This window comes from Perca flavescens, chromosome 12 (genome assembly GCF_004354835.1).
Source record: "Perca flavescens isolate YP-PL-M2 chromosome 12, PFLA_1.0, whole genome shotgun sequence".
NCBI lineage: Eukaryota > Metazoa > Chordata > Actinopteri > Perciformes > Percidae > Perca > Perca flavescens.
In genome coordinates, this window is record NC_041342.1 from 24,916,016 (window position 1) to 25,037,911 (window position 121,896).

Consider the following 121,896-nt stretch of genomic DNA (forward strand, 5'->3'; position numbering starts at 1 on the left):
AATGGTAACATTAGTAAACTGGATTGCGTTACCCGCTTAAAAAAAAGAAAAGCATGCCCCAACTTTCTTGGCGAGGTAGATAAGGTTGATTACCTGTCGCAATGTAAACAAACTGGCTCATCCAAGACCTATGCAGCTCACGGGCCTGGGCTACATTTTAGAGCTAAACTATTGCTAAATTTGGCGGAAAACTGCGAAATCGGTCTATTAAAAACATTGCATTAACGTTAAATAGATATACAGAATAAGCTGGTAATAGTTGTCGAGATACTAAATAACTTGTGTGACGTTAATCTCCCGGCAAAACTCATGTACACCAACATTGCTCGGGACCGACACCGTTAGCAGTAACAGAAGCAAACCAGGCCACCGCTCAAGTCACAGCGTTAGCCAGGGGAGCTAGGGAGCTAACAGGACAACATAACCCGACACAGACTTTGAAATTAGCCCATAAGTTGATAGAACTCCGGGTCTTTCTACGGTTGGTATAATTCTACACGGCGAAAACACCGCTTAACCAAAACGTAGTGCAAACAGACACATTTCTCAGCTGATTGGTGGTCGTCAACCTCGATAACTCTAGCTACTACGCTGCTCGGCAGTAACGATAGTTGTCGGCCCTCGAGAGAACATCAGCCCGTTTTATCGTTAACGTTAGCTCGAAGCAACCGTGGTCCCGTATTTCGCAGCAGAACTCACCCCTTTGAGTCTTTTGATTAAAGCATTCTTCTGCCCGCTTTTCGAGAGTCCTCTTTCCTCAAGAGCAGCTTTTAAATCCGCTACTCGAAGGGACTGTAGCGGTCTCCCGTCCAGCGTAACGTCTTCGAGATCCGCCATTTTCCGTTCCTCTAGTCAGTTCCCAGCGAGAGCGACGAGCAACGCCTTCCTCCACCCAGCGTCATCGTTGACGACTTCCCCCTTATCATAAATCTTTTTTTATTATCTTAGCAGATTTCACTTTCACAAAAGAAAATTTTGTAACAAAAACCTTTATTTAAAGTGTTTATGAATTAAATGCAACCATACAAACTATTCAGCACTCCAATCCCAAAGCCTTAGCTAAAGACTCTTGATATACAATTTTGAATGGCCTGAACTGCTGAATCCTTTTTGTTGTTGTCATTTTGTTGTTTTTCTTGATATAATTGATTTACCACTTAAATACCCCAATACAGTGTTATACTGTAACCCCAATGTAGCCTATTTGTTGTTTGTCATTGCCCTTGTTTTGCAATAAGAATTTGAAAATAAAGATTTCTCAACATTTAAAGCCCAGGGAACACTTAATTAATTCCCAGTACTATTGAATGCATTCTATATAGTACACAAATAACCGTTTTAATCTTTTAATTTCGTCAACGACAAACTTTGCGCATATTCGGCGCAAGTTTGATGTCCTACACGACAAAGCTAATGAGCCAACTGCTGCAGTGCACAGTGCACACTCTTCCTGTTTGTCAGAAAGATTAGTAGTGCGGCTCTCGTTGGTCAACGCTGCACTTCAACTATGCCGACAATAAGGTGATTAACGTTTAAAAAAATGATGGGTACTCCCAACCATTTATGTTAGGAGCAGTTAATTGGGACGATAGGTCTAAATTAAGACTCATATAGTAGTGTTGCAAATAGGCTATATAAGCTAAGCTACATGATAACATTACCCAGACCAGAGCAGTCTCTCAGTGCTGAGCTGATTAACTTACAGCAGAGGAATAGCTGGCTTTCCTCAGGCTGAAACAAACCGTTTTTACCAAAGATGTCGTGGTTCAATCATGTCAGTCAAGGCTTAAATCATCATCAGCAGCAGCAGCAGCAGCAGCAGCCCACAGACAGCCACAGACTCACGGCCACTGACATGCTGTCTAGCACTCACAACTCCAGGCTCAGAGGTCCGACAGAGGGATCACCGACCATGGCCACACAACACTGGATCGGCTACTCCACTACCAGCTCGGAGGACTTTCCATCAGCTTCACATGGTGTAGTCAGCCCTCCCAGCCTTGGGAACCTGTCCTGCGCTTCTCCGAGTGCAGCTAAGATGAGAGAGCTGGAGCCCATCTCCTACGTAAGCCTCCAGGAGCAGCGGTGTGTCCTGAGCTGGTTCCAGGGCTGGAACGCCTCTCAGAGGGAGCGATTCTTGCAGGACCTTCTGGGGAAAGCTGTACCTGGAAAAGTGTGCACCCTCCTAGATTCACTCAGTACTCTTCAGGTACTGTCGCACTGTCACTTCTTAACAGATTGTCCAGAGTGATCATGTCTAACCTTTTTAACAGCTGCTTTCTTTCTTTTTTTTGTACACCTACAAGGTTAAAGACAGACTACCAAACATCTTTGAATGCCAGCTGCGCCTGTGGACCCAGTGGTTTGAGTCTTGGAGAGAAGAGGAGAGGAATCATTTCCTGCACATACTGGAAGAACGGGATCCAGTTTTCGTTGCCCATTTTTACAGGAGTGTAGCCGGTACAGCAGGAAGAGACTAAGCAATGTTTGCATTGTGATGAAAAAGCAAGTGATTAAAACATGGTGTTAAAGAGGTAATGTGTGGTGGGAAATGTGTATTAGATCTGAGATAGTTCTCTTCAGAGAAATGTTTGCGTCACTGTGATGGTATTTATTGTTGAAAGTAAACCATTTCATTGTAAGACCACAAGTGTTCATTCAGTATAAGATGTTTTTATTAAGTTTTCTACACCGGTTTCTCCAGGGCTACATCACACATTATACCACTTTTATTTTTATTTTTTAAAGAAATTTCAGAACTTTTTGTGTAATGCTTTCATCATGGGTGAAGCTCTGCCATCTAGTGACCCAATGGTGTGATTAAACTTACATGGTACATTTTTCAGAACTGGGCCTAGTGATTGAAACACCTGGGCAAGAGGACCAATTCTTTTTAAAACATAGACAAATAAACAAAATGCATCACTGTATATTTGTTGTTTAATTGTCTGAAACATTTAGCAGCAGTATGTGTGAGAACTACTCTGTTGTCACAGGGATTGTTTTATTTCCATACTAAGGTTACCATAAATGAGAGACATGGCTAAGATTTTACATTGGACAAAACATAATTTGCCCTGTTCTCTAGTTTAGCCAGTCAACTAAACCAGGAGAGAGTAACTCTATTGGTGTCAGGCCTTCAAGATCTTCAACACAGAAATTGACAAATGGATAGATCTTGTCTGTAAATCTTTGACCTACAAATGAGTACATATGAGATCTGACACCAGCGTCGTAAAATGAGATCTGTCCCTTTTTGTAGTCCAGAAGAATTCCCAGTGTAAGAGGTTGCGTCTGAATTGGAATATTAAAAGGTTTCCTATCGATAGCTCTCAACTGACCCTGTTTGTTCATGACTAGCGTCCAATAACCGTTTGCTGGACTGAACTTCATCGTTCCCTTTCTTGGAGCAGATTCACTGGCCATCCCAAGGTGGTAACAAAGCTTCCCAGCTACAGACACCTCCCAGTAGTGTCTGCCAGTTGAGTACCCAGTCGTGCCAAGGACAGCAAGAACCACATCAAACCGGCCTGGATTGTCCGGGACGTTTTGTGCTTCCGCAGTAGTAGAAATCCTGGTGTTATCTGCAGAAAGAGCTATTCTCGGGTGTGCTGTGTTTGGATCCAAAGTCACCTGCCCTGTAAATCATGAAAATGTGCATCTTTACATCACATTTAGAAAAGTAATTGACATTAGAACATTAAAGCACTACTCCAGTGATTTGACTTCCATAAAGTTCGGGGAGTAACAAGTGAAAGATTAAAACTAATATTTGCAAAACCAACGAGCTTGTGGTGGACTATTAAGAAGCCCCCTGTCCTGGTTGTCATCCAGGGAGAGGAAGTGAAGAGGGTGGTCTGATACAAGAACTATGGGATCCAAATAAAAAAAATAAAAAACTGAAGCCCTCTTCAGGAAGGTACGTAGCAGACTGTTCTTCCTGAGGAGACTCAGATCTTTCAGTGTGTGCAACAGGCTCCTGCAGATCTTCTATCAGTCTGCAGTAGCCAGTGCTCTGTTTCCTGTAGTGGTGGCATCCAGGTTCGGAAGTCAGCAGGCTCAACAAGCTGTTAAGTTGATCAGGTCGGAACTGGACAGTGTGTAGGCAGTGGCGGAGAAGAGGACGAGGGAAAAAAATCAAAGTCCTCTTGGATAACCCTTCTCACCCTCTACAACGAGCTGTGGCAGATTGGCAGCTTGTTGCAGAGCAAAAGGATGAAGGACAAGATCAAAGCCTGGAAGTTGTTTTTCATCGAGTCTAAGGATAAGGGATGTTATTTGCTGTACAGATTGGTGAAGACCCTCAAGGCAAATGTTTGTTTTGTGATGAAGGGATATATAAATAAAATTGTTTTTACTTGACTTTGTGAAAGTGCTTATATTATGCTCATTTTCAGGTTCATAATTGTATTAAGAGGTTGTACCAGAATAGGTTTATGTGGTTTCATTTTCAAAAAACACAATATTTTTGTTGTACTGCACATTGCTGCAGCTCCTCTTTTCAGCCTGTGTGTTGAGCTCTCTGTTTTAGCTACAGAGTGAGGCATCTCACTTCTGTTCCATCTTTGTTTTGGCGTGAGAAGCAGAGTATGAGGGAGTGCCACGCTAGCAGCTAGGTGAGCATTATAACGTGTGTTACAAAGTGACCCACGTTTGTCATGGAAGTAAAGGCTGGACTACAATAGAGCTGTTTGGTGCAGTTTGTGAACAGTGTTTTCTGTTGGAGACGGTAAGTCCCTTTGGGGTGGACTTTCGGCTTTTTCACTTTGTAAACCTATAACGTGCACAAAAAAGATATATAGCACAATAAAGGAAAGGGGGAAAAGGCAAAAAGTATAATATGAGCACTTTAAGTGCAGTTGTTCTTGTTCTGCTGTATGTCTATTAGTGTGTAAGTTAATTTAGAGAAACAAATAAAAAACCACAGTCAAATTCCTTGTATGCGTTCACATGCTTGGCCAATAAAGCTGATTATGATATAACACAAAGATGTAGCCATGACAGTAGACAATGCTTCAAATATGGATGTTGCTGCAATGAGGCTAAAAATTCTAAAACGTGGATGCTTCACACACATCTTCAACCCGGCAGCACATAAGATCTACACAGTCCCCACAGTTTTAAGGTGGGCAGTGGGCACCCAAGATTAGTTTCACCAATTCAGTAGCCGACCAAATGTGATACATGGTCACAATCTCCCCTTCTGTTCCTGAGACATGGCGTTGAATAATGGCCAGAAAAGCATTTTTGCAGAACATTATGATGTCACAGTAAAGTTGACTTTTGACCTGTTGGTTATAAGATGCATTCACGAGAATGGGACTGACAACCCAAATACGTAATGCCTCCAGCCACGGCTGTCGCCAGCGCAGACCGCCTCGAGAACACTGAATTGAACTACATTTCACCTGATGCAACTGGTCGGCATCTTTCATTTCCTGTCTGGTAAATGCCCATTTCTTACCAACAATTATTTTCCCAGACTTGACAAAACATCTCCAGAGCCACAGAAGTCTGTTTTCACAGGCTGAGAAGCAGGTATGAAGCGTGAACTGACCTTTATATGTAACATTTATGAAGTGCCTCTTTAAATTCATCTATACAGTTAGATTTATATAGTATCAGTGCAGTGTGTGTGTGTGTGTGTGTGTGTGTGTGTGTGTGCAGGCTGAAAAATTCAAAGATATTAAATAAACTTGTGTGTGACTCACTGGCATAGATCGTCTTATCTTCCACATTACTCAGTCTGTTTTGGAGATCTGAGAAGAAAGAAAAGCATAATTTGTTTTGGGTGGGGGTAATATCACAGTGTATTCTCTGCACTCTGCTCTGCTGAACAGAACTAATAGTTACCTTGTACATTATCCTCAAGTTGGTTCTTCTCACTTTGCAGTCCTAGCATTGAGACAGAAAAGACAGCGACATTTATACATTTCATCAAGAATCACTAGAGCAACTACTACTTTCCCTTCCCTATTTTACTGAATGAATCTACTTATTGCCAGAGGCCTGAAAAGAACTGAACTGTTATTCTCCCTGATCTGCTCTTCTAACTGTTGTTTGAGGTTGGCATCCTTCTCGCTCAGCTGCTGCTGCAGGCGATCCGCATCCTCCTGGCTCTGTTGCAGTTGTCTTTGTAAATCTGTTTGATGAAATATTCAGTTCAAAAACGGCATCAAATGACTCACTGGATCTCAAGAACAATTATATGTATAGAGTGATAATGAGGTCATATTGAGCATCTCACCGGCACAGTAGGCGACATCATCAGTGCAGCGCATTTTCAGTTCCTTGACCTCTTCCTTTAAGTCTGACAGAGGAAGGAGGTTAAAAGACGGATATGTATCAAACACCAAGTCAAGAACAAGTTGCAAAGGAATAGTTCAACATTATGGGAAATGCACTTGTTTGCTTTCTTGCCGAGAGATTTCAGGAAGTGTCTGCTCCCGACCAAGAAATAGTCTGACACATAACCCCATGTAAAAACACAACATTTTTACACAACAACTTTAATACCTTTGGACAGAGCTAAAAGCTAACCAGCTTCTGGCTGTAGCATTATTGCATAAAAACATGAGTGGTATCAATCTTATGATCTAACTCTATGATACAAAGCAAATAAGCGTATTTCCCAAAATGTCAAACAATGTACAGTGGGCTACATACCTTTATTTGCGCTTTCAAGTCTTTTGTTCACTCTTTGTTGTGTTTGTAGTTGTTGTTCCAATTCTGAGAGAGAAGACAAAAAATAACCAAAGTTGTATGAAAGAACAAAACGGATCCGTTTAACGCTTATTAGTTCAATTTTCTTAACACAAACGGACATTTGGAAAAACAGAAAAATGGGTTAAAATATCCAATTTTTCATTTTTTTTCCGCATTGACAAATTAAAAAATTGGATCTTTAAACTGTTTTTCCAATTTTCTGTTTTTATTCAGAGGATCAGAAATTTAGAAAATTACAAAATTGCGTTTGGGCTCCAATTATTCAATACTGAAATGGTATTCTCTCCCTCGTTCTGCCTAGTTACGTCCCGACTTGAGCACAGCAGCCAAACCTAAAGACAGAATGAGAATGGATAATGTGTTGGAAGTCGAATATACAAAAACATTCAGCGTTCACCGGGAGGTGAAACTCTTGTCAATATCCAGCACAGAATCAAGATTGCATAGTGTCTATATTTAAAGTAAGTACGTTTGGTGCTTTTAACTTCATAATTATCCAGCGTCGACATGACTGCCCTGAGTCTTCTTGAATGCCCGCCTAAATACATCCAGTAAGTAAAGTTTATTTCTATAGCACATTTAAAAAAAGCTTGCGCCGACCATAGTGCTGTACATAGCGCATTAGCCACAGGGTGATAAAATAAAAATAAAAATAAAACACACGTACAAATCAGTGATTTAGGCTGAAGCCGTGCCACCAGAGTCAGAGGGAGACCAAAGAGAGAGAGTTACAGTAGTCTAAGCAGGAGGTTATGAAGGCATGGATGACTTTTTCCAGATCATTGTATGATAGAACAGACTTGAATTTAGAAATTATTCTTAGTTGGTAAAAATTGGACTTTACAACAGAAGATATTTGTTTCTCCAGGTTAAGATGGGAGTCTAAAATAACACCCAAGTAACGTGCATGGGGTTTAACGTAGGGGGCAAGGGGACCAAGGTCGGCAGGGATGGTAGTTTTGGATTTTCAAGGACCAAAGACAATAACTTCAGTTTTGTTATCATTTAACTGAAGAAAATTGTTAGCCATCCAGATTTTAATTTCTTTCAAACAGTCTAAAAGAGGCTGCATGGAGTTGCTGGATTTAAGTGGGATGTACAGTTGGAAGTCATCTGCATAGAAATGGAATGAGATATTACATTTTTTGAGGATGTTACCTAAGGGGAGCATATAAAGGCTGAAGAGTACTGGACCCAGAATGGATCCCTGTCCCCTGTTAATTTGTCAAGGTGGAAAAAAATGAAAATTTTGATATTTTAACCCATTTTTCAGTTTTTCCAAATGTCCGTTTGTGCTTAGAAAATTGAACTGATAAGCGTTACACGGACCCAAAACAATTTGTTTTAACATCATTCCAGATAAAGGAGGAAGGTTGTAGATGAAGACAGATCATTTAATCTTTACTCTGTATTTAAAAGATCTATTCTAGTAAGACATCATGTGTTGGATGACAGCAGAGACACAATAGTAGTGAAGTAACAGAATTACAAACCATTGCTATTTTCAGCAGGTTTGGATGCCTTTTTCTGAGCCTTTTTCAGTTGTGTCCTCAAATCAGCAATCTCCATTACTAGCAGAGACACAGACACAGCTGCAGTTATTTTGTGCTTAAAGGAAACAAACATGACACGAAACTCTAGCAAATAAGAAATGTTCTCACTCAAGTCAAAATTCTTTGCATCTGCTTCCTGGAGTCGAAGTTCACTGTCTTGCAGTTGCCGCGTTATCAATTCCAGTCTCTTTTGCAGCTCTGAAGATGATTTAGAGGTCAATGAAATACAAAATCATGAAATCAAAATCTGGGTATCATTGTATGTATTGCTTGGTGGCACATTACAATGTAACAATCACATTTTATTTTCTTTACCTCTGACGTTCTCAGCGCTTGTATCTCTAATGTCTAATATCTCTTCTTCTAGTGGTTTGATTTTCTTGTGAAGTTCCATAATCTGAGCCGCTAAAAAAACAAGCTACTTTTAGTTCTCTGATGCCATTTGACAATTCTGTTGTTTGTTTTTTTCTGACCAAACCACTTACTTAGAGTGCTGATCCTTGAATCACTTGAGTTCAGCAACAGTGTCTTTTCTTCTATCTGATTTCTGATGTCCTCCAGTTCATTCTCCAGATCTCCGAGAAAGACAGAATGGATGTTTTATTTTCTCAGAATGTATGAAAAAGCATTCATAATAAGTGGCCTGTATTTATTGCTCCCCACCTTTAATTCTGTCCAATGCAGCTTGTGTCTGACGCTTTTCTTGCTTCTCCAATCTTGCTATTTCATCTTGATGAGCCAAAATTTTAAACACTAACAGAAGAAAGCTTGGATGAGATCCATTCAGTGGAAACAACACCATGATCAACAACCACGGAACAATTCATTTTTACTGTCATTTAGATCATGACTCACTCAGTTTAGTATTTTCATTGTTTTCATCTTGAATTTCGTCCACCAAATTATTCAAATGGTCTTGGAGTGCTGCAGAGCAACAGACATACAACAACAGCATTTCATGTGAGCGCTTGTTTTGTTTAGACAGTTTATTAAAAACATTTGGAGGCTATTACGTTATTGCTCTGCTCCTTAGTCAAGATATGTGTCTGTCACTCACCTCTAATCTTTTCGTAATCTGTGTCATTTGCTGCCACATATGACAGTTTCTCAATCTGTGTTTGTATTGCAATGATCTGTAGAACTGGAAAAAGAGTTCAACTTTGATAATCATATTAACCTCCCATCTTGAGTATACATATAATTCAGTGATTGTGACTCCTTCAGTCGGTTGTTAATCATGTTCCACTCACGTCTTTGTGGTTGAGCACTGCTTGCTTTTAGCTCTTCTGTTTTTCTGGCCAGCTCATTATTTTTCTCATCTATAAGTTTTTGAAGCTCTGCAGAACAAAAACAAAACAATTTCACACCATTGTCTAAATGTGTCTCTGTCTCTAAGCTGCACAGGTCCCATATTTTGTGTACCAATTGAAGTGCGTAATTGAATGGAAACCAAATATCTCAGAAATGGTAAATACTTCATATCAAGCAAAGATGGAATATGTCAACAAATGGGCACTATTAAACTGTATAATGACACACACACACACACACACACACACACACACACACACACACACACACACACACACACACACACACACACACACACACACACACACACACACACACACACACACACACACACACACACTTTGATCTTGGTTTCAGATTTCGTGTTCTGTAGTTGTCTCTTCAGCTCCTCCAGTTGCAGGGTTAATGTAGAAATCTGGAGAGCTGAAAGAACCACATTTAAAAGCAACTGTAGAACCATATTTAAATTGTCTAAAGTTTCTCCTTATCCTTCAAACTTTATATGCAGACCACAACACAATTATTGTGTTCTTTTGTACTGTTTGGTAACACAGCTCCACCACTCACCAAGTGAAGAAACAGACTCAGATTTGGACTGCAGTTCCTTCATTTTGGCATCCAGGTTGGTCTGCAGATCTACGTGCACATTTAGACACATTTGTAACAAGTGCTGATCCCACAGACAGAACAAGTTCAAACATTTGAATACCTTAAACAGGGCTATCTGAGGACTGTGAACAATATATTTCTAAGATACAACTTTTTTTCTTTATGCTAATCCCAATAGTTGTGGTTTTGACAGCAACATCTGCCAGGGTTGCCCACTCTCCCCCTCATTGTTCGCTTCACCTTTCCAATAGTTCTTACCTGAAAAAGTATCCAAAGGTTGTTTGAAATGAAAGTCAATATGATTTGAGAGGAATTTGCATGTTTAAAAAACAAATTGTGAGGACCAATGTAATACATCATTCAAAACTTGTAGCACACTTAGAATGTTTAAAAAAATATATATAAAAATAATTTATTGAATATATAAATACATGATCAGAAAGCCACATTGCTATTAGTATGATTAGTATGTACAGATTTTTCTGCCTGTATTGGATTGTAAAAGGATAAGCATAATGAGCTGTAGCAGACTACACCAGTTTCAGACTTATTATTATTATGTGTATTGTTGTATTATCCTATTTCTAACAGCAATTCATTTTATTTTATTTTTGACATTAAACCCATTCATTTTCCTGAATGGAGTCAAAAGGGTGTAAGTAACAAGTCACACACTACACTCACCTTTAAGTTTGTGCTCGAACCCGGTACACTGTGCCTCCGTCTGGTTCAGTTTATTATGCAGAGCTATTAAAAAAAAAAAACACATTCATCTTTTTTGTTTATTGCTTTTTTGTATCTTGTTAGAGAAACCTACACATGCTAGTGCTGAACTCACCCTTGATCTCAGCTTGATCACGGATGCGCTCCTCCATTTTTGCCTTCAGTTGTTCTGTCAGCTCTAGGAAAAGTCAGGTATGCTTCAGCTATTGCTAAAGTGTGATTTATGGTTCTGCGGAGGCTCCACGCAGATATAGCCTACTACGCCATAGCCTACTATGAAATGCACTTGTTTGCTTTCTTGCCGAGCGATAGAGAATCAAATCCACGCTCATGTCTGTATGGTAAATATGTAGCCACAGCCAGAAGCCAGGTTAGCTTAGCTTAGCATAAAGACTAGAAACGAGGAACCAGCAAGCCTGCAGAGATTTCCGGAAATGTCTGCTCCCGACCAAGAAATAGTCTGACACATAACCCCATGTAAAAAAACAACAAAAAACAACTTTAATACCTTTGGACAGAGCCAGGATAGCAGTTTCACCCTTTCCAGTCTTTGTGCTAAGCTAACCAGCTTCTGGCTGTAGCATTATTGCATACAAACATGAGTGGTATCAATCTTATGATCTAACTCTATGATACAAAGCAAATAAGCGTATTTCCCAAAATATCAAACAATGTACAGTGGGCTACATACCTTTATTTGCGCTTTCAAGTCTTTTGTTCACTCTTTGTTGTGTTTGTAGTTGTTGTTCCAATTCTGAGAGAGAAGACAAAAAATAACCACAGTTGTATGAAAGACCAAAAAGATTTGTTTTAACATCATTCCAGATAAAGGAGGAAGGTTGTAGATGAAGACAGATCATTTAATCTTTACTCTGTATTTAAAAGATCTATTCTAGTAAGACATCATGTGTTGGATGACAGCAGAGACACAATAGTAGTGAAGTAACAGAATTACAAACCATTGCTATTTTCAGCAGGTTTGGATGCCTTTTTCTGAGCCTTTTTCAGTTGTGTCCTCAAATCAGCAATCTCCATTACTAGCAGAGACACAGACACAGCTGCAGTTATTTTGTGCTTAAAGGAAACAAACATGACATGAAACTCTAGCAAATAAGAAATGTTCTCACTCAAGTCAAAATTCTTTGCATCTGCTTCCTGGAGTCGAAGTTCACTGTCTTGCAGTTGCCGCGTTATCAATTCCAGTCTCTTTTGCAGCTCTGAATATGATTTAGAGGTCAATGAAATACAAAATCATGAAATCAAAATCTGGGTATCATTGTATGCATTGCTTGGTGGCACATTACAATGTAACAATCACATTTTCTTTTCTTTACCTCTGACGTTCTCAGCGCTTATATTTCTAATGTCTAATATCTTGTCTTCTAGTGGTTTGATTTTCTTGTGAAGTTCCATAATCTGAGCCGCTAAAAAAAACAAGCTACTTTTAGTTCTCTGATGCCATTTGACAATTCTGTTGTTTGTTTTTTTCTGACCAAACCACTTACTTAGAGTGCTGATCCTTGAATCACTTGAGTTCAGCAACAGTGTCTTTTCTTCTATCTGATTTCTGATGTCCTCCAGTTCATTCTCCAGATCTCCGAGAAAGACAGAATGGATGTTTTATTTTCTCAGAATGTATGAAAAAGCATTCATAATAAGTGGCCTGTATTTATTGCTCCCCACCTTTAATTCTGTCCAATGCAGCTTGTGTCTGACGCTTTTCTTGCCTCTCCAATCTTGCTATTTCATCTTGATGAGCCAAAATTTTAAACACTAACAGAAGAAAGCTTGGATGAGATCCATTCAGTGGAAACAACACCATGATCAACAACCACGGAACAATTCATTTTACTGTCATTTAGATCATGACTCACTCAGTTTAGTATTTTCATTGTTTTCATCTTGAATTTCGTCCACCAAATTATTCAAATGGTCTTGGAGTGCTGCAGAGCAACAGACATACAACAACATCATGTGAGCGCTTGTTTTGTTTAGACAGTTTATTAAAAACATTTGGAGGCTATTACGTTATTGCTCTGCTCCTTAGTCAAGATATGTGTCTGTCACTCACCTCTAATCTTTTCGTAATCTGTGTCATTTGCTGCCACATATGACAGTTTCTCAATCTGTGTTTGTATTGCAATGATCTGTAGAACTGGAAAAAGAGTTCAACTTTGATAATCATATTAACCTCCCATCTTGAGTATACATATAATTCAGTGATTGTGACTCCTTCAGTCGGTTGTTAATCATGTTCCACTCACGTCTTTGTGGTTGAGCACTGCTTGCTTTTAGCTCTTCTGTTTTTCTGGCCAGCTCATTATTTTTCTCATCTATAAGTTTTTGAAGCTCTGCAGAACAAAAACAAAACAATTTCACACCATTGTCTAAATGTGTCTCTGTCTCTAAGCTGCACAGGTCCCATATTTTGTGTACCAATTGAAGTGCGTAATTGAATGGAAACCAAATATCTCAGAAATGGTAAATACTTCATATCAAGCAAAGATGGAATATGTCAACAAATGGGCACTATTAAACAGTATAGTGACACACAAACACACACACACACACACACACACACACACACACACACACACACACACACACACACACACACACACCTTTGATCTTGGTTTCAGATTTCGTGTTCTGTAGTTGTCTCTTCAGCTCCTCCAGTTGCAGGGTTAATGTAGAAATCTGGAGAGCTGAAAGAACCACATTTAAAAGCAACTGTAGAACCATATTTAAATTGTCTAAAGTTTCTCCTTATCCTTCAAACTTTATATGCAGACCACAACACAATTATTGTGTTCTTTTGTACTGTTTGGTAACACAGCTCCACCACTCACCAAGTGAAGAAACAGACTCAGATTTGGACTGCAGTTCCTTCATTTTGGCATCCAGGTTGGTCTGCAGATCTACGTGCACATTTAGACACATTTGTAAAAAGTGTTGATCCCACAGACAGAACAAGTTCAAACATTTGAATACCTTAAACAGGGCTATCTGAGGACTGTGAACAATATACACTCACCTAAAGGATTATTAGGAACACCATACTAATACGGTGTTTGACCCTATCCTATAAATATGGGCTAACATCTCTAAAGAATGCTTCCAGCACCTTGTTGAATCAATGACACAAAGAATTAAGGCAGTTCTGAAGGCGAAAGGGATCCCCCACACCATTATACCACCACCAGCCTGCGCAGTGGTAACAAGGCATGACAGACCCATGTTCTCATTCTGTTTACGCCAAATTCTGACTCTACCATCTGAATGTCTCAACAGAAATCGAGACTCATCAGACCTGGCAACATTTTTCCAGTCTTCAACTGTCCAATTTTGGTGTGCTCGTGCAAATTGTAGCCTCATTTTCCTATTTTTAGTTAAGATGAGTGGTAGACGGTGGGGTCTTCTGCTGGTGTAGCCCATCCGCCTCAAGGTTGTGCGTGTTGTGGCTTCACAAATGCTTTGCTGCATACCTCAGTTGTAACCAGTGGTTATTTGAGTCAAAGTTGATCTTCTATCAGCTTGAATCAGTCGGCCCATTCTCCTCTGACCTCTAGCATCAACAAGGCATTTTTGCCCCCCAGGACTGCAGCATACTGGATGTTTTTCCTTTTTCAGACCATTCTTTGTAAACCCCAGAAATGGTTGCGTGTGAAAATCCCAGTAACTGAGCAGATTGTGAAATACTCAGACCAGTCCGTCTGTCACCAACAACCATGCAAAGCTCAAAGTTGCTTAGATCACCTTTCTGTCCCATTCTGACGTTCAGTTTAGAGATCAGGAGATTGTCTAGACCTGGACCACAACCCTTAATGCATTGAAGCGGTTGCCATATGATTGGTTGATTAGATAATTTCATTAATGTGAAATGTAACAGGTGTTCCTAATAATCCTTTAGGAGAGTGTATTTTAAGATACAACTTTCTTTCTTTATGCTAATCCCAATAGTTGTGGTTTTGACAGGCAACATCTGCCAGGGTTGCCCCCTCTCCCCCTCATTGTTCGCTTCACCTTTCCAATAGTTATTACCTGAAAAAGTATCCAAAGGTTGTTTGAAATGAAAGTCAATATGATTTGAGAGGAATTTGCATGTTTAAAAAACAAATCGTGAGGACCAATGTAATACATCATTCAAAACTTGTAGCACACTTAGAATGTTTAAAAAAAGATTTAAAAATAATTTATTGAATATATAAATACATGATCAGAAAGCCACATTGCCATTAGTATGTACAGATTTGTCTGCCTGTATTGGATTGTAAAAAGGTAGCATAATGAGCTGTAGCAGGCTACACCAGTTTCAGACTTATTATTATTATTATGTGTATTGTTGTATTATCCTATTTCTAACAACAATTCATTTTATTTTATTTTTGACATTAAACCCATTCATTTTCCTGAATGGAGTCAAAAGGGTGTAAGTAACAAGTCACACACTACACTCACCTTTAAGTTTGTGCTCGAACCCGGTACACTGTGCCTCCGTCTGGTTCAGTTTATTCTGCAGAGCTATTAAAAAAAAACACATTCATCTTTTTTGTTTATTGCTTTTTTGTATCTTGTTAGAGAAACCTACACATGCTAGTGCTGAACTCACCCTTGATCTCAGCTTGATCACGGATGCGCTCCTCCACTTTTGCCTTCAGTTGTTCTCTCAGCTCTAGGAAAAGTCAGGTATTGTTAGAATATATTTGTGAGAGTAAGAGTAACAGGTTTGTAGAGTTCATGATGCTGACCTTGTTGCCTTGTTTCCCAGGGTTATGAGAGGCCATCTGGTTTTACAGTGATTATTGTCTGAGAAAAAGGTCTTCTCTGATCAAGGGGGGAACGAGGCAACAATGGTCAGTATTTTGCAAGCGCGTGATTTGTGACACAGAGTATGAAAATGACCTGGCTCTCAGGAAAACTCCTTAGTTTGTAGGAGATTAAAAACATACAGGTGTTCGGACCCAACAATAGCGACTTGTCTCTGTTGAGCTGAGAATGAGAGAACTCAGGGTCATGTTTTCATACAGTGTGTTACATATCGTTAGCCGGCTGCAGCCAGAAGAACGGGACTACGTCCAACTGATAACAGCGCCACGGATGAAGCAGAGAGAATGGATAAAAAGTGAGGGTTCTGGGTTAGCCGGCATCAGATGCTGGGGGAAACGCTGTCTGTTTGCTAGGTTGTAGTGATAGGCTATTTTGTCTTGAAGTAATCTGATCCTTGTGCACAAGTTTATTGTATTTTGCAATATCATTCACTAAAGCTTGTTATTAACTTTAACTGGACGAATCTGGAGTCTTATTTTGAATCTTGAGTCTATTTCTCTGATCTACCAGTAAACGAACACTATTCAGTGACCATAGAATTGGAGTCAGATTAAGTCTGGCCTTTTTAGGGCCAGACCAGTCATTGGTCACATTTTAGAGCCAAATCCTACAGTATGCTTCAGCTATTACTAAAGTGTGATTTATGGTTCTGCGGAGGCTCCACGCAGATATAGCCTACTACGCCATAGCCTACAACATTTTTAGATATCAGATCCCCTTCTAATGGGAGGCTTGACAACCTTTTTATTGTAGCCTACTCTTCTGTGGTCTCATATGTTATAATTGTAAAAGTGTATTCATTTTAGTATTATGTGGCTTCATTGTTGAGCTATATTTTTTCACTTGGCATACGTTTTTATGTTACGCTTGGCCTTTTTTTTTTTTTTTTTTACTGTTAAATATTTGCAAATAAAGCATTAATAAAAAAAAGTGAAATCATCGCAGGATTCATCAAATAAACAACAAACGTTAACATCAGGAAGACAACATTAACATCCACAAATCTGCCAACTATAGGCTATGTGTGGCTATTGTTAATTTCCTCCAGAACACTGAATTGAACTATATTTCACCTGATGCAACTGGTCGGCATCTTTCATTTCCTGTCTGGTAAATGCCCATTTCTTACCAACAATTATTTTCACAGACTTGACAAAACATCTCCAGAGCCACAGAAGTCTGTTTTCACAGGCTGAGAAGCAGGTATGATGCGTGAACTGACCTTTATATGTAACATTTATGAAGTGCCTCTTTAAATTCATCTATACAGTTAGATTTATATAGTATCAGTGGAGTGTGTGTGTGTGTGTGTGTGTGTGTGTGTGTGTGTGTGTGTGTGTGTGTGTGTGTGTGTAGGCTGAAAAATTCAAAGATATTAAATAAACTTGTGTGTGACTCACTGGCATAGATCGTCTTATCTTCCACATTACTCAGTCTGTTTTCGAGATCTGAGAAGAAAGAAAAGCATCATTTGTTTTGGGTGGGGGTAATATCACAGTGTATTCTCTGCACTCTGCTCTGCTGAACAGAACTAATAGTTACCTTGTACAATATCCTCAAGTTGGTTCTTCTCATTTTGCAGTCCTAGCATTGAGACAGAAAAGACAGCGACATTTATGCATTTCATCAAGAATCACTAGAGCAACTACTACTTTCCCTTCCCTATTTTACTGAATGAATCTACTTATTGCCAGAGTGCTGAACAGAACAGAACTGTTATTCTCCCTGATCTGCTCTTCTAACTGCTGCTGCAGCTGTTTGAGGTTGGCATCCTTCTCGCTCAGCTGCTGCTGCAGGCGATCCGCGTCCTCCTGGCTCTGTTGCAGTTGTCTTTGTAAATCTGTATAATGAAATATTCAGTTCAAAAACGGCATCAAATGACTCACTGGATCTCAAGAACAATTATATGTATAGAGTGATAATGAGGTCATATTGAGCATCTCACTGGCACAGTGGGTGACATCATCAGTGCACATGGCATCATGACTTTGCGTAAATATACACGCCACTTTCATAAAGCAAAATGGCGTGTTATTGTACACATTTTCAGCTATCCACGTGTATGCCTACGCTGTATACAGCTGATGTAAACACATCCACCACGTGGCCTCGCCACGTTGCGTGTTATCGCGAGAACGCGACGTACTATCGCGAGAACAACGTCACACGCCTGTTAAAAAAAAAAAAAAAAAAAAAAGAAAAATGGTTGGGTTTAGGAAAAGAACACAGGGAAAGGCTTTAGTAACAAAACAGTGACAAAAACAAGGAAAATAACGACAAAAACACGCTTAGGAACACAATAAATGGTTGGGTTTAGGAAAGAAACATTGGGTAAGGCTTATTGAAACAAAAAATTTAAAAAACAAAAACGGCTGTAATGGCTGAAAAATCGCCGCACACCTCCTTACTCAATCCCCCGTTCCTTTATACTACTCCCTACGGCGGAAATTGACTCGCAATGTAGGTCAATGGCGGCCGATTTGCGTTGATATACACGCAAAAATGCGATTATGCGTCGTGATAACACGCAAAAACGGAATACAAATTGGCGTGACATAGATAAACGCCAATTCATGAGATCAGTCTGAGTGAAGCGCATTTTCAGTTCCTTCAGTTCAGTACCTCTTCCTTTAAGTCTGACAGAGGAAGGAGGTTAAAAGACGGATATGTATCAAACACCAAGTCAAGAACAAGTTGCAAAGGAATAGTTCAACATTATGGGAAATGCACTTGTTTGCTTTCTTGCCGAGCGATAGAGAATAGATCAAATCCACTCTCATGTCTGTATGGTAAATATGTAGCCACAGCCAGAAGCCAGGTTAGCTTAGCTTAGCATAAAGACTAGAAACGAGGAAGCAGCCAGCCTGCAGAGATTTCAGGAAATGTCTGCTCCCGACCAAGAAATAGTCTGACACATAACCCCACCTAAAAACACAAAATTTTTACACAACAACTTTAAAACCTTTGGACAGAGCCAGGCTAGCAGTTTCCCCGTTTCCAGTCTTTGTGCTAAGCTAACCGGCTTCTGGCTGTAGCATTATTGCATAAAAACATGAGCGGTATCAATCTTATGATCTAACTCTATGATAAAAAGCAAATAAGCATATTTCCCAATATGTCAAACAATGTACAGTGGGCTACATACCTTTATTTGCGCTTTCAAGTTTTATGTTCATTCTTTGTTGTGTTTGTAGTTGTTGTTCCAATTCTGAGAGAGAAGACAAAAAATAACCACAGTTGTATGAAAGACCAAAAAGATTTGTTTTAACATCATTCCAGATAAAGGAGGAAGGTTGTAGATGAAGACAGATCCTTTAATCTTTACTCTGTATTTAAAAGATCTATTCTAGTAAGACATCATGTGTTGGATGACAGCAGAGACACAATAGTAGTGAAGTAACAGAATTACAAACCATTGCTATTTTCAGCAGGTTTGGATGCCTTTTTCTGAGCCTTTTTCAGTTGTGTCCTCAAATCAGCAATCTCCATTACTAGCAGAGACACAGACACAGCTGCAGTTATTTTGTGCTTAAAGGAAACAAACATGACACGAAACTCTAGCAAATAAGAAATGTTCTCACTCAAGTCAAAATTCTTTGCATCTGCTTCCTGGAGTCGAAGTTCACTGTCTTGCAGTTGCCGCGTTATCAATTCCAGTCTCTTTTGCAGCTCTGAAGATGATTTAGAGGTCAATGAAATACAAAATCATGAAATCAAAATCTGGGTATCATTGTATGTATTGCTTGGTGGCACATTACAATGTAACAATCACATTTTATTTTCTTTACCTCTGACGTTCTCAGCGCTTGTATCTCTAATGTCTAATATCTCTTCTTCTAGTGGTTTGATTTTCTTGTGAAGTTCCATAATCTGAGCCGCTAAAAAAACAAGCTACTTTTAGTTCTCTGATGCCATTTGACAATTCTGTTGTTTGTTTTTTTCTGACCAAACCACTTACTCAGATTGGCAATCCTTGTATCACTTGAGTTCAGCAACAGTCTCTTTTCTTCTATCTGATTTCTGATGTCCTCCAGTTCATTCTCCAGATCTCCGAGAAAGACAGAATGGATGTTTTATTTTCTCAGAATGTATGAAAAAGCATTCATAATAAGTGGCCTGTATTTATTGCTCCCCACCTTTAATTCTGTCCAATGCAGCTTGTGTCTGACGCTTTTCTTGCTTCTCCAATCTTGCTATTTCATCTTGATGAGCCAAAATTTTAAACACTAACAGAAGAAAGCTTGGATGAGATCCATTCAGTGGAAACAACACCATGATCAACAACCACGGAACAATTCATTTTTACTGTCATTTTGATCATGACTCACTCAGTTTAGTATTTTCATTGTTTTCATCTTGAATTCCGTCCACCAAATAATTCAAATGGTCTTGGAGTGCTGCAGAGCAACAGACATACAACAACATCATGTGAGCGCTTGTTTTGTTTAGACAGTTTATTAAAAACATTTGGAGGCTATTACGTTATTGCTCTGCTCCTTAGTCAAGATATGTGTCTGTCACTCACCTCTAATCTTTTCGTAATCTGTGTCATTTGCTGCCACATATGACAGTTTCTCAATCTGTGTTTGTATTGCAATGATCTGTAGAACTGGAAAAAGAGTTCAACTTTGATAATCATATTAACCTCCCATCTTGAGTATACATATAATTCAGTGATTGTGACTCCTTCAGTCGGTTGTTAATCATGTTCCACTCACGTCTTTGTGGTTGAGCACTGCTTGCTTTTAGCTCTTCTGTTTTTCTGGCCAGCTCATCATTTTTCTCATCTATAAGTTTTTGAAGCTCTGCAGAACAAAAACAAAACAATTTCACACCATTGTCTAAATGTGTCTCTGTCTCTAAGCTGCACAGGTCCCATATTTTGTGCACCAATTGAAGTGCGTAATTGAATGGAAACCAAATATCTCAGAAATGGTAAATACTTCATATCAAGCAAAGATGGAATATGTCAACAAATGGGCACTATTAAACTGTATAATGACACACACACACACACACACACACACACACACACACACACACACACACACACACACACACACACACACACACACACACTGACCTTTGATCTTGGTTTCAGATTTCGTGTTCTGTAGTTGTCTCTTCAGCTCCTCCAGTTGCAGGGTTAATGTAGAAATCTGGAGAGCTGAAAGAACCACATTTAAAAGCAACTGTAGAACCATATTTAAACTGTCTAAAGTTTCTCCTTATCCTTCAAACTTTATATGCAGACCACAACACAATTATTGTGTTCTTTTGTAGTTTGGTAACACAGCTCCACCACTCACCAAGTGAAGAAACAGACTCAGATTTGGACAGCAGTTCCTTCATTTTGGCATCCAGGTTGGTCTGCAGATCTACGTGCACATTTAGACACATTTGTAACAAGTGCTGATCCCACAGACAGAACAAGTTCAAACATTTGAATACCTTAAACAGGGCTATCTGAGGACTGTGAACAATATATTTCTAAGATACAACTTTTTTTCTTTATGCTAATCCCAATAGTTGTGGTTTTGACAGGCAACATCTGCCAGGGTTGTCCCCTCTCCCCCTCATTGTTCGCTTCACCTTTCCAATAGTTATTACCTGAAAAAGTATCCAAAGGTTGTTTGAAATGAAAGTCAATATGATTTGAGAGGAATTTGCATGTTTAAAAAAAAAATCGTGAGGACCTAAATATACATGATCAGAAAGCCACATTGCCATTAGTATGTACAGATTTGTCTGCCTGTATTGGATTGTAAAAGGGTAAGCATAATGAGCTATAGCAGACTACACCAGTTTTAGACTTATTATTATTATTATTATTATTATTATTATTATTATTATTATTATTATGTGTATTGTTGTATATTCATTTCTAACAACAATTCATTTTATTTTATTTTTGACATTAAACCCATTCATTTTCCTGAATGGAGTCAAAAGGGTGAGACGTTACTGTCCTGCACGGACAGTAAGTAACAAGTCACACACTACACTCACCTTTAAGTTTGTGCTCGAACCCGGTACACTGTGCCTCCGTCTGGTTCAGTTTATTCTGCAGAGCTATTAAAAAAAAACACATTCATCTTTTTTGTTTATTGCTTTTTTGTAGCTTGTTAGAGAAACCTACATATGCTAGTGCTGAACTCACCCTTGATCTCAACTTGATCACGGATGCGCTCCTCCACTTTTGCCTTCAGTTGTTCTCTCAGCTCTAGGAAAAGTCAGGTATGCTTCAGCTATTGCTAAATTGTGATTTATGGTCCTGCGGAGGCTCCACATAGATATACCCTACTACGCCATAGCCTACTACGTATTTAGATATCAGATCCCCTTCTAATGGGAGGCATTAAAACCTTTTTATTGTAGCCTACTCTTCTGTGGTCTCATATGTTATAATTGTAAAAGTGTATTAATTTTAGTATTATGTGGGTGAAAAAAAGTTAAGTCATCAAATAAAGAACAAACGTTGACATCAGGGAGACAACATTAACATCCACAAATCTGCCAACTATAGGCTATGTGTGGCTATCGTTAATTTAAGAGTTTAAACGGCGTTCAATTAATTGTATCATGCTCACTAACTTAACCGTGACTTTATTTATAAAATAATTCGCGATTTCGTATTCTGACCCTCTGAATTTACCGTTGGACACGCCCAGGCATGAGATGGGAGGCATGAAACGAGAGTGGCCTGAAGTTTATACTTGTGCGTCGATCTCTTTAAGAGAACAGCAGGGCTGGCATGTGTGTGTGCGTGGGGAGTGTGTGGTAGAGCGAGTGAGAGAGTGACGGCGATAAGCTTCAGAGCGAGTACCAACTCTAGAGTCATAGTGAGAGAAACAAAGTGTCTCCCCTGTGCTTTCTGACCACGGTGGGAAAGCTGGGGCAGGAAAAGTTAACCCTCTCCTTGATTTCATGTAGTTTATAGAGAAGGAAAACCAGGAAATGAGTCGGGGGGGAAATGCAACGCTACCAAGCCACGGCCGAGCGACGTTGCGTCGCCGCGACGTTTGGTTAGATTTTCCGAGAGGTGCACGTCAGGCTACGGCGTAGGGTCTGGCGTAGGGTCCGTGTGTCCACGTACCTACGTACGTAGCCACGGCGTAGATTTAACACAGAAGCATAAATCACGCTTAATACATGAACTCAATAATGGTCAAAGCAGAGAAATGAGACACTCACTAGTAATTGCAGCAGACGCTGTTTGGTCCTTATTGTGCTCTCCTTTTTCTAGGTTCCTGAGTTGGTTTTGCAGATCAGTGATTGTCAGAACTTAGGAACACAGAAAGAACATATGATACACACCATTTCCTCAGCTATGAATGTGGACACCATGTTCCCTCTTTACTTACTCAACCTGGCAGTTGTCGGGTTTTTCTCATTCAGCTCGTTGACGTATTTCTGCAGCTCATTCTTCAGATCATCAGTGAGCTCTGAGACAAATTTAAAGAAATTAAAACATATGTATTAGTTGCATGAAGAATGTCAGGATAAAATCATACAAATATAGACAATGCAATACAATTACAATACAATACAGACAACCTTAGCAGCAGGTGATCTTTTGTTTGCTTGGGGATTGCTGAAAAGGTTCGCTGGAGATACTTACGTGTTACCAGAGTGGTTGGTAACTGTCTCTGCAGCTGCTCCACCTGACTCTGCAGCGTTATGATCGTCAGCACTGAAGCGCACCACAATAGAGAGGGCAAACATGTAGTGTAATTGAAGAGATACTGTAATATGATCAGAGGGATGATGAAAGAAAACTTCCTGCTCACAGATATTTAAAAAACTCACTCAGTTTTGTGTTGTCGTCACCATTGTCGTCTAATTCACTGATAAGGCCCTTCACTCTGTCTTGCAAATCTAGGAGAAAGTGAATAGTCTTTAATGTCGATTACATTTGTCATTTGTGATTTCATTTCTCAAATGATGTCACTCTGAATTGGTACATTTGGCGTTCAAAATAGACTAACCTTTTACATCGTCACCAGTGCTTTCATTGGCAGCCTTTTTCTGAAGGTCCCAGATGTTGTTCTGCAGCTCGATGATTTTTAAAACTGAAACACACGAGGTTGCATCGTTTCAAAGATGTTCATGAATTAGAATTCATTTTGGACTTCAACAGTTGACCAAGGTGATCACAGTGTATAAAATCAATGTGCTTACTTATTTTGGGGTTGGGAATCAGTCTCTCCATGTCAGCAGTCTTGGAGTTAAGTTCTTCTTGTTTCTCCTCCAGTTGCCTCTGCAGCTCTGTGTGGAGACAAAGTGATAACAGTGATAACTGGGAGAGGCAGAGACAATAAATGTGACACAAAAAGATGTAAATAAGTGTTTAAAAACTAATTCACTTTGGTTACAAGAAATGACGAAAATATGATCATGTAATGAGTGCATTTAAAAAATGTTTTAACCAAAGCAGGTCATTTTGCTCTAACAAGCGGATCAATCAAAGCAACATCTGACTGAACTTTCTCAATGCGAAACTAAATGGTTATTAAAGATACATATTTGCAGTGAGAAACATTCAATGTGTGACTCACCTGAGATCCTGTCTGGATCACTTGCAGCGGAGATCAGATCCCTCAGAGTCTTCAGATCACCATGCAGGTTTATCACGTTCAGAACTGAATCAGATAAACAGAGCAAACATCACTACACATCTTATACTTCTGAAGAAGAAAAAACAAAGCAGGAGAGAGCTCTTATGGAGAGATTTCAGCTTTAGTTAAACACTAATGGAAATGCTGCATAGGAACGCTACTCACTGAGTGCTGCTTTGGAGTTTCTGGTTCTGTTCAGTTCTACAATCTTCTGTTCAATTTCAGTCTTTACCGCTGATAGAAACACACACATAACCCAAATCAGAACTGAAACTACAATATGACTCATCAGAGCCTTTAGCTGAAGTCGTGTTTACAACTTACCCTCATATCTTTCCTCAAGTCCAGAGCATTCTTTGCTCTTTAATTGCAATTTCCTCTGCAGCTCTGTTGCACAGGATAAAGTCAGGTCATCGAAACGATCAACTGAAATAGTGCTTTGAAGTTTTCGGAGCACTTTTTAATGGACTCACCATTTATTTCAGCCTGAGCTTTGGCAAATTCCTTTTCTTTGGCTTGAAGCAGAGTCTGAAGAGCTGATTTAAAAATAATGAAATGGATGAGATTTGAGTCCAAGTGTAAGATACCAACTATTTATGGGATCAGTTTGTGGCTGTTTCAGCTGATTTCCTGCCTGACTTTAACAGTAGAAGTAGTAGAAGAGGACTCACTGGTGGCTTGACTTGTTGATGTCGTATGGTGCTGCTCATCATCGTCCAGCTCTCTCACCTCTTTCATTACGCTGATGAATTTCATGACTGGTCGATGAAAAAAAAAGAAAAGTCTTTTGGAGGTGGTATAAGGTGGTATATCCTGTAACGCCCTGCAGCGCCATGATATGACATGAACTACTACGACTATCATTTTAAGTCACTATTCCATTATCTTTAAAGTGACTACTATTGTCACTGTTGATCAAATCCCCAACCGGCACCGTCAGATACCGCCTACCAACTATCACACTGCTTGCTCATGGGGGAATTATTAGAATTGTTTGGGCTCTGTAAATTATAGAGTGTGGTCTAGACCTACTCTATCTGTAAAGTGTCTCGAGATAACTCTTGTTATGATTTGATACTATAAATAAAATTGAACTGAATTGAAATTGAATAAGTATGCTGTTAACAGGTGCTTCGTTGGTGTTATCCCTGTGGAGATAACACACCATTTAAAATGGAAAGATTTTGGTAAAATACAAGGCAGAGATTGGACCGCCTCTTTTTAATACTCATACTTACTGACTTGTGACTGGGTATAGTCTGTTTCCTCCAGGTGTTTCTGTAAGTTAGCTTGCTGTTTCTTCTCTTCCTCCAAAATAACTCTTAGCTCTAGGATGAAAATAACAATGGAAATTGTATTTTTTAAAGAACCTTTCATCACAGGTAAACTCAAAGTGCTTTATATTAACATATTAAAATATAAGCATAAATAACAAAAATAAGAATACAGTATAACAAAAATCAAGAGTGACCACACAAATTCACGCATGCAGGCATGCACGCACACACACACACACACACACACACACACACACACACACACACACACACACACACACACACACACACATACACACACAAACGCACACTTAATCAAGGAACTGTAAGGTTTGTTTCTTTTAGTTTATCAATTCATAACCCCTGATTCGATAAGTAAAAGTGTGAATTTCATCTTAATAAATTTAAGTAAATCAAGTTTCATAGAGCTGCTCACCTTTAATTTGGGACTCCGTTGTCTTTTTGGCGTTTATCATTAACTGTCTAAAATGCTCCACCTCTGTCTGCAGAATCAAGATTTCCTTGGCTGGATAAAAAAAATATCAAGGATGTCAAATAAATGCTGTAGTAAACCCAACTATAACAACAACAAAAACTGCATTTTGTTAAGTTGCACACTTACTAAGTTCTGTGTTACTCTCATCACGGTTCAACAGTACGATCTTTCTTCTAAGGAGATCAGCTTTTTGCTTCCACTGCCTCTGGTAATCTAAATAAATTAACAAGAAATGAAGCTTTAGTAACATAACATTTGTCACATACAGGATAAGACAGGATCTAATAACACTATAAGATATCAGTATGGACACAAAGTATAGGGACTCACCAGCAGCACTAGCTCTGGATCTCTCAATGTGGACAGTGATGAGCCTCTGCATCACTGTGATCTTACTATGCACAGAAATCAGCTCCAGCACTGGACGACCAACAGAGAATGTGTCAGGAAAAGTTACATCCTGATCCGAACCTTTAACATTGTTATTTATAAAGAAAATATTGACAGATGTGGAGAGATGCACTGACTAGCTGAGTCTGCATCTTCTTTGGCTCGCAGCTCACTGATCTTCCTGTCCAGCTGCCCTTGTAGAGCTGATGAAGTGAAAGTGATTAAGCAGAGAACAAATCATAAACACAGACATTTAATGCAAACAGATGGATTCCTGCAAAAAAAAACTTCTACACAGGAAGAAGATATAAAGTGACATGACGTAAAAGTGAGATTATGTAACTTTTAGGATCAGCGGCGACAAACAATCATGTGATACTGCTAAATACTTTAAGGTCCCATATAGTAAAAAGTGAGATTTCCAGTACTTTTTTTAATAACAATGCAGGTATATATATATGTTTTTTTTTCTTTCACACAACTATATTATAGAAAGTGCCGCTAAATTGCTGTTACAGTCATTCCCCTCTGCAATGATGGTGCAAAGACTCAAGGGAGCGTGGATAAACCACAAACACTGACGAATCAGACCAGACTGGGCTTTTTAGAGGGGGGGGGCTTAAAGAGACAGACGCTTAAACGGAGTGTCTCAGACAGGTATATTCTGACAGACAGTAAGAGAAAAATAATGTGTTTTTACATTAAAGCATGTAAAAAATACAAGTATGAACCTGAAAATGAGCATAATATGGGACCTGTTTAGTGCTGCATTCATGTGGTGTCAGAATAATCGAAAAAATTGGTTCCCAACTGGGAAAATTCAGGTGAACACCCCCACAACACAGCTAAATTTTGGTACCTGACTTGCCGCTTTGACGTCATATTACGCAAAAACATGGCAGATGAAAATAAATGTTGGGCTACGAAACGTTTTATTAATTTCATGTATTGCATATCAATCTTTTGCTCACATGTAATTTGTAATATGAGGTTGTAACCTTCAGTTGCTGTCCACGCAGAGTGACATGGATTAGTTAGAAAAGTTATTTATTAACATTAACAATCCTGATAACACGAATAACATGTCAGGTAAAGCAATATTTTAATGGTTTTAAGGGAATGTACTGCGGCAGCAACAAGTCTGGGACAAAATCATTAATATAAAACTTCAAACTGAAAATGAATACTGGAAACAGCTATCAACATGTTGCTTAAAATCTCTGAACAATAAAATGCAGCGCATCTTCTTTGTAGCGTCCATGTTGTTTCCACTTTACAACCTTAATCTTATGAACACAATGAACTCGGGAAGTAAGACTTCCCAACTCAGGAAATGGGACCATCTGAGGAGCATGTGAATGCATCATAGCATAAACTTCTAAATGTAGCTAACTCATTTAGCTAATATGTTAAGCTATTGTTAGCAGCACAAATGCGGAAGAGTAATAAAGTTAGAAAACTGAGACAGTAGTGTGCATTATACAGCACAGTTTAAGTTTGCCAACTCTAGCCACATAAGCTACAAGACCAAGTAAGGCTAAGGCAGCAAAAAACGCTGACTGTATTAAATTTCACAATGGTGCACTTTCATTCTAATTTAGACATTTGATTTGTTAAAGGAAAAATGGGTTCTTGTCTCAAAAGCCTCACTTCAGATTTATCAACTGAATTACGGACGAACAATTTTTAAACCTTAAAAAACTAAACCTTAACATGCAAATAAACAAATATTTCAGTCAATTGGGCAGCAATTTACCTAAAATGTTGTTGTCCAGCTGACGATTAATTTCTCCTCTTCTTGATTGTGCCCGTTCCTTATCCCAGATCTGATTTTGCAGTGAGATGATCTGAAGAACTGAACACACACAAAAACAAGTCTGATCAGAACCATTTTCTACTGCTTACAGCTAATAAAAAGTTTGTGTATAGCTTTATAGTGTATATATAAAGTTTGTGTAAAGTTTATATATAAAGATTGTGTATAGCTTCTATATAAAGTTTATACAAATCAAAATAGATCAGCATCTTGGGACTTCACCACTGCTCACAGCTGTTCAACAAATGTCTTATAAATCTTACTGAGCGCCGAGTTTGGGTGGCTGATTTCCATCTGCTGCGTCTTCATGTTCAGTTCATTGATCTTCTCTTGCTGCTCTCTCTGCAGCACTGCGAGACACAAGTTCACATGTCAAACATTGGAATTCAAAGACATTAGCTAACAACGCCATCCTCACAGAATAAGCATTTGAAGATGCAGTTCAAGCCGAGTTCAAATAATTCAAGTTACCTGATTTACCTGAGTTTACCTGATGAAGGTCTAAGACCGAAACCTTGTATTTTTCTAAATAAATTATTGCTTGCGTAATGGTCAATGTGCGGGACTTTCTTTAAGCTTTTGATCTGCTACTTTTGATCATATCCTATGCACTTGCCTGACAAAAGAGGTGTGCAAAAAAAGCTTTTGTACGTTACAAATAATTCAAGTTAAAAATCATATTAGAGTTTATTGTATCAACAGTAATGGGAGAGTACGGTGCTGAATTGTAAAAGCTTTGCAGATGTAGAGCAAAGCAATAAAACAACACTCACCTTCGATTTCAGAGGTTTCAGTAGCATTAGCAGCATGTTTGATCTTCTTCTGTAATGTATTCACCTCCCTGGTCAGTGCAATGATTTTCAGGACTAGAAAAAAACATTAGTATTAGATTAAACAGAAACTCATTGCCATATAATAAGAAATGTAAAGTGACATGTGCAGCAACACATTAACAAAATATGATGGTTTAACCCCAAGTCAGGTAAACTTACTCAGAAATGTATCACTATCAAATGTCTCCAGAAGCTGCTTCATTTTGTTGAGGAGCTGGGTTTGATAAGCTGTCCAGGAATTAAATACACAGTTTAACATTGGTTTATGTCGTTCCATGTGTATCACCTGAACATGTGTCGTGTATGTCGAGTATGATTTACAATCAAACACTTACAGCCAGTAATAGCTGAGGCTGTCGCGCTGCATGTGGCAAGCTGCAGGTTCAGCTGTCTGACTTCCCTCCTCAACCCAAAGGCTTCATTATCTGTCAGAAATAGTGCAGGTAAAGTCAGAGCAACAGTCCTAACTAGTGATGTACCTCAGGTTGTAAAAAAAAGTTGAATTCTCACCTAGGTGGCTGTTGCGGAGATTTGTCTGTTGAAGCCGAATGTTAAGCTGTGCCAGCTGTTCCGTCATATCTGACACGGCATGTTAACATTTTAGGAAGATAAAAGAAAGAGTTTGTCACAATTTGTTTATAAAGTGTTATGCTATGTCCTCTACATCAGCCTAAGCAATTGTGTGCATTCGAAATGGGAGACTTGACTTTTCATATAAAGAACCACTCACCAGTACATGTTTTGATGGTTATTGACTACGAGAGAACAAAATATATTGGATTGGTTGACATAAATATAAAAAGTAGATGTAAAAAACATTCTTGAATATTTTTATGAGATAAAAGTTTTAAAAACATACCGTTACATTTATATTCTTGGGATCAATTCCTTCTGGTAGGGTTATCTGAAGAGAACACAGCAGAAGATAGAGAATTATAAGGATGGCCCAAATTGCGGCATTAAATGTGTTTTTATCTCACTTGATGTGTCACAGTTTTGGGGACTCACTGGGATCCGCGAGATGTGGTCTGTCTCTGGATTTTTTATATCATCAATTGAATCATGCATACCCCGACGGACTGAGAAAACAGAGACAATTCAGCATTAACATGTTAGTCAGTGCTTACTGAGTACTACGGGTGCATTACTGTTCCTTACCTTACTTTGTATACAATCTATCTATACTTTTGTCATCCTGATTGTCTATAATGTAATTTTATTCTTTTGGCTTATTCTGTACACATGATCTGTCCATCCTGAGAGAGGGACCCCTCCTCAGTTGCTCTTCCTGAGGTGTTTTTCCATTATTTTAGGGGGAGTTTTAGTTTCTTTCTAAAGGACAGAGGGTGTTGTATTATGTACAGATTGTAAAGCACTTTGACACAAATTTGTAATATTGGGCTAAATCAGGGGTTCTCAACCTTTGCAAGCTGGGTCCCCCAATGCTGGTCCATTGCAGTTGGGCCCCCCCCTCCAATTTCTTGGCAAAATGTCTGATAAACGTAGCCTCAAATCATCCTCGATTTGTGCACGATTGCGGTATTTCGTTTTGATTGCAGTCATTTCTGAGAATCCTGCCTCACACAAATATGCCGACGTGAAAGGGAGGAGAATCTTCAAGGTGAGAGTATTCCTGCATCTATGCTGCCCAGAATGACGAAAGAGGGCAGGAGGTCAGTGGCATAACTAGCCAACACCGGGCCCCTATGCAGGATTATCAAGGCGGGCCCCCCTACTACAGCACGTGATGACGGCGCAATGTCCACGAGTAGGCTACCATGAATAGGACAGGATAGGATCATAGAGACACAGCATAAGAGATGGGATGACTGACAAAATCAAGAGTAGCTTACGCGCACCACAACAACAAAAAAACACTGGTGAATGTTGACCATAACACATGAAAAAACACACAAGGGCAGTCCCTCCAGGATTTCACAGCCTTTTTTGAGATTGTTGCGGCCCAAAATGCCTGATTTCACGGGAGCTTTTGTTAAAAATTGCGATAAAAGTTGTGGTGTCTTTTGTATGTGTGTTGCAATGAAGTTGCAGAAGACAGTGAAAGGTGCAAAAAAAGTTGAATTTTTTTTTATAGTTCTTTAAAAATAAAAAGGAAACTTGTTTTGGGGAGAATAATAATTAGTACTATTAATTAATTACTCTGGGCTGAGATTTCCTAGGGAACCTTAAAAGGCTCAGGATGCTGCAAATGTTGGTATAATAGGAAAATGGCTGGATTTAAGACAAAAAAATAATAATTTATTGAATGAATCAAATATGAACATATCTGTCACTGTCAGTGGCTTGTTGATCACATTGTTAGTTAATGTCCTATCCTGGCCACACACACAAACACACACACACACACACACACACACACACACACACATTCATACGGTTTGATAAAGTACTTATTGGACTTTAACTTATCATTGCACTTACAATAACGAGCATAGCTGTCCTCATTTTAGGTCATCTGCGTTTTTTCCTGCATCCACCGTGTGTGATTGTGTGTGTGTGTGTGTGTGCGTGCGTGCGTGCGTGCGTGCGTGCGCGCGTCAGTCGCGGGGGAAATGTATGGAGCTAAATCAGGGCCAAATGTTTTGTTCATTTGAAAAAAATATATATAGTTGAAAAAATAAAGCTTGAAATTGAAAATTTAAGTTTTGGTCAAAACTTGGAAAAAATAAAACCATGTATTCAAACTTAAAATAAGTGTACCAATTTTTCTTTCAGTTTGAATAAAATATAGATTAAATTCTGGAATTATTTTGAATAAATTATAAATTTTCATTTTTCACTTTAATATTTGTTTTCAGTTCCACATTTCATGTTTTCAGATTCAAAACTTATTTTTTTTTTACTTCAAATCTTTTTTTTTTTTCAAATCTTTTTTTCGTTTTCAGATCTGTTTTCACTTTCAGATAATTTTTTTTTCGTTTCAGACTTTTGGCCCTGATTTTGCGTGGGGGGCGTGGCTTCAACTCAGAGGGGCGTGGTATTATGAATGACAGCCTAACAACGAAGGCAGAAGACTCCTCTGTCATGTTGACTTCAGGAAATGGTGTTACTGTTAGAACTATGACTGAATGCTTTCTATCCACTATATACATGTGATGTTTACTTAATAAACTGATGCAAGTGACAAAGTTCCATTTAAAAAATTGTATTGGACAACACATGGTACCAATTACACTATAAGAGCAATAAACTGATTGTGCAGTTCGGCGGGAACAATGACTTCTCCCACTTCCATGTATGACATTGAATGTAGCACCACAGTATTCACTCGGCAGTCAGCATAGCGTCCGCTCCGCCAAGGCAACCTGCTGGCGCAGCCCACAGGTAAGACATGTGAAAGATATTAGCCTTTTTGAATAGATACTTTGGGACATTATCCCGCAGTGGCATTTTTTTTTTGTCATTAACACATAAAGGGAAAATAGGTGGACAGCTGGAAATGAAGCATCGCTAGCACAAAAAGTTAGCATTAACTAACGTTAGCTTCACACTAGCTGGTGTTTTTACACCAATTTTAGTGTCCAGCTCAAGTTTTTTGACTTTAACGTGTAGTGGTCTTTGTTAACCTCTGTTTGTCAGAATGACCATAACTCGACAGTGGCTGCCTGCAGCCGTACAGCCTTATAAATGTAAAACATTATAGATAACTAACATTGCTAGTGTTACCTTTTCATGGTTAGTTTAAACAACATAACTTGTCCTGGTCCGCTTTGTTAATCAATCAATCAATCAAAGCTTTTATTACGGACACACACGGTCCAGAAAACAGACAGTAAGACATACAAATACAAAAAGACAAGTTAGTGTATTCTGATACTTAAGTTAGGCTGTGGTAGAAGCCTTCAAAGTTTGCCCACTTGGCATATTTTGTAAGGCATAACTGTCATGCTGTTACATGTAACGTTATAGTGTAAAACGTAATTTATCAGGCCAGAGCATTAATGTAAAGTCATATTTGTCTACTCTATAAAAGGAGACCTTCTTCACTGCAGCCAGTGTCAAGTTATGGTCATTCTGACAAACCGAGGTTAACAAAGACCAATACACGTTAAAGTAAAAAAAAACTTGAGCTGGACACTGAAATTAGTGTAAAAACACCAGCTAGTGTGAAGCTAACGTTAGTTAATGCTAACTTTAGTGCTAGCGATGCTTGATTGCCAGCTTTGTCCAGCTGTCCACCTATTTTCCTTTTATGTGTTAATCACAAAAAAAAAATGCCACTGAGGGGATAACGTCGCAAAGTATCTATTCAAAAATGCTAATATCTTTCACATGTCCTACCTGTGGGCTGGTGCCAGTGAATACTGTGGTGCTATAAGTCATACATGGAAGTGGGAGAAGTCATTGTTCCTGCTGAACTGCACAATCTGGCACAGTTTATTGCTCTTATAATGTAATTGGTACCATTTGTTGTCCAAAACATTTTAAATGGAACTTTGACACTGGCATCAGTTTAAGTAAAAATCACATGTATATAGTGGATAGAAAGCATTCAGTCATAGTTCTCACAGTAACACCATTTCCTGAAGTCAACATGACAGAGGAGTCTTCTGCCTTCTTTGATAGGCTGTCACTCATAATGCCACGCCCCTCTGAGTTGAAGCCACGCCCCCACGCCAAATCAGGGCCAAAAGTCTCAAACCGAAAAAAAAATATCTGAAAGTGAAAAACAGATCTGAAACCGAAAAAAAAGATTTGAAGCCGTAAAAAAAGATTTGAAGCCGTAAAAAATAACTTTTGAATCTGAAAACATGAAATGTGGAACTGAAAACAAATATAAAAGTGAAAAATGAAAATTTATAATTTATTCAAAATAATTCCAGAATTGAATCTATATTTTATTCAAACTGAAAGAAAAATTGGTACACTTATTTTTAGTTCAAATACATGGTTTTATTTTTTCCAAGTTTTGACCAAAACTTAAATTTTCAATTTCAAGCTTTATTTTTTCAACTATATATATTTTTTTCGAATGAACAAAACATTTGGCCCCGATTTAGCTCCATAGAAATGGAGCAGCAGCCCCGCCTGCTGCAGAGAGCAGACAGTACTGAACAACCAAACAGCAGCCGCTTCAGTGACTATATAATGAAAAATCGTTACAGCGTACATTGATGTTAAAGGTCCAATATGTAATATTTGTACTGTAATAAATCCGAAAAAGACACCAATGCCTCATCAGATATTAAGGAAACATGTTAAACTGAAATACTATCTTTTCTGACAACAATGCTAATGTCAGTATTTTTTCATTTTGAAATTTACATTCCGTGACGGAATTTGTTTATGTTTTGATCTGTGTGTTATCAACGGCCCAGTTTGACAGCCAGGCCGGGTTGCCAGATATACCTGTAAAAACATAAACCCAGCGCGCTACAGCTGTAACGGTAGTACAGCCATGAAAGCAGCAAACAAACGAACAGGATCAATGGAGATAGATTTCTACATGACATAAAAAAAGAAAACAGCATGTTTCTAACAGTTGCGTGACCAGAGACGTAACAACCCCCTGGTAAATATTGGAGATGTATTTGAAAGATGGAGACAGCTTAGATCCCAAAAGGACGCAGAGTTGGCTTATTTTCTCCTGAACAGGTAAGCATTAGCTTCAGGCTAATTTATCACAGCTACTAGGGATGGGCATTTTTTGTCATTTCAACATTTGTGTACTCACATTGAATTATATAGCTAGAGTAACCGAGTTGGTTACTCGCAAAAACAATTGAGACATAGCCAGTAAAGTGATCCCGACTGGTCCTGGCTAACGCCGCCATGCTAACCCTCCTAACTGTTAACGTTATCGGGAGGACCAGGCATGCAGCCCATGGCTGTTTACAATGTGTAGTTTAGCGGCTGGAGCCGACAACGGTGAGTTATTTTAAGCCACGAGAGGGGGGCTGTAAATCGGAAAGAGAGGACTGTGAGTTTGCAGTGTGTTTAGCGATTGTTGCCGTAATTCTAAGCCAATGAAGTGTGTTTTCCGTCGGCAAGGTAGTGGTATTTTTAGCGTTTTGTATTTTAATTCTAAGCCGAGGAAGTGTTCCTGACTGGCGTGTGGAGAGGACAGTGAGGTTGTTGTGTTTTTAGCGGTTCATACTGTCATTTTAAGCCGAAAAAGTGTGTCTGTCAGTTGGTTACAGAGCTCAGCGTGAGCACGGGCTTTTATGACTGTCAATATAGCCAGCATCTAACGTTAGCTACTCCGATGTGCTGTGGAGTAACGTCTGGCTATGTGAGACTAGCGTCTAGCAACATTGTTGTGAATGCTGCGGTCTCAGCCTGGCAAAGTCAGGGCCCCCCCCCTTGAAATAAATAAAATAAGGTCTGCAAGGCTGGGGAACATGTCGCAGTTCCCTCGACTGATGCGGCCATGCCATAGGTCAAGTTTTGGTGTGAAGTTTATATGAGGAGTGGTGTGTGTCTCCTCTCTGGTCCGACTGCAGGCTGGGACTGGTGCGCGAGGCTACTGAGAGACTGACCGCCTGGGAGTGCTTTTGGACGGGGGAGCCGCTCACGGCAACACCCGCTGCTCGTTGAGCACAGTAGCTGCAGAGTGATACGTGCTTTCGAGTCTCCAAACACCACAAAAGTCTCCAATAACACCAGTAAAAGTCGCTAGATTAGTTTTTGACAAAAAAGTCGCCAGGAGGATGATTTGTTTGTGTGTTACAGTCCAACCACTTGCATCTCAACATGGGGGAAATTCTTTTTCTGAATTCTTTTTTTTTTTTCTCCCATCCTGTAACCTACTTGCGCCCCCCCCCAGGGGGGTGGGCCTCACCGGTTGAGAACCACTGGGCTAAATAATTAAAAATCAACTTGACTTACCATGTCTGTTGTCAGAAACTTGAAAGACACATGAGAGAAGGAAGGGAATCCAAACGAAGAGAGAACCCCCAGCCATTGTACTGTTTGTCTTAAAACTCTCCTCATCTACCTAATGCTTTTTATACACCTCTGAATGATCAATATCAGGGGGTGGAGGGGGCATCCCAAAAAAGAAGGCACAGACCAATGACCACGTTGTACAAAAACTTAAAAGCTATGATGTACAAATAGTTGGCACACATTTACAACTATATATATATATTATACACAATAAAGCTAATTACAAAATGTATGAGAACATTACATTTAATTAGTTCAAAGATTGATTTTCATGAAAAGTCAATAAAGAAGAGGTTTCATTGAATACAGTATTGCAGAAGTGCAAACATTGTGGTAACGTTCAATAAAAGGTCAGAGTCCCAATTGCCCAACATTTAGAAATCAGATAGAAACCATGGCAGGCATTTTTTACAACATTTACAATGTCTAGGAAATAATGCTTTGTTTGTGTGCCATGATACCATTCAGTCAATCTATCTATGTCTCCATGTCAACCGAGTAAGTCCTGATACCTGTCTATAATATATAATAATATATAATATAATAATCTGTCTATATAAATAGCCTAAATAAATGTAAGAATATGATTTAAGAATTATCATTGTAAACTGTAATGTCTGTGTAATAGCTTCACCATAAGACACATAAGACACCATCAATATATAGACTGGAAACTGAATTAAATTGAAAAATCAAACAATGCTTAGTGAGGTAATCATTCCACTCAAAAATTTAAGTGACAAGTAAAATTTAAATTATGATGATACATTCTACAACTGACAGGTTGAAATTGACAAACAGCTCTGTGTCATCTTTGTGTGGGCATTGTATTTAGATGAATGATGTTTGGCTACCCTCCGTGGCGCCAGTGCACAGAGCATGGAGCAGCCAAGGTCTTCAGAGATTTTGCTTCATCCGCAGACCTCAGTATTTGCTTTATAATACCCATGACCTGAGCTTCGGCCCATGTTTACAGTATTTCCTGTGAATGTTTCCCGTAAAGTGAATGTTTTGGTAACAATTAACTAAATGTTTTTTTTATTCTAATCTTTTTTTGTAATAGGATGCCAGCAACCAGTTAATAATCCACTATCAGGTGATAAATTATATGTTTAACAAGTTGTCCCTGTTGCTGATTTTGTTTTCTGGGTAATGACCACAAACCCTAACATTAACACAATCCTAACATTTTCAACCTAAATTCTACTTGACATCCAAGTATCTGGACTGTGGGAGAAAAGTGGAACTATACACACATCACAATGCACAATGATTCCAAGTCACAAATCATTCCACTACTCGCTGACATGTTGGGTGAGGACATTTTGAATGCAGAAAATGGAAACTGAAAAAACATTTCTTGGATTAGATCTTGAGCAGTAGTCAATAAAGCCAATCTGTCTAAAATGTAAATTTACCATAACAAAAAGTACAATATGAATTAAAGTGCTCATATTATGCTAATTTTCAGGTTCATAATTGTATTTAGAGGCTGTACCAGAATAGGTTTATGTGGTTTCATTTCTAAAAAACACCATATTTTTGTTGTACTGCACATTGCTTTAGCTCCTCTTTTCACCCTGTGTGTTGAGCTCTCTGTTTTAGCTACAGAGTGAGGCATCGCACTTCTGTTCCATCTTTGTTGGGAGTCGCACATGCACAGTAGCTAGGAAAGGACTACTAGACAGTCAGAAGCAGAGTATGAGTGCCACGCTAGCAGCTAGGCGAGCATTATAACGTGTGTTACAAAGTGAAGCACATTCGTCACGGAAGTAAAGGCTGGACTACAATAGAGCTGTTTGGAGCAGTTTGTGAACAGTGTTTTCTGTTGGAGATGGTAAGTGCCTTTGGGGTGGACTTTGGGCTTTTTCACTTTGTAAACCTATAACATGCACAAAAAAGATATATAACACAATATAGGAAAGGGAAAAAGCCAAAAGGCATAATATGAGCACTCTAAAGGTCCCATATTATAAAATGTTTGATTTCAATGTCTTTTTTGATTATAAAGCAGTTTAAGTTGTTATATAAATACTGTGAAGTCAAATTATCAAAATGCTCAATCCACAGATAAATGAACAAGGCTACAGGTCAGATTCGAACCCAGGCCACCAAGAACGTAGCCTACGTTGGGAGCAGACTCTACTGGGTGAGCTAGAAGTCTCCACTGCTTCATCTGGCCTTGATAGGCTTGTATCTGTCACATTGCTCACCAGTTGTTTCAGCCAAGTTTGTTTTTTAGATTTGAACATACTATTATGTACAGTCACATAATTTGATTATTTTGTTCATCTGTTTATTTCCAGGACAGAGTGTAAGTGATTACACTACCCTAAAATTCCTCCTGATGCAGGTCCCATATCTCTACTGATAGCTGCTGTGCCTTCATTCCTATGCCTGCCACGCTTGGTGCTCATCCTGGCTAATAGCCGGTTCTAAACATTGCCTATATGCATACTGAAGTGGCCGAACTGTAAAAAAATTAAGAATTATGTAAATGCTTGTGAATTTTATTTTTTTTTTGCATTTGAGAGTTTCTCACAAAGATCACAACAAGTATTTAAACTGTGACTATATCTTTATACGAAAAAAAAGAATATCTCTAAAAACAACTTTTGAAAATATAATGCAGTGGAATAATACTCACTAGGACACGTTTCCAGTTATTGATCAGACCTCTGCTCAGATTGGCACTGGTTGATGCTGGGAAATAGGAGGTCACCAGAGTTAAAAGATAAGGGGCCACCACAGGAAAAGACTGACAAGAAAGTAATCTTTAACACAACAAATATACCTATTATATACAATATACTATAGTATTATGCAGAAATGTTGACCATGATGCAGAATATTGTATGCTATCATGATTTAATAGCATTATAATATATTTGCTTAGTTTGACTTGAAATTCCTTTGCTGAGAATGATTGACTAAATATGTTCTACTCAAGTCATTATTTGTGACGTGATGCCAGTTACTACAAGTTTAGCTGAGTAACTATTTATTTGTGTGGTGCTCCATTAGTTTTCAACTAGCAGGTAATAGAAGAATGTATATGTTCAAGAATGTTTCTATTTCTAACTTGTTTTATGTGGCTGTGGTATGTCAAAATGTACTAATCACTATACTGTATTATAGTCCAGATATGTGCAAATTTGAGGTGAAATGTTCACTTTTTTCATAACAGCAATGACTTTGGGGTGCCAAACATTTTCAGAAAAGGAGCCATTGCAAAAAAGCCTCGTGGTGGCCATGGCGGCCATTTTACTTTCCGCCATAAGCGAATTATGTGTTTTGTGTCATGGTTGTGGTTTTCTGTTAAAGTTTTTCCTGTTTTTTGTGTTAATTTATTCCCTGTTTCCTTGTTGTTTACTATCTCTTGTGTTCTCTGTTGCGTTTTACCCTGTTTTCATCCTTGTGTAGGTTTTATGCTTCAGTTTCCTGTTTTATTTTGTAGTCTGTTTCTCCCATGTCTTGTGTGTGTGTGTGTGTGTGTGTGTGTGTGTGTGTGTGTGTGTGTGTGTGTGTGTGTGTCGTCTCGGCGTTCCTGTTTATTTTTCTGCCTGGTCTTTTGGTTCCTCAACGGTTTTTGGTCCGATTTTTGCCTGCTTTCTTCAGGACTCTTTTTGTTGTATACCTTTTTATTTATTAAATCCTCAAGCTCACCACTGCCCTGTTGTCTCTGCATTTTTGGGTCCGCCATTTCCCTAAACCTAACATTTTGCATCATATCTCCTGAACCAAACATGATAACACAGAATAGGTGATATCTCCCCCCATGTTTTTATGGTCCAGGATTACAATGATACCAAATACAACATCATAAACTGTTAAGGTAAAACGTTAATTGTGCATGTAGTGACATTGAAGAAGGAAATCGCAGAATTTGAGAACCTAGGCAAGACTTTGGATTATAATGTCTGTTGCATGCATGCAACAGTTTTTAACCCGTAATCCTTTTGTTCATTAACCCTGATGATACAGTGACTATAAAGAATAAAACAGTATAGCGAAAGAGCACAATTAAGTCCCGGCGACAACGGCCAACTCTTCATTGACTTTGTAATGTGTAAAGGTTCCAATTCGGTCAATTCCGTCTGCCAGCAAATAACAGAAAAATGCCTAAAAGATGCTATGTGGTGGGAATCACTGCAAACAGGGTGAACACCCATAACTAGCAAGCTAGAGAGTGAATGAAAAGAGGGAGCCGCATTAGCGAGAACATAGTTTGGATCAACATTTCCAGGTTAATTGCCTCACCCTCTCCTTCCGCTCTCTCTGTGTGTTACCGTTCTCAAACTCCGTTCCCTCCTGGAAACAACAACAAACTTCGAGCTAGCAAGCTACATGCTGAAATTCAAGTTTTGAAGAAGATTTAGAATGTGCAACTAGGCAGCCCTGCTTGGTTCTTTCAGGGAATTGATTGTAAAGAGTTATAAAGAATATGTGTACTGCATTTCCTCTGTAACTGTGACATTTTGGGACCGATTGGTGGGATTGCTGTGGTCGAAGTACACACAGCAATACATTGGTAAGACCATGGTTTAACCATGTATCCTGCTAATTTAAATAGCTCACATTACTGTATTGTGTGAACAGTTGACCTTATGTAATATTGTGGCATTTTCTTTTGCAGGATGCAAATGTTGTTTATGATGTTGTATTTGGTATCATTGTAATCCTTGACCATCAAAACATAGGGGGAGACATCACCTATTCTGTGTTACCATGTTTGGTTCAGGAGATATGATGCAAAACACATCATTTGGTTATGGCAGAAAGTAAAATGGCTGCCACGAGGCGTTTTTGCGATGGCTTCCTTTCTGAAAATGTTTGGCACCCCAAACTGTAAAAGTGTACCAAAATTCCATGCTTTTATGAAAATGTGAACATACTTTTCACATATTTTCCGGTCTATTACAAAAAGCACAAGGAACAGGATACAAAGTATGCCTACAATACAGTTCTGTTACACTTGAAAGGCTTGATTCAAATTATTTAGGAGGACAAAACCTTTTCCAACCAGTGGCCCCACTTTTAATGTAAACTATTGATGCCAACCAAGACAATAATTCATACACTAACTTAACTCAGTGGGAAAAATAACACCTATAGGCCTACTATATAGGACAGAAAAAAAACTGTGATTACATTACAGATCACAGCAGCAAAGAGAGTGCATGTTCCTTAAGATCACACCACCTGATTATTTTTCAGATTCATATCAGCTATGATTTAGCTGCTCTACTACACGGATGTATTAAGAGAACGCTCTACTACCGTTTCTACTGATTCGGGCATTTTAGGAAGACTAAAGAGTCTATGGGAGGACAATAGCGCCATCTTGTGTGAAATGTTGTAAATTAAACCCTTTTATATATGTCAATGGTTAAACCAGAGACCACCTCCGACACCTAACAGTAACTAAGATAGCTCACTGTCTGATGTTTGACCTTTCATGATGTAAACTGTTGTAAAATACGCCAAAATGTCCTACAACTCAGTCACTGGTGTTCAAAACGTGCTCATGTTAAATTTAGCAGATTTCAAGCGAAGGAGGAAGTAAGCTTAAGAGAATTCTCAGTTCTGTCTATGGTTCGGGTCCACTCTCTGCTTGATCTTGCGTCTTCTCGCGATACTACGCTAGATATCGTGCCTTGATAGCCTTGATTACTGTCACATTGCTCACACATTGTTTGTAGCTTGAGGCATTAGGCTACTCAGTACGAGGACAATAGAATAAACAGCAGCACAAACCAGTCGTGACGTCTGTAGCGATACGTTTCCTTGTCGGTTTCATCGGAAGAATTATTCTTGAGACTTGACAAACCAAATCCAGCGCTTTCTGTGGAATAAGGTAGGTAATGTTATTTTATGAAAACGAGCGAACTCTATATAGTTTAAAGTTAATTTTACAATCCAATCTAATGTGTTAAATAACGGCAGAGTCACGCCACTGATAAGCATTAATTACAATTTAATCAAATCGTCTGGCTAGCTAAACGAGTCGTCAGTTTCTCCTAGAAGTTGTTAAGCTTTGACTGGATCTTTCACGCAATACAAGTTTTTTGTTAACTTATCTAAGCCAGAAGAAGTTCGTCACAACATCAAATTAGTTGTTCAAACGAGAGAAGAAAAAACGGAGTAAAAAGAGCTCGCTACATGTTTCTCTCTCTTTATATCAGAAACTGAACAGATGTTTCTGATAGTAACAATACGTCAGAAACCGAACAGATGTTTCTGATAGTACCAATACGTCAGAAACTGAACAGATGTTATATATCAAATAAATAAAAAACAAATACGTCGCCGTAGTCAATAATTATTAAACTTTTATTATGTTGTTACATTTTATAAGGTCTACGTTTTATTATTGATTTGGGCCAAGTTTGAAATTCATAATCCATTTTATCACTGATCATGGTCACTGATATCACTTTTATCAGGTGTCAAACTGCACATTCTTAATGCTGAATCACAGTGACTGGACAAAATGCAATTGGAAAAACATGGCTCCTCTAGATTATAAGTGAACTATGGACAGTGGGGGTTTCCCTGTTGACCTCTGATCACATTTAACTGACAGACCTCTACTAATTGTATGTACATTTGGTTAACGTGGTGTATTTACTACTTACTACTGATCAGTTTGTGGTGTCGTTTCCTCCCCCAGAAGGAAATGTCCCTGTCAGGCTGGGTGTGTGTAGTAACAGGTGCCTCCAGAGGCATTGGCAGGGGAATAGCTCTCCAGCTGTCTGAGGCAGGAGCCACGGTCTACATCACAGGGCGCCAGGAGAACACTCTGAAACAAACCGCTGCACAGGTGAAATTTTGAGCTTGACTTTTCTTGTAAGGGCTATATCAGACAGCTGTCCGGTAGAGAGGCAAAGGCAATATTACCATTATCTATGTTGACCTATCTTGCTCAGCTCACAAAAATGCACATTCCTCTCTCCAGTTCTTGTCCGGTGGATGACCTAGAAAAAATGTTGCAGCTGAAACGTTGGTGTTTTCTGCTCTGCAGTTTTGTAGTAGTAGTAGTGTTTCGGTGAAGTTTTGACTCTATGGTTCACAGCTGATGTGTTTGTACTTAACACAGGTTAAGGAGAGGGGTGGAAACTGTGTGCCCGTTATCTGTGATTCTACAAAAGACAAAGACATTGAAGACCTGTTTGAACAGATCAAACGTGAACAGAATGGCAGGCTGGATATCCTGGTCAACAATGCCTATGCTGGAGTACAGGTAGATATATACCACACTGTAGGGCTGGCCAATATATCGATATTATATCAACATCGATATATGAGGCTAGATATCATCTTCAATTTTGGATATTGTAATATCGTGATATGACACAATAGTTGCCTGTTTCTGGTTTTAAAGGCTGCATCACAGTAACGTGATGTACTTGTCTGAACTCACCAGACTTACTAGCTGTTTTATTATTTGCCTTTACCCACTTAGTGATTGTAACCACATTACGGATGATTATTTCTCAAAAATCTCATTGTGTTAAGGTTTTGTGAAAGCACCAATAGTCAACTCTACAATATCGACATCGTCATATTTGGTCAAAAATATCGGGATATTTGATTTTCTCCATTTCGCCCAGCTCTACCGCACTGACATGAAACACTACTTGATGTGTCGCTCACTTTACACTTTACAAATTACTTGTGAAACACATCAACACTGTGTGACCTTTTTACCTGAACTCTACACGTGATTGTTATTCCAGACTATCTTCGATAACATGGGGACCAAGTTCTGGGAAATGGATCCGTCCATTTGGGATTCCATTAACAACACAGGCCTCAGGTATGCTTTTGTGCTTAGTCATGTCTGATACGTCAACTGAGTCATCTACTCGTGTCCAGTCATCAGCTGTTACTCAATTTGTTTTTGCCTTTTTAGTTTAGAGTTCAGCTTGATTTTTTTATTTTATTTTTGTCATTAGTAGCGCTTTCAGAAATACATAACATAGTGTGGTTAAAAAAAAAATTATTTAACTGATTTCCATTTTTATCTTTGTGGCAGGGGCCACTATTTCTTCTCAGTTTATGCATCCCGGATGATGGTGGCTCAAGGACGGGGTTTGATAGTCACCATTTCATCTATGGGTGGGCTGCGCTATATTTTTAATGTACCATATGGTGTTGGTAAAGCCGCAGTAAGTTATCTTTCTCATTAACTCTTAGATTTATGTACATGTGCTGTGTAATTAGGTCAGTGTAATAAAAACCTGTTTTGTGGATTGTTTCCAGTGTGACAGGCTGGCAGCAGACATGGCTGTTGAGCTGAAAAGTAGAGGAGTGGCTTCTGTCAGTCTGTGGCCGGGAGCGGTACAAACAGAGTTGGTGTCTCAGTTAATATTGGAGAAAAAAACCCCACAGGGTGAAGATTCCAAGGTAGAATATTCTCTTAACAACAAATCCTTTTCCCTGGTAGTTACTTAATTTTTTGTTAAATGTCTGGATTTTCTTTTGCTCAGTTTAAAGATGTATTTGCCAATGGAGAAACCACAGAAGTGAGCGGGATGTGCATTGTCAATCTGGCAAAAGGTAGGATTATACCGTATGAGATCGTAATCACCTCACAGTCAGATTAGCCATGTTTGCATTCATGTATGTTTATGTGCATTTTGAAGTATCACATTAGAAAAGATTAATGAAAATAGCAACATTTCATTAAAACTTCCTCAATTGAGCAAAAACGTTTTACGCTCCATTAAGGTGGTCTTTGCCTTTTTGTAGAAAAAAAAAGTTGATGTGCTAAATGGGATACAGAAACGCCTTTGCCGAATAAGTTCTGATGTAGTGAAAACTCACAGGACTGGTCAGCTGTCTCCGCTGTTGACGTCCTCCATGATATTCCCATTACGAGTCTTCGTCTCGGGACAGCATGAAACATGGCCAATACTCGCCGATATGAAAAAAACAATCGCAGCTTGCCCAATTGAACTAAATCCCGGAAGACCACTCCATTTTTCTCTCGTAGATGGCCAAGGGACTCCCTAAAAACTTGGTATTTCACCAGGGGGGGGGCGTTGCCCGACATCCTGCGTAACAGTGTTGTGTGCCTGATGCACATTCTCGTCAGCACGCATTAGGTCGTCTCGTCAGTTTTTGGTTTTATTTTATTGTTGAGAATAATTTACTGTTTCAACCGTTTTTTTTTGAGAGTCTTATTTGCAAACTAAACCTAATTTGCTTTGTCGTTCTCCTTTTTTAAAGATAAAAATCTGATGTCTCTGACTGGGAAAGTACTCATGACTTGTGACCTGGCAAGGCGCTATGGGATACGAGATGTTGATGGTAAGTTTGTATCAGCAATTTCTTTTTTTTTTTTTTTTTTTTTTTTTTTTTTTTTATAGATTTGAAAAAAAACTATGTAAACTCACATAATTCTAATATTTTATCTGTTTATTTCCAGGACGGAGTGTAACTGATTACACTTCCCTAAAATTCCTGGTGACGCAGGTCCCATATCTCTCCTGGCTGTCAGCTGTTGTCCCTTCATTCCTACGCCTGCCACGCTTTGTGCTCACCCTGGCTAGTAGCCGGTTCTAAACATTCTCTATATCCATACTGAAGTGACAGTATCCTACTGTGTTTTCAACTATATGGTCACAATTCGAGCCAAACCTATAGTTACCATGTCAGTGATCAAATCCATTACTAATGGCTAACGGCTGACAAGAAGCCAAACAATTTAGACTGACGATATTTTTGTGAAGGATTGAAGTATTATTGAAAATACATATGCTACGTAATACATTTATATTATATGTACATCCATTCCTACTTTAGTGCTTAATGAAAGCAGTTGTATGAAGTTTGAGGTAAACAACATTAAACTTGAAGGATGCTTATTCCTATTTTAGGAATTTAACACTAATGTCAGTTGTGGGGGAAGCCACAACGTGTGAAATGGGATTTTGTTGTTATTTGCTACATGTAATGTTTTTTTCTTAAGCAGTATACAAAAGCATAACTATCCAAACATGACACATTTAGAAACATAGAAATGCTTGTGTATTTTTTCACTTATTTCAGGATTTGATTGTTATATTCCTTAAAAATGTATATATACACATAACAATACTATACGCACTACTATTACTATTACTAAAACTACTACAGTACCAACTGGTTCAATAAAGAAATGTCAACTCATTGCTGCTTTCACTTCATTCCTATTTGCATAATAACAAATTGATAGCATCTTCAAATTGATCAAAAAAGATTTCTTAAATAAAAACAGTTGAATTCCGTGTAGAAAGATTGATATGTACACCTTGTCTATATGATTCTATTATTTAGCATTAACACTTAATTATAAATGCTCCCTCTGACTCAGATATGTATGACTAAAATCCAGCTGCCCTGCTTTCAGTGACATGACATCATGTCTGAAGCTGACAGGAATTCAACATTTTGCTCAAGGACAGTATCACTGGAACAATTGATTGTATGCTTCCATCTTGTTTATAATGAAAAGCCTAACAGGTTGTAAACTAGTTATTAGAATGTGGGTACAACCGTACGTCTAAACCTGTCTGGGTCTTAATTTTGGTGAAATTGGGAAATGATTCAGGGGCCTAGCCATGGTTATAGAGATACTGGGGTCAAGTACAGGTTTTATTTATTTGGATTTTTCATATTTTATTTCTTATTTTATTTTCTTTAAGTTACATTCAATCAACTTGAAGGTTTAAATGCAGCTTCAAAGCCTCTGTACTTTTAGCAAAAAAAGAAAATAAATACTTTCTTCTTTAGTTATTTGTTGGTAAGTAGTTACTGAGTCTAAAACTAGTATAATCCGCCTATAAAATACCATGATGTTTTTATTTTTAACTGTATAATGTAACTTACAGAAATATAGTGTTCTCACTGGTGGCTATGGCCCTGGACTGATGAAGCTCTAAGTTTTTTCATGGGTCTTGGGGAGGCTACAGAACCCCTGTAAGTAAATTAGAAATGATTAAAGTCCTGTTATGTAGGCTACAGCTCTATAGGACAGTGGGAGTTTGATGAATGAAATGTTTAAATTTAACAAGACGATTCTCGATGGAAATCATATGAGATGTTGGGTGGGGGGGGCCTGATTTGGAGGGGACTGGTGTGAATGGTTGACGTGAAAATGTTTAGCCTACTGCCACGGATTTATTATACAGGCGCCTCCTCCCTCCAATCCATGGCCTGCTCTCCCAGACTGGCACACCCACTCCGCCGTCACTGTGCGAGAGTCAGTTGGGCCTTCTGGGCTTCCTGGTCCTCAGCTCCGCCTCGCCTCGATCTGGCCGGACGGCGAAAACACTTCTCAGTTAAAGAACAAAAGCAACAACGGATGGACCGAGGAGGACGAAGTAACGGCGACTCAAATTCATACCTGAATCTCGCGGATTGAGGTATCTGTGCCCCATACGGCAGGATTTAGCCGACGACTAAACTCTTTACGAAAGACGACAAACTTGGTCGCCTCGCATCTTTGTATCCCGACCGTAATCCGTCGAGGTGCTACATAAATAAGACAAGGGTCAAATCGACAGACGGACGGTATTGTTTCCCTGGTCCCCCTCGAAACTTCGGCCATAAAAAGCGGAGTGGCAGGGGGGAGAACTCTGGGTTTCTTTTGTTGTATTTACGCTCAAACGGACCTCGGGGATAACGGGTTATTTTGGCTTTTAAGGTAAGTTTATTTTTGTGTTTCACTGAAGCGTGTCTTACAGCGAAGTGCGCCTGTGCAGTGTGAAGCGTTTTAGTTAGTACGCCATAAAGGGGGAGACACGGGCTGATATTGTGATTGCCACCGAGAGCAACTTTTATTTGTTGTTTTTTGTTTCACTTAAACAAAGATACAACGTATCAAACTCTCACAGTGCCTTAAAGGATACGACATTGAATACAGGGGATCTAACCCCCGTGGGTTTCAATGTGTCACGAATGACTACGGTAATACAGTGCTTTCATAATTGTTTGCTAACGTGTTTTGGTACACTTCAACATTTCTTGCGTGACTCAAACGACCTTAATCGTCGGCCATGCGCAATGTTTTCTCTGCTGTCCCAACACCTCCTAAATGAAGAGTAGCCTACATTAACTTGTAAGACACTGTCCAATAAGTAATTACAAACGCCTTAATATCATTAGGTAATGACTACATTGGGACAAAAACGTAAAAAGAAAAAAAAAAGGGTTTCCGAATTCCTTGTATTTAGCCATTAACTGACATTTCCATCGTGATGTGTTTACGTGTTGGCTTAACACCTGTTGCTTAAGAACAAAAGTACATGTATATTCATTTAGTTTTTCAAACCAGTTTCATAAGGAAAATGAATACATGAATTTAGTGTGTAATATTGTTTAAGTGCGTAGACGTGCCTAGACTTGGACTTGAGTGTGACTACTGATTTTCTCCTTCCACAGGTTTCTGTTGTGGTATCTGCCTTTTGTGAAGAGGCTACACTCATCTTTCGGGACAGAGAACTTGGGAGTGGAACAAAGCCTGATTGGGAAGGGGTGAGAAAGTAGGCTGTGATGGATTTCTCATAGATCCCCATTCCTCACGCACCCACCCTTTGCGACCAATCCCCCCACTCACACAAAACAAAAGTCAGTCACCACACTTTGGGGGGAGGGGAACCCAGTCTGGACATAGTATACGACTAGTTTCACTGGGAGTTCAGAATAAGCAGTGCGAAGTAGGGGGAAGGGGGAAACAGCTGTCAGATAATACACTTTTAGAATGGACAAGAACTGAAAGTTCTTAAAACATCGTAGTCTCGTTTGGCTGTACTCTTCAGAAGTTTTCCTTCTCCGTGCAGTGATCTCATCTGAAGTGAAAACAGTTTGACAGTTGAGACAAGTAAAAAAAAAAAAAAAAAAAACACCAACTAAACGTGTTTTTTATTTCTTTTCTAGGTGAACAAGCCTATTTTGATAACCCAGATGGCAACCTACAGTGAACATAACGGCAGAAATGGACTATTTACAGGCATAAAGGGGCCTTTTGGAAAAGTAACAAAGGCAGAATGTGAAGGAAAACGTGAAGCTAAACGCTCCTCCAAGGATTTGCGCCACTCTGCCAGCTCAGCTGACAGCAATGCGAGTGGTGTGGCTAGTTTCACCACTAACCACAACTCTGTTGTGTGTCTGCCTCTAGTGTCAGAGGGACTGAAATTGGTGTGGACACAGTCGGATCAAACCCGTGAACTTGACACAATCCCAGAGCTGGTCCAAGCCTTTAACTTATTTCCATACCCATCATCCAGTGAGGTTAGCACCCTGGCCCGGGTATGTGCCTTGCCACTGGACAAAGTGAAGGTGTGGTTTATGGTGCAGAGGATTAAATATGGTATCAGCTGGTCATCAGAGGAGATAGAGGAGACACGGCAAAAGCTGGCAGTGCCGGAGCTTTGTGACGAATATACTGAAACGAACAAGGAAGCCAAAATAAAGAGCAAGAGCAGCAGTTGTGAGGAATTGGTAATTGAAGATACTGATAGCAATGAAGTAGACGGTGCTCTCTCTAGCGCCCAGAAGAAGAAACCAAAGTGTGAGTCACCAGATTCCTATAAACCAGCCAAACCCACTGCCCCGTGTTTCAGCTCAACCCTTCCACCTCCTCAGGATTCATACTTCTACCGCCCACCAGCGGATACGCCAGCAAGTACAGCAGCGGATGTCTCCCTTGATCTTTCCGAGTCATCGACACAACAGCATCGTCATGGGCGCTACAAAAAATCTAAAGTTCAGCTGGCTGCCCTGCGAAAGAGCTTTCTGAGAGAGAACTGGCCCGCAGAGGCAGAGCTTAGACGTTTGCAGGATGAAACGGGGCTGAGCCGTAACGACATCCGTAAATGGTTCAGTGACAGCCGGTACCAGCTTAGGGTTGGCCGAGGAAGCCTTGCTGCAGCCCAGAACTACTCTCAACCCACTGGAGGAAAACATGACCAACAAATTCAACCCCTCCCACTTATTACACAAAAGACTAGTCTAAACGGGGTGAAGGGCCAGGAGGCAGCCCGTAGCAATGGGATTAGAAATTCACATTTCTTTCAGACCTTTTTGTCAAACAGCCTGGAAGCATTTGGCGAAAGGGTCCTTGAGGCAGAAGGGTTTGATGTTATGGAGGAGCTTTCTGGTGATGGGGACAGTTTGAAAGATGAGGAACATGGTGAGGAGCAACCCCTGCAACTGACCAAGACCTGCAAGATTGAGGCGGATGATCCGCAGGAACCATCGGGTATATTAAAGTCCTCTCCATACTCTTCCCCCTCTGGCAGTCCACCACTGACTGCCTCACCTAATAAACCGCTTTTTAACAGCATCAGCACATCAAAGAAGTCCGCTCACCCAGCCAAAGCCAGTCCCTCAGAAACGCCCTGGCGCGTCTCAAAGACTCCCCCATCCACATCGACGTCCCCTGCCCTCACTCCGGCTGGGCGACCAAGAAAGACCAAGGAGCAGTTGGATGTGTTAAAGCAGAACTTCTTACGCTGCCAGTGGCCCAAGAGTGAAGATTACACTGAACTTGTAAAGCTTACAGGTTTACCCCGGGCAGATGTTATTCAGTGGTTTGGGGATACGCGGTATGCCGTTAAAAACGGCCAGCTGCGCTGGGTGAAGGGGGTCCGCGACCAATTCTTGGCAGAACTCGCAGCCCAGCAAAGTAGCAGCGGTTTATCTAACGGAAGTGGTTCTGGGACATCTTCTCGGGCTGGGGGTAGCCGCAAACGAAAATCTCAAGCAAATGCAACAAGTGCAGATTCCCCTGATATCCAGCCACTGGTGACATATTACCTTTCAGCAGGCCAGCTACACGAAAAAGACCTTGACTATCTATGCAAAAAATCAAGAATGAGCTACCAGCAAGTGCGAGATTGGTTTGCAGCTCAGGGTGTCGGGGAGACTGAAGAAAAACCTATTGTTGCTGATTAGGACACTGGAAACAGACTTAAGGACATTTCTAAAAGTTGGCACAGTGCTCCACATCCTTTGCACCAACGAGCATAGTTATTACATTGGTTTAAATTGCTTTACTTCGGCAGGTTTGTAACATCCGGTCTTTCCAGTACAAGCCCAAAGTGAGGTTTGTGTTTTTATAAATGATACATTATCTGCTTATCGTAATATATTTTGGACTTGAATAATAATTGTGTTGCTGCAAATAGGACAGTAACCTGTACACTGGTTTGCTATATTTTTTTGAGATTATTTTTGTTTAGATATCACTACATAATTTTTTTTTAGCATGCTGTTGTAGCAGTATAATTTAAACTGGTTGTGCTTCTGGTACCTGTCTAAAGCAGATAACTGCTCTGGAAAAATGTTTCTGTTGATGAATATGTTGACTAATCGTCACCGTGTGTAATCATTCCTATTCAGCCAATAATTCCTTTGTCGAGAAAAGCACACTGGACATGTACACTTTAAATTGACAACTTGCACTTTGGTTTTAGAGCCTGCTGCCATACTCATTAAATCCAATTATTTCACAAAATATTAGTTACTAACTAAACCGTGTCATTCTTGATCCCTTAACACTGAAACCTGTTATCCTGACCTTTTGAAAACCGCACGGTACATCCAATTCTACTTATGTCTACGACATATTTCTGAGACACATTCCCCAAATCTCCTGCAGACGCTCTGCAGTAACACTTGATTTTATATATATATATATATATATATATATATATATATATATATACACACACACACACACACACACACACACTTTGCCATTTGTCATGTTTCTACCAGAAAATGAGAACAATACTAAGAAAGCAATCACATCGACATCATACAGTCAGAATTGCCCAATTCAATTCTGATTTGCACTCATTAATTCAGTCAGTATTTTGTCTTAATAGCTGTAGGGTGCGTCTTAATGGTTTTATAATCTAGACAAACTAGATACAATAATGGACGCGGGTCCACTTACTGTATAAGTAGCAAAGGGTTTGAATCCAAAGAAAAAAATACCTTTCTGTTAACTTGGATTATTAATTATAGCACAAACTTTATACATTCAGGTTATCAGTTCAGAAAAACTCCAATCTAAAATACTTCTTACTAGACCTACAAGGGGTGAAGTGGGCTTTAAGTAGAGTTTAGTTCATTAGAAATGTCTGGATAAAGGTTAGGTGACCATAATGTTGATAAAGCATTGTCTATAACTGTTATTTTGGCATTCTATTAGTAATCAAAAGTTAATGCAAGTGTCATGCTGTGGGGAAATGTCCACAATGCTTCGTGTCTTCCTTTGCAGATGTTTTCCATGTATTTTCTCCTGTTTGAATACTTTCTCATTTGCACAATTGTGTCACTGGAAACCAGTAAAGGATTTGCCTTTCTAATCATGTGTGCAAGCAATGTTTTTTTGTGTGTGCTGTAATGACTCCAACAAATTTATTTTTCATCAATGTATATTCTCTGTTGTGAGAAAAAAACAATATGCAGAAATGACCATTAATTAACCAATGATCAATAAGACAATGTGGCTAGTTAATTCACCAACAGAGGAACCACATGGTAACACCAGTTTGACATCCATGTAAACTTAACAATTATAAAATATGTATACTCAACGATTCAGTCATTGGTGCCAACTGTTACTGGGCAAAAACAAATTTGTATCTCCAACAAAGTCGTGACGGTCCTGATAAACACACACGTGGTTGAGCACTCCTTAACCGGTAAACATGTCCCCACAATTGTTAGGGGCCATTTCATTAACGCCTGGGTGACTGTGTTGATAATCCACTCATAAACTGGAACTGGAAGACATTAGGAGTCTGACGCTGAGATCTGAGGAAGACAGAAATGGACTGACTAACAATTACATGTGAACACCTTCCCATGAAGAAAATGCAGAAATTTGATACGTTTCCTCACACGTTAACTGTAAATCATTTCTTACCTTGTAGGAGTGCTAAAGGACGTGGGTGTTCCTTTTTTAAGACAGAGGCAAAATGATTTTGATTAAAGACAGAATGCAATTAAATTTCTGAGTTGATTAAGAACAATGTATCCAGTTTAGTCCCAGCAGCTATGGTAGAGCTACAAAAGCGTGTTTGCAATGACACTTACTGAGTACGTGTTCACGAAGAGAACTATGGCTCGAAATAGAGGTAGCGGATCCAGGAGTCTGACAAAAACAGAAACAGTTCCAAATTGTACAAAGTTGATGGTTGAATATTGAATTAGTGCTAATGAGGACCTGGTCTATGAATTATTATTATTGAGCATGAACATTTTGGAACTTGTAGTCTGACAAAAGCAATCTTAACTTAAGGTCCACTTACTAGCCTCCTCTAGAGGTTTACATTACATGTCATTTAGCTGACGCTTTCATCCAAAGCGACTTCCAATTAAGTGCTTTCAACCCTGAAGGTGCAAACTCCAGACAACAAGTAGTACGTGCAAGTACATTAGCTTTAAATAAGCAAAACTACAAAGAGACGTGAAAGCGCAGCTTCAAGAAATATATAATTTTTTTTCTTTCCCTCCTCTCTTCTTTTCCTTCTTCATGTCTATCCGAAGTGTAGTCAGAAGAGATGTGTTTTTAGCCTTTGGCGGAAGATGCGTAGGCTTTCGGCCATCCCCTGATGACACGTGAACAATGTGTCATGAGGGGATGGAGTTTGCATGGAGATGGCATCTCTTAACAGCAGAACAAACTCCCATCAGCTGAGCTGAAACCTCCTGGAAAGCTTTAGTAAAAGTTATTTAGTTGACCTTGAATTAAGAGGTTTGTGTTGCCAAACTGTTACTACCTCTACGATGGTCTTTAAAAAGGTGCACAATAATCTAAGAATAGAAGTATCTGTTTTTTTTCAGTGTTTTTCAACATCACAACATACTTACTGTGTTGGAGGGTAGATGGGGACCTCTGTCTCTAGCCCAAGCCTGAGACTCTGCGGAGCCTAAGTAACTGAGACCCAGACATGTTTTGAGCATTAAATATATTTTGCAGTCATTTGTGTAGATATGTGATGGTGTTTGCACCAGAGCATGACAATGTTATATAGAGATGGTCCGATACCATTTTTTGCTTCCCGATACCAATTCCTATACCTGAACTTGCGTATCTGCCGATACCGAGTACCAATCCGATACCACTGGGTCATATATTTTATTATGTTTTAACAGCTGTATACTACTATCTCTGTATGGATGGGATATTATTTCTATCTTTGTTGTCTGTCTGGCTCAGGTTAAACTCTTTGTAAAACATGAACAAACACAAATGCCACAGAACTTTCTTTTATTTTCCAGTTTGACAGTCAGTTATAACGGAAAAAGAACATAAATAAACTACTTTAACGTAGATTTTCTTTAGGGCTTTATTACGTGGTATCGGATCGGTGCATAAACTCCAGTACTTCCCGATACCGATACCAGCGTTTTAGGCAGTATCGGAGCCGATACCGATACTGGTATCGGAATCGGACCATCTCTAATGTTATACATACCTCATAGTTCTTGAACGAGGGGTAACTGGTAAACGAGAACATGCACACACTCATTAACTATGCTCAAAATATTTGGAATGGACTACCGACGCCAAAAATGTTAACTGTGACAACTTAACACAGAGTTTACCTGGAGGGGTGACTGCCACAGGTAGTGACATCCTTTGAGTGCTATATATGAGACAAAAAGTTATTACTACATCGTTTTAAAAACTTTAATATTGGAAAGTTTGTTATTAAACCGAATAGTCCTGAAATATAAATTGGTTTTACCCATCTATATGAAACTGTCCTGGAGAAACCTGTGGCAAACATAAAGTGTGCAGGTTAAATTAGATACTTAACTTATTACCTGAACATTGGCATTTTTTGGCATGAACTTTTCCTTTATTAGACTTCTGGAAGACTTACCCTCCGCTGAGACAGTGGCTTTTTCAAATCAGCAGTCTCTCTTTTCAGATCTGAAAGCTGCTTTTTTAAGTCGGCATTTTCTCTTTTCAGCTCGGAGAGTTGCCTTCTGATGACATATGTGGAAGGAATAGCGTTGCAGTCGGGGGGGAGTGGGGTTATTTACACAGTCACAGAGGAACAATAACAAATACTAAAAGTACCTGTAACTCTGCTCATTGACTTCCTTGAGATGCCTTTCCAGTTCAACGGACTTATGCTTGAAGTGTGCCGTGACTCTCTCCATCTGTCTCCGCTGAAAAAGGGCAATCTGAGGAGCATGAAGACCTCCCAATCAAATATTCTTTCAGTGAAAACAATACATGATGTAAATCAACTTTGGCTTTTGGATTGTAGCTCAGTGATTCTTATATGACAATGACAATTTGTAATGCTTTTAATCTCATATCTAATATAATATCTGTCGCAATCTGTTGTTGAAGGAATCACTGGCAGATTAATTGACTGGCTGCTATGACATTTAACATCCCTGAATAGCAATTAAAAATGACAGCAGCGAGGAAGCTTGGGTGGCCGCTGCACAGAGGAGACAGACCTGTGAAGTGTGCTCCAGCCGTGACTGGATGAGCTTCACAGGGTCCTTGAAAAACACCTTTTCCTGTGGCTTCATCTGAGATTAAAAAAAAATTAAAAAATGTGTGCAAATATAATTAGTAAAATAAGTTAATTCTCTGTTGGTGGCAGTGGACAGTAACCTGCAGTGAAGAATGGAAACTCACCAACCTCATCTGTGATGGGCAGATAACTGCAGCTGGCCCCACATACACTGCACTTCTCTGTGGGAAAAGACATGATCACAAGAAGCATAACTAGCCTGAAACTGTCTCATTTGAGCCACGATATTAAATAATTATAGTTGTGGAAGCAAACTGACTTGACTTATAATTGTCTTACGAGATGTAATGCATGCTTCACAGCAAATGTGGCCACAGCTGGACACAGCAAACTTCGACCCTCTCCTTGTGAAGCACTGATTACAGTGGAACCAGTCCATTTTTAGTCCTGTGGGTTGTCTCCTCCTCTGCAAACACGATGTTACAATACACAAATGTGATTATGTGAAATGAAATATTACTCTACATCCCCATAAGTATGTGGACACCCCTGGTCACATACTTTTGAGTACTTTTAGTATTGGGTTGTTTTTCCTGGCGTGGACTTTCCCATTTCAACATGACAATATCCCCCTGCACAACATTAATGCTAAAAATGCCCACAGTTTTGAAAGGACATGTTCAAAAGGTGTCAGCTGTAGAGCTGCAAAGATTAATTGATCAATTAGTTTTCAACTATTAAATTAGTCGCCAACTTTTTTACTTTTTTTCTTTATCTGATTCCAGCTTCTTAAATGTCAATATTTTCTAGTTTCTTCACTCCTCTTTGACAGTATATATATATATATATATATATATATATATATATATATATATATATATATATATCAAAAAGATACTTAATATCTTTGAGTTGTGGACAAAACAAGAGGACGTCATCTTGGGCTTTGGAAAACAGACATTTTTTTTTACCATCTTCTGGCATTTTATAGACCAAACAACTAATCAATTAATGGACAGATTGCTCGACAATTAAAATAATTGTTAGTTGTAGTCCTAGTTATTTCCACACATACATGCATTGCATAGTCTACATGGCCATGTACGTACTAGTACAGTAAGTATGTAGAGAAGTGTTAATATTAAGCTTTTTTTAAGGCTTCACAAAACTGGATTATTTTTTTGCCTACAAATTACACAATGTAAATGTATCACGCTCAACCATTTTAGAATGAGATGATTCTGCAACACCACAACATACACACACACACACACACACACACACACACACACACACACACAGTCCTAAGCATACTATGGTTCTAAGTAAATACAAAGTTAGCTTCTATCATCTACAATGCTAACCATCCATGATGCTAACAGGTTAACGTTATACTATTGGCTGTTTGCTAGCTGACGTTAGCTAGCTTAATTGTAGAAAAGTAATAACGTTATCCTGTTTGGCTGGCTACAGACAGAGGGAAAGAAACTGACTCAAAACTTTCATTACACTTTGGTTAGAAGATATTTGCTCTCTTATTTGTTATTTTTCTAACATTACCTGTCGCCCTGCTCAAAAGTAGTTGAAGTTGTAGCCTAACAAAAGTTATTTTTCAGCCGGCTCAGCAGTGCAGTCCCGCCTCTGCCGAAGTCAGATAGCGGATATCGTTCTTTGTTGGGATTGGATGAGTGAGGAAGGAAGACCCCCGTTTCTAGTAAATTTATAGAGCCAACTTTTAACATCAATGACATAAGTATAATATGCCAGAGTTATTAGATAGTAAGGTACCTGGAAATGTATGCAATTGAGGGAGGGGATAATTCATCACCCACCATTTCGCACAGAAAGTTATTTTTCTGATTTAAAAAACACCATTGCTTATTTTACTAGTCATCTAAACCAGGGGTCTTAAACGTGTTTTAAGCCAATTACCCCTAAAAGAGAGACAGAGCAGGGACCCCCTTCTACATATATTGTATAAAATTAAGTTGCATATTAAACTGGGCCTTAAAATAGCCTAAAACCTTTATACATAACTTTTTTGCATAGAATATTAAGCTTTTAAAATAGCCTAAAACTTGTTGGCACGATTTTATAAATCAGATTTTAATGTTGCAACATGTGGCAGAGTGAATCCTTAGCATTACCTGTATCTGGATGGCTATCTTAGGGACTACCTTACATATAGGCCAGTAACCGTATCAGTGGGGATTTATATTTTATAATGTTAGATTTATGTTAAGACTTTCATTTTTGAAATAACTTCAAAAATTAAGACTAATTTGAAGGCCCCCTGCATCGACTGAGGACACCCGGAGGGGTCCCAGACCCCCTGTTGAAGATCCCTGATCCAAACAAAACACCAAGGACACCTGTTGTCCTTCTAGGTTTTCGCTCCAATTAAAAAGCTACATCACCTCATAGCTTAATTATGGTTCTTAGTCAGCCAGTAGACATATGGGGTGATGGACTAGATTGCTCAGGATCCGCTGGCAATTTAGAGTCCAACTTATGTTGGACTTGATGATCAACATTTAAGTCACCTTGAAATAAATCCCAAGTCCTTCTTGTATATGAAGGGAGATGTGAACATCTCAACCAAGGATTAGGTTCATTTGACATCAAGAAAACAGTCATGAAAATAAGCACATTGAGAATCACACAAACAAGCTTAATCATTTGAGCGGTCGAGTAAAATGTGGTTACATCTTTAATGGCCACATTACAATCTGAAATGCACACTGAAATAAAATCCAAATCAGATTGTAGGAACCACTCTGGAGCCATTCCTGTTGAGAGAACAAAAAGTTTAGTTGGAGGTTAAATGTATATATTGCAAATGCACAATAACTTGCCCACCTCTGATACTTCAGGAATTCACATCAGTAATGATAATTGGCCCAAGGACTGCTTTTTCTAATATTCCATGCTTCCCTGGAAAGAAAAAAAACAAACAAAAAAAAAACACAGAAGTTAGTACAGCACAATGAGACCAGTTTGATAAAGCAGAAGTTGTGTAGCTACCTGATGCTATACTCCTCATCCTCCTGGACTTGCAGCTGGATTCACAGCAGTCACAAATATGGCTTAATGCAACGTTGTCCAGCAGCTGCCAACTGAGTTAATGAATAAAAGGGTCATTCAAATTGTTCCATGGACGTCTAATTTAATCCAGAATCCGACATGCTGCAGTTTGTCTGCAGCATCAGAAAACTGCGCCAATGCTGAATAACTCAAGACCTTAAATCATTAAAAAACAAAAATTCCAATACATTTACCCATGCTCTTTGACATAGTAGCAGGCCTTCTTTGTGTCATCAAGACCATTGGGATCCCAAGCTACAAGATTGCAGTGGATGAATACCTGTGTCGAGTTGAAGAGTGCAGGTTGCAAGACATGGAAGTTTCCAGTATTTAAAGTCCTGCATCTAAAAAGATGAACATGCATAGTCTATAGAATTGAGACTAGTTTACCTTTTCTCCGGGAGCAAACCTAAAGGCTTGAAGGGATAGGCGGATCTCTGAGGATTTTTGCCTTGGTTTGAACTTGGACCGTGATACCATGCTGTCCGTGAGACATCTGTGTGGTTAAACAACATTTGTTTTACTTTCAGCGTCTGGACAAAAAGTCAGTGAGTCATGCGTTTTTATTGCCAGTGCAACAGGAGTACCCCTTATTGGCGATTATCGGATATATACTGCTTTCAGGCTGCAGAGCCGGTGTGTAAGCTGCTACGCATTCCTCAAGAAGCAGCAGCATGGGCTGATGGGTCCCCTGCGCCACACTAGCCATGATGGGGATCATTGAGCCCAGAGGAAAGGTAGTACATTCAGCAGAGCCTGAGAAGTCATCTACAGCAGTAAATAGAGGAGAGTCATTAAGTTAAAAAAGGAGTCACTGCGAGAGCTGCCATTTCCAGTGATGTCATGTTTTATACACACCGTTCATGAGTCCTACGTGGAACACAAGATCTCCTAGACCGAAGGTGTTAAACACTGGTTCATAAATCGGAGGATACCAGTCTATGGGCCTGCACAAAATAAAGTAGAGTGAGGTCCTGCTGACATTAAACAGGTGTCTCTGTAGACCATTTACTCACTTTGCACTCAATGTTGTAGTATGAATACCCACCTCTGAAAAGCACAGACAACTGGGTGAGCAAAGGCCAGAAAGCGAGAATCAGGAGAGGAAATGTAGATCAGGTCATTGGTGTACGTCAGCTGATCCCCAGTAACCTACGGAAGACAACGGTCACTAAAGCTGTAAAAATAGTGTACTGAGAGTTTGCAGGTATGACTGTGCTACTCACCATTCTCCTGAAGTTACAATCATTGATATCCACATTGAAAAGAGCCTCCCTGGCTGAAAAGCTGGTGGGATAACAGTTACCCAGACGAAAGAGAGATAGATCAGCCTGCGATCTGCTCTCTGTCCACACCAGCCTCACAAAATCTAGCATGCAGTCCAGTTTCATGTCTGTAAGGGATAAGAGCACATAATAACTCAAGTTTATAGCCAATTTCAGGTAAAGATGATACATTGTCCTGCATTCTGCCACAATATTATACCTGCATAGACAGACATGGCAGCTGACAAGCTCAAAAGCAGTGCAATTTGCCAAAAGAAAGCCATCACGACTGATCCCTCCTGCTGACACTTAGGGTGCTTTGACTCCTCGTGACTGGGAGACATTAATCAAGAAAACCTCTTTCACCTGATGTGTGTCAACAGGCTCAGGTGCAGCAGCCATCGAGCTGATTACAGCTTGGAAATCAGCTGTCATTGCATCACACATTAGACCCATTTCATTTTGATATGGTGCAGCTTGATCACCGGCATTGTAACAGATGTCATGTTTGGTGGAAATGTGTCACTTTTCATAATTTACATAAGACATGAAGTGACATTTCACACATACATTTAAACATGTATCATGCTTATATCATTTACATTATATTAGCAAAAAGAATCACAGATGTGCAAGGTGAGGAAACAAGGTAACCAAACAACCTCGAACTGTTTCTTTGCCACTATCGGTGCAGGCATTGCATACAGGTTGAGTTGTAAACAGTGTGATCGGTGTATTGTTGCATGTTTTCTTTTTACTATGTAACCACTTGCCATTACACTCAGGCCTATTGGATTTTAACTATGGCCAGAAAGTAATAAAACCCCATGCTACATTCAATTGCAGGGCATTGTGGTCCAAAAATTTGATTTGTCAGTCAGTGTTTATTACATAAGTTACAACCCTTTCATAAGTTTTAAATCTGATAGATGATCTGTGGCAAGGCCAGACTGATCTCATGAAGTGGCACTGGGCAATGCTGCATTAGTGCATTATCAGAATGTATGGCATGATTCACAGCTAGAGCTTGGAACAAATGGAAAGGTATTCAGAAGAAAATTGTCTCTCACTATTCATGATTTAGATCCTGTAAATACATAATCACATGACCTACACTGTATAAAAGATGGGTCTGAGGGCCACATTGTAGTTGAGACAAGTCTTGCCTCCAAAATAATCCAGGTGCTGTACAGCCAGAGAGTTGAGTCAGTCACATTGAAACTTCTAAATTAGTGATGGGAGAAGAGATTAGTTTACAGGCTGTGAGATTTACTAGACTTCAAGAAATTGTGTCACAGGTTACAGCTCAGATATGAAACCATGGCTTTAAAGTCTTGATACTGGCACCATGTACAAAGACAGCTTTATATAAAAATAAAAAGTAGAATCTCACTGAAGTTTACACCAGGTTTATTTGTACAGAGGGTTTAAGATTTATGAACAATTCAAATTAATCTGCAACAGTTTTAGATCATGTAAAGCTGATGTCTCAGGGTCTTGTAAGTCAGGAGGCTAAGGTCATCTGCTACTGGCCCCTCTGTTGGGATCATAATCTCCATCATCTTGGGCTGGGCCTTCTGTTGAGAACTTTGTTTTCCATATCCGTTTAGTCATGCGTTTAACAAAAACGCTCCGTTTCAGGACATCAAGACCTTAAACCCTAAACGCTCATCACTGCACCTCTGATATGTCACGGACGTTTGAGTCGGACGGCTCAGTTACGATCAGGGGTCCCAACACAGAATTGTGACTAAAGCCGTTGGATTCTGAAAAGGAGATAGATTAGGACTTCATGAGGAAACTGCACAAAATGGAAATAAACTACCCAAATTGTCAGAAAAGAGATACCCCATTTGACAGCTCTTTTTAAGCGAGGCGTGCAGGTTGAATCACAGCAGCTACAAATTGAGCTCTGAGAAGGGTCATCGAGTAGTTCCCATCTGACAGGAGCAATCACAGAGAGTCATATCAGCATAGTGTTTTACAACACACAAATAAGGCATACTGGCATGAGATTTCAGGTAAAAAAAAAAAAAAAGTTAAAGACCTTAACCTCAGCTCTTCCATAGTCTATCCACAACTTCACTTCCGGCATTTCTCAGTTGCTGCCGGATTTCATTCTTTTGGCTGGATGTCTGTTACCTTACGCTTTGTGCAAGAATTTTAAATTCTGGTCAATTTATGAGGACTATGGTTAACTGCTCCTCAGATCTCTGCAGGGTTAATCGAGACCGCTAGCTTGACTGTCCAATCTGAGTTCTGTTGCACGACTAAAAACAAGCTCCTTTACTGGGTTATTTTGCAGCAGCACTGTGGTTCTGTCGGTGCTTAGCGCCACCCATGACGATTGGGATTAGTTTAAAGAAATTCCAATAAACCAGAGTCTTTCTCCCATCCCAAAATTCTATGTGGACTAGCCAGACCCTCCTCTGCAGCACTGTGGACAAAGGTCTGGCAAAGCAAGACTAACTCTTCTATAGTCTGTCATGTTGAGTTTAGAGTTTCTTTTGAGGAAACCTTGGTGCAAGCAATTATCCAATTTTCATTTACAATATAGTGCAGTCAAATACATAGTTACACATTACATAAGCAGTACTGGATAAAAGTTAGGAATAGTTAAACATTTTAGAAGCTATGCTTATTCATTTAGTGTTTTAAATTAATTCAAAATAAATATACTTTCCTTCAGCTTCAGTGCCATTAATGAACTCTCCAAGTTAATATATTTTTCCAAAATGTCTAAATGGTTCCCTTAATCAATTACCTCAGCTTCTCCTTTACATAATGGCAAGCTTTCTTGGTTTCATCAAGAACGTCAGGATCCCACGCAACCAGCTTACAGTGAATGTATACCTGAGAGCACATCAAGTCAACATTTGTTATGAATAAGATATTCCTTATTAGCAGTTACCCTTTACCCCTCTCACCTCATTTCCAAGAGGAAACTTGAAGGACTGCAGGAAAAGGACGAGTGCAGACGAGTGGTAGCGAGGGAGGAACACAGAGTTTGCCTTCACGCTCTCCAAAAGACACCTGAAGAAATTTTAAACTCCGATATAGACTTTCAATTCCAGAAAACAATTGGGAAAAATGAATCTATGTCTGAATCATACCCCTTATTGCCAATGATGGGGTAAACCTGGCTGTCAAGCTGCAGCTCTGGTGTAGTGGCTGCCACACATTCCTCTATGAACAACAGCAAGGGTTGGTGGGACTTCTGCTCCACTGCCGCCCATATTGGCATGAACGAGCCCAGGGGGATGACGTTTGTCTTTGCTACACTTGTTAATTCCTCTGTAGGGGAAAGTTAAAAAAAGGATTAGAATGGGTCTTTGAGTATCCTGTTGTATTTAGTCCTGAGAACTCACCATTGAGGAGTTCCATGTGGAAAACTAGCCTGCCTCGGCCTTCAGAAAAACTGGATCCAGGGTTCAGGAAAGTGGGGACCCACCCCTCAGGACTGAAATATAATGAAAAAGTTCTCATCTCACATTTCAGCTTTAAACTGGCAATTCATTCAAAGAGATAGTCCTACCTTTTATAAGCACACTCAATGGGATACACAAAGGCAGCAGGTTTGGACCTTTTATTTGGTCTGAAAGTCAGCTCATTTTGATAGAGGAGATGCTTTCCTTTCACCTGTAAAAAAAAAAAAAAAAAAAAAAAAAACTGTTTTAAAAGACACTAAAGAGGCAGCAAGGCATTTTAGTTAAAAACATTTACATTACCAGTCTTTTAAACTTGCAGTTAACTAGTTTGTAATTGAACTCTGCTTCCCCGTCTCCGCTGGGCAGAACATTAAATTTAGATGGTAAGCAGCTTCCAAGGAAGAAACGAGCTGCATGTGGCACCAACTCCGCATTGATCCTCCATGTGATTCTTATGGAGTCTTGTTCACAGACTACTTTGATATCTGCAAACAAATTCTCATGACACCAGTTTCTGAAACACTTAACCATAACCAGAAGGTTGACACATTACTACATACAAGTGCAAATACTACCTGTATTGGCATCAGTTGTTGCAAAAACAGACACAATTACCACACTAAGGAAGAGTTGAGCCACCATGACTGAACGGTTCAGGTCCCATTGGAAGTGACACTATTTATAGACTTCCTGCCAAATTAGCAGAATGATTAACACCTGTGTGAGAGCAGGGCCTCGTTATGCTGGGGTGTTTTTGTGCATTTTCAAAATTTCATATTGCAGGGTGTTCCATTTTGACAACTTCTAAATGAAGAGGGACGTAACTGTAGCCTACTTTTATTCAAGTAGGCCTACTGTACGTAAGTACAATTCAGATTTATCTGTGTACCATACTTTGTGTACCTCTACTTTGCTACATTTCAGAGGCAAATGTTGTATTGATTCTACTGCATTCATTTAATATATATATATATATATATATATATATATATATATATATATATCCGTTTCAATTTAAAAAAACGTGCTGCTACGTTTAGTCGGGGCTGAACATGGCCCTAGTAACTTATTATTTTACAGAATAATATTTGACATGGCTACACAACATGGTCAGTTATGAAACAATACAATGATTCAGATGAAACTACTCAACAGTATAATTTTATAGTTCAAATTAGATCCACCTGGACAAGCTACAATATTAAAATGCTTACATATTACTGTGAGTAGTAATGATCCTTTAATGTAATAGCACCTTTTTTTTTTGCTATTTTCATACTTTTTCTTGGGTGAAATTGTACTTGTCTTGACTTGTAATGAAATATTAATAATAATAATAAGGGTTATTATTGTAAAAAAAAAAAAAAAAACTTAAGTAAATTATGTAAATATTGATGTCCATGTAAAAGCTGCTGTGAGTTTAGAAATAGCTGATAGATTTATTTTATTTTTTTGATCAGGTCGGAACCACTTTTCTGTGTGATTTAACGCCATCACGTCCGGAGGGTTTAGCGTTGTACACAGGAAGTAGCTTCAAGTCTGACAGAGAAGGAGGTTGTAATTTGCAAGTATATCAATTGTTTTGGTCAGTTAACAGTTCATCCAGTTTCGAGTTGTTGTACCTTGTTTATTCAAGATGCTGATCAAAGTTAAGGTAAGGCCATTGGTTTTATGTACGCTTACACTTTTTCGCTGCCTCGTCGCTGTTATTGGGTTAACGTTAGCCCGCTAACAAAACTGACCCGGTTCGCTGATTCATTTTTCGGCCGGGGGCAGTAATTTATTATAATCTAACGTACACGTATCTCATTCTATGATAAACCAAAAATGTCTGCCTGGTTTTTGGCTCAATATTAAGTGGGGCTACCAACTAGCTATCCACATTCTGCTCTTTGGGTAACTCTTGTCGCCATTCAGTAGCTATGTTGTTATCTGATAGCTTGCTAACTTGAACGCATCATCAAAGCAGGTTAGCCAATTCCTTGGCCGGTGTTACAACAAAATGTGGGACCCTCGGGATTCCGTTAAGAGGATAGTAGACCACTACTGGACACCGGTTTGTTCTATTACGATACTGTGGCTGGAACGATAAATCGTAATCTGCTGGTTGAACAACAGAAAAAATAATGAATCAGTAATTTGGGTTTTTTTATTAGGCGAAATGCCACACATTCTCTGGATCTAGATTCTCCATTGTAAAGATTTGCAGGTGTTGTCTGTTTTACATCCTTGGAAATACAATGTGTGGCCATGATTAAAAAAACATTTGCATTGACAATATAGCTGAAAATCTGACGGGTCACATAATTTGGTGTAAATCGGACAAACCTATGAAAAAGGACAGTTTTTTTTTTTTTTCCTGTGAATTCTCCCTTGTTGGTTGAACGGTAGTTTCAGGCTGTATGTGTAATTTCAGAAACCAAAGCTGGTGCTGTTGATGTGATCATGTTAATGTCATGTTTCAGACTCTCACTGGAAAAGAAATAGAGATCGACATTGAGCCCACAGACAAGGTGAAATATAAGCTAGAAAAACGACACACTAACCTGTATTCTGTTGACTCTCAAGGCACCGTCCCATTTCTAAATGTCTTGTTTATGTGTAAATGAAGGTGGAGCGAATAAAGGAGAGGGTGGAAGAGAAGGAAGGGATCCCCCCGCAGCAACAGAGACTCATCTACAGTGGAAAACAGATGTGAGTTCCTCCAACATGAACTCATCTTGCTCTGTAGTCACTGTGAGAGGCTCTTTCTCAAGTCTTCTCTAAACCATCTTGTGCTCTCTCCTGTTGTTTTGCTCCCAGGAATGATGAGAAGACGGCTGCCGACTACAAGATCCAGGGAGGCTCGGTGCTCCATCTTGTGTTGGCGCTAAGAGGTGGCTCAACGCTCCACAGGCCCTGCATACACCTCTCCTCCTTGTCATGAGTTGATTTTTGTCACGGGGCCAGCGAGTGCCAACGCTTTAGGTGTCCGTCACCGTCTAACCATGTTTCAGCACAGAGATCTGAAATCCCACGCTCCTGGGCAGACGCACAAAAAAATAAAAAATAAAATAAATAATCAACCAACAACGGCAATAACGAGAAAAGGACGTTCTAATTCCTTTGTAAATGTTTTTTGTAAGCCCACATTGGCTTTCTGATTTTGACCAGTTGATGCAGTACAAAAGACAGTTTGAAAACAGTGTTCTTTTTGCTTGTGAATAAATGCTGAAGTTGATTTAAGCATCTTCGTCTAATACACACACACACACACACACACACACACACACACACACACACACACACACACACACACACACACACACACACACACACACACACACACACACACACACACACACACACACACAAGTCCCTGCTGACGATTCTAAAAACTGATTTTTATTAGAAAATGACAGGAAACAGATTTAAAGACAATTTACGACAGAATACTCATCCTGGGCTTTTCTTTACATCTTAGTTAAGGTAGTTATCTGAAACAGTCTGGTAAGAGATTCCACTGAAATCCATTTAGAGCACCATTGCTGACATCCAGTAACCAGAGTGGTTTTAAATGGAGGCTCATGATTATGAGAGGAGTCATCAAATTACTGAGGCGATACACTGGCTTCATCTAAATGTCTTTACAGCCCACTATTTTTGTTCTACAAAGGGTTGTATCAGAGATTTTTCATAGACTTGGTCAATTGTGCTCATATACTTAAAATCTGAAATATAAACTCAGCAAAAAAGAAAAGGATACGCCCCTTTTTCCAAGACACTGTATTTTGAAGATACTTTTGTAAAAATCAAAATAACTTAAGAGATCTTCATTGTAAAGAGTTGTTTTCGATGCTTGTTCAATGAACCGTAAACAATGAACACGCACCCGTTGAACAGTCAAAAAGAAAATAACACCAAAAGAAAGACGCCCAGGGTCTCTGCTAATCGGCATGAATGTGCCTTAGGCACGAGGACAGCAGAATGTCCCTACTGTAAGACAGCGCTACAGGGAGACAGTAAGCACAGCTGACCACGTGTAACAACTGCATAGGATTGGTACAGGATGGAAACTTTTTTTTTTAAGATTCTTTTTGGGGCTTTTCTGCCTTTATTTGACAGGACAGTTAGGTGAGATAGAGGGGGAGAAAATGCAGGAAATCGTCACAGGTCGGATTCGAACCCTGGACCTCTGCGTCGATGCATAAACCTCCAAGTGTATGTGCGCCTGCTCTACCCACTGACCCAACCCGGCCACACAGGATGGCAACATTAACTGCAAGAACTGGCCAGTCTGGCGCAGTACATGAGGACAAGCGCTGCAGTACTTAATGCAGCTGGTTGCCACACCAGATACTGAGGGCTACTTTTGATTTTGACCCCCTCACCCCCCCCCTCCCTTTGTTTAGGGACACATTATTCCATTTCTGTTAGTCACATGTCTGTGATGAGCGTTGTTAAATCTTTTAATGTTTATACAAATATTTGCATATGTTAAGTTTGCTTAAAATATAAAAGCAGTAGAAAGTGACAGGGCGTTTCTTTTTTTTTTGCTGAGAATAGATCTTGTAGACCGTATCGTGCCCATTGTTCTTGTGTCACTATACACAGTCTTCTGAAAATAAAATAACTCTGGAGCCTCTGTAAACAATAGAATAGGAGGTACTGGTCAGGAAAAGCATGCTTGAATGGGAATGATAAAAACATGTTTAAATTACCACCGCTTACATTTAAAAGCATTTCTTTGCCTCCAAAACCAAATAGAATTGTTTTTGTACATGGGAAAACCTCAATTCTTGAGAGGATGAAAGGCACAGGATAATTAGGAGGATAGTCTGAGCTGTTTAGCTAAAAATAATGCAACACGTAAAGGGGCTTTAACACCACCCACGGTGACCTGTTTCCTCCAGTCGTTTCAATGACAAAGCGGTTTTGATCTCGGTGGTAGGGTTAGGAAGTGGTTTCCGCCCACGTGACCATGCACAGACTCCGCTCTGTTGCCCGGAGGTCACCGCGCTGAACTTTTGGCGGTAACCACCGGGCCAAGGAACCGCTTTTAAAAAACGCTTTGCTTTTTTGGGATACACTGATATCCCTGACACTGACACGCAGGTAGGTGGTCACAACGGTGTGAAACCAGAATAAGGTTGTGTTCAAAATCCTACACCCTTCAGTCTCACATTGATGTCCTTGTGTTTCCCAGTAAAAGCAAGTGTACTGGATAGGATCATTTTTATAATAATAGTAGTGGGTCATTAGTGTTTAGCTGCTTTTCAACAAAGACAAAGATGGTAAAGGCAAATAGTTCATAAAGGAAGTCACTTGAAAGGGAGTAAATGAGTGCCATGTGAGGACAACTGATCTAGTGGCACGTACTGACTGTCAGGAGCCACATGAAAGTACATATTTATGGAGTGAAACAAGTACAATCAGCTTCAGTAGCTTTAAAAAAAAAAAAAAAAAAAAAAAAAAACCCTGGATGGTACAAAGTTTCTACGGAGAGTTGTCATTGCAAAAATCCCATAACGACTGATATTTTAGTATTTCCATAATATAAGGGCATTTTCCAAAGCTTGTGCCATATTAAATAATGCCATCAGTCACATTTACACTTGGATTCCAGAGGGGGGAAACTATGCAAGTTCACGAGGTTCTTCAGCTGTAAAAACACCAGAAACATCAGGAATTTCAGAAACCGCAGCTTTGACGGTAGTATACAGGGTGTGACAGCACAGAAAAAAACCTTCCGTCAGTGAGGGGCGATGCCTGCTGACTCATCCACAGACTTTGTCATAGTCCCGTTAGACCGAATGGCTGAGGTCACTGGCCGGCAGCGTCGAGTCCAGGGAAGGAGTCGATCTGGACTGTATCCTGAAAGGCTGATCCTTGGCTGGTGTAAGATATGCGGACCCTCATCTTCAGGTTCACCTGGAGGAGGAAGGATTTGAGATAGTGTGATGCAGCTAGAACCGGCACTGCTTCAACTGGGATGGAAGTAAGAAAACAAGATTTGGTACTGGAACAGGACACTGCACACACACATTACACTAGGATTGGGCATCGAGAACCGATTCCTACTTGGAATGGTTTCAAAAATGATGATTCCAGTAGAATCGTTTCTTTATTGGAATCGTTTAGAGGATTTGGTTTCAAATCCGATCACTGTTTCCCAATTTAATATGCGCAAGTTTTGGTTTCCGAAGCGGCCAGGCGCTTGTTGTGTTGCCGCCTTGGAGCACAGTAAGCGGCGCTCTAGTGTGGCTTTATTTTACATTGAAAAAGCCCCGTCAAACTGCAAACCACCACTGAATCAAAATAAAACTTTCCTCTTATTTGTGAAAATAAGCATGTGACCCGTTTCAAATCCACCCCTCAAAGAATCGGAATCAAAAGGAATCAAAAGGAATCAGAAAAATCGAAATTGGAATCAGAATCACACACAAACACACACACACACACACACACACACACACACACACACACACACACACACACACACACACACACACACACACACACACACACACACACACACACACACACACACACACACACACACACACACACACACACACACAGCTTTGTGGGAGTTATGTGAAAATAAAGTGAAGATTCATTCATTCTAATGTTCTACTTTTTAAAACTGATCTTAACTTTTACTACAGAAACTCTGATTTGCAGGGGGCGTTTTCTCCTTTGCTGATAAAGCTTGATATAAAAAGAGGGATGGGTCACACTGTGGATTGACTTGACTGTGTGTGTGTGTGTGTGATTCAAACCCACCTTGTTTGGATTGTTAAGGACTACCATCTGGGTCACCTTAGCAGTGCCTCTTGCAGGAAGAGAGTCCCCACTGGGGGCTTTCATGTGTAACTGGACACTCTGCGGGGGGGAGATCAAATGAAACTCTGACGTTTAAAGTACCAAAACCCCATGCATGTTTTTCAGGTCCATTTACTGCACAGAATACTACCACACTGAGAACATGACAGGGTCTCAAACCTACACCCTGCAAGCAACAGTGACTGGTCAAATGAAGAGAGACAGATAGGCATAACAAAGTATACAGAAATTGTGTACAACATATGTACAGTATATTCTGCCACAAGCTGCTGGATATTCTGGTGAACCTTGGCAGCCAAAAATCAACGTCAACAGAGAAAGCTTAGCTTAGTGAGCTTGTGAGGGACAGGGTGTTTTGTCCACAGGTAGTGGGACTAACCTTGGGCACTGCGGCCTGCAGGGTGAAGCTGCTGATGTCCGAGTTGGTGGAGTTGGAGGCTGTTAGTGTGACTGTCAGGCCTGTGTCGGACTGTTTCTCACAACTTAGTGTCAAAGTCACACCGTCTTTCTCATACACTGGCACTGTAGGAGCTATGGAGAACAGATATAATAACAACAGTGCATTAGTGCATTTAAAACCAATATTGAGCAAAAAGAAAAAAAAAGGGATTGCCTGATTCATAACAGTGAACACAAGTTTCAGTCCCGTAAATTTTGCATTCTCTAGTTTCATGTCCAAAATCATTTCCTCTTTCTTTCAGTCTAAACTTTTGTGTGTGGGCTTGTTTTACTATATTTGTGGGGTCCAAAAACCGGGGAATACAGTATACTTGTGGGGTCTGCACAGCCTTGTGGGGCTAAAGGGCTGTTTGAGGGTTAAGACTTGGTTTTACGATTAGGGTTAAAATTAGGTTATGGTTAGGGTGAGGGTAAGGGTTAAGGTTAGGCATTCAGTTGTGATGGTTAAGGTAAGGGGCTAGGGAATGCATTATGTCAATGACGGGTCCCCACAAAAATAGTGAAACAAGTGTGTGTGTGTGTGTGTGTGTGTGTGTGTGTGTGTGTGTGTGTGTGTGTGTGTGTGTGTGTGTGTGTGTGTGTGTGTGTGTGTGTGTGTGTGTGTGTGTGTGTGTGTGTGTGTGTGTGTGTGTGCGTGCGTGTGTGTGTGTGTGTGTGTGTGAGGGTCACACCTGGTGCGAGGGGTGCAGGCTCTAACACTCCTAGCAGATCCAGGAGGTCTCCTCCAGCAGTGCTGGCTGTGTTGATGAGCAGGCCCGGTGCTGGAGCGCCTACTGCTGGGCTGGGCTGCAGAGTCTCCTCAGAGCCTCCCAGCAGGTCCAAGAGATCACACACCTGAGGAAAGCCACAGACAGGAGGAGGAAACAGACTCCGTTTTCAACTGGCATTAACATCCATCCTGAGTGGACAGCTCTACTTACAGGTGAAAACTCTCTTAGGACGCATTTAAATTGGATCGCAAAAAACACATTTAGGATGTGGTTTGAGCCACATGTGTCCACATTCTAAAAGCAGTGAGAACGGGATTGTGTCCTGTGTCCACATTAAAGACCGCCTACTCGACTCAGTACATCTCCTTACGTCGGCATGCCTTTTATATAGACTACAGTCTATGGTCGGTACACAGGCAGACTGTGGGCAGCGCTTTTTCATTTTTCATTTCTCACACAACCAGCCTATATGCAAACAGAAAGGATGTACGCGTTTATTTGCATATGGAGCGGGGATGTGAGATCCAATCATAAGTGGTCACTGAGGACGCATTTGGAGACACATTCTACAGACAGGTGAAATCACATGCACCTAGAGCTGTCCACTTGTGATCCGATCACTCAGGATAGATGTTAAAACTAGGTCAGAACAGAGTGGCACCTGTTGAACCTTAACCTAAACAGAACACATTGCTCTGCATATTCTAAGCAAATGCTTCTAAGGACAGTAAGGCTGTGTGACTGTTCTTTGAACAAACATTTATCATGAAACAAGATAAACAGAAGTCACCAATAATTAGCTATTAACATGAAACTTCTGTGCCTATTAAGTCAAAAGTTTACAACTGTATTTGATATTTGTGTATTTCAACAGAACATTGTTGCTTAACAGGTTAGCTGGGCTTCTTTCCAGTTTGATTTGCATAAAAGCAAATCAAATAAAACATGAGGCTAGCAAACTAAACCCTGGACTGTGGAAACAGGGCATACCTAGTGTCCCTCTGCAAATGAGAGACCACTATTTATTATGGACAGCCCACAACAGAGGGTATGAAAATGTAACACATGTAACATATTTAGAATATAGCTTATCACATACAAACAGATATTAACTTATTAGCCAGAGGCAGGTATTTGTGGTGTCAAGAGTGCAGTTACTTTTGTAAGGCTACACTTATGACCTGTGGTGACACTGGTTCATAATGTTCCACAGTCATTAGACAGCTTAGAGCTGATGCTTGAATAGTTATCAGTAATATCTTGAAATTGAGATTGAAAAGGACAGATACAGGGAAACTGGATTGGCAAATCTAGACAGAGGTCATACTGTAAGTCCAGTCTTGACTAACCAGCTGTCGTATACATCATGCATCTGTGTCAATGTAAAGTACCTGGTTAGCAGGTTGCGGGGGCAGCAGTGGCTCTCCCTGCTTGACTTTGGCTGGTTGGATGTCCTTAATGGCCTCTCCCGTTGACTCTCCGTTGGTATGACCCGGGGAGTTCTTTTCTATCACAGGCATCCTCTCCAGCACTGCTGCCCTACAGAGAGACGGAACATCTCAACTCTTTATGGCCAGAAAAGAAAACAATTTACTTCTACTATCAATTGTATAAATCCGCTGTAAGAGCAATATAGATGAAAAATTGTTCTAAAAACAGAAACATATTATATTACTTGAAAAGTGTAGACTTCTTCATCATGCTGTTGCATACCTCATGTGGTCATATTTTTTTGAACAGGGCATTGTATTCAACTGCCCTCTGCTGGAGCTCCACATCTATACAGCTGCCATAGATGCTGACGATGCTTCTGATGCGACTGGCAGTGGTGAAGTGATGAAGAGAAGGACAAGCAGTTAGGGGACCGCTGAGAAACTACTGTAACTGTTCAGAAATTGTCTGAATTTCTGTGTAATTGTATCTTAGAGCCTTTAAAATTCTTTGTCCAATAAACCTGTCTTAAACTTAAAAACTTACTACATTTATAACCTCTATCAAAGTCTATAAGCGACCGGAACAGCTGTGCCAACATCGATAACCCGCTTTTTATGTGATACAACTCAACGTATCAAAATGCTAATTCTTATGGTACTATTGTTTTTTTCATTGGCCTTTTTTCTCATTAGCATTACCCTTCACTGAAATGTGTTGCAATGTTATCATCACACTCAAAAGCAGTGTGACAGAGTCTGGGGGGGTCTGTTTCTCAATAAATGGCCAGACAGTTTGTTTTCTCAACACATGACAACGTAACCATTAACTGGTTGTGACCAACAGACCATTCTGACCATGACTGTGCTGCATTCTTTTGAGACAAATACATTTATACTAGCCGCAGTGTCCTGTTGCTGTGCTGTAACTATCTGCTGTTTGCTGTGATTGAGAAGACGTGTTTCTTACTCCACATTATCAGTGATGCGGGTGCTCAGTTTCATGGTGGCAGTCAGAGCAAAGCCTCTGGTTGCCGGGGACGACATGTGGGACTGCAGAACCGTTTCCAAGGCGTCCAGGACGTCGTCCTCGGTGACCTGATTGAGAGATGTGTCAATACAGGGTCTGAAAGCTGACATCTTATTTTATAATAATGAAACTAGGGATACACATGGCACATTTTAGCTTCTTCTCTTCATTTTCATGATCTAGCAATAGGTTGAATCACTACTACTAATATTTATTTGTATCATACTATAAAACTGTGTTTGTGCTGCGTGTACCTGAACAGCCTCTGTCTCCTGACACTCTCCTCTCAGCAGCAGGTCTCCATACTCTCCTATACACCAGCACGCCACCTGCACCAAGGATTGCTGCGCACACAAATGTTACACTCACATAAATAGAACGCACAATACACCCACAGTAAAATATAATAATAGAGTAATACTGCAGGAGTTTTTGGGACAGTTTTTGGGATTAATTTGATACATCAGAACTACTGAATTCACTGGAAGTTAATGTGGCGGAAGATGGGGAACTGCACCACACTGCAGATGAGTACATGACTGCTCATCTGACTTGGTTCCAAAAATAAACATAGTTGCATCAGCCAATTTCAAACTGAAAGCTTAGCCATTTTCACGGCCATGGAACCAAAGTTCTGTCTGGTTCAAGACTTACACAGACCTTTCTTTTAATGAAGTTCTCGGGAATTTTGCACATTATGTTGTGCTGCAAAAGTGATCCTCAATCCAAATTACATGATTTTTCTCTCCGATATACAGTATGGTATGCAAACATTATGAGCATCACTTGTGTCAGCGTGCTCGATGGTGTTTTAAGCCCCCAACGTCGACTTCAAGGCAGCGCTGCGACCGTTGACTTCAAGGCACCTAACCCTAACCTAATCCAAGTGCCTACCAAGGCAGCGCTGCCTGGAAGTTGACGTTGGGGGCTTAAAACACCTGTGAAATATTTGATTTAAGTTACAAATCTTGCTACTCTAATCTTATACTGGTTGTAGCATCTCACACACACACCTGAGAGATGTCTGTAAGCAGGGCTCGGTAGAGCTTGTGGACGGTGTAACAGTGCAGCTCTGAGGCATTGGTGATGAGCTGGATCAAGTTGGGCACTGTCTCATCTCTCACGTCACCCCCCGCCTGGCAGAGTGGAAATCAGAGTACACACACACACACACACACACACACACACACACACACACACACACACACACACACACACACACACACACACACACACACACACACACACACACACACACACACACACACACACACACACACACACACACACACACACACACACACACACACACACACACACACACCTCCATTAGCTAGACAGCTGGCCCAAGTATTTGGGTCAACACACATTTCCACCCAGACACAATGACCTCACTTGGGGGATGCTTCCATCACAGTTCATATACATTATAAAGGACATTTACAGATAAGTATTTAATCTTTAATTCATGCCACATCTCTACCATTACCCTTTTTTATACACTTGTTCCACACCTCCTTTTCTATACACCCCGTCCTTTTGAGAGAACAGTGCAAAGGATTAGGTAAGAATGAATTTTACACCAATCATGTGGATTTAATTTATTCCCTTTCCAAATTGGGGCACACATTTTGAAAGACAGGGGTGTAACAAATGGTAAACATTAGTCCAGGATAAATGGCCTATTCGAGAACTGGGGCTGAATGTATGAAAATTTGACAAACACACTTTGGGCCCTATTTTAACGATCTGAAACGCAAAACGCAAGTAGCTTTGTGGGCGGATCTCGGGCGCTGTTGCTATTATACCGGCGGGATAAATGGGTTGGTCTGAAGTAGCTAGGTGTGGTTTGGGCGTAACGTGAAAATAATCAATCAGAGCGTCATCTCACATTCCCTTTAAGAGCAGGCGCGCTTGTTCCATGGCGGATTGCTATTATGACGGCGGATTTGCCTGGCGCACGCCAGCGGGAGCTGTCAGAGATGCGGCAAAGTAATAAATGGCCGTCTTGGCCGGGTGGTGATGTTGCTGCTCCTCTCGGGCACATCTCCTCAAGGCTGGAGAGGATTGCTGCAGCCATGGAGCGTGGGCCTCCAAACGCACCACCTGCTCCTGTTGGGCCCCTTCATCCTCCTCCCCCCACTCCATCTCCGTCCACCCGCTCCATCAGGAGCACATCGCGCATTACTCCCGGACCAGATCCCGCCGTAGTTCAACATCACGTCTCCTTAAGTCCTCTAATATTTTTGTAATTTATATTTTTGTAAATTTATGTCATCAACACATCCATGATTCATGGATATGTTGTGTAAATCACAACAAGCCACAAAGAATGCTGCGACTTTTTGAGGACTGTACTGTAAAGTGCCTCCTGACCGATCCAAACACCTGAAGTGCATTTTCAGTAATATTTTCCTTTGTAATTATGTATGGTTTGCAAAAATGGGAACTGCTGCGTCCGTTTAGATGAGAGAAGTGTATGCGCGTTGTGCACACGCTACATTATGGTCAAGCATGCGCTCCTAAAATAGCATCTGAATAACGCGCTACTGACTTTAGGAATTGGTTTCTGAAACTGCAAAATAGCACAAATTAACGTTTGCGTCGGAACACGCCTCCTCTTTTCGCTGAACCGCCCCCGGGAGCGCAAATACATTCCCTATTTAACCGACGTGCGTCTGTGGAGTGAAAAGTCCGCTGTGCGTCGGGTGCAAAATAGGAATGATACATGCGTCGGTGTAAAAAGGCAATTGCGCTGAGTGCAAGATAGGGCCCTTTCTCTGTCAAATGTTTTGTTTATAAAAAGGCACATTTAGTGTCTTAATGCATACACAGCCTTCACACATGTGGCCCCTGGCATCTACACTAAGGCATAGTGCATTATTGATGGCAGTAGAAAACTTAAAAAGAGTTGTGAGTGAGAGAAACTCCTGTAAGAGGCAGCAGGGTGAGTGGCTCAGTCTGTATTTACCGTGGTGAGGACATGCAGGATGGTGTCAATGTGCCAGCGCTGGGAGGGTGCATACCTGACAGAGACAGAGACACACACACTCAGTGGTGCTTGCGGGTGAGTCAGACAGACACACACAGACACAAACACACAGACACACACAGACACACACACACACACACACACACACACACACACAGACAGACACACAGACACACAGACAGACACACACAGACACACACACACACTAATCCATCCACAAAAGCAAGTTCATTAAGAGGTAGAGTGTGTACATTAGAAACAGAGAAGGCTATTCATCGACACATTGAGAGTGGAGACAGACACAGACTGAGACATGCAGCCACATATATATAAGCACAGAGACGTTTTTGTTACAGCCTAAACAGCTGCATCACATTAACTGTATTCACATGCACACGAATGTACAGTATGTGTTCATACATGCATAGATACTATATGTGTAATACAATCATGTACTAATGTGCACATTTACGTGTCTGCAGTGTGTTACTCACCTCTCTGCGGCGTTGAATATGCCGCTGGCAGCATGAGCCTTCAGCTCAGCGGGGCAGGAGGAGAGGAAGAGGAGCAGCTCCTTCATCATGGAGCGGACGTTGGAGGCGGACACCAGCGCCAAGGAGAGCTCCAACGCGCGGCTGGAGAGTTGGCCAAAGTGGATTAATGTTAGTAATTCTGTATATACATTAAGGTGCTTTCAGACAGCAAGAGCTTGCCGAGACGCCTCCATTGTTTTCAATCAAAACACAACGGCAACTGTGCCACTGTGGTCAGCGGCAGGGAGGTCAAAAGTTTTACTTGTATGCGAGTGCCCTGGATTATACACAGAGTACACACTCCAGCAGAGAACAAGATCAATGAAGAGAAACAGACTTGGAGTACCATCAGTTTTAAAGTTTGATTATCTGGTCTGGATCAATAAACGATTATGACAACAAAACTTGCTACATTAATCGTGTCATGCTGCACAACTGTTTTCCTATTATAACATACAGTACACACGCTTTGTTTGCATTATTACTTTTGATGAGAGCATCAGAAAATGTCCCAAACACAAAATAATGAAATTACATACTTTGAGAGGTTTCCTACATTTAGGATAATTCATTTGTATTTGAAAATAAACTGATCCTTGAATATTTAGAATTCAAGTGCCTGACAAGCGGAGAGGAGATGGAAAGTTACCGCTTGACAGAAGCGTCCTGGTCCTTCAGGCAGTCCACTATGGTTCCCCTGTGGCGTTGCACTGCATTGTGGTCTGTCCCAACAATCTTTTGAAGAGATGTCATGGCAATGTACCTGGACACGCATACAGAACAGCCAAAAACAAAGATGTCCTTTTTTAAAGTACATACTGCATTACGATGAAGCGTTGTGAGTGAGCTGAATTCACGGACGTTTACACTGCAGTCAGTTAGGCTCTGAGTATGTAGTGTAGCAGATTATATTAAACAAATAAATAGGAAGAAAATTCTAACCATCGGCTAGCAATCAAGAATATTGACAGGGCTGTATAAACTTAACTTTCTCAACTTGAAAATATAAATAATTTGTCTTTCCATGTCTCGTGGACTGTTCAAGTATTTATGTATGCACAGGAGACATGTTATCTATCCAGGCAGGTCTCGCAGGAATAAACCAGTCCTATTACTGTCAAACAGCCACAGAGAGAATAAGGGGCCCTGCAGGTAAAAACCAGACAGGCCAGCCTGGCCACACAACCCCTATGGAGACAAACCCAAAATAAATAGTAGCATAACAAAACCCCAAGGAACCTGTAACAGGTCTCCACACTGCCTTATGAAAAATGACAAGGCCCAAAATTGAGAGATCAGCATTAACAGACAGACAGTGACCTTCCGGTGTGGCTCTAGAGAAACGGCACCAGGGAAAGTGATTAGTGAGCTCAGACTGACAACAGCTTGTGGGGAGCTTTCTCTCTCGGGCTGCAACGAGTTTGCCGTCGGCCTTGGGGAATGGAAAAGGTAAAATGACCCTGAGAGATATGAGAGGAAGGATGGGGGAAGAGATGTAAAGGGAAAGGGAAACAGGAAAGAGATGAGGAAAGAGCGTGCTGGGAAGGAAAGCAACACTAACCGAATGTTCCTGTCGTTGTTCAGGAGAAATCTTCCCAGGATGTTCACAGCCAGAACCTGTGGCACAAGTGGAATGAGGCATGTGTGCATTTATTAATTAATCAGGTAAGATTATTCCCTGTGTGTTAAGGTGGTTAAACACAGTGAAAAGTGCTGCTAGTCTCTCACCCTGAGGCCGCTCTCCGACTTGATGTCTAGCACGGTAAGAACAGTCTCATACAGCACGGCGTTGCCCACAGTCTTAGTGCTGTCAGTGTTGGTCGCCACCTGTATGGCAGGTCAAACACACATCAGTACATTACTCAACAACATTTTGAGTATAAATAAATCATTTTTGCTTCTCTACCATCCATTGACAGAAGTGACTCAGGCTTGTACATTTGCTGTTTTTAACACCCAGTTTGGGGCAAGTCTTTCCACCTCCTCTGAAACACCAGATGTGATGTTCCAGTAGGTTTGGAATAAAACTAACTGGGTGACTAACTAGGTAGTCAGCATTAGCAGTAAGACCCATAATGGCAGGAAGAAAGAAAAGGATTGACACAGAAAAAAAAAATACTTGGCACTGGATAACTTCTGTATTCTGACTTCAAAACAGAACAAAGCACATAAAAATAACAAAAAACTAAATTTTCATGTAATGGCTATTTATTTTTTTGTGAAAGTAAACATCGGACCTGAGCTAGTAGGTCATTCATAGCATCACTGGCGCCTTCGTTGTTGTGACCAAGGATTCTCAGCAGCCTCAAGATGCGTACCTGAGGATGGAGAACGGAGAGAGTGAACAGATGGACCACAAGTTATTTTGGTGCACAGAATCACCAAAAATAGGAGAAGAGGATTGATCTGGGCGTTAGTGAGAAAGAAAGAAAGAAAGAAAGAAACTGAAAGTAAGAAACACATTAACAATTTATTACCAGTCTGTAACCATACAAGAGCCACAAAGGAAGGATAGTGACATTTTTTGGTAGAACAAGTCACTTTTGTTTGGACTCAAGTGCTCAAAAGTTCCTGGTTCACATGGAGATGAAAAAAAAAGTTAAGAGCAAAGGTGTGTTGATTGTTCACAGATTCAGGAAAATTAAGAATACTACCGATTTATTACAAAAGATAAGATGTTAATTAAGAGTTATTGTTTAAACGTCAATGTAATGCAGAGTTCCAGCACCATGCCAGCAAAGCATCCATTTATAAAAGTGTATTTTTTGGCAAAACGTGGCTGCTTCACACACATCCTCAACCCAGCAGCACAGAAGATCTATACAATCACCACCGTTTGAAGATTAGTGTCACCAATTCAGTATCCGACCACATATCTCCCCTTCTGTTCCTAAGTTATGGTGTTGAATAATGGCCAGAAAAGCATTTTTGCAGAACATTATGATGTCATAGTAAAGTTGGCCTTTGACAGTTTGGGTATAAAATGTCATCACTTCATCATCGGAAGATATTCCCTTTAAGGCCAGGGCTCCAGACTAACTTTTTTTGCCTTGGTCGCACTGGTGCGCCTAACTTTTTTATTTAGGTGCACCAGCACAAAATTTAGGTGCACCCAAATTTTTCCTTGCGTCGCCGTTAACACTGAATGGCAATACACGATATATAGCTCTGATATAAATGTTCAGTTTTAAGTCAAAGCCACTTTTCACAAGCTCTTTTATTAAAACAGATTGTGATTAAAATAAAATGCAAAGACAGGGTTTCCTTTACCAGTTTGAAAATATACAGAATGGGACAGACGGACAACCCAAAAACATTATGCCTACCGGCCATGGCAATCGCCGGCCCGGAGGCATTACAAAACTAGAGAGAGATGTGATACTGTGACATGGTCCCACGAGTGACAGGAGTCCAGACTAACCTGTAGGAAGGGATCGCTGATTCCTGCCACATCATGTTCTGGAGAATAACCTGAAAGGACCAGACCTTTCATGATCTGAACCAGATCTGGCACTGTCTGGAATACACAACACAAACACATTACTGCAGAGTGCATTCATGAAGAGATACTGAACTCATCAGATCAAGATGTGTGTGTGTGTGTGTGTGTGTGTGTGAGCGTGCATGCGTGCGTGCGTGCGTGCGTGCGTGTGTGTGTGTCCAGCATACCTTTCTGAAGCGCTCTAGGGTTTCTGGATTCCGCTCACACAGCTCAATGATGAGCACCACAGCACCATGCAACACACCTGGGGATAAATGGGGATAACCATAGAGACCAGTTGGAAATGGTAATTGTGAGACAAGCTTACAAGGTGTGAGTCATTAAGATCCACTAACCGTGGTTCTTCTCAGCGAGGAGGGAACGAGCTGCGGGCGCAAAAAGCTCCCCCAGATCATGGACTTTTCTCACAATGTGAACAGCGCACAGAGCAGCCTGGAAGAACAGTGGAGCAAGTCATCATCAGCACTGTGACATTGTTACTACATTGAGCGGGTGGATGTTGGTCGACAGTTTTACTGCTGATGAAGCATTGATATTGGTGTAACTGTTTTAAACAGATCGCAAATAGGCTGATAAGTAATCCTACATCATACGGAGATGATAGATGACAGATTTAATTGGATGAATGCACAAATGGATAAGACATTATCGCCAACACTAGTCAGTACCTTTCAAATGAGCATCAGTCAAATACATAAATGAAATCTTAATTTATGTTTCTTATTACATCTTAAACAGTGGTTACAACATTTCATGAAGGTTGTCTTTTAAAGAGGGGGAAAACTTAATTTATCTTTCACACTGGGGTAATTGTATTAATGAAATTATCACAGCAATAAATAAGGCTAGCTAAAGCATAAACCACTAGCAAATATACACTACCGGTCAAAAGTTTGGGGTCACTTAGAAATTTCCATTCCACTCCATCATAGACATAATACCAGCTAATCTGAGTGGGTGGCTGATCTTTAATGTAATATCTACATTGCCCATTATCATCATTCATCCAATGTTCCAAAGGCCCATTCTGTTTACTAATCTGATATCATTTTAAAAGGCTAACTGAGAAAACATTGGAGAACCCTTTTTCAGTTATGTAAGCACATAATGTAATCGGAAACTGCTGCCCTGGTTAAAAAAAACAATGCAACTGATCTCAGCAGGTTTTCTGTCTGTAATGGAGTGGAATGGAAATGTAAGTGACCCCAAACCTTTGACCAGTAGTTTATGTAAATACTGTATATAAATAGAGTATTTACATACAGTATAAGCAGTACAGAACTAATTTTATATAATGATTACAGTGGTAGTAATATTAATAATGCTAAGTACTGCTGGGAAAATAAATCTGTGGAGGACCCTACCTTCTTCTTTATGTAGGAGTTGGAGGCTCGGAGCAGCCTGTCAATCTCTGGTGCCAGATCTCTGCACATCTCAGCTGAACCCATGCAGGCCAGCGTGCACAGAGCCAGAGACTGCACATACTGGTTACTGTGAGAAAGGTCACTGGGGGAAACACACACACAAATGAGATCTGAGTCCAAACATTTTAGGCTTTTTACTGACATCATATGAGAATATCCATCCTCTGTACAATATCTGACTTTGTCGGATTCTCTTCTGATGTTTTGCTGCCTATTTTGTCTACTGCAATAACTATATTTACATGAAAGTGTGCTATCGTCGTCGATTATGGCGATTAGATTCCGCCCATTATTCTCTATCTCAAAACCTATCGCCTACATTATCCACAATGCAACTCAACCACAGATAGTTTGTTTGCTAATATAGCCTCAAGCTTCTAGACTCTAGCAGAGATGAGGAGCGTGCTACAAAAGGTCTGGTAAACTCAATTCTTTATAAATCCACACCTCCAGATTTTTTTTCATTTTCAAATTTAGTAGTCTTTGGCCCCATCTGACGCTGCCTCAAGTGACATCACTTAAGGCAATTTATGAGACTCCTTCTGGAGCCACTTAAAGCTTTACACAACTTTTTTCACATATGCAGTAGTACTCCCCAATAGAGGATGGATACCCGCCCCAAGCCTGACGGTACCCAACGGGCCGGCCCGGGTTCGGACAGATATTTAGAAATGATGTTCGGGTTCGGGTCGGGCTTTGTCACATCAGCGCGATATGATTGGGCCTCTTGTACGCGCCTGTGTTAACATGTGCTTGTTGCCCCGTACGCGCTGATGCGCTCATCTGTTGACATTTCCGAATGCCTTCCTACAGTTGCTTAAAGGTCCCATGACATGGTGCTCTTTGGATGCTTTTATATAGACCTTAGTGTTGCCCTAATACTGTATCTGAAGTCTCTTTTATATAGACCTTAGTGGTCCCCTAATACTGTATCTGAAGTCTCTTTTATATAGACCTTAGTGGTCCCCTAATACTGTATCTGAAGTCTCTTTTATATAGACCTTAGTGGTCCCCTAATACTGTATCTGAAGTCTATTTCCCGAAATTCAGCCTCGGTGCAGTATTACAGCCACTAGAGCCAGTCCCACAATGAGCTTTCCTTAGGATGTGCCATTTCTGTGTCTGTAGCTATTGAGGAGGAGAGAGGGTGGAGGGCAAGCTGGAGGGTGGGGGTGTGGCCTTGACCAACTTCCACTTTGCTCGTTTGCAAGCCATGATGTCTCTCTCTCTCTCATGGGTGGGCCAAATTCTCTGGGCGGACAAAGCAGAGAAAGGGGAGGTAACCTTGCTCCTTATGACCTCATAAGGAGGTAGATTCCAGATCTGCCCATCTGAGCTTTCATTTTCTCAAAGGCAGAGCAGGATACCCAGGGCTCGATTTACACCTATCACCATTTCTAGACACTGGGAGACCATAGGCAGGCTGAGGGAACTCATATTAATGTTAAAAAACCTCAAAGTGAAATTGTCATGCCATGGGACCTTTAATAAAAGCGAGCTTACCACACAAACAAATGTACATGTGTCATCAGTATGAGAAAAAAAATGAGATTTTAACTGTGTCGGGCTCGGACATAAATATCTTAATGTCTGTCGGGCTCGGGTCGGGTTCGGTTACTGCTCTGTCAGACGTGGGCCGGGCTCGGACAGAAAAATGCGGCCCGATCCGCACTCTACTCCCCAAGACCTGTAAACAGACTTTGATGTGTAAAATTGGTGTAGTTCCCCTTTGATTGTATATGAAATGCTAAATACGAAAATGCTAATATACTGAAAATATAAATACTAATTATTTTTAAATCAGATTTCAGATTTCAAGTTCAAGTGGCTGCCCTTACTTCTTGATGGAGTTAGTGATGAGCAAGCTGGCATCCTGCTTCTCATCGAGCAGCATCATGGCTCCAAGATATCCCACACGCTTTTCGCTGTAGCGAGGGCTGGCTATCATCCGAACACACTCCATCTAGTAGAAAGAGCAACAACTCCTTTAAATGTGAAGTTACTTCAGATACTGACACTACTGCCCCGAGGTAACTGTTCTGCTCTTTGCCCACTCCAAGTGGAGGTCAGCTTCAGAGCAGCAGCCCTGGAGCTGAGAGGGATTCAGTGGCCCAGTTTTATTCACACGGGTTTGCGATGCTGCAGACTTTGCTTGAGGGAGCTAACCACGATTATAGTCTAAAGACACGGAAAGTCAGAAAGAGCAAGAAGTACATAGCAGCAACATTACAAATATTATCATGGCTTATTTTATTCAGAATGTGATTCAACAATGTGCTGTCTCATTGCTCTATGTATTTCAAGCTCCATCATGCACATTTTTATTAAGCATCCATTTATAAAATAATTTTTATAATATTAATTTATTATGTCTGTGTCAGTGCTTAGGACATAGTAGTTGGACATAGGGACAGGTCCACTATGTTGCACGAGGACAATTCAGCGATTAACTAAACCCAGATCATCCAGCTGCATGATGGTTTCTCACACTGCTAACCCCCTTAACCCAAGCAAACCCATGACAGGCATTAGGAAAATCCCCTCACCTGACCAAAGTGAGCTGGGTAGCCCAACATGTGCACATAGAGCAGCTTGGCCAGGTTGTGCGATCGCCCCCCATTGTCAGCTTGTCTGAACTGTGCCCGGATAGCTGCACACTCCCTCTGGATGACACCGCGCTCCTCACACTGCGTCCTCGCTGACCTGATGGCCCGGATCATCTCCTGCAGGGGCACTGATGGAGACATGGCTGTGTGTGTGTGTGTGTGTGTGTGTGTGTGTGTGTGTGTGTGTGTACATGTGTGTGTGTACATGTGTGTAGGTGTGTAGGTGGGTGGATGGATGGGAGGGATGTTTGTGTTGGGAGGGATGTTTGTGTTGGTATGTGTGCATGTGGTGTCAAGTTAAATAATAGCAGAATATTAACAGAGAACAAACTACTTCACTATGCAGAGTTTCACTGTGGTTGGTTTCACTTCCTGTATCCGAAAAGCCTCCAGGTGTGTGTAACGTTAATGTAATGACAAAGCGGTTACTACATTAACGTTATAATAACTACATATTTAGTAACTATATCTTTAGAAGAGCTGTGCGGTCACTAAAACACACAACTTAAGTGTCTATTTCATACATAGTTCAAACAACTTCAACTACGTTTCAAGTCTGGTAAACTGACTGCTGTTCCTCGTGACATACTGTTGTACATCGTCATTTACTCCTAGAGCTGGCTTAATAGAAAGTTGCTGTCAATTACCTACCTCTATATAACTCATTTACGTTGTAAAAATACATTGAAGTATTAAATATATTCAAGTTAGTATGACACTCCCCCAGTCGATGATGCAGGTCAGTGAAACGAGGCACAGGCTAGCCAAGTGACCGAACAGAGCTAACCTTGTAGATGCTGTCAAGCCTGCCTCAGTGAGACTGTCGAGCTAAAGAGCTAGCTAAGTTAGCATGGCAGCCTGTTTATGTGAATGGTTTAGCCTCCAAAATGACAACGTACCTCTACACTGTACAGAGAGTCGCCAGTATTTAAAAAGTGAACCGGTTCAACCGAACCCCCTCCAATACACGGCAGCAGTTAGTAGGCTGGAAACCCAAATATTGTGTATCCATGCAGATAGTGTCAAAAGAGCCAAACATAATCACACGACTTCCTGCCACACCTTTCAAAATAAAACCTACTTTATAAATGCAATTAGAATATAACATTTATTTCAATACATTTAAAATGTTTCATTAATTCAATTGTTCAACTGTATGTTCTGTCCTGTTAATCCCCATACACAAATGTCTAAACCCTGCTTTAAATTCTCTACACTTTTGGGAATAGGCCTTTTCACAGAAGACAATTTAACGTGTCATAGAAAAGAGCTGTGCTTTGCCTGCTGTGACAAGTCAAATCTACAGGGAAAAGGGTTTATTACTCCAGTAACTTAGGTATGATTTAAAAAAAATTGTCTAAAGTCAAGGTCCAATGACTAGCTTTTTTCAGGCCTTTCACCGCATCTCATGGTCTACATCAGCAGATGGACAGAAGGCTTACTTGTGTAAAAAACATTGAAGACTACCTTGGATACACTTATTTGGCAGTTGTCATGGCCAGGTCAAGTTGCATCTTGTAAATATCTCATATTATATCATAATAGGAAATAAACATATTTAGCTAAAGTAGTCTACATATACCCTAATTATTAAATCTCATACCTTTAAAGTGTTATTGGCCTAGTCTAATTGTACTGTTCACCCTAAATAGTGATAGCAGGGACTGCAGACTACAAATTGTTAAATAGTAAAGACTGGATTACCAAACTAGCAAATTGTGCTGCCCCAGATTTCCACAGAACCAAGCCCCCGAAAGCTCTAGGCTTTCTGCTTTTCATTATCTTTACACTGCATTTAAAAATTATATTTGTTGACGGTGGTTATGAACAAAATGTGTTTCCAGTATGAAAATATAAGCAATTAAATATGTGACGTAGGCTGCATGAATTGGGAGTTCTGATCCATCCAAAATCTCCAATTCATGTAACATTTGGGTACAAAAGCTTCAGGCTTTTATTTTGAAGGCCCAGTCATGTATTTTCCTGTCTTATTTAGGGCAAAGTGACATCTTGACCCAGCAAGGCTTGTCATAGCCGCCCGTGACTTACGCAATTTGATCGCTCATTGTGCGTGGACTCCGCCCCTTCTACGTCAGGTGTTCCAACAGGTGGATGAAACATTAATGAGGTGCTGCTGCAGGTAGGCAGCACAGTACCAATACCACCACCTCAGTATACAGCACAATGCAACACCGTAAAATACATAAAAAAAAAAAAAAAACTAGGCATCCCAGTATCATTTAACAGATACCAACGTGTCAAACATAATTCAGGTGATACAAATACCTGGGAAAATGGTAACATCTTCAGAAATTGGGTATATGGTCACTATATGCCAAATACGCATTGCAGATGCACTTCGGGAAATGTTTTTCTACCATGAGCTTTCGGTTGATTAATAAATCAAGAAAATACAGCGGCTTTTTGATGTCACCTCGTGGACTGTTCATTTTTTTACTACTTCTTAGGAAAAGAAGAAGCGCTTCATATTACGAGAACATGTTTTTAAAAAGGAAAAATAATAATTCTTCATTCTCTAAAGCCATATCTGCCTGTATGTAATACAAAAGGGAAACATTTTTAATGAATCATTCATACAATTGGGTACATAACAAAGTTATGAATCCAATAAGAATAAAATCCATTAAACCATCTGAAAATTGTCATTTTAGTGTTACTATAGTGAGGTGAAATTATAAACACAGAGCTTGAACAATATATATAACATGCTTATTAAAATATTTCTCCCCTAACTCCCAAAACCAAACCACAAAAGGCAAAACAAAAGGACGTTTTAAATTTTAATGTGATGTCAAAATTTCACTGTTTCATAAATTCACAGAGTAAGACATATTTCATCTCAAACATTTGTTCCCTGGCTATACACTGAAATGGTGGTCAGCCTTAAGGCCAGTCAAAAATAGAGCTAGAAAGTCCAGTGTTGTAAAACAAATGAATATGTAAAACAAGTGAATATGTATGCTAATTTTCTGAGAGTTTTCTCAAAGTGCCTTTTCCTCCCAAAAAAAGCGTGAGACATTGTCTGTTTTTTTTTTATGCACATCATCAATCAGCCGTTTGAGGGCTCGTCATCTTCTCCATCTTTGTTTTGAGGCCCATGGGGCTCCACGTTCTCCTTCATGACTGGATAGACCACCGAACAGAGCTTTTGGCACAGATGAGTCATTTTACCTGATATAGTTGGGAAAGAGACAAAGAAAAACATTTTGATATTAGAGTTAATGGTTCATATTAATATATTAATGGTTAATTTCTTAAATACTTGTTAGCATGTATCCTGATTTTATTTTTATGCTTTCCATCAAACTGGGTTCACTTTTTAAATGAATCCTCTACTTTATAGAGATACAATTACATCTATAGCATATTTCCTTTTATGCGAGTTATTTAAGTTGGATCGTTGTATTTAAAATTGCCCAATAACAAGTGAAGCCGGGTCCCCTTTAATGCTGACAAATGTAGTAAAACTGAACATCTGTGTAACTTTAACCTTTTAACCCATGCATTTAATACAGAATCAAACTTCACACAATTCACTTTTGAAGCGGACAGAGCTTATTTTTACAGCCTATGGGACGGACTCACATTTGCGAGCATCTCAAAGTTGAAATAACATTTTCGAATTCAAGACCTGACAGCTTTTATCTAAGACACCACGATGTTGCCTTACCAATAGTAATATCAAAACACTGCGGCTTGTTTTCCCAGTATACTCCTAGGCAATATACAGGGACACCAGACATCATAATGGCCAGACCAATACCGCAGACGACAGGCTCAGAGTAAAGGGAAAAGACCAGCAGGAAGGCCCAGAACAGCAGGTAGATTACTGGCCATATCAGGCTCACCTGGAGGATGAGGGAGAAAAGTTTAAAAAAAAATATATACAAAAAAGTGGTTTTATCTATTAAACAATTATTAATACATTGAAGACACCATTTTGATACCTTTCTTTAGGTAGTCAGTGCAGAGCCTTTGCTTCAAAAGATTTGTGAAATTGGATTGTTTGTTATGAACCAGAATTAGATACAAGCGTGGCCTAAAAGTGAGCTCTGTAGCCTTGCATAGGCCGAGCCATGTTATTATTATTATTATTATTATTATTATTATTATTATTATTATTATTATTATTATTAGGAATAAAATGGTTTTACACTCTTGAGTGTCGCTACTATGCCCTGGCACTTGATTGTTAGTATAAATGGTGGCAAACCAAATGCATGTGCGACTGTGCGTCTTTACCTTGATGGGTCGATGCAGGTCGGGCTCTTTGATGCGCAGCACAATCTGCCCGGCGACAGTGACCCCATAGAAGAGGTAGTTGATGAAACCCACGTAGTTTATGAGGGTGTAAATGTCACTGGTGCACAACATCAGCAGAGTGGAAATCAACTGAATGTGGTGAGAGGGGGAGGGGGGAATGTTATCATTTCTGCACAAGGACAAACAGTAGAGGTTGGGTATTTTGTTCCTTTGACTCACAGTAAACAGTAAAGCTGGGATAGGAGTGCAGCGTGTGACGTGAATCATGGCCAGCAGACGTGGGAGGTGGCCTTCCCTCGCTCCGGCAAAAAACAGCCTGAGAGACGGAACCAAAGACTGTTGAGTGCTGAGAGCAGAGCCTGCTGGTGCATGCTTACCGTGTGCACTCGCCAGCTGAGAGCTCAGGAAACACACAGTTCAGGTGATTATGGAAGCACCAGTGAAGAGACAGGGGAATAAATGGACCAAAACAGGAGTACAATGGCTGCAGTACTTTGGAATGCGTTATTGGACAAGTGGGGTCATCTTACCAAAGCCAAATATGTTCCTAGAGGAATGCAACTTTCTATTCAGTCTCTTTCCCCACAACCTGAAATCCAGCTTGTGGCCCTAGAGATGAGCATTTACACTGCTTGTGCATTTTATTCAGGTTTAGCTTCTCATTTTCACCCTGCTTACAGTGTCTCCATGTACATCTACCAGGTATTGGGCTAAAATATCCACATGGGAACTCAACCAAAAAATTAAATAAAAAATAAAACATGGCAACTGCAAAAGCTGTAATGAGAAGAGAGGGAGGACAGAAGAGGGGGTGGGGAGGGGGCAAACTGACCGCGACGAAGTGAAGAGGGAGCCATTGACCCCCCCGAAGGTGGAGAGCGCCACAGAGATGGGCATGATCCATGACATAACTCCTAGCAATTTCTCTCCAAATGTCTGGGAGAAATATTAGAAGAAGAGAAGAGGAGGAGGAGGAGACAACAAGTACACATACTTGAATAGCAGCCACTAATCAAGACATTTTAAAATGGAGAGCAAAAGGGTGACCAGACTCAGCATTACTAGCTCTAGGTTACAATGAGGAACATCGGTCAGATCAATGTGGTTACAAAGACTAATAAGCTTCTAGCTGCATGCATTGTCTACATTACAAGTTATTGTTGGTCTGTTTTCTCACCACTGCCACAGCATTGGAGGCCAGCAGCTCCTGCGGGCTCAGGGCTGTGATGTAGGCCACGTTGGCAAACACATAAACGAAGGTGACCACGGGGATGGAGATGAAGATTGCACGTGGTAGATTCCTGGAGGATGAGAGACCAGATTGCGGTTCATGGTACATTAACCATTTCGGTGACTGAAGGTTAAGGTTAAAATAGAAAAACATTACTAACCTTAGATTTCAACCAGTGAAACATATGGATGCATAATCCAAAACAATTTGTAAATTGTAAATGGATGGACTGGTGACAGGGATACGATTTCTAAGTGGTTTATGAACAAATCAGATTTGAATACAATTCTTGCCTTTTTTTTTTTTTTTTTTTTTTTTTAATTGGTTGGATTGGATATAACCCTTTTGGATTACATTAGATTGTACAGGTGTACCTTATACAGTGGCCACAGAGTGTATATTAAACATGCATTTTAATTGTGTGTGTGTGTGTGTGTGTGTGTGTGTGTGTGTGTGTGTGTGTGTGTGTGTGTGTGTGTGTGTCTGATGCCTTTGGTACATATATCAAGTAAAGGATTTTTTTCAGTGAGTAAATCACGCAAACATCTCAAGATTTAGAAACTCTTCAAAGCTTCATTGCTTAAATCTTAACTTATGGTTTCATTTCTTGTTTTAGTAAAGATGTCTTTATACAACCATTTTTTTTTTTTAAAGATTTTTTAGGGCATTTCAGCCTTTAATGGAAAGAACAGACAGATATGAAAGGGGAGAGAGAGGGGGATGACATGCAGGAAATCGTCTCAGGTCGGACTCGAACCCTGGACCTTTTGCGTCAAGGTATACACCTCCATATATGTGCACCTGCTCTACCAACTGAGCTTACCCGGCCACCAACCATTTGTTTTTTAATCTTAATAGCACAATCATTTAATGCATTATGTTATTTTTTTGTTTTTGTTTTTGCTCTTGCAAATGTGCATGTTACCTGTATGGATCAACCAACTCCTCTGTGATGTAGTTGAGGAAGTTCCAGCCTCCATAAGCAAAGGAACCTTGTAGGAAGGACAAAGCTATCTGACCGACACTGTAGTCTTGGAAGGTCTCAAAGGCGTGTGCTGGCTCCAGCCAGTAATAGTGACCTGTGAACAAAAAAAAAAATCACATGTCAGATTTCATTGAAATTAAGTCCAACTTGATGTGAGCTGCTTTTTTACTACCACAATCTGAGCAGCAGAGGTCACCAGACACAACGTACAATTCTTTTACAGGGTGTTTAAAAAAAAAAAAAGTATTTTTATTATAGATGCAGAGGTCTAATAATGTGTTAACTATACATTTCATCTACAAAGACATCTTTCTGGTAATACCAGATCACATAAAAGGTCTAGACAAAAGAGATATTAACTAGACTGCATCTCCAGCTTCTATGTTAAAGTGGAATATGAGTCGTGTGTGTGTGTGTGTGTGTGTGTGTGTGTGTGTATTACGTTGGAATCACAAATCCCATGGGACCCCGAACCCCTTAATATGCAACTACACTGTATATTGTACTACTATATTTACCTGATAGAGAACGTTGCAGATTCAGAATTGAATCACTAAATATCAAAATGAAAATGTGGAGTACCTAATCAGACAGTTGCCTAATGGCGGTTCGCTACCCACCTGGCCTGTTATGAGAGCTAATCAGAGAGAGAGAGAGAGAGAGAGAGAGAGAGAGAGAGAGAGAGAGAGAGAGAGAGAGAGAGAGAGAGAAACATTTTAGTGTAGTCTTTTTCGTCAACGATATTGCATTTGATATCACCACAAAGTCAGCGTTTATAATGACGCTGCTGTTGTCTCATCTAGTATTATCATTAACAAAGATATAGGATTAACACTTGTGGCTTGACAGTTAACGAAGTATGGATTTGAATTGCGGGGGTATTTTGGCGACGGTAAGGTTATTAGAGTTATCAGTACACTTTTTTTTTAACCGGACCCAGGGTGAGTCTGATGAAAACTGCTGTCTTTGCCCGGTCAGCTCTGAGATAGTCTGCACTGCACAGCGCTGTGGAGGAATAGGCTCTAAGATTAGGTCTGATCTGCCTCTGTTTAGAAGTAGTGAATGTAGGGCGCCCAGAGAGCTCAGTTGGGAGAACGGGCGCCCATATATAGAGGTTTACTCCTCGATGCAGCAGGCCCGGGTTCGACTACAACCTGCAGCCCTTTACTGCATGTCATTCCCCCCTCTCTCTCCCCTTCCATGTCTTCAGCTGTCCTGTCAAATAAAGGCCTAAAAATGCCCATAAAATAATCTTAAAAAAATAAAAATAAATAAAAGATGTGGTGAATGTACAGCTCCCAGCAACTTAATATGATATAGTGTCTAGCTTTTGTTTGATATTTAGTGTTGGCAAATGGCTTTTTATTGAGTTTCCTCTTAGCGAAATAATAGACACGGAAAAGCCACATAGCGCCTTTACCCCCCAACCTTTTTCAACACAACAGTTGCAATGTTCCTGTCAGCTATCTGCTCGCTCTCCAGGAACGTGAAGAAAAGTTTGCTTGATATATCCAGCAATTATGTAACGTTAGAAGCTGCAAAAAGTGAACCACAGCCCAAGCCGGTAAACCTCCCCCACCCCCGCTGCTGTCCAGAGTGTGTCAACAGCCTGCATGCGTGCTGCACCAGCAGTTTATTGTTCAGCCGTTTAGTTTTAATTTTAATATCCAATGCTGTCCAAATTGCTCCAAAATCCAAACCCCAAGTCCATTGTGTATCCAGGAAACCAAGTGTGAAGTAGATTGGATTAACGGTTCATGAGCACACACACACACACACACACACACACACACACACACACACACACACACACACACACACACACACACACACACACACACACACACACACACACACACACACACACACACACACACACACACACACACACACACACACACACACACACACACACACACACACACACACACACACACACACCTTCAGAAGAGGTAATTATCTTCGTTCGAGCTTCTGCGCGCCAAAGTCACCATATTCTAAACATAGCCATATTGAGAAATACAGAGAGCCGGCTTAATTAGCTTTGTAGCAACTCATTTGGCAATGGCATGTATGTAACGGATGTTAATTAATATAAAAAAAAGTTACGCTCTAAAGCTTTAAGACAGTGATTTCCAAACTAGGGGCCAATGGAAGTGGAGGATGAGGTGATTAACAAGAAATAAATACAAAGCTCCATATTTATTGTGAAATACTGGATAGTATTTCCTCTTCAGACCTCAGAACACTCCAAGAAGGGAACATCACTCTTTGAACTGCTCACAACTCCGACATCATGCAACACACAGTTGACACTGCTTCACTTTAAAAAGGCTAAAAGCCAAAAAGATTAGGAACACTGCTCTAAGAGAGAGAGAGAGACATGGACAGTAACAGACAGTACGAAATAAAACTTAAAGTGATGGTTCGAGTGCTTAGGGCCGTCTACAAATTACTACACCGAAAAGAGATACAACAAAAATATTTATTAATTTAATGATTAAATAAGGTAATGTCTCCAAACCTACCTCAGTTATTACTTGTCTCCTGCTAGTTATACTACAGCACTTACTTAAAAAAAAAAAAGTTAAATTAAAAAATATTTTTGTTGTATCTCTTTTCGTGTAGTAATTTGTAGACGGCCCTAAGCACTCGTCTAACTGCAGGTAGCAGCAGCAGCAGCAACAGTGAGCAGAAGAGAGCAGGCAAGTGTTCATAAACTTCTGGTGTACTTACAAACTTTCCAATCCATTGTTTTATGAGTACATAACCTATTTGTACTAGTGTAGAAGTTTGGTATCATTTCGGGCATTATTAGTGGGGTCATTTACGAGATAAAAATGTGGGTCCATTAGCCCGTGCGCTAATAAGCTATTCAGCTGATAATGCTACTCTACGCTAACTCTCCCAATGTTAGACCCAGGTGAAAAAAAGCTTCTGTGGGGGTGTTTGGCTCGAGGTCATGGTGCAAAGGACCCTAGGGTGAAATTACTCTGAACCATCACTTTAAGAAATAAAAGTATTAAGTAAGAAGACATCTGTGATGGACCGGCAATTTTTTTTTGTTATTTGAGAGCGAATAATACCTTTGCATATTTGGACGACACCCATGACTATGATGAGACCCAAGGCCAAAAGCTTGCCGGCGGTGAAGACATCTTGGACGCATGTAGCCCAGCGCACACTGTAGCAGTTCACCCACGTCAACAACACTACAGGACAACAAGAGAAAAGTTATAAATGATATCTGTTGTCATGTGAGGAATACAACTGTTCCATTCCACTGACCTACAGTATGCTCATACAAATAATATGGTGCAATCTAAAAATGTGAACAATTGACTTAAGCACGCAACTCGAGTAGTGAATTTCACCCACTGCCCTTCTACATTGGGTGTTGTGAAAAATTAGTCAATGATCAATTATGCTAAATGTTTGACACTTTCTATATTAAAGAAAAACTGTACTATTTGTTGGAACTGCAAGAATTGACTAGAAACAGGTAAATGCATAATGCTGTTTTACATCATAAATATTAATTTATTGGCCTCCAGCAGGATATTGGCAAAAATTGGACACCTTACTTCGACGTTATGTATGGAATGGTAAACGCCTGCAATTGAGGTGGTCAGCTCTCCAGGTCAATAAGATGAATGGGGGGCTGGCGTGCCCTAACTTTAAGCTTTATCATTGGGCGCTTATTTTAAAAGGTTTAAAAGCTGGATGGAGGAGGACAACATTTCTTCATGGAAAAGTATAGAACAAGACTTAGCACTAATACGGCTGAAAGACTACTCTGGTAGGTATCTCTACCAAGAAATGTGCGTTACATTATGGTCCGATCTTGACGTATATGATACAAATATTTAGAGCAGTAGAAAAATTCATAAAATTAAACAATATATGGTGCAAGGCATCCCCGTTATGGCATAATAGTCACCTTCTGTCTGGGGGAAAACCATTTGCTAACAAATATTGGAAAGAGAAAGGAATTAATACCCTTCAGGATATTAGTGGGGAAAGCGCTATTCTTGACTTTCAAGAGCTAGTGTCTCGATAGGATGTTGACAAGCACTGCCTTTTCTTCTACTTCAGAATGAGATCAGCCTGTAAAGCCTACGGGGTTCCTTGGTGGTCTAATTTAAAAAGGACCATCCCATTTTGAGCTGGATACATAACTCTCCTAAGCAGATGGTGTCGTATCTATATAATAAATATTAATTTATTGCAAAAGCATGGAGTTAATGTATCTTAATGACAAACGAATACACATTTAAAATGTGTTAAATATTTGTTTGGCCTTAAGCCATTTTGTCCCATTTTAATAGATTGATCTAATTTAATGAATTGGCACAACACCTATTAACCTTTATGACTCATCTTCAGGACCAGCAGTAGTGAGCTACAGTAAATGTGACACTGAACAGAAAAGCTCGTCTTGTGGTTGAAATAGTGTCCAGAAAAGTTACATCTTGAGTTCAGTAAGTTCTAACTGGGAATCACTGGAGGAGATTATGGGTTGTGGAAATAACATTTAAAAACCAAATTTTGTTTGCAATTTCTAACTTTGGGTTGGGTACCACCTTCTACTGTATGAACAAGGTGGTGACAAGACAGTTATTTGTATTCTGACAATGTGTTTGGAACACATGTGAAACTAGTCCAAACATTGCATAATGCATGGATTCACCCTTTACACCTAAATAAAAGCCTGCTCCAATACAAATATAACAAACACCTGCAAAAACCATTTGTATGACCAATCTTAGAAACACTAAACAGTGTTTCACTTTAACAGGCAGGGTAAAAAATAAATAAATAAAAAAACAGGGTTTGCTTGAACATTAAGGTGGACTCAAAAAATGTAGTATTGCTCTTCCATGACTTGTTTAAAGGTGCTCTAAGCAATGTTGGGTGACGTTACTTCTGGTTTACGTTCAAAGTATTTTTAAACAAAACGAAGACTAGCTCGCTCCTCCCTCCTCCTCATCCCATTCCCTCCATTCTGTGCTTCAGCGCACTAACCCCCCCCCCCACAAATCCTTCTTGTCCGTTATTGGCTGAACACTGGAACACGGTTTGTGTATGTTTGCATGTTTGTTTTTGTTGGAGTTAGTGGACCCTAGGCTGTCTACAGAGACCGTGGTTTTTTTACAGTGTGTTTAGGGGACCGGCAGCTCGCGGATAGTGAGGAGAGGTTTGCTGTATGTGACAAAAAATGTTGTAGCCTAAAAAACGCGTGCCATGGTATAGCAGCGTTGTAAGGCTGTACTTAGGCACAGTGGTGCTTGGAGCTAAATGCTAAAACACATTAGTTTAGCATATTAGCATGCTAACTCATTGTAAATCCTAATCCTTTACATTGTTTTTGAGATATTTCAGTTTGGACCACAATGGTGGGCCGACAGACAGGCAGGGATATCCTGAATGTTCGTAACCAGTATGGCTCAATCTCCTACAACAGCCCATAATGAAACTCATGCATTATTAATACAGCATATTTTGTTACCTGTTACATTCAATTTCAGTTTGCAACGCAGGCTTCCTGTTCACAATTTGTACCAAGCTTGTCATCAAGCTCAAAACAAGATTACTCAAATTATCTAATTTGAATTATTTGAAGACCTTATACAACTGTTTTACAGACTGGGTTGCACTCTTGTGAGTGCTGCATTTGGTGTGCATTCACTGACAAGCTAAATAGTTTTTGCACGGCCTCATTCACTGCCTCTAGTACACACTAATCAACAATTAAATCTGGCACCTATAAGGGTTTCTTTTGACAGAGTTCAGCATCTTTGAGAAGGGTTTTGACAAAATACAATAATTTTACCATGTCTGAAATTATTCTTCAAAGTGGGCTTTTAATGCTGTGTCATGATCTGTATCTGTTAATGCACTAGCCTCAACCAATAGCCATTTAATCGTCGCTTTAAATGTATGACTCACTCAGGCAGACACCAGCCAGCAAGCGTAAGCCACTCTCTGGGGGGAGGCAGGAGGGGAAGAGGGGCTGCAGGACGTAGTTTGAAAAAGTGAGAGATATCACAGCCTGGTTAGTGGGGTAGATAACCAACAATGCAATCCACAGACGCAGAAACCTGCAGACAACACGGGAAGGAGGTTAATGAGACATAGCAACATACCACACACCACAGTCAACAGCTCAACCGTGTGAGAGCATGCCAGCCCTCGTTAACGCAAAATGTATTGGAAAAAAGAAAGTTAAGCATATTAGCGAAGTGCATTATAGAAATGCACTGGGGCATTGTTGTTAAAGACAAGAGAAATGAGTGAAACTGGGTCAGTGGCAGTCTGGGATGCTGGGAATACAAAACACAATACATTAGAGAGGATTTAATTATATGGTGAGCATGGTTGTGGAGGAGGAGGGATGGGGACTGGGTTGACAGGAAATTCTCATTAATTAAAACAGGTTTGTTTCGCTTGTGAATACTACATGAACTACACGGAATTGGAACACAACTTTATAAAACATAAACCCACAAGTTACCACAAACATTTGTTAAAGCCCCTTTATGTACATTATGAGACAATCCCAGTTAACTTTGGTACAGTGTGCATTGCTTCAACACTTTACTCAGTGTCCTCACGTCAAATTTCTGTAGAGGCTCACCTATGGCTTTTGGGTTTTCCACTCAGTCACCTAAAATCAGATTTTTAAATTTACACATAAGGGCTTTAATCTGATAATCAGACAAATAGCATTTTGTTCTCACCCTGCCAATCCTCCAAAGATGTCCTTGACATAGTAGTAGTCTCCCCCTGACTTGGGGATGGTCACACCTAACTCTGCATAGCAGAGAGCACCAATGGCTGTGATAACTCCAGTGATAACCCACACAATGATGGCCACACCCACGGAGCTAGCATTCTCCAGGACCCCCTTTGGACTCACAAAAATCCCTGATCCAATGATGTTGCCTGAGTGAGAGAGAAAAAAAATTGACACAGAAGACAGATTAAGGACCAAAATCAGACACAGGGTTGAATGCTCAGGCATATCAATGTTAGATGTTAGAGACAGTTAACCAAGATCAGGTTATTTCTTTTCTCTGCAGACTAGAAAATATCATCCATGCTTTTATCTCCTCCAGACTCAATTTTTGCACCGCCGTTTATTCTGGCATCAGCAGGGGAAACATCCAAAGACTGCAGTTGATACAAAATGCTGATGCCAGGCTTATAACTTGGACTAAGAGAAGTGACCACATCACAGCAATCCTTGCTGCCCTGCACTGGTTACCTGTTGGTTTCAGAACTGAGTTAAGATTTTACTGCTCGTTTTTAAAGCCCTGAATGGTTTGGCTCCTGCCTATTTATGGGATCTGTGAATTCCCTATGAGCCTGAACACTGCTGAGCAATCCTCTGGCAGGGCCCTACTAATGGTTCCAAGATCTTGAATGGAAAACAAAAGGTGACTGGGCTTTTTTTGCTGTTCCAGGGCCCCTTAGCTGTGGAACTACCTACCTGAGGCTTTGAGGCTGGCAAACTCAGTATCTGACTCACTTGACTCACTTTTATGGCTTTTTCCTTAACCAATGGTATAGCATGGCAATGGAAAAAAAAAAAAAAGTCACTCATCTTCTGTATAAAGAAACATAACATTGCATATATTATGCTCATCAAGCTTAAAGCCACTTAAACATAATTCAGGCTATAAAGGGAAAGACAACTTCCTGTCACATGATGCCCCATTTCCTGTATTGCTCATGTTTTGCATCAGATACAAAATTACCTTGGGCTTTGTGTTAGTGTCTTGGGGCTCAGTTTCTTCATTCCTGGGCTGCGGCTCAGTCTAGCCCTGGTCCACAGTGCAAGGCACACACTACCGGCTCATATTATTGTTTCACATTGGCCTATAATATGAATTCTTTTAGCAGCCTGATCCTGCACTTGGGACTAGCCAAACAGATACCCCATGTTTCCCAAGAATATGGCAAAAATCAGTTTATACATTTTGTGCAACTCTTGGGACCAACAAACAAATGAAGGCAAGTACAGTGGCTGGGAAAAGATGAAGAATGTAGTGCACCTGTGACAGTGGCCAGGGCCTACCCTGATTTCATGGAAATAAGGTCCTTGCCACTTTGTGCAGTTTGAATGTGTAGTTACAATTTACAGCAAAACAGCATCAGTTGTCACTTACTGAATGTATGGGCTGTTAAGCTTGGGATTAAAAGCAATTATGCAACGGTGACAAAAAGACAGCACTTGAAGCCTGACTCAGCAAGTCCAGGAACAGAGACAGTCACAAGGATTATATACACTTTAAAAGGATTAAGTTGTAAAATTACTACTGCTCTCTTTTTTTGTTGCTCAAATTTGGTTAAGGTTACCTTTTACTTTTTGAAATATGTGTATCACATTAATTTGACTAACGATAAATACATTTCAACATTATTCTTCAGATGAAACTTATTTACTCATTAAAATCCATACATCATACTGAGGCCACCACAGAGATCAGGGTTTAGCATCTTCTTGTCAATAAAGCAACCACACCCCAACCATGCTTAAGATGGCAACGGGAAATGCGGTCTCTATAATGGTGGGCACTATCATTAGTGGGATTGCTTTTTATTGACATTTCTTTCTTATTTTCCCTCTGCATGTATGGGAAGTAGGCAGCCGACAAAGCAGGATTCATGGCAGCCAACAGCTCCCTGGAAACATGAAAGTGACCATGAAACAGCCTGTGAAAGATGTACGAGTACGCTGTTCAGCAATCACAGGGAGAGATTATAGTCAGTATAATGCTTAACCTTTTAGAGTGCAATGTGAATGGTTGTGTTTTAAGTCATTGCAGCTTGATTCAGCCACATTGTCTTTACACAAGTAAAGGAAGACTTTCAACATGCATTTAAAATGAGAAAAATATTACTTGGGTGGCTGGGATCTATAAAATTGGGCCTGATTAGTCCAAATTGGTGATTTATGACACAAACAAGCTGTAAAATATCTGTAATGAAATCCAAGTGAAACTAAATGTTGGATTATTTTGTTGCCCGAACAATGTCATCACAAGGCAGTATAACCTGTTGGACTTGTTTGTTGTCAACAGGGGCCTTTTACTTTTAAAAGTATGTAGCCTAGTGGAACGCAAACACATTTTGAATTCAGCTTTAGCCCGTTATTTACGCCCAATGACAACTTAAACAATAAAGCATGATGATACATAGTCAACTGTTATATGAAATTAATTATTTATGCAGAAAATTGTGTTTTCTTAAAAACTTGTGGGAGCTTCACTGCCTGAGGGTGATATTAACAATTAGCCTACATCCCATGTAGGCCTACTTACCGATTATAATGGCACAGGCGCTGACTAGGCCGATCTGTTTTTTCAAAGCCACCCCAGAGCTTCCTCCTGCATCTTTCCCCACACCCGAGTGGGAGTCTTGGGGCTCCGAGTGACTGCCCCCGTCCCCGCCGCCGCTCCGCTTCCTCGGACCCAAGGTCATCCTAACGTCCTGTTCAGCGTGCCCCCCTCTTTTGTGGCCAGCCTCCCTGCTAAACCTACCAATACAGAAGTTTTTTTTAAAAGGTCTATAACTCTGCAATTATATCTCCTGGACAATTTTGCTCAGTCATTTATCCACCACTTTCATATGGCCCATTAAATGTAAAAAAAAAAAAAAAATATATAAAGCATTAATAATTCGAAGGACGGCACGATGAACGGCAGGTTTAGATAGTGACCACCACAAACAGACTAAATAATTTGACTTTGTTAAGCAGAATGAGAAGTAACGATAGCTTAAAAACTCGAACATGTGGAGTTCAAATTCACCGGTTTAACATGTCTCGCGGAGTTTGTTTCCTGTTTAACCAGTAAGACTGTTAAGACTGCACTTAACCCATCAGCACCGACCGCATGGTCTTTGTTTTGCTGTACAACAACTCTGCAAATGAGAACCCACCTTTTCGGCAGCTGTAGTGACTCGAATCCGCCCCCCCCAAAAGCTCCCTGTTAAGTGACGGACTTCATGTTCGACATCACTCCTGTCGGTTAGCCTTGATAACAAAAGACCTCCACGCCCCGCCTTCTGTAGTGAGGAGGACCCCACGAGCTCCGTTGCTCCCATTGACAAAAGCTTAAGAATCACCAGAAACATCTACAGAAGAAAAAGAAAAAAAATGGATGGATGTAAAACTTCAAACATATTCCAAACTGCTTGTTTCAAATGAGGGTCCTGACTGTAGCTACGAATCAAGATCAACATGCTCTGGATTTCCTTCAGTTACCCGACTTCACCTATCAACCGCTGTCCCGCATAAACTGTGTCACGACGGTGGTTAACAACTAGTTCAATCAACCCAGGGTTTGCCAATCCAGCGACGCGCGTTCACATAGCCTACAAGAGGTGTTTGCTCCATCGTAAGCAGAAAAGCATATTTGACATAAGAAGAGCAAACTATAATTCTACATATGAAGAACACAGATACGGTTTTACAGGCAAAATGCAATACAGTCGCTGCTTCCTAAAACAGGAAGGAAAGGTGGCAAAAAAAAAAAAAAACAGTCGACACTGTAATTGCGTAATTTATACAATTACTTCCCCATCAGTCAGGACCAAGATCTGACCATAATTACACTTTCCATAAATTGTCGTTGCTTTAGCCTATTATTTCAGTTGCAACCCTGGCAGTGGTAAGCCATCATGGGAGCAAATAAAAAAACATAATTCAAATCGATGTGCGCATTGGCAACACACGGCTCAAGAAGCCGACAAATAGCCTATATATAATTCCCTACGCTGAAAATCTATATAAAAATACCCATCAGGTAATGTTGACGGGTTTGTCGGTCTCTAAATGTTTAACTTTATGAGCGCCTTTCTCTCTCTCCGCGCACCGAGCTCCACCGGCTCTTCTAAGAACGGTGACGCCGTTATCAACCGAGTATTGATTGGTCGTTAGGCGGTGCTTTTACACCGGTTGATCGTTAATCTTCAAAATTGTGTTCCATCATAAATTACCACGGCGATTTAACCCGGTAACAAGTGATCCGCCGTCGTGATACTCAAAACCCTGTGTTGAACCTGAAGTTACCTCGTTAACGCCAAATCTTCATCTAAAAAATTAGATTAAATGATAGTTTATGGTAACTTTTAAGTGTAAGTTTATCAATTTATTAGAATTGCCTGCATAAATATGCTTAACAGTGTAGGATCTGAGATCCGTCTGCATTTTTTCCACACAATTGCTCAAGCATGCATAAAAACACTAAAATCCTTTTTTGACCCCAGTTGCATGCCTATCTTAAGCAACTGTGACTTGTAAACTGTACAAACTAGTGCAAGAAACATGATAAGACCAGACAGGGCGTATTTGTGGGCCTACACTCACAGAAACGATAATTTCCAAGTAAGACATGGCAAAGGGGGGGGCATGGGTACAGAATAGTGTCAGGAAGTGGCGTCAGGCTCCAGAAATGCTCATGCTGGCAAACCATCATATTGAGCCGGATCGGTCAGCTGTGATTGAAGAGCATATTTAAGTGCTTTTGGTTAAATTGCTCTTGACAAGCACTGACACAGAAACATTTGTACACCGCATTATAGTTTCAAATTTAGATCTGATGACTAAGTTTTATTACATGTGACAGGTCTAGAAGTGCTGCGGTACAAGGATCCTGAGATAATTAATTTCTTCTCACAGCTAAGTAAATTTATACCCCCCACCTCCCAGTTGTCCCTCTATTGGTCTACTAAAACACATTAGGTTAGGGGAGTGGAGTATACCATCGATTTTAGAGTTCTTGTGGTCCAGCAGATTATCATCCGAGGGTGCCATCTACTGGACAACTCCTTACAACTTAGTTTGCCATCTCATTTAAACAAACTAACACTGCTCCTGTTCGCATTCTAAAATTATTCAATAATTTACAATAACTTACATTCCGACCTGAGCATGGTGGTACCAAATAAAGTGCATATGGAGAACATTACAGTGTTGTTTTTATTAACATAGTTCAAAACATACAGGAACAAAATAAAAAAGGTATGAAGGGACAGTTCTCCCCCAACAATATGGTATGTGACCTGATCCTAACCTTCCTCCGACCCTCTAGTGTTGAGAATTGTGTTTTTATCAGTATGCAAGTACTGGTAAGGAATGTGTTTGGTAAGGCAAATGTTCTGTTGGATTGAGCGTGTATGTAGGTCTGCTCAGAACAGAAAAAAACACATTAAAAATATAAACCAGTGACGAGGTGTTTGACCTAATCTGGATGAGCCACTGGCACAGCAATAATACACTTTGTGTACAGGTGATAGACTCCTCAAAAACTCGTTTATCCAATCAACTTCTTCATTGCCGGCTCAAAAAGTGCCTACCGAAAACCCAGATGCACACTAGCGGTGTTGCATCACAAGTTCAGGTTTTAAATGTGTTTATAAAAAGAGCCTTTAACTGCCACCAAATGTTACAGAAACGTGTGTGTATGTGTGTTGGCGGGTGTGCTGATGAGTCATCTTCACAGGCCGATTGTGTAGGAGCGCCCTGCTGGATTGTGGATGGCAGAGCAGGAGGGCTCGGTCACGGCCCATTCATACCACACCTTCTTCCCGTTGTTACAGCGCCAGAATCGCACTGTGACATCATCATCCCGGGATATAAGGATGGGTTGCTATTGGAAGGAAGTAGGAAGGATCCATTTGTGAATCTAATGATGTATACTGTTAAATTTAGAAGAGCAAAGTATTTTATTGACTGGCTGCAAAACTTACTTTGAGGGGGAAGAGGATGGGGAACCAGGAGAACATTCCCGGTGAATGTGTATCTGGTTTTATACCTGCCACAAACACACAATATGAACATTAACATTTAGATCTTATCTTAGCATAACATGACTTCCGCTTTATAAAAATGACTTACTGAGTGTGACGTCTTTGTACAGCGTGGTCTCAAAGTAGCCAGCAAAACCATGGAGCACCGAGTTACAACCCACAGAGAATCTGAGGCACTGGTACCGGTTATTGTTCATATCTGAAAGACGACAGATAGGGCGGTCAACATTTTGTCACATCATGTCAAAGTGTATATTTCATGGTGTATCAGAAACAATACTTTATTGATCCCCTTAGGGAAATTATTTTGTTGCAGTTGCTCACAGTCACATTCAAGGTAAAATAAGGGTAAGAAAAGAGCAAATCAATAAGTGCATACAGTAAATAAGTAACATATCTACAATAAGACAAATAAAAATGTTAAGTAGAAGTGAGATTAGGTTACAAGTCACATTAGGTTAAAACGATTGTTTCAATGGATTGTACAAATTCAATTTTAGTGCAGTGTACAGTATGAATACAAGTGTTCGGGTCTACCTGTTGTGGGGTGTCTGAAGGTGAAGCATGGTTTGGGGTCAGCCAACTGGTGGAAGTTATGGAGGCGCACTACGTAGGGCGTCTCAAAATGGCACTCTGGGTCCTTGTCACGTTCCCGGCACCCGCGCACTTCGTTGTAAAGCTTGGAGGAGGACAGGGGAGCTAGGAAGGACGTGTAGGAACAGGGGATGCTCACTCCATCATCTGAGAGTGACAAGACCAGATGAGGAAAAGGGGAAAGAGAAAGTGATTTGAGATGCAAGGAAGCATGGAGGGTAATGGAGGATGACAACTGCATTCAATGACTCTGCATTTACAGCGTGTACATATTTAGCTGATCAAAAAATTAAATAAATAAAAATAATAAATAAAAAAGGGAAACCAAGATAGTTCACTTTAACCACACCGCTGAGGTACCTTTTAGAAAGTGCTGGGCTCCATCTAAGCACTCAGGGGATAGTTCGTTGTCACCAAATGATCCCAGCAGCTCGCTGACGATGATGTCTGCTTTCTCGGGTGCTGCCCAATCCCGCATGTCACATGACACCACTGTCACCTGTTCACCCCACTCCTCAAAGCGCCAATTCTCCAGCCTAACAAGTATGGACCAGTTCAAATGTTTGTGCATGGAATCAATACCACGGGCATTTCAAATGTCTGGGCTCTACAAATTGATTACGATTTATTTAGCCAAGTATTTGCCTGTGAATATTTCCCCCCACTTGGGCACAGACATGAGCTTTGACATATATTCCACTCACGTGATTACAGCATTGGGGTTTTTCTCCACGGCATACACCTTCAGCTTCCTGTCTGCCTGTCTGGCAGCGCGCAGGGACGCATTGACCAGGGGACCCCTACCTGCTCCCAACACCATCAACACCCTGTGAGAAAGAGACATCTTTTTTGAGGCTGCTGGCCGACCCAATCAGGGAGTCAAACTGGGTGTCTGCGTTATCGTTTCCAAAAAGGTCTCGACTAAAACGCAACCCCAGAGTTCTCAAAATAAAATGGGGTCAGCAGAGTTTCCAAAATGGCTCCATTTTAGGGGCTCAAAAAAAATTGGAGTAGTGTGGACGCCAGGCGTAAACGTAGCAAAAGGTATGAATTTTAAAATTCAAAAACTGTTAGTGGATGTAGCCTGAGTATCTCCCTGTTCAACTACTAGAGATATTTATATGGAGCTTTATCAGGGGTAGAGTGTGCAAAATGTAACCTCAAGGTATGAATCATTTTCCAGACACTAACAGCAATTTAAGAAATCAAACTATATTGTTAATATGCAGATACTCACTGAACATTGGTGTCTTTCTGCTCCTCTGGAACTCTGTCAAGTAGACATTTATATACAGCCTGTAGACAAGGCAAAAACAGGAGTGTCAGTATGTCGTATGTCTCATCTAACCCAAACTTCACACTAAAAGAAACATGTCAGTGGTGTGAGAGCACTACACAAGTGACATCTGTCCTATCCGTACAAGCTCTCCCTTCCGTTACAAACGTAAACACTGACTGTAGAGCAAATCAAATATTTTAAAAGTAAGCTCAGTGTAAGAATTGCCAAGATAACTACTATAACTATGCCACCATTTATACATCTGCTATCAAACCTACTCTATCAACTCTATAAATAAAATACACTTCACAGTAGGCTACACAATGAGCCTGCAACTTAAAGATACTACACACAGTGTAGATGCAGTTTCCAAATTCACAACATACACAGAGTGAGAGATGTGTGTGATGTGAACGGCTGACTTACTTGTTGGTACTGGGAATATTTAATAGGATCCTTCTCAAACACTTCATATGTCTGAGACTCCAGGTTGTCCATGAGTGGCTAAAGAGAAGAGAAAAATACCTTCAGTTTTCATCAAAAAAGGTAAAAAAAATATGTTTAAACAAATAAACCACTGTTTCAAATGAATTATCTCCTGGCCTGTTTGGCCTGCCAGAGACAAATTTGTCACGGCAGTTTCGTAATTAACAGAAAATATTTCAACACTTATAATTACATGAAAGCTCTCTAACGCCAGTAAAAAAGTTACTTTGGGCCAGTAAATACAATTAGCCAGTTGCCCACTCAGGCCAGTCCTGGAAAAATAAAAACAATTACTTAAAGTGACTATATGTAACTTTTTAAATTTTTCTCGAGCTCTGTCATTTTTCATACAATGGTCTTAAAATGACCTGTAACAGCAAACGAGACTAACAGTGAAAAGAACGCCATTTTAAATAGTTTTAGTAAGGCATCTGCCTGGGTTTGGTTTCTCCGGAAAAGTCACAGAATGATTTGCAGCAGGTAGACGGCGCTACAGTAACACATTCTGATGGGTCACAGATTTCTCTGTAACACTGGAAAAGCCTGTGTTAGCGTGTCCAGCCAGTGGATCCAGGGAAGAGGAAGCAGGAGATTTCTTTATATAGGCCTAATTGTATTTTAATGTTATTTTACAAGTTATCTGATGTAGTTATGGCTGATACTGGGGTAGGACCATTCACAGAAAAGAAGGAAACTAAACGAAGAACTAAAAGATAAAAAAGGGAAAGTGAAAGACAAAAGGCGATAACGCGAGTCACCCTCAATCTGGCTATCAACAGATGGAGACAATTATGGGATTGTAAATGATTCAAAACCCAGGTCATCCCTCATACCCTCAGGTATGTAATAGGTCTATTTCATCAATAAAATAACTTTACAACGCACAACATGGTTGTACGTCAGTAGCCTACATTAAATGACGTTTAGCGTGTACGTTTGATTCCTTTTAGTACATCTTGGCTTACTATTTTCTTTTCCCCTGTCCCCCTGTAACGGTACTTGTGTAAAGTGTGCGTGGGTTTCATGAAATGCGCCATTAAGCTAAGATATTATCACGTTGGTTGCTACAACAAACTCTTAACGCTTTGGCTCATTACACAGTGACACCCGGTTTAGAAATGGCCGCTAAAATCAACACAAACTGAAAGTTACATATAGCCACTTTAAGTTAAATCATTCTGCAGACATTGCTTCGCAATCAACGCTACTAGGTCTGCTCTACCTGCCAAGACTTCACTCTGCTCCGCCCATGTCTGTCTGCAACTTAAGAGGAGGCTGTATTGACCACGGAGACGTGAGTGACGGCTAGCTTAAACGCAGGGAAAAAGCCCAGGATACACGTGAGTCGTGACTATGTCCATTTTATGTGCAAAATACATGCATATGGAAACAGGATTCACAGGAAATATAAAACATGTTACATGTGTCTCTTATAAATGAAGAAATACCACTAAATTGTGAGGGAAAATATTCTTTGATTTTGGGTTAAAAGAAAATCCTGACAATGACTGAAATTAAGGAAAACTCAATACTATATACACAGACAAAAGCATTTATTATTATTATTTTTTTTTTTTAAATTAAGCATTTTTACTGTATACATTTTGGAGAATTGCCAAAATTAAAATCCCACATTTGTGCACCTTGAAAGAGCTACATTTTTAAATACCTGAGGTGCTGTAAAAAATTAATCTGCTTCATAATTTCTGACAATAGCGGATATATTTGAGTTCAGAACATCAGTCTAAATATATGCTCTAAATCAAGCATTTCTACTTTATCAATTTGGAGAGTTTCAAACCTTGGAATAGCTACATTTATAAAACATGAGGTGCTGTAAACATTAATAAATTCAGCTATGCTCCCAGCTAACACCAGCAAACTTAACAACTTCAGCTAAAACCGGCTGCTTGTCGATTGTATTTTTACCAATTATTAGCGAACTGTGTTAAAAGTCTCACCATTCATATCTATAAAACCAGTGTGTTTCCAATTAAACCGTTTACTAGTGCACAACGTTGTTTTGAAGAGCAGAGTTCTTCATAGATCGAGCCTCTTAATTTTGCTTTCAAAGTGCACCAGATTGATGCATTTAAAAAAGGTATAGTATACAGGCAGGCGCCATCTTGGGAAAACAGTCATGACCACTCGAACCACGAACACCCTGCTAGAGCTATGTTACTGGTCGCATGGCGTTCGTGGTTCAACTGGTCATGACCGTTTTCCCAAGATGGCGCTTGCCTGTATACCCGAAAGTAATGCCTTTATAAACTGTCTGTACACTTACAAAGTTCTCAATGCTTCTGTTTACATGGAGGGACCCTCATTATGCTACCGTGGAAGTGTGGTGCTATTTTGAGCCTTGTTAGTGGTATAGAAATAGCAATTTATTTTACTCTACCAGTGCCCCGAAAGCCTAGCGTTAAGCTAATCACCAGTTTGCGCTCGTTTGTTTCAAGCTAGAGACACATTTCATTGTCATCAAAACATATCCCAGAGAACGGATGAGGTTATTAACCCCTAGGTTCATTTTGTGCCGGAATTATCCTTTAACTCTGAAATGTTTTATTTTATTCCAGGGGAGCATGCCAAGGTCCTCCCCCCCACCACAGTCTCACTAAATACTGTGGGAAACACTATGAGCACTTCCTTACCTGGAGGGGAGACTGCAGGTAGTCTTCATAGCCCTTGGCGAAGAGCTCGTAAGCATTGGGTGCAGGCCGGTTCTGGTTAAGGTATTCCAGGTACTGCAAGTAGGACCGGAAGTCCTTCTCAGTGTGACGACTGGTGCCTGTGAAGATGAACTGGGCCTCCAACTGAGAAAATAGATTGTTATTAATTGAAACAATCCTGCATTTGGATGCCGATTAATTTCAGTTGAATCTGTGGAATGTTACCTTGAAAAGACTGAAGATTATTCGCTGATGGGCTTTTGACAAAACTGGGAAGCCCTTCTTATTGGTTAGGAAAATGCTGGTGGGAAGTATGGCTGCTTTGATAGGTTCCCCAAGCCACTTATCAATCACAGCGTCTGATGGCATGTCTGCTGCAACTTCAATAGCTTCAGGAATACAAAAAAATAAAAAGTAAATTTTCAGTAGCAGACACGGCCACAATTATTTCTTAATGCACTGACTTTGCCTCAGGCTGGTGCTTCACAGTGTGCTCTCTTACCGAGACAGATCCTCTTGTTGTAGTCACAAAGGGTTCTAAATGAGTGCCACCTAAAAGGAACAGAGGCAAGTAAACAAAATGAGTCAGGGTTTTAAAGGAAATCAATAACAATGACAAGTATTTTAGCATGCAGACAGCACCAAACTGCTCAGGAAGTGGACCGCTGTGAAACTAACCAGCCCCAGGTCTTTTCATCAACACTTGTGTCTTCGATGCAAGTGCTGGGTTCATTCTCAATCAGATCTTCCCGCATGTCCTCTGATGCCATCAGCGGGACACGTATCCAGAACTAATCAGACACAGTGGACAACAACAGTGATACATTCAGCTGTCTGTCTGACTTCTCTGCTAGATAAAAAGCAATCTACATGTGCATGTAGAGTTTTGTTAATGCTGTGTCTTACATTTGAGGTGTGGTGTCCAGTGTGGATGTGGTTTAGCAGCACACGGGCTAAATTGGCACAGTGAGGGCCCTTTAGAGGGATCATGAACACGGGCAGACCTAGGTAGGCTGAGAAGTTCAACTCCTGTGCCAAAGCCTGGAGAGAAACACAGGAAAAGAAATGAGAGAATGACGGGATAATACAAGGAGACAGATTCAGAGGAGTTGACAGGAGAAGCTAGACAAGATAAGTTCACTCATGCCATAACATTTTGGGATCAAAGAACCCTTTTAAGCATCAACATCCAAAAGTACATCAAAGAAATTGTCCAAGTGGAGGAACTTACAGCCTCTGAGTTTCTGCGCTCTGTCTCGATTTCTGAATCTGCATCGATCCATGGAGAGAGCTTTCCAACAATAAGAGTATTCCAATCTAGGGAAAGCACAATGGATAGTTTAAAAAAATAATTTAAAAAAAAACAGCAACTGACTTATTACAGTGTCTTATCAATCCCTTGAGTCGTCTAAGATCTCAATAACATACCAATTTTATTGGCCCCATGTTTTGGGGCAAGGCTTAAGCTAGCATTCACCTGCTGCAATAGACAGATCAATGGGGAAACGCTATACAGCCGCCAAGTCACACAAATAATTAACAATTCAACTAATTCACTTTTTAATACATTGATATTTGTAGCTTGAGCTATGTCATACAACTACGATCCATTAGTGATTTATTGTGTCTGTGACACTATATACACACCTTGTCTGCTTCATGAAAATGTATTTTAAGTTGATTTTTCATATGATTGCGTTGTCTCGCTCTGTGGTTGCTATTTTTTCTAAAATGTTCTAATGTAAAGACATTGAACCCCTGCTTCGACCATCAGAATCACCTATCAATGTATCCAACGTTATCCAGCCATCCACCCATCAGGGGCAGCATACAGGGGTATAATTCTCTTATTTACAGAGAGCGTAAAATAAGTTAATGACGACTAATGCATGATACAATAGAAGATAAGAGGGTAGAAAGACAAACCTCTTCCGCACAGCAGCAGGTCTGATCGGGTATGGGCACCGGTTCGGGATTTAGCTGGCTCCAACTCAAACTCTCTCCTGAACCTCGAGTGGAACAGGGGCATGCACAGGAAGTCAAACCTGCGTACCAAAGAAAAAAGGCGCATCATTTTAATATTGATAGGATTTATAATGCCAAGTAGAGGTGAAACGCAAAACTGTTTAGCCAACTTCATACTAACAGCATAACCCATATGAGTATAATAAACACTTCACACCAGTACCGAGCATCGTTGTGATTGGGCACGTGCTGATAATTCACCGGCTAGCTTAGCAAGCATCACGCACTGCCATTATGCTAGCAAACCCACGCACGGGCATCGTGCTAGCAAAACAGTCTGTCTCGTAAGCTCACTTCGACCAAATAAGAACTTGCAGGGTGTAGCACTCTCCTCACCCAAGTTTGGCGACCGCAGCTAAAGTGTCTGCTACCTCCGGCACACAATTCAAATCTCTCCCGCAAGACACTCTGCTCCCCGTGCTACCGGACGCCATGATTTCAGCCGACTGAATGGGGATACGTCTGGGAGCTCTGGCTTACGAAGAAACTGACGCCATCTTGGATCTGCAAGGACGTGCGTGCTGATTAAGTCAAGCAAGATGATGTGGACCCAAAATGGCTTCGCAAGTACATCAGTTGCATTTCCCGTAGATTACCGCGATAACTGTGTATCCACGGGCTTTAGTTTATGAATTGAATTGATTGGTTAAAGTGCATGCCATATAACCTCGACGTCAGGGGCCATGTTGGGATTGTATTTTATATGGACCTTTATTGCATCTGGAACAAACTCCCAGAAAACTGTATCTCTCAGTTCTTATAAATCAAGGCTAAAGATTTTAGTTTTGTATGCTGCCTTTTTATAGGCCTAATTGTTTATTTCTTACTCTGCACTGTAACTGCTGTTATTGTAGCCTATTGCATACCTGTCTTATTCTATTTTAGCTGTTTTTATATTCTCATTAACAAATGTTTTTTTCTTGCTCCATTGTTTACGTGTTCATAGGATTGCTTTGTCAACAAAAACAGATTCTACAATGTCCTCTGTCAATTGAAAAAAATACAACGACAAAGAATTGTTTTGCAAGAAAAGAAATTTTTTTATATTGTAAATAAATGAAGTAACAGTAAATACAATCTATTGTCAGAATAATTTGAAAAACTCTTATTGGAATATTCCATCAGATGAATTATTAGGCAGTTCTTCTATAACTAATTTTGTTGTGTAGCGGGTCTCTGGGCCATATTCTAGACACAGCGTCTGTCAGAGGATCCTGCTGTTGTTGGTTGATGCCTGAAAATGATGAAAAAGATATGTATGAACTTGCACACAACTAGCAAGATGAGTCTGTCACTCAGGAAAACATACAAGGTTTGCAGAAAAGGGCTTCACTGGATATTACTTTCACAGCAGGTAAGATAAAATATCACTTATGTCAACTCAAATGGTTTTGAACTTAGGCCTATGTGTCATATTTGGGAGGGCTATAAAGGGGTAAAAACCTTAGACTATACGTTAGATGAGAGAGTGAGAGTAGATGGCAGCAGTCACCATTACAAAACATAGTGGAATTTATGAGGTTTATGCATAGGGTTTATAGATGGGCTCTAGTTTAATCTGTGTTTAAGGAGTACTTTTCGCCTGCCAATCTCTTGGAAAGATATTCAGATTTTCTGATCAAGAAAATCTGTATCTGCTTTATTATGGCTTTGGAAGACATTTGTGGCTTCAAAGACACTCCTGTTCATCGCAAGTGGTTTCCTGCCTCTCATTTTGAAGATACGGACAGATCTTTTCATATGACTGACTTTGGATTGAGGAGACTAAAGAAACCCGGGAGAAATGGTGGGATCCCACTGCAATTCTTCATACCGACTTTGCTGAACTCTGCCCCTTTCAAGCCCAGACCTTCACTCCCTTTTTCCCCATCCAACCATTCCGTGACAGTCAGCAGGCCTTTCCCTCTGTCTCATGGGACAACAACCTTGGGTTTCATCTTCCAAGGTGGGGTCATTGCAGCTGCAGACTCACGTGCCAGTGCTGGGGGACTTGTTGCCTGTCCAGCTGTTCACAAGATTACCCCTATTCATTCCCATTTAGTGGTCACCTCCTCTGGTAGCGGTGCAGACTGCATGCTGTGGGAGAGAATTCTGGCCAGAGAGATCAGACTCTACCAACTGCGGCACAGACGTTGCCTTTCAATATGTGGCACTGCCAAGCTCCTTTCATTTATGCTGCACCCCTTTAAAGGGACTGATGTGTGTGTGGCCCTGACATTGTGTGGCTGGGATAAGGAAGCAGGTAACACTGACTGTGCAAAAAGGTCAGAAGACTCATCCTTTATTACTGATGATAGCTCCTCGGCTGTTGTAAGTAGACGGGATGTCACTGCGATGGCACATTCTGCATCCCCTAACAGTGGCCCGAAGCTGATATATGTGTGCAGCGATGGCGCCCGACTGAAGGGGGACATCTTTTCTGTGGGCTCAGGCTCTCCTTATGCTTATGGAGTCCTGGATAGAGAGCTGAGGTGGAGCCTGAGTAAAGAAGAGGCCATCTCCTTGGCAAGAGAAGCAGTGTTCAGAGCCACTCACAGGGACGCCTACTCAGGAAACAAAGTGGACATCTTCCACATCACAGCCCAGGGATGGAGCCAAAGAAAGAGAGAGGACCTGAAAGAGGAATACTATAGAGACATGGAGAGGAGGGTGAAGATAGTGGAGGAAAGAAAAAGAGTGACCAAATTAGATGCTTCGGGATGAAGCAAACAATTGGTGGTGGTTCAGGGGGGGCTAAAGATTAGAAATAGTGTAAAGTCAGCCACCTCAGTTTATCCACTTTTGTCAGCTAGCTAGAATAAATCTTTACTAATGCATGTACTCCACCCAATGACTCCACCATAGTAGTAGCCTAATAGTGTCAAACTGCTGTAGCCTTGAAATCTTGTTCTTGTTACCTGGGTGTTTGTTCCGCCACAGACACAGGGGGCGCTGTGTGATTTTGCAACCATGACTCAATAAACTTTCGCACCCTTACCCGGCGGAAGTTCCTTGCTCATCAGACAATTTCAAAGATGGCTCTTGCTAGTGTGTTGAACAGTGATTGTGCGAATTTTTCATTTGAAAATTGTCAACCTTTTGGTTTTGGTTGTGGACCCGGACAGAGCGGTCAGGGATTTGACGCTACGCCTGGAGACGGTCTCAGTTTTTCCGTTAAAAACCCGCTGTGTGCCGGAGACGAGGATGGCGTCGAAAGGAAAATAGAGTTCCTGCATGGAACCACCACCTTAGCATTTAAAGTAAGTTAATTAGTAGCTTATTGTAGCTAGCTGGTATAGTACAACTCTTGCGAATTGTTTTAGTTGTCAAAATAGGCGTTTGGTAAATCATTCAGACTCTAGCTACATCATGCTTGAGGGTTTAGCTAGCTACATAATGCTAGCTACATCATCATAGCATGGCTACAAACCGCTTTCTCATTGCAGATGTTCACATAACGTTAAAGATTAGACGTGTCTGGCTTCAAACGCAATTCGGTAAACGTAAGCAGGTCATCGCTATTTGTGGCCGTGACAGTTACTAAAGCGCAGGTGTCATAAGTGACCTACAGCTATTCGGCTTTATTTGAATGGGAACAAGATAACAGTTCTGTAAACCGCTTCTGTGCAGAGTAACGTTATCCACACATGGCTTTTGTCTGGTTCTTTTTGTATTGTAAAAGTTAATGGTAAATATAATAAAAAAAGTTGTCTTTAAGTCAAGTTTATTATATCACGTCCAAAGAGAATTTGAGCTTTAAATCACAATTGGTTAGATGTAAGCTATTGTACAGCATTATTCAATTTGCTCATCAGTTTGGCATTTAGGACAATTTTCTTTTAACCCAATTATATTTTTATAAGGCCATTTTAACTGTACACCAAACGATCTAGCTGCTAATGGGCCAAATGTAAGTTAATGTTTTCAGTGATATGTCCTGGCAGGTTTTTGCAGTTTTTTGTAACATCTATGGTATAAAGGAGGAGCATGTACAACTTTACAACTTTTAATTTCTTTTTTCACATCCATCATTTGTTCATTAATTTTACTGTCATACTTTCTGTAAATGTTAATTAAGGCAGAGGTTTCCATACCAGAGTATCTAAATATCAGAACCAGACATAACATTCTGAAGGAGAAATGTGAAATCTTTGGTTTCCTTAGAAATTATAACAATAATTGTCTCTATTTATAAAGCACTTATCAAAACAAAGAATGCAAATTTTTGCAAACAAAAATGCCAAACACAGCAATAACAAAATAAAAGTACTAAATAGCAACATACAAATTTTAAAATAATAAAACCCAGTAAAAAAATAAAATAAAATCAGGGAATGCATTATAATAAATGTATGTTTTGAGCTTAGATTTGAAAGAAGCCACTGACTCGGACTGCCTTATTTCCTCAGGGAGCCTCTTATTATCGAGAGAATGTGATAGATAGAAGGCCCTTGCCCTCAAAGTATGAGCAGCGTCGTATGGGGATAAAAGATCTGAAATATATTGCAGAGTCATACCAACCTTAGAATCAATAGAAATGGTTAAACTTGAAGATCCATGTATACAAATATTGGTATCATTATTCAAAAACTAATAACAGTAAAACACCACACTTTCTCACAAAAAACTATTGTGGAAATTCTTATTGGATGTAGTAGGAGAGCATAAAGAACAAAGTATGGACTCCTAAAGCAACATTTTAATATCGACACAAGAGGAAATAGGGTTTCTAAAAAGTTCCAGGCACACTTCTTATTTGTGCTGGGAAGATTTAAGGAAGGCTTAAAAGATGATTAAAGTGAGTCCATGTGTGTTTACATTCCACTGAAAGAATAGCTGGATACCGTCATTTTGTAATTGCCAATTTTTAAAAAGGCTTTCAGACAGATTTCATAACCTTACATTAAGTCAGTGCTAAAAGCTAACTAAAACCAAGCCGCCCCACTGTAACTGGTTAAAAATACATTAAATACACTGGGGGAAACCCTGAACACCAAACACCACTGTTGTCCAAAAACTATTAAAAACACATAAAAGAGCCATACTATTGCATTTGTGTGGCGTGTGCTTTCATCACAATGAAAACAGCCAGCTTTGTGGCCGGGTTGGATAAGTGGGTAGAGCAGGCACACATAAACATAGAGGTTTATGCCTCGATGCAGTGGTCCAGGGTTTGAATCCGACCTGTGACGATTTCCTGCATGTCTTCCCCCTCTCTCTCCCCTAGCTGTCCTATCCATTAAAGGCGGAAAAGCCCCCCAAAAATTATCTTTGTAAAAAAACAAAAAAAAAACAGCCAGCTTTTCTCCGTCAAACCAGCAGACTGAGCTCTGTAAATACAGAACCACATCCCTGCAGTTGGTTTTGGTCTCTTCAGGGGATTTGTTGATAAAAGAAAAGATAGAATAACGCCAACTGTATCCCTTAATCCGTGTGTGTGTGTGTGTGTGTGTGTGTGTGTGTGTGTGTGTGTGTGTGTGTGTGTGTGTGTGTGTGTGTGTGTGTGTGTGTGTGTGTGTGTGTGTGTGTGTGTGTGTGTGTGGGGGGGGGGGGGTGGTTGATGAAAACCTCACCCAGCAGACATCTCCCTCTGACTGGCCAAATCTGAAAGACAAGTCTTCACTTTAGTACTACACAGCTGTGTTGACTGTCACTTCAGTGACAGAGGATTTTGGAGGGAGGAGCAAAGGGCTCCCCTCTTATCCAGCAGCTTTCTGGCAGAGCGGAACCATATATTGTATCTCTCTGACGGTTGTAGAGCAGCAGCACATTTCTGCTTTGACTAGACAGGAATAAGAGGTACCTTATAGGTAATTAAACTATACTGATCACTGATCCATCAGTGACTGCTCTGTGTGGGTTCCCCTCTTGCTGTAATGTGCGTCATTAATGTGCCCCCCCCCCCTTCCTGCTGTTGCCCCTCTCAGTTCCAGCATGGTGTTATTGTAGCGGTGGACTCTCGGGCCACAGCGGGCTCCTACATCGCCTCGCAGACAGTGAAGAAGGTGATTGAGATCAACCCCTACCTGCTGGGTACCATGGCTGGAGGAGCTGCAGACTGTAGCTTTTGGGAGCGCCTGCTGGCCCGCCAGTGCCGCATCTACGAGCTTCGCAACAAGGAGCGCATCTCTGTGGCGGCAGCCTCCAAGCTGCTTGCTAACATGGTGTACCAGTACAAGGGCATGGGACTCAGCATGGGGACCATGGTGTGTGGCTGGGACAAGAGAGGCCCAGGTAAATACAACAGGGTTATACTTACATATGGTCTGTCAGGTTATGATCCAACATTTTTAATTTCTATTTGTAGAAAACAACTATAGCTGCCAACAAAGTTGATCGTTAAGGTTTAGTATTGAGGTAAGGAGCCATTTCAATAATTCACTTATATAAACCATTCTTTAGAATATAATTTAGTCTAAATTTTAGTTAGATGAATTTTAACTTTAAAAAGTTCAAATTCTAACGTTGTTGTACTGGGGCGACAGGTTGGGTTTGCAATGTGAAATCAGATTTAAAACTACACATCAAACTAAATATAGTTTTTGTGTTCTAGAATAAAATATTTTTGTTGTTGCAACTAACGAGGATTTTCATTATTGATTTTAATCTGAAGATTATTTTCTCGGTCAATTGATTGGTTTGTAAACAAAAAAAATCTGAGTTAGATGATTTAAAGGAGATTCTCCAATTTTTTTTTTAAGCTATGAAATGATCCTTTGTGTACAGAACTGTCAATTCCTATGGCTTTCCAGTTACATGTGCTGTTTCGATTAAGTGCAAACACAGCTGTAGTACCCAGAGGTATCCACTAGATGGCACTGCAGCCTCTCTCATGCGCTGCCCCTCTTTGTACCTTACGCTGTGGCTTTTGGATGCCACGCAGTGTGAAGCCGTACATCACAGAAGGTGTGCTTAAGGAGGCCGCCACAGCGACACAGTAATGGGAAATCGATGAGGCTGGGACTGCGGGCCAGCGAGAGCGCGGTGGGATGATGGACGTCAGGTCCCAGCCTCGCGCAATTGGGTCGCATGCATAATGCCCGTACACCTGCTGCGATCGATGGCGGCTTTGTCTGGAAAGCAGAGAGGGCTGTGTGAACGACGACGGCCCGCCCGTATGCCAACAAACGTAAATGACACATGTTAAATCCTGGGCAATCAATTGGGGAAATAATGATCCCTGTATAAGTTCAATAGGTGTGGGAGCTTTGCCATGGCCCCCACCATGCCAATGATTGAATGGAGAGGTAAATGTCATGTAAATTTAAATCAATCGTGATTAGGAGAGAAGCTCATTAGCTGGCTACATTCATGTCAAGAGCACTTATTCCCCTGTTGGAGATTCTTAAGCTGCAAGGAAAATAAATCGAATAAAAGCTATGTTGAGGAGCTTGTCGAATACGAGACTATGTAATAACATCAAATGTTATGACAGTTGTAATCCGTATAGTTATTTCTTGATAACTTGGTAGAGGCTTTGCTTTGGACAGAGAAAAGGGACTATAGTTGACTACTCCCTACAAGGGTTTGCATTAGGTGATATGTGATTAAATGGGATGCAGCCCCCAATGAAAAAAAAGCCAGAACAGCGTATGATATGAGACCTTGTCAGAGAAGACCCATGTGGCAGTCAGTTTTACAACCACTCCCAAGAGAGTGATGTAATCATTTTTTCCACCTCTGTTCAACTGCTGCTCTTTTTGTTTTTCTTTTTTTTACTCCTGATCCAGTGGTGAATTGTAGTGGAAAGGACAGATGACGGACAGACAATGACCCATATGATGCTTGCCACCCATTCACCGCACTGTGCTCCTCTCCTACCTCTAAAAACTGTCAGTCCAGCCAGGTGCACCGACTTCTTAAGCACCTGTCAGTGGATTGACGGAGTGGAAGGAGTTGTTCCACCATCCAGGCAACGTGCCCCCTGCTTCCGCTTTAAGTGGGACTCGTGAATATTTCTTTTCTTAGCGCTCATCGCCGCCTTCATGTGTCAGTGTTTGAGACCAATAAGCAATATGGCATGACTTGGCTGTACAAAGACCCAGGTGTGTTTGGAAAGGAATGGATGTGGGAAGTGTCTTTTTGTTGCTGCTGTGCTTCTATACTGGGACCTGCTAAAAGAGTCCTCAACCACCTCCGTCAACTGTGCTACTCAACATAAGAGGCCGCCTTTACAACACTTATCACCCCGCCTATTATGTTTTTAACGAGTCCCTCACAGTTTTTAAGAGGAACAGGCAGGTCTCAGAATGGCAAATTGCCCCCATGCATAGAAAGGCACTGGATGATTATCATGGCAAGTTAACGACAGGCTGAGGAAGCTGCAATTTGCCAGTTGAAAGCAATGGTAATCTTCTTCTTTCAGGAAAGCAAGTGGCTCTCTATCCCTAATAGACTGTCACTAGTTTAGCTGAGGAACTCTGCAAGCGGGCATGTGCAATCTGAGGGCATTTTGAAGTGTTTTTTTAATGTGGGAGATGAGCGATAGCGCTGGATACATTAGGCAATTTTATATGCATGTGTCCCTGCGTTTTTTCCTTCGCAAGTATATTTTTTTTCACAGGTTTTGCTTTGTGAAGCTATGCAAAACATGCCTTTTCGCAGGCTGTCTTTTTACCATCTGCAGGCTGGCTGTGGGCGAGCTCACAGGCTGGTGCTAGTCACCCGCTCCACGTCACTCTGGGTTCAGGCCTAGCGAGTGTGTCATGGTGCGGAACAAAATGTCTTGCATGTGTCCCCGAAGCGTGTTGTGGCGCAAACTGTCCCTCACAGATCGGTCAAAGCATTGTGGGTCTGCAGTGCACGTTGAATCACGTTTGTCAGGTTAGGTGTGAGTGCGTATGTGTGGAAGGATATGAACGTGCTGTACTCATCTCATGTCCACAGCATGTGCGCACGCTGTGTTTTTTTTTTTTTTTTTTTTTTTTTTTTTTTTTTTGTCCTCCGCTCTTGAGGTGCAGGTACCTGCAGCTCGGGTTGGGGGTCGATAGCTAGTTAATTTTTGGCGTGTTTGTAGGGATCAATAAGGCCCGGAGCTGGGCCCCTGGGCAGACAGCGAAGTGGCCTGTGCCTTGTCAGCAGGTTCCGCGGCCGACTTTCTTTACTTGAAGAGGATGCAGCTGTTAATATCTGCCAGCTTTATTTCACTTGGAGAGGTTGCAGCTGTTCATATTCTCTCTTGAGGACATGGCGTGTGTGTGTGCGTATTGTCTGTGTGAGAGCGGCGGTATTAGATGTACACCATCTCAGTTTTCCCGACAGCGCTCAACACCTCAGTCAGGAGGATGCTTTTGCGTCGAACACTACTCCCTTTCACACGGTTTCTTTTGCCTTCCCACCCTCTTGACCTGCCTTTTGTCCTTCGTCCTCAGGGCTGTACTATGTCGACTCCGAGGGGAACCGGGTGTGTGGCGACCTGTTTGCCGTGGGCTCAGGCTCCATGTACGCCTACGGTGTGATGGACAGTGGCCTGCGGCAGGACCTGACGGTGGAGGAGGCCTGCGAGCTGGGCCGCCGCGCCATCTACCAGGCCACATACCGTGACGCCTACAGCGGAGGGCAGGTCAACCTGTACCACGTCCACAGCGAGGGATGGACCAGGGTCTCCCAGGAGGATGTGCTGATGCTGCACCAGCAGTACAAGGATCAGGCATAGTCATGAAAGTCAAGATCACAGAGGGGGCCAGGAAGTGGGGAGACAATAGGGATGTTTAGGAGTTTATTCTGCTATCTAATGTTTAAGATGTTCTGACACGTGAATAAAAAAGGACTGATCTGCCAATTGATTTTCACTCCCATTACTTCTGTGACCCATTTGACTTGTTGCTAGCTTAAAGCTTTATATTGTACATTTTTAACAATGCCAGCGAGCTCCACTTACCCTGCACAGAGTATGTTTTGAGGGGCTGCAGAGAAGGGGCCGATGACTCAAACATGCTTAAATTCAGTGTGGGAGTAGTGTGGTGCTTGCCCTACATACATTTAATTTGGATCCTACCCTGGAAATCGACATCTTTCTCAATAAAACCTGTGATGTTCTTTTTTCAAGAGCCTTGTTTTTGTTATTTTACCTTTTTTAGGTTGTAATTTAGTCTTTATGTAAATGCATAGTCTTGTAGCATTAGCTTCCTTTTGATGTAGTCATTTTACCACAGTGTGTTTACATTTCAGTCATCTGTTCCCCCAGCTGTCGGGATTGGGAGGTACATCCAAAGCCTGCTTTGTCTCCTCTATATGTTCTGCGTTTATTAGCGAGGAGTAGCACTGTCTAAATAGCACTATTTAATTGCGTACCACCATCCTCAATAATTGTGCCTCCTGAGTTGTAACAGTGTGTTTTCTTCCCCTCATTGATAATGTTCCCTTCCTCCGCTCACGTTGCACAAATACGTCTTTTAATTGGAAGGGGAAATGTATACTTTAATTCCTCCCCGACACACTCAGCTTCTCAATGTGCAATGTTGTGTGCCACCCTGCCGTGGTGTTTTACAATGTAACGACCTGCGCTGGCAGTGTGTGCCCCTCCAGCGGTTTTTATGGTTGGGGAATAAACACTAATAAAAGGGATGGGCTAGGCATCTGAAGCCAGTGCACTTTCAATTCATGGTTAAAAACTAGTTTCACAGGGGAGTAGTTAGCAGATGGAATAGAAATGGGATTTCAAT

At 40.5% G+C, this 121,896-nt stretch overlaps 14 protein-coding genes across 23 annotated transcripts in view; 6 read left to right on the forward strand and 8 right to left on the reverse strand.

Moving 5' to 3' along the window:
• The window catches only part of acin1a (apoptotic chromatin condensation inducer 1a), a 21,598-nt gene extending 20,668 nt beyond the window's left edge, over window positions 1-930 (reverse strand). The window contains exon 1 of the mRNA XM_028592821.1: window positions 700-930. Coding sequence (XP_028448622.1) covers window positions 700-837 — 138 coding nt within the window. The 5' untranslated portion in view covers window positions 838-930. The remainder of the gene's footprint in view (window positions 1-699) is intronic.
• A 464-nt stretch (window positions 931-1,394) lies between these two features.
• On the forward strand, window positions 1,395-3,324 carry c12h14orf119 (chromosome 12 C14orf119 homolog). The gene is made up of 2 exons (XM_028592826.1): window positions 1,395-2,209; window positions 2,307-3,324. Exons 1-2 carry the CDS (start codon window positions 1,757-1,759, stop codon window positions 2,478-2,480), a joined length of 627 nt encoding a protein of 208 aa, XP_028448627.1. The 5' UTR covers window positions 1,395-1,756; the 3' UTR covers window positions 2,481-3,324.
• Window positions 2,923-36,109, reverse strand: si:ch211-14a17.10 (golgin subfamily B member 1). Its single transcript, XM_028592822.1, has 60 exons — window positions 36,029-36,109; window positions 30,188-30,258; window positions 30,039-30,083; window positions 29,910-29,934; window positions 29,690-29,758; window positions 29,515-29,604; window positions 29,339-29,407; window positions 29,120-29,212; window positions 28,610-28,696; window positions 28,287-28,385; window positions 26,668-26,733; window positions 26,471-26,560; window positions 26,267-26,353; window positions 26,081-26,170; window positions 25,606-25,695; window positions 25,039-25,125; window positions 24,841-24,903; window positions 24,692-24,754; window positions 24,533-24,601; window positions 24,308-24,391; window positions 23,931-24,017; window positions 23,738-23,821; window positions 23,559-23,627; window positions 23,371-23,442; window positions 23,114-23,194; window positions 22,944-23,033; window positions 21,910-21,972; window positions 21,759-21,821; window positions 21,059-21,127; window positions 20,833-20,916; window positions 20,468-20,554; window positions 20,275-20,358; window positions 20,078-20,146; window positions 19,886-19,975; window positions 19,708-19,797; window positions 19,538-19,627; window positions 19,331-19,420; window positions 19,163-19,240; window positions 18,895-18,957; window positions 17,464-17,589; window positions 17,292-17,333; window positions 17,150-17,197; window positions 15,532-15,594; window positions 15,381-15,443; window positions 13,772-13,840; window positions 13,544-13,627; window positions 13,187-13,273; window positions 12,994-13,077; window positions 12,797-12,865; window positions 12,606-12,695; window positions 12,428-12,517; window positions 8,595-8,684; window positions 8,388-8,477; window positions 8,220-8,297; window positions 6,667-6,729; window positions 6,248-6,310; window positions 6,026-6,142; window positions 5,854-5,895; window positions 5,712-5,759; window positions 2,923-3,638 (listed from the first exon to the last, which is right to left on the reverse strand). The coding sequence occupies exons 1-60, from the start codon at window positions 36,102-36,104 to the stop codon at window positions 3,085-3,087; spliced, it is 5,076 nt and encodes a 1,691-aa protein (XP_028448623.1). The 5' UTR covers window positions 36,105-36,109; the 3' UTR covers window positions 2,923-3,084.
• Window positions 34,758-46,066, forward strand: dhrs1 (dehydrogenase/reductase (SDR family) member 1). Of its 2 annotated transcripts, XM_028592825.1 has the most exons (11): window positions 34,758-34,795; window positions 38,159-38,237; window positions 38,395-38,402; window positions 42,762-42,911; window positions 43,188-43,331; window positions 43,828-43,907; window positions 44,127-44,259; window positions 44,354-44,497; window positions 44,581-44,650; window positions 45,323-45,403; window positions 45,522-46,066. In XM_028592825.1, exons 4-11 carry the CDS (start codon window positions 42,768-42,770, stop codon window positions 45,656-45,658), a joined length of 933 nt encoding a protein of 310 aa, XP_028448626.1. In that variant the 5' UTR covers window positions 34,758-34,795; window positions 38,159-38,237; window positions 38,395-38,402; window positions 42,762-42,767; the 3' UTR covers window positions 45,659-46,066. The 2 variants fall into 2 exon arrangements, with proteins under 2 accessions (XP_028448626.1, XP_028448625.1); XM_028592824.1 differs by lacking the exons at window positions 34,758-34,795; window positions 38,159-38,237; window positions 38,395-38,402 and adding an exon at window positions 41,705-41,945.
• A 1,229-nt stretch (window positions 46,067-47,295) lies between these two features.
• homeza (homeobox and leucine zipper encoding a) lies at window positions 47,296-51,595 on the forward strand. Of its 4 annotated transcripts, none has more exons than XM_028593468.1 (3): window positions 47,296-47,780; window positions 48,518-48,618; window positions 49,013-51,595. In XM_028593468.1, exon 3 carries the CDS (start codon window positions 49,040-49,042, stop codon window positions 51,029-51,031), a length of 1,992 nt encoding a protein of 663 aa, XP_028449269.1. In that variant the 5' UTR covers window positions 47,296-47,780; window positions 48,518-48,618; window positions 49,013-49,039; the 3' UTR covers window positions 51,032-51,595. The 4 variants fall into 4 exon arrangements, with proteins under 4 accessions (XP_028449269.1, XP_028449268.1, XP_028449270.1 ...); XM_028593467.1 differs by having other exon boundaries at window positions 48,518-48,610; XM_028593469.1 differs by having other exon boundaries at window positions 47,296-47,499; window positions 48,518-48,610.
• A 908-nt stretch (window positions 51,596-52,503) lies between these two features.
• On the reverse strand, window positions 52,504-57,413 carry LOC114565426 (RING finger protein 212B). Its single transcript, XM_028593470.1, has 13 exons — window positions 57,154-57,413; window positions 55,933-56,059; window positions 55,762-55,814; window positions 55,574-55,648; window positions 55,182-55,288; window positions 54,982-55,087; window positions 54,844-54,872; window positions 54,701-54,741; window positions 54,571-54,595; window positions 53,963-54,029; window positions 53,186-53,243; window positions 53,016-53,046; window positions 52,504-52,903 (listed from the first exon to the last, which is right to left on the reverse strand). The coding sequence occupies exons 2-13, from the start codon at window positions 56,030-56,032 to the stop codon at window positions 52,828-52,830; spliced, it is 768 nt and encodes a 255-aa protein (XP_028449271.1). The 5' UTR covers window positions 56,033-56,059; window positions 57,154-57,413; the 3' UTR covers window positions 52,504-52,827.
• Window positions 57,414-58,268: 855 nt separating this feature from the next.
• On the reverse strand, window positions 58,269-60,291 carry zp3f.1 (zona pellucida glycoprotein 3f, tandem duplicate 1). The gene is made up of 10 exons (XM_028593271.1): window positions 60,163-60,291; window positions 59,904-60,070; window positions 59,726-59,829; window positions 59,536-59,624; window positions 59,265-59,445; window positions 59,068-59,173; window positions 58,872-58,957; window positions 58,618-58,709; window positions 58,453-58,527; window positions 58,269-58,382 (listed from the first exon to the last, which is right to left on the reverse strand). The coding sequence occupies exons 1-9, from the start codon at window positions 60,284-60,286 to the stop codon at window positions 58,463-58,465; spliced, it is 1,014 nt and encodes a 337-aa protein (XP_028449072.1). The 5' UTR covers window positions 60,287-60,291; the 3' UTR covers window positions 58,269-58,382; window positions 58,453-58,462.
• Window positions 60,292-61,335: 1,044 nt separating this feature from the next.
• zp3f.2 (zona pellucida glycoprotein 3f, tandem duplicate 2) lies at window positions 61,336-64,055 on the reverse strand. The gene is made up of 9 exons (XM_028592995.1): window positions 63,946-64,055; window positions 63,671-63,855; window positions 63,478-63,581; window positions 63,311-63,402; window positions 63,056-63,236; window positions 62,870-62,975; window positions 62,707-62,795; window positions 61,791-61,882; window positions 61,336-61,708 (listed from the first exon to the last, which is right to left on the reverse strand). The coding sequence occupies exons 1-9, from the start codon at window positions 64,010-64,012 to the stop codon at window positions 61,614-61,616; spliced, it is 1,011 nt and encodes a 336-aa protein (XP_028448796.1). The 5' UTR covers window positions 64,013-64,055; the 3' UTR covers window positions 61,336-61,613.
• An 88-nt stretch (window positions 64,056-64,143) lies between these two features.
• Window positions 64,144-66,590, forward strand: nedd8l (NEDD8 ubiquitin like modifier, like). Of its 2 annotated transcripts, XM_028592997.1 has the most exons (5): window positions 64,144-64,230; window positions 64,831-65,024; window positions 65,836-65,883; window positions 65,982-66,064; window positions 66,173-66,412. In XM_028592997.1, exons 2-5 carry the CDS (start codon window positions 65,007-65,009, stop codon window positions 66,294-66,296), a joined length of 273 nt encoding a protein of 90 aa, XP_028448798.1. In that variant the 5' UTR covers window positions 64,144-64,230; window positions 64,831-65,006; the 3' UTR covers window positions 66,297-66,412. The 2 variants fall into 2 exon arrangements, with proteins under 2 accessions (XP_028448798.1, XP_028448797.1); XM_028592996.1 differs by lacking the exon at window positions 64,831-65,024 and having other exon boundaries at window positions 64,146-64,226; window positions 66,173-66,590.
• Window positions 66,591-68,710: 2,120 nt separating this feature from the next.
• On the reverse strand, window positions 68,711-85,658 carry ap1g2 (adaptor related protein complex 1 subunit gamma 2). The gene is given in 23 exon segments (XM_028593744.1): window positions 68,711-69,280; window positions 70,136-70,234; window positions 70,575-70,726; window positions 71,326-71,488; window positions 72,756-72,903; window positions 73,078-73,097; window positions 73,099-73,183; window positions 73,765-73,892; window positions 74,079-74,168; window positions 74,838-74,960; window positions 76,796-76,850; window positions 77,311-77,451; window positions 77,999-78,112; window positions 78,911-78,966; window positions 79,078-79,176; window positions 79,587-79,667; window positions 80,771-80,866; window positions 81,019-81,095; window positions 81,187-81,283; window positions 82,216-82,357; window positions 84,114-84,238; window positions 84,822-85,024; window positions 85,533-85,658. Coding segments are annotated over 23 exon segments (2,436 nt in total). The 5' UTR covers window positions 85,567-85,658; the 3' UTR covers window positions 68,711-69,172.
• Window positions 85,659-87,652: 1,994 nt separating this feature from the next.
• Window positions 87,653-101,863, reverse strand: slc7a8b (solute carrier family 7 member 8b). Of its 5 annotated transcripts, none has more exons than XM_028593890.1 (13): window positions 101,662-101,863; window positions 101,327-101,521; window positions 100,708-100,922; window positions 98,122-98,326; window positions 97,331-97,482; window positions 94,468-94,593; window positions 91,322-91,475; window positions 90,343-90,466; window positions 89,998-90,101; window positions 89,385-89,481; window positions 89,145-89,294; window positions 88,573-88,750; window positions 87,653-88,073 (listed from the first exon to the last, which is right to left on the reverse strand). In XM_028593890.1, the coding sequence occupies exons 3-13, from the start codon at window positions 100,865-100,867 to the stop codon at window positions 87,952-87,954; spliced, it is 1,572 nt and encodes a 523-aa protein (XP_028449691.1). In that variant the 5' UTR covers window positions 100,868-100,922; window positions 101,327-101,521; window positions 101,662-101,863; the 3' UTR covers window positions 87,653-87,951. The 5 variants fall into 5 exon arrangements, with proteins under 5 accessions (XP_028449691.1, XP_028449690.1, XP_028449689.1 ...); XM_028593889.1 differs by having other exon boundaries at window positions 101,652-101,863; XM_028593888.1 differs by having other exon boundaries at window positions 101,327-101,863.
• A 1,486-nt stretch (window positions 101,864-103,349) lies between these two features.
• Window positions 103,350-111,837, reverse strand: prmt5 (protein arginine methyltransferase 5). Its single transcript, XM_028593012.1, has 16 exons — window positions 111,590-111,837; window positions 111,155-111,273; window positions 110,460-110,545; window positions 110,135-110,269; window positions 109,907-110,019; window positions 109,731-109,780; window positions 109,454-109,617; window positions 109,211-109,372; window positions 106,497-106,574; window positions 106,029-106,087; window positions 105,496-105,618; window positions 105,152-105,327; window positions 104,735-104,938; window positions 104,286-104,396; window positions 104,138-104,202; window positions 103,350-104,037 (listed from the first exon to the last, which is right to left on the reverse strand). The coding sequence occupies exons 1-16, from the start codon at window positions 111,685-111,687 to the stop codon at window positions 103,885-103,887; spliced, it is 1,896 nt and encodes a 631-aa protein (XP_028448813.1). The 5' UTR covers window positions 111,688-111,837; the 3' UTR covers window positions 103,350-103,884.
• On the forward strand, window positions 111,704-113,956 carry psmb11a (proteasome 20S subunit beta 11a). Its single transcript, XM_028594337.1, has 3 exons — window positions 111,704-111,767; window positions 113,142-113,517; window positions 113,614-113,956. The coding sequence occupies exons 1-3, from the start codon at window positions 111,704-111,706 to the stop codon at window positions 113,954-113,956; spliced, it is 783 nt and encodes a 260-aa protein (XP_028450138.1).
• A 254-nt stretch (window positions 113,957-114,210) lies between these two features.
• On the forward strand, window positions 114,211-121,279 carry psmb5 (proteasome 20S subunit beta 5). Its single transcript, XM_028592875.1, has 3 exons — window positions 114,211-114,492; window positions 117,160-117,466; window positions 120,604-121,279. Exons 1-3 carry the CDS (start codon window positions 114,268-114,270, stop codon window positions 120,885-120,887), a joined length of 816 nt encoding a protein of 271 aa, XP_028448676.1. The 5' UTR covers window positions 114,211-114,267; the 3' UTR covers window positions 120,888-121,279.
• Window positions 121,280-121,896: the final 617 nt, after the last annotated feature.

Excerpts from the sequence above, each read along its gene's own strand:
- zp3f.1 (XM_028593271.1), bottom strand. The coding sequence starts at position 60,286 with ATGTCTCCCAGTCACGAGGAGTCAAAGCACCCTAAGTGTCAGCAGGAG. Across the intron at positions 59,830-59,903 it reads ATTGTAACTTCAGGAGAATG|GTTACTGGGGATCAGCTGAC; the intron begins GTGAGTAGCACA and ends TGTCTTCCGTAG. Across the intron at positions 58,958-59,067 it reads GGTTTGCTCCCGGAGAAAAG|GTATTCATCCACTGCAATCT; the intron begins GTAAACTAGTCT and ends AACTCGACACAG.
- c12h14orf119 (XM_028592826.1), top strand. The coding sequence starts at position 1,757 with ATGTCGTGGTTCAATCATGTCAGTCAAGGCTTAAATCATCATCAGCAG. Across the intron at positions 2,210-2,306 it reads ATTCACTCAGTACTCTTCAG|GTTAAAGACAGACTACCAAA; the intron begins GTACTGTCGCAC and ends TACACCTACAAG.
- psmb5 (XM_028592875.1), top strand. The coding sequence starts at position 114,268 with ATGGCTCTTGCTAGTGTGTTGAACAGTGATTGTGCGAATTTTTCATTT. Across the intron at positions 114,493-117,159 it reads CCACCACCTTAGCATTTAAA|TTCCAGCATGGTGTTATTGT; the intron begins GTAAGTTAATTA and ends TGCCCCTCTCAG. Across the intron at positions 117,467-120,603 it reads CTGGGACAAGAGAGGCCCAG|GGCTGTACTATGTCGACTCC; the intron begins GTAAATACAACA and ends CTTCGTCCTCAG.
- zp3f.2 (XM_028592995.1), bottom strand. The coding sequence starts at position 64,012 with ATGGTGGCTCAACTCTTCCTTAGTGTGGTAATTGTGTCTGTTTTTGCA. Across the intron at positions 63,582-63,670 it reads ACTGCAAGTTTAAAAGACTG|GTGAAAGGAAAGCATCTCCT; the intron begins GTAATGTAAATG and ends TTTTTTTTACAG. Across the intron at positions 61,709-61,790 it reads AAAAAGAGCTGTCAAATGGG|AATCCAACGGCTTTAGTCAC; the intron begins GTATCTCTTTTC and ends TCTCCTTTTCAG.
- LOC114565426 (XM_028593470.1), bottom strand. The coding sequence starts at position 56,032 with ATGGACTGGTTCCACTGTAATCAGTGCTTCACAAGGAGAGGGTCGAAG. Across the intron at positions 54,873-54,981 it reads AGCCACTGTCTCAGCGGAGG|GTTTCTCCAGGACAGTTTCA; the intron begins GTAAGTCTTCCA and ends TGTTTGCCACAG. Across the intron at positions 54,030-54,570 it reads CCTCGTTCAAGAACTATGAG|TTACTTAGGCTCCGCAGAGT; the intron begins GTATGTATAACA and ends TCTGGGTCTCAG.
- dhrs1 (XM_028592825.1), top strand. The coding sequence starts at position 42,768 with ATGTCCCTGTCAGGCTGGGTGTGTGTAGTAACAGGTGCCTCCAGAGGC. Across the intron at positions 42,912-43,187 it reads TGAAACAAACCGCTGCACAG|GTTAAGGAGAGGGGTGGAAA; the intron begins GTGAAATTTTGA and ends TACTTAACACAG. Across the intron at positions 43,908-44,126 it reads ATTAACAACACAGGCCTCAG|GGGCCACTATTTCTTCTCAG; the intron begins GTATGCTTTTGT and ends TCTTTGTGGCAG.
- psmb11a (XM_028594337.1), top strand. The coding sequence starts at position 111,704 with ATGGGGATACGTCTGGGAGCTCTGGCTTACGAAGAAACTGACGCCATC. Across the intron at positions 111,768-113,141 it reads CATCTTGGATCTGCAAGGAC|TCAGCAGGCCTTTCCCTCTG; the intron begins GTGCGTGCTGAT and ends ATTCCGTGACAG. Across the intron at positions 113,518-113,613 it reads AACACTGACTGTGCAAAAAG|TGGCCCGAAGCTGATATATG; the intron begins GTCAGAAGACTC and ends ATCCCCTAACAG.
- nedd8l (XM_028592996.1), top strand. The coding sequence starts at position 64,179 with ATGAAGAGGGACGTAACTGTAGCCTACTTTTATTCAAGTAGGCCTACT. Across the intron at positions 64,227-65,835 it reads TTTATTCAAGTAGGCCTACT|ACTCTCACTGGAAAAGAAAT; the intron begins GTACGTAAGTAC and ends GTCATGTTTCAG. Across the intron at positions 65,884-65,981 it reads ACATTGAGCCCACAGACAAG|GTGGAGCGAATAAAGGAGAG; the intron begins GTGAAATATAAG and ends GTGTAAATGAAG.
- slc7a8b (XM_028593886.1), bottom strand. Across the intron at positions 98,327-100,707 it reads CGCCTGTGCCATTATAATCG|GCAACATCATTGGATCAGGG; the intron begins GTAAGTAGGCCT and ends TCTCTCACTCAG. Across the intron at positions 90,102-90,342 it reads CCTCCAATGCTGTGGCAGTG|ACATTTGGAGAGAAATTGCT; the intron begins GTGAGAAAACAG and ends TATTTCTCCCAG.
- prmt5 (XM_028593012.1), bottom strand. The coding sequence starts at position 111,687 with ATGGCGTCCGGTAGCACGGGGAGCAGAGTGTCTTGCGGGAGAGATTTG. Across the intron at positions 110,020-110,134 it reads CTGGACACCACACCTCAAAT|TTCTGGATACGTGTCCCGCT; the intron begins GTAAGACACAGC and ends GTGTCTGATTAG. Across the intron at positions 106,088-106,496 it reads AATATTCCCAGTACCAACAA|GCTGTATATAAATGTCTACT; the intron begins GTAAGTCAGCCG and ends CCTTGTCTACAG.
- homeza (XM_028593466.1), top strand. Across the intron at positions 48,611-49,012 it reads CAAAGCCTGATTGGGAAGGG|GTGAACAAGCCTATTTTGAT; the intron begins GTGAGAAAGTAG and ends TTTCTTTTCTAG.
- si:ch211-14a17.10 (XM_028592822.1), bottom strand. The coding sequence starts at position 36,104 with ATGGCTGGGGGTTCTCTCTTCGTTTGGATTCCCTTCCTTCTCTCATGT. Across the intron at positions 21,822-21,909 it reads TGATCAAGTTGAGATCAAGG|CTCTGCAGAATAAACTGAAC; the intron begins GTGAGTTCAGCA and ends TTTTTTTAATAG. Across the intron at positions 8,298-8,387 it reads TGCAAAGAATTTTGACTTGA|TAATGGAGATTGCTGATTTG; the intron begins GTGAGAACATTT and ends TGTCTCTGCTAG.